The 144179-nt window shown below is 43.2% G+C and overlaps 1 protein-coding gene across 1 annotated transcript; it reads right to left on the reverse strand.

The window, feature by feature from the left end:
- Positions 1–3071: 3071 nt before the first annotated feature.
- On the reverse strand, positions 3072–119061 carry STAC (SH3 and cysteine rich domain). The gene is made up of 11 exons (XM_040246285.1): positions 118792–119061; positions 76818–77097; positions 50835–50935; positions 49223–49304; positions 47975–48090; positions 44364–44442; positions 36343–36407; positions 34744–34832; positions 17508–17559; positions 17276–17413; positions 3072–4814 (listed from the first exon to the last, which is right to left on the reverse strand). Exons 1-11 carry the CDS (start codon positions 118900–118902, stop codon positions 4716–4718), a joined length of 1212 nt encoding a protein of 403 aa, XP_040102219.1. The 5' UTR covers positions 118903–119061; the 3' UTR covers positions 3072–4715.
- Between the last annotated feature and the right edge of the window lie 25118 nt (positions 119062–144179).

The raw sequence follows: 144179 nt of genomic DNA on the forward strand, positions 1-144179 counted from the left end.
ATGACTGGCAACCAAGACTGGAAAAAGACAAATTAAAGAACTGTCTCCAACCTGGATGGAAAGACTTTTCTATTAGGTACTCTAAACTAGCTCATACCCAGTGAAATTGATGAGAAATTGACTCTTGAATTAACTCACATTTCCAAAGGCCCCTAAGCTGGACTGGTCTATGGAGAGGTCTGCTGACCTCAAACTCACCTTCCTCAAACGGAGGAAACTATACTACACTAGGAGAAGACAACATCAGAAGCAGACAGCTTGCCCAAGATGCTGATCTGACCTGTGTGATCATTTATAATGTTTTATTGATTCCTTGAACCAATGCCTATCATTCAAATGTTTTTTATCATGGACATGATTCTATGCTAGTTTAAAACTCAATCCAATTGTTGGGTTGTGGTCAATTACCTGTGTCTGGAACGTCTGGGTTACCTTGGTGGATTTCTATTCTCTACGGCTCTGACTGGGTACCCCCTAGGAAATTTATTTTAGATGAGGGTTCAGTCCTGTTCTATCTATTCATGATATTAAGAGATGAGATCCTCTCACCTGGCCAATTAATAATACCTGCCATGGCAACTCACTCCAGTACTCTTGCCTGGAAAATCCCATGGACGGAGGAGCCTGGTAGGCTATAGTCCATGGGGTCGTGAAGAGTTGGACAGGACTGAGCGACTTCACTTTCACTTTTCACTTTCATGCATTGGAGAAGGAAATGGCAACCCACTCCAGTATTCTTGCCTGGAGAATCCCGGGGATGGGAGCCTGGTGGGCTGCTGTCTATGGGGTCACACAGAGTCGGACATGACTGAAGTGACTTAGCAGCAGCAGACTTGAAGCAGTTGATCAAACGTATAGCTCGATATCTGATCAACGATTGTCATAGTGTAAGTCTAGATATGGGAAGATGCAACAGAAGGGAATACTTTCCTGGACCATAACTAGAAGATAGGTATCCAAGATCTTTGACTATGAAGACCTAGTCCAGCAATAGCAAGTGACTGGCCTATCAACAAAAACCTTCTTCAGAACTGGGAACAAGCTTTCCCAGCAACGTGGGACAAAATGGCCATGAAATGCCCCCCAAAGCATGGTCGGATTTATGACCACAAGGGAGCCATGTCAACTACAAATTGGCACTTACCAAGAGCACTGCTAACAACTGACAACAAAGGCGTTTGCCATCTGCCTCTTCGGAGACTGAGCCCCACGCTGCTCAACACCCTCTGAGGGAGTTCAGGGTGGAGTGAGGTGCTCTGTGCTCCAGGGAGTCTGGTGAGACAGCTCTTTAGATAGTTGGATGTTTTTAGGAACAGATTTTATGATCTCAATCCTGGCATCTCCTCATATCTAGAGGAGCACTAAATCCCTTCATGGTGACATCAGATCCTCATGACTAACAAAAACCTTTTGTAAAATGAGTGCTTCATGGTATTCCTAAGTCAGTTCAGTTGTGTCCGACTCTGTGCGACCCCATAGATGGGAGCCCACCAGGGACCCCCATCCCTGGAATTCTCCAGGCAAGAACATTGGAGTGGGTTGCCATCTCCTTCTCCAAGGCATCAAAGTGAAAAGTGAAAGTGAAGTCGCTCAGCTGTGTCCGACCCTCAGCAACCCCATGGACTGCAGCCTTCCAAGCTCTTCCGTCCATGGCATTTTCCAGGCAAGAGTATTGGAGTGGGGTGCCATTGCCTTCTCTGGTATTGAACTCCTCTGTCACCAAAACCTTATATATGGACTTGCCCCCACTGCTGCTTTGGAGCAGTCTCTCAGAGCTATCTGAGAGTCTGCCTCCCAGGCTGCAGTCCTCATTTTGCCCCCCAATAAAACTTAAAACTCACAACTCTCAAGTTGTACATCTTTTTTTAGTTGACACTGCCAATACTTCATGTTTGCAAAAACTTATGGGCCACGTCGTGCAGAAAGTTTTTTCCTCCTTTCTAATGCTGGCTTCAATGACAAAGTCCCCATTCCAGTTATCTATATGTGTATAACAAATCACTCCCAAATCTAATGACTTAAAAACATCTTTATCTTGTTCATAAATCTTACATTTGGGCAGAGCTCAGCCTGATGACTGCCGCTCTGTGATGTCTGGGTTGTTCGCTGCTGCAGTAATGTGTGGTCTCACAGTGGCTCTCTCCGGGATCGTGGCCTCAGAGTAGATAAACTTACACAGTGGCTCAGGGTTCCCAGGGGTAGCAATCCAAGAGATCAAGGCAGAAGCTTCAGGGACTTTTCTGACCTAGCCATGGTTGTCACGCAGGATCACTTTTGCTGTATTCTGTTGGCCACAGACCAGCCCTGACTCAGTGTGGGAGGGAACTACACAAAGGCAAGGCTATCAGGAAGCAGAGATCAACCATGAACATTTATTGGAAGAATAGATGCTAAAGCTGATGCTGCGATACTTTAGCCACTTGATACGAAGAACTGACTCATGAGAAAAGACCCTGGTGCTCCTTGGAAGAAAAGCTATGACCAACGTAGATAGCATGTTAAAAAGCAGAGACATTACTTTGCCAACAAAGGTGCGTCTAGTCAAAGCTATGGTTTTTCAAGGAGTCATGTATGGATGGGAGAGTTGACTATAAAGAAAGCTGAGCACCAAAGAATTGATGCTTTTGAAGTGTGGTGTTGGAGACTGAACAGCACAGACAGTGTTGAGCCCCTTGGACTGCAAGGAGATCCAGCCAGTCCCTCCTAAAGGGAATCAGTCGTGTAGTTATTGGAAAGACTGATGCTGAAGCTGAAACTCCAATACTTTGCCACCTGATGAGAAGAACTCACTCGTTGGAAAAGACCCTGATGCTGGGAAAGATTGAAGGTGGGAGGAGAAGGGAACGACAGGATGAGATGGTTGGCTGGTACCACCAACTTGATGGACATGAGTCTGAGTAAGCTCCGGGAGTTGGTGATGGACAGGGAAGCCTGGCGTGCTGCAGTCCATGGGGTCGCCAAGAGTCAGACACGACTGAGTGATTGAACTGAACTGAGGATGTGACAAATGTGTACCGCAAAGCTTCAGCGGTTGTTCCACTAGAAAGAAGAGATCAGGACACGTGTTTTCTGTGCTCCTTCCAGCCACTGTGTTGTCTTTATTAGACGGGATTAAGAGGCAGAGAGCATTTGTATTTATTTCCTTCAATGGACTGGCAGTCACGTTATCCATCCTGGCTCTTGAAGAATCCGTCTTGACTCTGCTCACTCAGTTTTCACATTGTATCATAGACGGAGGACATTCTGGACGCTGGCTTTAAAATGAGAGTAAGGCATCCAAACTACTGTGGAAGCAGCAGCCATCCTGTCTCAGCTCCTAACTTCACACTGAGCGGTAAAAAAAGAAATAAATGGAGACAAACGGTGCTTTGGTTTGGGAAATAATGTTTACGTGCACAGAATGCATCCACTTAAGTCTTTTAAAAACCAATTGTTCTAATGACTTTATTGCTCTGTAACAAAATAAACCAAACTGACATTGATTGCAAGGTCACTGAACTAAAGTTTAACTGTATTAATAAGATGAGAGTCTGAATGCTAGGAGGAGGCTGGAGGAGGAAGGCATCACAGTATATTGTGTTCTTGTAAACAGTAGTACATACAGAGTAAGAGGGACTCCTCTAGTTGATGCTAAATAGGACCAAGTGCCTCTGCTTGCAGAGGGATGAAGCATTATGGATTACATTCCATTTTACATCTGCTGGGGCAAAATATCCTGCCCTAAAGAAGAATGGATTCCAATCTGGCTACTTTTCTCCTAAGAGGCTGTTTCTGTTTCTCCTCCATGATTCCGATTCCCTGTAAGGTGGGCTCAACCTCCAAAAGGGAGTCCTATGGGATGGCAGGAGGGGGAACTTCCCCCAATACAGAAGATGTCAAATGAAGATGAAGCTCTCACGGAGACTTTCTGCCACATTCACGTCCCCAGCTCCATCTCCTCGGGGAAAGAGTTTCATCATTGAAAGGAAAGGGCTGTATAGCTGTCAATAAATAAGAGCTCTCTGCCCTACCTTCCCCCGCTTGACCCACCACCACCCTGCTTCGTATCCTGCATCTGGTAGTGAGAGTGGCAGGAGGGACTGCCTGACGGCAATTGCAGGGCACATCAGGTCTTCAAGTTGCTGCCACATCAGCTTAGCCCACATATTAACACACACCACCAGGAGGTACTCGGAGGACAGCAATTTGGCTGGATTGTAAAGTGGGGGTGGGGGTCAGTGGGGAGCACTGGCATGTTAGGGGTTAGGGAGTAGGGCTTCCTGCTGCTCTTCAGAAAGACTGCAGGGCTCTCACATGTGACGATGCTGACTGGTGGGTACTGGGGATAAAGGTCTGGAGCCAGAATCACACTTGGCTACGTGGATCCGAGCCTCATCCGGGGGCCACCCCTCAGACTGGAGCGCCCTCCAGCGGGTTAACTTACACCACATGGAAGGGGAGGGAGGTGAGTTCTGGGGGACAACAGTGGTTACCACCTGCTGGGTACCGCACTTGGCTTGCACTTGGCTCCACAAGCTGAAGCTCTCAGCCTCACCCCCACCTTGGGCAGCCATGGGCCCCCTGCCTTGAGGCTGTTCCCCCACAGTCTCAGACCCTTGAGTCTCGTCTCACTGTTTCCTGGGTAGCTGGTCAGTGCGGCAGCTCCTCTGGGTTAACACAGTGTGAGATGAGGCGTCACCCCAGGGCTTGCCGACTTCCAAAGGAGGGGCCGGCAATCAGATGTTTTCTAGAACATCGAGGGGGACCAGGCCTCTCTTCTTTCCACTGAGCACTCTGATAAAGCCGTCTTGTTCTTCTTCAGAAGCCACACAGATCTGAATAAAAGGAAGGAGAAAAAAAAGACATGTGTAAAAAGGAAAGAAGCCAGAACCCACGGCTTGTGTCACTGCTGGCTGAGGTCAGCAGACACCAAATTGGAAAAGAGGGACTGGTTTAGGGAAATTGTGGCTTGGACAGAAAAATATTTGGTAAGAATTTAGGCACCACCCTGGGTTTGGAACTAGATCGAGGCATTGAATGTTTTCTGAGATTCAGCTTTATGAATGAGGATCAGTACAGCAGGACTGGAGGTGATGATTCTGTGTTCCCTTCACAAGTGTCCCTGTTGAGAGACCCCAGAAGGACAGAATGAGATAACATTTAGCACAGAGCCTAGCATGCACCACTCAATGAGTCCTTGATGCATTATTTTATAATCCAAAATAACAGCCACCACTTAGAGGGCTCCTGTCATATACCTGGAAGTTTATACGTAAAATATCAGGAAGTCAAAGGAAGCTATTTCATTCCTGGTCCCAGACAAACAGATGCTAATATCTTGCATACTTTGGGGCTTCCCAGATGGCACAGTGGCAAAGAATCTGCTTGCTAATGGATGAGACACAAGAGACGTGGGTTTGATCCCTGGGTTGGGAAGATTCCCTGGAGAAGGAAATAGCAACCCACTCCAGTATTCTTGCCTGGAGAATCCCATGGACAGAGGAGCCAGGCAAGCTACACTCCATGGAGTCCCAAAGAGTTGGACATGACTGAGTACACACACACTCATTTCTTGTATATTTCAGAGCAAGATCGCCTACACTAGACTTTAAAAGGAGGTGGTTAATATCCACTTGGGTACTTTGTCATTCACGCTTTACATAACATTGAAGGGCATGTAAGGGCCTCCCTTGTGGCTCAGCTGGTAAAGAGTCTGCCTGCAATGCGGGAGACCTGGGTTCAATTCCTGGGTTGGGAAGATCCCCTGGAGAAGGGAACAGCTACCCACTCCAGTATTCTGGCCTGGAGAATTCCCTGGACTCTATAGTCCATGGGGTCACAGAGTTGTACACAACTGAGTGACTTTCAAATGGAATGGAAAGGTGGGTATGTTCCAGCTGTAAGTGAGAAGTGGTTTCAAAGGGCTGTTGCTGTGTTGTGAGTTTCTCCTGTTGAACTTGCTACCAAGTGTGGCGGGTTGTGTCTTAGGTTGAATTCCCTAGGAACAGAGCCTGAGATAAGAATCCTTGCACAAGTGGCCTGCTGTGGGAGTGCTCTGGGGAAGTGGGAAGTGAGGGAAATAGGATGGGGCAAGAGAAGGAGCTGGAAAGCTTGTGGGCTCAGCTGGACGTGAACCTCAGCCTGATCCCACAGCAAGCTCCAGAGTTTTAACTGTGTCATTGACCCCTTAGAAGCAAGGGGTCTGGCAGTTTGGACCACATGTTAGATATTAGATATCATTGTAGAGTGAGAAGCATAACCTCTCTGGGAGGCAGCTCTCTGGGGGATTCGCTGGAGAAAGGGCAGCTATGAGTTGTTAGTCATTGACACAGCAACTAGAAGATGGTGCCCCCGTCTAGTGATGCAGGCAGGGCACCAACAGAAACCAACAGAGTGGGCCCTTCTTTGACACAGAATAAGGAGCTTTATAGTTACATATCAGGATACTTCGAGAGCCTGATGTGTGACTCCTGGCACTGGGGGCACACCACGGACTGGTGTCTGGTTCATGTTTCAGAACGAACAAAGCTAGTGGAGGTGATGGAATTCCAGTAGAGCTGTTTCAAATCCTGAAAGATGATGCTGTGAAAGTGCTGCACTCAATATGCCAACAAATTTGGAAAACTCAGCAGTGGCCACAGGACTGGAAAAGGTCAGTTTTCATTCCAATCCCAAAGAAAGGCAATGCCAAAGAATGCTCAAACTACCGCACAACTGCACTCATCTCACACGCTAGTAAAGTAATGCTCAAAATTCTCCAAGCCAAGCTTCAGCAATACGTGAACTGTGAACTTCCTGATGTTCAAGCTGGTTTTAGAAAAGGCAGAGGAACCAGAGATCAAATTGCCAACATCTGCTGGATCATGGAAAAAGCAAGAGAGTTCCAGAAAAACATCTATTTCTGCTTTATTGACTATGCCAAAGCCTTTGACTGTGTGGATTACAATAAACTGTGGAAAATTCTGAAGGAGATGGGAATACCAGACCACCTGACCTGCCTCTTGAGAAATCTGTATGCAGCTCAGGAAGCAACAGTTAGAACTGGACATGGAACAACAGACTGGTTCCAAACAGGAAAAGGAGTATGTCAAGGCTGTATATTGTCACCCTGCTTATGTAACTTCTATGCAGAGTACATCATGAGAAATGCTGGACTGGAAGAAGCGCAAGCTGGAATCAAGATTGCTGGGAGAAGTATCAATAACCTCAGATATGCAGATGATACCATCCTTATGGCAGAAAGTGAAGAGGAACTAAAAAGCCTCTTGATGAAAGTGGCAGAGGAGAGTGAAAAAATTGGCTTAAAGCTCAACATTCAGAAAACGAAGATCATGGCATCTGGTCCCATCACTTCATGGGAAATAGATGGAGAAACAGTGGAAACAGTGTCAGAGTTTATTTCTTTGGGCTCCAAAATCACTGCAGATGGTAACTGTAGCCATGAAATTAAAAGACGCTTACTCCTTGGAAGAAAAGTTATGACCAACATAGATAGTATATTGAAAAGCAGAGACATTACTTTGCCAACTAAGGTCCATCTAGTCAAGGCTATGGTTTTTCCTGTGGTCATGTATGGATATGAGAGTTGGACTGTGAAGAAGGCTGAGCGCCAAAGAATTGATGCTTTTGAACTGTGGTGTTGGAGAAGACTCTTGAGAGTCCCTTGGACTGCAAGATCTAACCAGTCCCTTCTGAAGGAGATCAGCCCTGGGATTTCTTTGGAAGGGATGATGCTGAAGCTGAAACTCCAGTACTTTGGCCACCTCATGCGAAGAGCTGACTCATTGGAAAAGTCTTTGCTGCTGGGAGGGATTGGGGGCAGGAGGAGAAGAGGACGACAGAGGATGAGACGGCTGGATGGCATCACAGACTAGATGGACGTGAGTCTGAGTGAACTCTGGGAGATGGTGATGGACAGGGAGGCCTGGCGTGCTGCGATTCATGGGGTCGCAGAGTCGGACACGACTGAGCGACTGAACTGAGCTGAACTGAACTGTGGGTTAAGTGCCCCCCTTGGCTCCATCCCATGGTGGGCCTATCTGGCTAAAGTCCTACAGTCTAACTCACTTCTGAGAGCATATATGCTAATAAGGTTTCCCCTTGCATTGCCTCCAAGCTTGTGTGTGTGTGTGTGCTCAGTCACTTCAGCCCTGTGTTAGACTCCTTGCAACCCTATGGACTGTAGCCTGCCAGGCTCTTCTATCCATGGCATTTTCCTGGCAAGAATACTGGAGTGGGTTGCCATGCCTTCCTCCAGGGGATGCTCCCAACCCAGGGATCGAACCCATGTTTCCTGCGTCTTGGGCACTGCAAGTGGATTCTTTACCTCTGAGCCACTTGGGAAGTCCTGCCTCCAACCTCACTGACAGTTAAATATGCTGCCACTTAGAGCAGATAAACATTCATTTTATTTCAAAAGATTTCTTGCCTACCACTCTTGGATTCAGTCTTCCTCTCAAAAATACCTGGGAAAAGATAGGGAACTGGAGGTGGAGAAAAAAATGTCGAAATACTAAACACACAGACTGACAACCATTCCAGAAGCTGAAATTTCTCTAAGACCTTTGGAGGTGAGCTCAACTGATGACAGGAGCAAGTTGTGCTGCTGGACTAAGGATAAATCTACCAGACTAAAAGATGCCACAGACAGGCTTGGTTGACATCAACAGTCATCATTGCCCTCTTCCCATGCAGCAGAGTGGGGACTTTTGTTCTGTTGTTGATCTGTAGCCTACAGGACTCAGATAAATCCTAATTGTTCCAAATGTGTTTCTGTCCTCTGTGCCAGCGATTCGCCTAGTGGTTCCCATGGGACTCGTTCTAGCCAATGAAACAGGAAGGACTATCTCCTTGGAAACTTCTGGGAGGATTTGTTTTCTTCTTGTAAGAAATGCACTGGGAAGAAAAATCTCTTTCTTCTGGCAAGGATTTTTGGAGGGCCTGCAACCCTCTGTGACCACTAGGGGAGGTGGCTAACATTTCAACGTTAGCAGAACAGAGGGATGGAGGAATCTAGATCCTTGATCCTGGGATCAAACTGCTGAATTACAAAGCCAAGAACTGCCCTGTATTAGTAAAACATACCTCTGGAGGTCGACTCAACTGCAGTTTTGCGACTTGAGATATGTATTGGTTTACTACTGCTATCATAACAAATTACCATGAACTCAGTGGCTTTCAACAACACAATCTAATATGTATACATATAGCTGACTCACTTTGTGGTACATTGTAAAGCAACTATACTCCAATAAAAATTAATTTAAAAAATAAAATAAAAAATATTGGGGCTACCAAAACAAAACAAAACACCCCAACAGTCTGGTGTCACAGTTATCTAAGTCCTGTATCTGGTGGGCTTGGCTAATTTTCTCTGCTCTGGGTTTCACAAGGCCAATATCAAGGAGTCAGCAGGTCCTATTCCCTTATCTTCTCTCCTGTTTCTCTAGGAGAGAATCCTGTTCCAGGCTGATTTAGGTTGTTGCTGAATTTAGTTACTTGTAGCTGTAGGCCTGAGGTCCCGGTTTCCTTGCTGGCTGCCAGCCCTGGGTCATTCTCAGTTTCTAGAGGCCACTTGAACTCCCTGACTTGAGGCCCCTTCTTACATCTTCATCCAGCAAGGGTGGGCTGAGTCCTTCCCACACTGAATCTCTCTCTGACCTACCCTTCTGCCTCATCTCTCTTCTACCCTCTTTTGCGGCATCTCTCTGGCTCCCGGAAGCTATACTTCACTGCCTTTAAGGACCCAAGTGATTAGATTTGGCCAATTTAGACAGTCCAGGCTACCCCCTGCCACAGGGTCCATAACCTGTGACATAATTACGTCTGCCAAGTTGCTTTTGCACATGAAACAAATTTCCTGTGGTTGCTGTAACAAATTACACTAAGTCCCTTAAATACAAACCAGTTCCATTCCAAGACATGTCTAAGTCCAAGTTGTTCATAAGTCCAACAAAGTTAGCCAAGTTACCCAACTAACACAGTCAGTTATACAGTACTATACTGTAAAAGGTTTATAATATTGGGTTAGATAAAATGTACCTTCAGTTTTTAAGTAAAAATAAAAGACAGTTTTCATTTTCACCAAGAACTTTATTGAACAACATATTCACCATTTTGTTCCACTACCTTCTGCCTCCATCTTCCCAACTTTTAATCTTTTTGAGCAAAGAACTATTCCAGGTGCCTTTTACAGTCTTTCCATGAACTGAACTTTTTATCCATTAAGATAATCTTATAAAGAAATAAATAGACATCTGAAGGTGTGGTATTTTGTGAATACAGCAAATGAATCATAACTTTCCAGCCAAGCTGTAACAGTTTTTGCCTGGTTATCAAAGAAATATGCAGCCTTGCATTATCCTGTTGGGAGACTGAGTTTTCTGTTGACTAATTTCAGATGCTTTTCATCAAGTGCTGCTTTCATTTTGTCTAACTGGGAGCAGTACTTGGACTTAATTGTTTCTTTTTCTTGGAGGAGCCCATAACAGAGGAGTCTCTTCCAACCCACCATATACAAAACATCACCTTCTTTGAATGAAGAGCAGCCTTAGGTCTGGTTGGTGGTGGTTCACTGTCTCTTCCATTCTACATAATTGTACAGGATCCACTTCATTGCTCATCACAATTTGTTAATGGAACACATTTTTGTTACATTTAAGAAAGGAATTGTATGTGGAAATATGGTCAAGAAGGTTTTTTTTCACTTAACTTATGTGGAACCCAAATATCAAAGCGATGAACATAACCAAGCTGGTGCAAAAGATTTTCAGTGCTAGATTTGGATATTTTGTGTATGTTGGCTATCTCCCAAGTGGTGTAACGTTGACTGTTCTCAGTTAATGTCTCGATCTGATCACTATCGACTGCAACTGCTCTACCTGACTGTGGAGCATTGTCTAGTGAGATATCTCTAGGATGAAAAGTGCAAAAGTGCACTTTTGGCACTTTTGATCAGTCACAGCATCATCTCCATACAGTGCACAAATCTTTTTATGCATTTCAGTTGTGTTTTTATCTTTCTTGAAATAATAAAGCATAATATGCTGATAATGTTGCTTTTTACTTCCATCTTCAATATAAAAATGCTACACAAAAATTCACCAATTTTGATTTTTAAAAAAACGCAGGCTGACATGACAGATGTTACACTATACAATCCACCAAAACTGTTTTGAATGAAGTTAAAGACAACTAAGCACTACTAGAGCCAACTTCTGAAAAAAACAAGAGACACTTTGGGGCCAACCCGATACTTCCCATGCAAATAACACATAAAAAAGAAACACAAAAAATAAAGAAGACATTTTTACAGGACAGTATGTTGAAAAGTACAGCAGTACAATATGACAGCTGGCACTGCGTACACAGGCAAGAGGAGGGAGAGAAGGTGGGAGATGGGAGAGCGGAAGGATCGTCAGCAAGAGAAAACGGAGGGCAAGCTGTAATTTCACTCACACCTGACCCTGATGGCAAAGGTTCTGGTTCCTTGCTGGATTCAATTCTATCTACCCTCTTGAAAAAAATGATCCAGCGATGTCTGGGAAGTAGTTCTTTTTTCCTCATCATAGATGACACAATAGCACTGGACTGCATTCTGAACAGCTGCTTCAACCTTCGTGGATCGTTCTATGTTTGGGTCCTGCATGTCGAAAGCTAACAGTGCCTCCTCAGATAAAGAAAACCCCCTTGTCACTTCCTGTGGCGTGAGTTCCTTTGGTTCCTCAGCAGTATCAGCTACATCACCACTGCTTTTACACGTGTTTCTGGACATCCTGGGTTTGAAATAAAGATACTGTCTTACTGTTCTCTATACAGCACTGCATGTAAAGTACACAAAAGCACAGCCACTTGTAGAGGATGCATGCACAGACAATGCACACCAGACACGTGAACTAATAACTACGTGACTGGACATGTGAACACACGTTCACATCTTTGAAAGTGTGCAACTTCAAGGTTCCTATGTAGGGGACTTACTGTGCCACAGATTTGGTAAACTAAAATAACACAAATTCTGGAGAGCAGAGTCCCCAGATCAGGGTGCTGGCAGGGCTGTGGTCTCTCCAGAGGCTCTAAGTGAGAATCTATTTCCTTGCCTTCAGCTTCCTGAGGCCACCCACATTCCTTGGCTCATGGCCCCTTCCTTTATTTTCGAGGCCAGCAACACAGCATCTTCACATTCCTCTTTCTTCCTCTCTCTCTACTTCCATTGCCATCTCCTCTGACTCTGACCCTCCTGTCTCTTATAAGACCCCCTGTGATTACATTAGGTTTACCTGGATAACCTACATCTCAAGATCCTGAACTGAAAGAAAACCTGCTGCGGAGGGAAGAGGGCTGATTAAGGAGAAAACACTGTGCGGAAATAAACAGTGAATTAAAATCAATGTCAGGAGTGGTCGAAGTCTGCATAGACACTTCAGAAAACTGAAATGAAGTGGGGGACTATCTTGAAACATTCTTCTAAGAAGTGAAGTGATACGTGGGAAGCAATAACGAGATGAAAACCGTAAGGACAAAACAGTAAAACAGATGATCCAACTGAAGAGTTATTATCCTGAAGGAAGAAGGATTAAGATCAAAAGGCAAATGACAAACAGGGAAATGTTGGCCACGTATGGCAGATCAGGTGTCAATAGTTTTAAGGGAGAAAATGTTTTCAGTAGCCTAAGAAAGTACGTAAACAGATTATACATAAAGAAATACAGGGGCTTCCCTGGTGGCCCAGTGGTTAGACATCTGCCTTGCAATGCAGGGGACATTGGTTGACTCTCTAGTCTGAGATGATTCTACATGCCGCAGGACACTAAGCCTGTGTGCCACAACTACTGAACACGCTCTAGAGCCTGCAAACCGCAGCTACGAGTCTGTGTGCCACAGCTACTGAAGCCTGAGCACCCTAGAACCTCTACTCCACAAGGGAAGCCACTGCAACGAGAAGCCCGACCAGAAGCCCGCACCCAGAGAGTAGCCACCACATAGCAACAAAGAGCCATCACAGTCAGAAAGAAAAATAAATAAATTCTTTTTAAAAAAGAAACACAAATGCCCAATACATACACGATAAAATTTCAACTTCCCTAACCATCCAGGAAATAAGGATTAACATGAAATATTACTCACTTCTAAAAATGACAGATATCATTTTTATCCTATACAAATACGTAATAAACAGTAATACTCAGTCCTGGCAAGGATGTGGCAACCTGAATATACTCAAAAATAGCTGATGTGGGTGTAAACTGGCATAAACTTTTGGGAGGCAGTATGTATCAAGAACTGGAAAAATGGTTTATTGGTTTCCTGTAAATTCTAAAGTATTTTCTAAAGAAGGAATCAGAGTTATGGAAAAAAACTTAGATTTAGAGGTGTTCATTGCAGTTACCCATAATAGTTTTTTTTAAAATTCTGAATATCCAGTCACAGAGGAATACTAAATACTTTCTTGTACATCTGTACATCTTGTACAGCTGGCAAACTTTTTCTGTAAAGGACTAAATAGTAAATATTTGCAGGCCTTGTGGTCTCCACTGCAATTACTCAACTTAGCTGCTGCAGTATGAAAGCAGCCATAAGCAATATGTAATGAATGAGTGCAGCAATGTTCCAATAAACTTTGTTTTAAAAACAGGGCCAGACTGATGCCACCTCTGATCTATATGATGATATGTTATATAATTGCTAAAACCTGTGTTTTGACAAACATTTAATAACTAAGTTAATAAAAGTTGGGAAACTAAATAGAATATGATATCAAAATAAGAAAAATTTGGTGGAAAATAACACACAGGTATTTATGTTGATCATTGCTTGATGGTTGAACTACCTTGATCTTGGTTTTCTTCTTTATAATTTTGGGGGGTATTTTTCAAATTTTCTCCACAATAAATGCATTTTAGTTTTATAATCTAAAAATGATTTATCCATTAAAATGTTTTTATAGAACATAAGATTCAATTAAAATAGTTCTCCAGGGATGATGGAATCATGGATGAATTAAAAAATAGTTTTATGGTATTTAAGTTGATCTCATAAAGATAGTTTTTAAATCTCAAAAATGAGGAAAACATACTTTTGTGTCAGTGCAAACTCTCGATATGTTCTTGACAAAAAGATAACTTAATTCTATTTGTAGCAAAAGTTCTGTGGAAACAGTAATGTAATAACTGTAAGATAAATGAACCCCAGAGGCAGAAATGTGATTTAATCACAGAGATGTGTTAAATTTGTTTTCAGAATCAAATTTCTTCTATTTCCCTGCTAATGACCATTTGTCTCTTTATATTTTTAGACATAAATAGCATGCTATTTTCTGATGTTTGCTGCTGTTGTTTTAGTTGCTAAAGTTGTGTCTGACTCTTTTGGGACCCCCTGGACTGTAGCCTGTCAGACTCCTCTGTCCATGAAATTTCCTAGGCAAGAATAATACTGGAGTGGGTTGCCATTTCCTCTTCCAAGGGATCTTCCCGATCCAGGGACTGAACCTGCGTCTCTTACACTGCAGGCAGGTTCTTCACCCCTGAGCAACCAGGGAAGCTTTCTGATGTTTATTAGGTAATCTCTCGGGAGGCCTTGGCTGCTGCAGATGGATGTCCCATTTAGGCAGCAAGGGTAGTGACTCTGCTCAGCACTGATCCGTGGCGGCTGGGCACTGTGCTGGCACTTTACACAGGTGATAGACGAGACTCTCATCTCCATGCCAAGAGGTAGACACTGCTGTGCCAGTCTTACAGATGAGAACACCGACATTCAGAGGTGATTTTGCCAGAACCACACAGGGCGTAGCCACTTCTGTATGACACTGGGATCTGTGCTTTTGCTATTGCAGCGACCTCCCCTCAGTCAGTAAAAGCGAGATTCAGACTTTTACACCTGAAATAGTTTACGACACTAAAGTGGAGATAAATTTAAATTGCTTCTCAATGATTGATTTTTTAAAATGTAATTTTCTTTCAAGGGGCTGGTATTTCCAAAAATTGCTTGCCACATTGATGACAAAGACTGAAAACAGAGAGTCTGTGTAGAAGCAAAGAGACCTCAGTGCATTTTGCTGACACACATGTAACTGGAAATAAAAATGCCTTCAGTTGTCACAGAACTACTAGAGGACACAAAAGTGAGAAATGGAAATGAAGGTCATTCTCGAATTTTAGCTTTGATCGGAACACCCAGGAAGTCTGTAAAAAGACTAATTCGCTGCCTTTGCCCTGAAGGTTTCTGCTTCAGCAGATCTGGGGTGGAGTCAGAAATCAGCATTTTCAACAAGCTCCCATATTATTCTGATTCAGATGGTGCAAAGGCCACCCCTTAGAAATATCAGGCTAGACAACTATCAGAGGTTATAGCATTTTCCTACAATTATGGGCAGATCCATGTGGTTCCAGGTTCAAGCTGAAATGCTGTGCTGGGTCTTGAAGATGACTCATTAAAGATGCTGGGTGGTTTGTCTCTTCCCTACCCCAGCAGGTTGTCAGCTCAACCATGAGAGTGGAACATACATATATGAGCTCATTTCCAGAAAAAAATTGGGGGTTGGGAGGATATGGTCCAGGGATTGGCGGAAGTCATTGACTGAGCAGCTGTTCCACTTCTGGAAACTGATCAACTTAAGCACATTTTAATTTGCCTTCTGGTTGGTTTCTTGCCATTACCTTCTCCAGGGGATTTTCCCAACCCAGGGATCAAACCTGGATCTCCTGCATTGCAGACAGATTCTTTACCCTCTGAGCTACCAGGGAAGCTCTATTTGTATTTTAGTAACATAAAATAATGTTTAATCTCAAATGGGGAAGCACAAGATTATTCTGAGAAGAAAAATCAAACAAGCTAGCAAAATTACGTAATAATGCTTTGCCAATAAAGATGAACATCCTTCCTGGACATATTTCATTCGGACGACCTTCCAGATTTTGTAACAGGAAGGATACAGTTGAGTAATCTTGGAGAAGTTTGAGACATTGACATGGAATCCAGATGGGAAATGTGAACCATTTGCTTTGTGGGGTGTGTATGGCGTTAGAGATGGGGGTCTCAGTCTGATGTGGGTGATTCCATTGCCTGGAATCAAGAATGACTCACTAAGGCTTCTGTGGCTTCTGAATGAGCAAGAATTTGTTCCCAGGGGTCCTTCTGGTCCCAGGACACTTGCCTTTCCTGGGAATTGACTATGCAAAAGGCACTTTGCATTCTGAGTTTGCTCCACATGGTCCAGGGCACATGGCTCAGTGGAAGGCACTGACTTGAAGCTTGCAGGTCTATCTTTAAGTTCCAGCCTGGCCACTTGCCAGGTTTTTGCCCCTGAGCAAGGCACATCACCTCTATGAGCCATTGTTTCCACATTTATAGGGCATGTGTAAAACTTCAACAAATAAAATATACTGGGTTGGCCAAAAGGTTCGTTGGATTTTTTTCTAGAAGATGGCTCTAGTAGCACTGAGTTGTCTTTAACTTCATTTGAAACAATTTTGTTAGATTGTATTGTGACATCTATCATATCAGCTTGCATTAAAAAAAATCATCAAAATTAGTGAGTTTTTGTGTAGTTATTTTAATATTGAAGACGGAAGAAGTGACATTTTTATTATGCTTTATTATTTCAAGAAAGGTAAAAATGCAACTGAAGCAAAAAAAGATTTGTGCAGTGTATGGAGAAGGTGCTGTGACTGGGCGAATGTGTCAAAAGCGGTTTGAGAAGTTTCGTGTGAGAGATTTCACGCTGGAGGATGCTCTGCAGTTAAGGTCGTGGAACCAAATGGTGAACACGCTGTTCAATAAAGTTCTTGGTGAAAATGAAAAATACGTCTTTTATTTTTACTTAAAAACCAAAGGAAATTTGTAGCCAACCCGATAGGTATATAAGCTTTGTAAGTATTATATAAGCTCAATGTTTGGTTCTCAGGGAAGGCAACTGAGCTTCCTAACATTTTGGTTTTGCCTGTTTAGATCCTGCTACACTAGTATCAGGCTTCCCTGGTGGCTCAGATGGTAAAGAATCCGCCTACAATGTGGGAGACCTGGGTTCGATCCCTGGGTTGGGACGATCCCCTGGAGAAGGGAAAGGCAACCCACTCCAGTATTCTTGCCTGGAGAAGTCCATGAGGTCGCAAAGAGTCAGACACGACTGAGTGATTAAAACACACACACACACACACACACAACATCATTGGACTAAGAATATCTTTTCTCAAAGTGAATACACTCACGTGACTCTACTCATTCAGATTTATTGCTATTTGTCAAATGACTATTACTCTATTTTGGTCACACTTGGTGTATGCTGGTGGGCTTTACTCACCTGATTCTCTTTCAGTGTTATCTGCCCCTGTTCCTTACACCCAATGAAGGTTCTAACACATCTAAAAATCTTCTCATTTTGGTGTACTCTCTGAACAAAGTTGGCTGGAAAGAAGCCAGTTCTGTCTTGAATTTTCCCCTGAAAGCAAAAAACAGGCATGCAGCCATAATTGTAGCATTCACGGTAATGATAGTTACCAAATGATCTTTCTTAAAGACAAAGAAATACTTACTTTCCACCAGTCTTCATTAGAGTCCTCTAGAAGAGTAATCATGTCTCCTGGCCTAAAATGAAGAATGAATGAGTTGGGTGGAGGGTAGAGGGGGTGAAAAAGAGAAAGATGGTATTTTCAAATCAGAAGTGGTAGCTTTTCACTCACCCAAATAATACTAAAATAAAAATGACTTTTATCTGCTCTTCCCACCCATGAAAATAGCTTTGTTAGAGGCTGAATGTATTAAAAAAATTTTTTTTAAACTTTATTTTTATACAGAAATGATCATCTCTGCATTGTAAAAAACTCTAAAACGTGGAAGTCTAAAATATGCAAACCGGAGTTTTTTCATATTCTGTCCCCTAATCCCCCTCCCGCCCTCCAGAGGGGACCACTGTCAGCAGTTTCCTGTGTCTCCTTCTGGACTCTTTTCCACGCACTGACATTTATCCAAAGATATGTAGGTGTATTTGCTGTTTCTTTTGTCTTCCATCTACATCTAGCATGAGGCATTGTCTTTATTATTAGCTGCAACTTCTCAGTACCTTCTTGAAACCAATTTTACTTAATTTCCATTGCCCTTGCCTGCCACTTGTTATATTGGTAGAATCAGGAAGCTTGTTTTAGACTTGTGTGTGTGTGCATGTTATATCCTTCATTAGGAATTACTTGGGTTTAACTGAAGACTTATATGATGTTTCTGCTATAGGTATTGCAGATACAGTGATTATTTGCCATCTCTAATTTGATTTTCACATCCACCTCTGCATGTGTGTGTATGTATGTGTCTTTTATTCCTTCTACTCAGCACCGAATGGCACTTTTACTATCTGAAGACTCATATTATTTTTCAACTTGGGAAAATCTTGTCCATTATTTTTTCACTCTTTTCTCCCAGTCATTTTCTTTCTTCTTTTTTCCTGGAATTTCTAGTCAACATGTGTTGGACTTTCTAGATCAATCATCTATATCTTTTGTCTTTCTTACACATTTTCTGTCTTTAACAAGAAATCTAGTCTAAATTTTTTCTCAATTTAATCTTCCTAATTGCTTAGTTTGTGTATGGGCTTATCTCTTGTAATATTTATATTTATTACAGTACTGAGGGTTTTAGGGAAAATTTAATTTCCAAGAGTTCTTTATCATTTTCTGAATGTCTCCTTTTCACATTTGTCAACTTTATCTTATGGATGGAAGAGCATGATGGATGTTGCTGAGGATATTATTAGATACTAAAAACAATATTTCTTCCCTTTATTAAATTTGTTTCCATTAGGATTAGCTATATTGTTCTTTGTCTTATTGCTTCTTTTTTTGATTGTGCTGAGCAGCATTTGGGATCTTAGTTCCCTGAGCAGGGATTGAACCCATGCCCCCTGCAACAGAAGCACAGTTTATCTTAACACTTTACTTTTCCTTCATGCCAAGGGATTTTGTCCTGCACCTGTGTTTCTTGGCTATTTCTTTATATTCATAACTGAAAACACAGGGTATGAATCTCTGGGTGATTCTCCACTATCAAATACATCTGCGTCTGCAACGTGTGAGGACTAATTTCAAGCTCTGCTTAAGACAGCAGGGTGTGTCAGTTGGTGCATCTCATCTTTGGATGCTTGAAAGTACAGGAGACAAGCAGTATGGGGACTCCCACCACCACCCCAATGGCAAAAACAAGAGCGGCTTTCTTAACCCTGGGAAGGAGAAGCTTCATTTATTTTCCTCCATGTAAAGCTGCCTTTTCTTTCCCTACCAGTCTCTACAAGCTCTGGAGGTCCAGAACTACCTCTAATTCTTTTTCTTTCTCAGTCTTTTGGGCCACACAGGGGCACACTTCCCTGGGCCCGGGTTCCCTTTCTTAGAGCACAGGTGATGGTTTAATTCTAGAGTCAAACACCACTGCTGCCTATTGTTCATTCTAAGCAGTAATAATGGGTTATGAATGAACACTGTTGGGACTCTGTATCAGTTATATATTGCTGTGATAATGCTGTGTAACAAACAGTCCCCAAATCTCAAAGTTTCACTGACATTCTTGGGTGCTGGCTGGGATGACTGGGGTGATTTTGCCTTATTCCATGTTTCTCATACCCAAGAAGGCCAGTTTGGACATTCATGGCATTGCCAGGGCAGCAAATGGAGATGTGAAAAACACGTAAGGCTTCTAATGAATAGGCTCAGAACTGACACACTGTCATTCTGCCTCAAAGCAACTCTGGTGAAAGGAATTGTAAAGTCTCAGGGCAAAGAGCATGGATACAGGGACAGTGACGAATTGGAGCCATTAATGCAATTCAGCCACTGGGACACCTGCACGCTCTTTTGTGAGATCAGTGTCTGTTTGAATATGCTCTTACATAGATGTTTCTCTCTGAGCATTCTTTGGACTCTGGTCATCTTCTTTGACTCTATTTGCTGTAGTCTCCCAAGAAATTCCCAAGATTTGGGGGTTTCTGATAGTGTTTTTCTTATTTTCTAGTACTATTACGGAGATATTCTTTGAAAAATATATTTCTCACACTTGAAGGGATTGGCGCAAGAAGGGAAGTAGATTTGTGTGCTCCCTTTGCTATTCTGGTTCAATCTTCTCTGCTGTCATTTTCAATTCTCAGTTAATATCTATCTTTGTAGGGGATTCCAAATATAACAGGCTTGTTACACCCGAAGCATTAAACACAACTGGCATTTTCGTATTTCAACAGTCACAGTTTCATGCTGATGCCACAGAAAGCGAGGAGGATGAAAATCACTCTTTTCCCAGGTGAGGGATTTAATTAAGCAGCAAGGCTGAAAGTCAATGTAGAAAAATGCTTCTAGCTCCAGCAGATTTATTTAACCTAGTAACCTAAGAAACTGTGTGTTAGCATCAACTAGAGTGACTTTGCTGATGGTTTGGCAGAAATTATAAGTAGGGAATCAAGATTGGAAGAGGCATCTTTCCCTGGGTGTAAAACAATGCTGCCTGAATCCAACCTCTATTTAAAAAACATGTATTTATTTATTTGACTGCACCAGGTCTTAGTTGCAGCATGCAAACTCTTAGCTAAAGCACATGGGGTCTAGTTCTCTGACAGGGATTGAACTTGGGTCCCCCTGCATTGCAGAACATGGAGTCAGCCACTGGATCACCAGGGAAGTCCCTCCAACATCTATTTTTATGGTCTGGATGGTCAATCTTGACCATGCCCAGAGGTGGACAGTCCCTGAGCCCCTGACTCGTGAAATAAACCACACGTTAGAATAAAGCACTCACTGGAATACAAGCTATAATTGTATGCGAAAGATCAGATATCTTGACAGCGTGATAGGGATTCTGTCTTAGGAAAGAGCACTGCCAGCAAATTGCTGAAAATTGCTTGGTGAGTGAGGAGAATTACATTCATCCCTTTATCCTTTGCTGTTCTGTTTACCTGCTCATTCCACAAATATTCTAGACCACTGACTCTGAAAGGATGATTCTACTAGGGATTGGGTATACTTTGCTGAGTAAAGGCCTCACGGGAGCTAATATTCTAGTGAGAAAGACGGATAATAAATAAGAAAATGCATAATTAAACATTTCATAAATAATAAATATAGAATGTGTATGCATAACTAATAAATATATAATTGCAAATTGTCTTCAGGGCTATCAGGGAAATAAACAGGATGCATAAAGAATGAGTGATTCCTATTGATACGACTTAAATACTCTAATCAGGAGGCAGAGACAGCTAATGTGGTTTTCATTTTGGGAAGGATCTTGCTTTAGGGTGGTACTTGAACCCCAAACAACAACAATGCTCTAATATCTGGGTCGGTACATGTGTGGCTTGCGGGGCTTCTGCAGCCCTCTTGCCTCTGCCTGACTGACACTCCCCCAACAATCTCAGCATTCTTTCCTCCTGAGCCCCCCCTTAGATTCTTTCCCACTCCGGGCTCTGGGCAGTTGATCTGAGCAGGTACGTAAGGTAAAATCATTCAGTGTAATGTAATATTTTTAATTTATTTTAAAAAATGCCTTGACCCACTTTGAAACTCTGTCTAGGGACTGATCCGTTCCTCTTAGACAAGTGATTAAATTAACAACCCACACCACCTCCCTTTTGGGGCTCGAATGCTCTGGGGCACTATGTACCAGTCTCGTCCTTAACTGCCCTGGTGTGGGTTCCGGACAGCTCAGGACAGCCTCTGTGACTGGAGCCTGGGACGTTATTCAAATTAGCTAACCCGTGGGGAGCCTGGGAAACCTCACTACCCCAGCTGCTGACCACACGTAAACGGCCCCTACAGCTGCAGCTGCTGTTACCCTGACTCCCCAGTTGCTGGTGTGGTCCTGTGTGGCCACACCACACACTTCACTCTCAACTGTGGGTTCTCTTCTAACCTGTTCTCAACTTAGTCCTATTTCCCTTTCTTCTGCCCGCCTGCTCTCCTGAGGCAGAGCCTTGCCATGGGTCTTGGTAGAACGGAGGCCCAAGGCTTAAAATTCTCCTTCCCGGGGTTGTTCCTAGGATGGACACTGCCAGGCTGACTCTCTACCTCCAGCTGTTTTATGCCTCTGTGTTGACTGGAGCCCTTTCCATGAAATAATTTTTTCTTATTTTGTGTTATCACACTCTCTTAGTAGAAAGTCCTGCTCTGGTATATCAGTTATTTTCTTTCTTTTAGGTGACTTTATATTCTGATCCATTATATATAGATTTTATAATTTAACTCTATATTTCCAAACCTTGGAGATGAACTCAAAAGGAAGTGAAAGTCGCTTAGTTGTGTTGGACTCTTTGTGACCCCATGGACTACACAGTCCAGGGAAGATGAACTCATCTGGCTCCCAAATACTTAAAAAAGTTTGTGCATGCTGTCACTCAGTCTTGTCCAACTCTTTGTGACCCTATGGACCGCAGCCCACCAGGGTCCTCTGTCCATGGGATTCTCCAGGCAAGAATACTGGAGTGGGTTGCCATGCCCTCCTCCAGGGGATTTTCCTGTTTCTTTTGCTTTATTCAATCAATCAGAACATCCTAAGTTCAGGTAAAAATCCTGCTGCATTGTAACCCAAAATTATGTTGTTGTTTTCGTTCAGTAGCTCAGTCATGTCCAACTCTTTGCAACCCTATGGACTGCAGCACTCCAGGTTTCCCTGTCCTTCACCATCTCCTGGAGTTTGCTCAAACTCATGTCCATTGAGTCGGAGATGCCATCCAGCCATCTCATCCTCTGTCGTCCCCTTCTCCTCCTGCCTTCAATCTTTCCCAGCATCAGGGTCTTTTCCAATGAGCTGGCTCTTTGCATCAGGTGGCCAAAGTACTGGAGAATTATATACATTGATAAAATGTACAATGCACTTCAGAAACAATACAATTTGGAGCGGAGAGATCAGAACACTGCAGCTGGCCTTTTTGTTTGCTCAGTAAAATGGGTCTTAAACCTTTAGGAAGACTTTCAGGTTGCCTATATCATGGTTCAGGGAACATCTTAAAATTCTGAGGGAACTGTGGGCTATCCACAGGGGTAGGAAGAAAGTAACAAAGCTAACTACAGAATCAAGGAGGACGGAGTTTATTTGTGAGTGTGTATATGTGTGTTTACGTGTATGTGCGTGTGAGCTGGACGGTTGCTGTCTGGGGTCGTTTCCAGCAGTCCTCTGCTTCCCTCATTTGGTTTTCCACTCGGACACAGCAACCCATCTTGCCCTCACCCAGGTACACTGGTTTCAGGGACTGTGAGGGCACAATGTTCACAGAGCGCATGAATGATGCAGGCAAGCCCAGCCATCCACAGGGAACTCTTCTGCAAGGTTAAGTTATGAAGATGCTTGAGTCTTCCATGGGTGGGGGCTCCCAGAGGGTCGACTGTGAGCTGTCTCGAGGCCCCCCATCCAGCCTGTCTCCGGTCCCCACATAGAACACAGATTCCTATGGTTGGAGACAGTGACACCCTTCTAATGAGGTCATGTGTTAGGTCTTAGGTGTGTACTCAGGATAAAAAGATTCTTCAAAGCATCAGTCATCTTAACTGTCAGGTGAAGATAATAATAGTACATTCCTTACTTTTTCAAAGATTAAATGAGTTAGTACTTAAGAAACACATTTAGATAAGCCCACAAGAGATGGTGGTTATTATGGCTGTTAAGACATAGTTACTGTCCTCAAGATGTTGGTGATCTCAACTGGTAACTTAACAGTATCACTGCTAAATGAGAAGAAATACACTCGAGGGGCATAGACATGTTTGGAATTAAGCCCAAACAAAAATTCTAAACAAACATGCTTCTTTGAGACTGAGCTGCCTCAATGATATTCACATAAGGACATACTCCAAGGTATCTATATCTCCATCTCTCTATACAGTGAACTATATTGACTTTGCAAAGTTGCTATGTGAATTAAATGAGAAGACCTATGTGAAAGCCTTCAGCACTGTGAATGATATACAATAAAGGCTTAAAAATTATAATTTCCTAAAAATTGCTCTAAAAATTTAGCTTTTCACTGGGATATGAGAAAATTCAGTGTCCCCTTAGGTTTCACAGGGACAACTGCTTAATGTAATAACCTTTGACCTCTTAAGTGGCTTCAAAAACTGACCTTTGATGTAATTCAGAGTTTCAGGAAAGCTTCTCTCTCTTCACATCCCCAACCCCCTTCTCTCTTCCCCTTGACTCCAGGTAGAGACCACAAAGTTGTGGCAGGCTCAGGGTGGAGGGAGGAATCTACTGCCCACGTAGCTGACTTCCGGGGAGATGTTGGAAGGGTGCAGGTCCCCCCTACCCAGAGCCTGGGGACAGCAAAGTTCACTGAATGAAGTGGGGGAGACTAGTAGCAATTACACACAAGGAAGAAGATCAAGAGAGACTTTCTCCCTAAGAGGGTTTGATTCCACCAAGTCCACTAAGTCATGCTGCCTCTTGTATCCCTCAAACTTTGTGAAACTCCTTAGAATTGCCCATTTTACTCTGCAACTATTTGGGGATTTAAAATTTTTTTTTTACAGTTTCCCATTCATTAGGCAAAAAGAACCCCAAACCAAGCTTACATCAACCACTCTTACTCAGGCCAAACAAATCTCCTGGAGAAACTCCAGCCAAGGGGAACAGAAAAGTAAAAGTGAAAGTCACTCAGTCGTGTCCAACTCTTTGCGATCCCGTGGACTCCTCTGTTCATGGGATTCTCTAGGCAAAAATACTGGAGTGGGTTGCCATTCCCTTCTCGAGGGGATGTTCCCAAATCAGGGATCAAACCCACGTCTCCTGCATTGCAGGTGGTTTCATCACCATCTGAGCCACCAGAGAAGCTTCAAGGGGAACAGAAAAGGAGCCAGCCAAACTGCTCTATTAGTTTCAGATCTATTGCTGAATTTCCCCCTAGACCCTTTCCTTGATTTCCATTATCCTGGTCCGGAGCCTTTAAAATCTTAGCATATGGTTAGGGAACAGGAACTCCTAAACTCTGCAGTGTGATTTTGTCTTAAGCTTGGCATCCAGAAGACTTGCCTGCACCTTCTCAAGTCCAGAGACCAGCTCAGAGAGAAAGCATTCAGCTAAAGGGCCATGTGGATGAGATTTGGTAAATGTTCCTGAACTGTCACATATCATGCTCTCCAGAACCTAATTGAAAAAGGCATTTGAGTGAGAGAGAGGCTGCTAAACACATTAGTGATATTTGGGAAGATCTGGGTTTCTTGACATAGCACAGCGTCAGAGCATAATATGCATCAGAGACTTTCCTCAAATAGCCCTTAATTGCATTTTGATGTCCTGGTGACTGTGAAGATTATTTTTAAATCAAATTGGTGCATTAGAATTACATTTAGTTTTAATTAAGTTGATGCATTTGCCAAGCAGTAATGTACTTAAGAGAATGGAAACGAGACACCAAGTCTTATTTTGTCTAACACTGTCTTGAGGGCTCTCCTTTTCTTATTTTATGGAGGATTTATAAAACCTTACAGAGTGGAGGACGTTACCAAATAAACCACAGGCCAAAGCCCCAGTGCTGACCAGTGTATTGAGCACTGGCTGAGGATCAGAAACCTGCATCCCATTTGGGTCAGCCGCTGGCCCACTGTTCATCTCAGGAGAAATCAGATAAGTCACAGTTGTTCTCAAACCTGGCAGATTACCAGAGTCTAAGGGAATATTTAACCATACAGATTTCCAAGTGGGAATTGAGTCTCCAGTATGGGTGTAACCCAGGAGTCTCTATTTTAATAATGTTCTCCTGGAGATTCACACGGATTGTAACACGTGGTTTAACCATCTTAACCACTGTTCTCTCTTTTGCAAAATACTGCTTGCTAGAACCACCTCACATCAGTTGAAAGAAGGCAAGGGGCTGTCAGGGACAATTTGGAAGACTCTGAAATGGGCAAAACTGATGATTGATCTGGGGTGCTGTCTGGTGCCCCCTTCTGGGTCACCTCCCCCTTTCAGTGTCTTTGAGTTACTGCACATCTCTGCAATAACGCAAATGAGCCTTACCCCTAGAAACGTTAGTGAACTGTGTCTGGCAGAAAGTAGTCAGTGACTACCCTGTGAATATTATCTACTTTTGCACCTATTTGTAAGTTCACGTCAGCACTCCTAACTGCCTATATGTGGGTGCTGAGTGAATTTTCCTTTGAATCAGATGTGAAAGTATACTGGTTCTCTCATTCATTAGTGATTCAAATTAAAATTCTGACATTAAAATGATTTTAATTTTAAAAAATTATCCTTGACCAGGAGTGACTTTTCATGAACCCCACTCTATAATCACACAGTTCCTGTTCTTTTGAACCAAATTTAACAATCCAAATAGATTTATAAGGAGTAATGTGAGTGGCCAAAAAGGGCAAAATTAACACATTATCTGAATCTGCTAATATAAATTGTCTTTCTTTTCAGAGAGGAAACCTGCCACCTCAGTGTAGGATGGAAAGCCTGGGGTAGAAGAAAAACAGTGGATGAAGAGTCTGCCTCCCCAGGTAACAGCTCTAAACCTCCACTTCCATGTGGGTTCCTGGACTTCCTTCTCTTTCTCTCCTCTCAAAAGGGTAAAAGACCATTTGTCTCCTTGAAATATGAACCAAACAGCCAAGTGTCCATTTGCTAAGGTTTACTGAATTTTAAGACAGTCTTTCCAGAATGAAGGCTGGGATGAATATAAAAATCTAAATATGCTCCTGCAGTGAATTTCCACAACTTCTTTTGTAATGGGATTTGCAACTGGCTTGCATCTGGCACCAGCTGTTCTTATAGCTGAACTATTCTTCTGTTATCCTTTCCTCAGTGGAAGAGAGAATGACTGCTCACTATTTAAGCCGTACAGGTACTCATGTCCACTCTTTCTGAAAGTCTTGGATGGGTTGCGATGCTACCTCCTTAAATCTTCCCTGGCTTCCCAAGGCGGCTTCAATGCCTTTTTTTTTTTTTTAAAGATTTAAATGAATGATGTAGTGTAAATAATTTGATACACAGTGAAAGTGTTAGTCACTCAGTTGTGTCCAATTCTTTGCACCCCATGGACTATAGCCCGCCAGGCTCCTCTGTCCATGGAATTCTCCAGGCAAGAATACTGGAGTGAGTTGCCATTCCCTTCTCCAGGAGATCGTCCCCACCCAGGGATTGAACCCAGGTCTCCTGCATTGCAGGCGGATTCTTTCCCGTCTGAGCCACCAGGGAAGCCCCTGATACACAGTATATGCTCCCTAAATACTAGCTTCCTTCCTCTCTTCCTTCTAAGTTTTAGATCACAGTTCTGTTCTGCAGTGGGATGATGTGGTCGGAAGACCTGATTCGTCCCAGTTGATGTTTCAGCACCTCACTGAGGTGCAGCAGCAGCCTCTAGAACTACCTCCCCGCCCACAAGACCTCGTATTGAAGGGACTTTCTTGTCGAGGGCCTGCAGCCTTATGGCCGTGGGAGCTCTTTGATAACAGAGCCTGTGAACTGTGCACACTGCAGAAAGCACATACCCATTCACCACGAGATGAGCGGTGGTGGATGAAACAGATCCTGGAGATAGCCGCACAAGGGTTAGGGTTCCCCTTTGACCTTATTTCAAGTGTTGCTTTCAATAAACCAGGAAGAGGTGAATTCAGGCCATCCCATCTCCAGAGGATTTTGTGAATATTAGCTAATGGGATGACCGGTTGCCTGATTTTGTTCAGACTCACACACAGAAAAATCTGGGACTCATGGCTTCCAAGAAAGAGTGTGGCAATTCAAGACTTTAAATCAGGAATCTAATTTGGAGTTACAAAAGAAGATATGTTTTCCTTTTATGGCCCCCAAATTTAGGTGTTCTGACACAAACAGATTGAGTGGCAATTAATTTACATCTCTCTTAAAATTTAATAATATTCAAATAGCAGTTTCCTCATTCCCTCTTTTGGCTCATAGGAATTTTTCCTCTCCTCTTCACCCCTTATGAAACATGGCCATTATCATATAAATCTGTTTGGGGAGAACTAATAAAAATGAAAATGATTTAGATGTGGAAAACCAAAATGGATTCTTTGGAATAGACATACATGGTCACTTAAATATGTATTTGAACACTTGAGTTTCTTGCTTATGCTTGATCTTTTATTTCAGAGTCCCTACCAATGTTTTAGGGGTTCATGCTTACTCAGAGTTATTTATATATGCTGACTATTTAAATAATATGTCAACTTGGCCAAGCCACTGAAGTTATTCTTACAGATTTTAAAAATATGCATCAATGTGAATTAATAAGTGATATCTCCAAGAATATTTTGCAGACTTTCAATGAGACAGGTTACATTGTAAATATGGATGGCAGGATTTACTTTCATCAAAAGGCTAAGCATGGGTTATCAACCTTTTGCTAATATGTGTGTGTATAAATGCACATGTATTTGACTGTGCGTGTCTGAATCTGTGTGTGTGAGACTGTGTGTGAGTTTGTGTGTAACTGACTGTGAGTGTGTAGGGATTATGTGCATATGTGAGTGTGTCACACACAGACACATACACAGCCAGGAGAATGATGGACACATGGCTTTTGTGAATTTATGAGACGGTCTCTGATCATGATGCCAGTCCTGATTATAATGGGGTTATCCAGTTTGTATTTTAAGTAGCATTTCGAAAAGCTTTGCTCATTAATTAAGCTGGCATTCCATAAAGTGTAATTTTTAAGACTTTTAAAAAACTAGACAGTAAAGGTGTTTGGTGGAGACTGTCTAACACCCTTAATGACAGAGGTTATCTACTATGCAAGCTCATTACACTCAGACAGAGGAACCTGGGTGGCTCTTTGATGTTATCAGACCTCAAATTACCCGCAAGGGCAGCTTGGAGAGTCCTCGCATGATGGCATCACATCTTGTGTATCAGTGGTGAGATTCCATACCTGAAGCATGTCCTGTCAGCAACCACAAAACCTACTCAGAAGGTAAGAGACAGGGTGTCACAGCCTCCTTATCGCCAGACTAATTAGATAAAGTCTCCTTGGATGTGTTCAAAGATTAGACAGAGTTTTGAACTATATATCTATAAAGATACACATACTATATATCTTTAGAGTAATTGATCAGAAGACCAGGAAAATAAAATGTATTATGAAATGATACAAATGATGAAGAGGTGGTATCTAAATATACTGTACACCTCACTTTGTACTGGGCACGAAATCTTATCTCATTTTTTTTTTTTAACATTATCTCATTGCTCAGTCTCCCTAGGAAGGAGAAAATGGAGGCTACAAGAGATTAAACAGTTTGCTCAAACTGATGCAGCTAGGATGTGTCAGAGCTGGAAGGTGGACCCAGGTCTTTGTGACCCCCAGACACTGCTCCTTTCTGCCCTGCACCCTTGCTCTCCCCTACCCTCTGCCCATGATGGTGGGAAGATTATCATGGCTTCCATGAGTGCCAGAGTTTTGGGGAGGTGACAGCAGATGAATTTATAAAGGAAGTTTGCACTGAAAGTGTAGCAAAGCTGACTGTGCGAAGCCTCTGCCTTTAGGCAGTGTGTGGAGACTAACGATGGGACCACAGCAATTCTGAGAGGGGCAGGCACTGCTCTGGGAATAAGGAGGCAGAGCCCTATAGCCCTTCTCCCTGAGGCTCACCCTACCATGCCCAAACTGTGTTTGGCTTAGCAGCACTTCTTCCACATTGTCTTCAACTCTTCGCTCTTTGTGAAAATGACTATGGGCTACTTTTGGTCTCTTTTTACAATTTCTTCTCAACAAATCATATTCATCCTGAGTTCAAGGCCCATCTCCTTCAGGAAAAACAGGTCCTGGTAAACCACTCTGAGCTGGGTTAGCTTCCTCCTTTATAGTTTCCATTCTATTATCATGGACTCTATCTGCCCACTAATTGTATATGCCAGTGACAACGCTAGTTCTTTTATTTAATCTCCACAATACTCATTCATTCATTCATGGAATATTTATTAAGCATCTACTAAGTCTCAAGAGGAGAAGGCAATGGCAACCTACTGCAGTATTCTTGCCTGGAAAATCCCATGGACAGAGGAGCCTGGAGGGCTGCAGTCCATGGGGTCGAGAAGAGTCGGACACGACTGAGAGACTTCACTTTCCCTCTCCACTTTCATGCACTGGAGAAGGAAATGGCAACCCACTCCAGTGTTCTTGCCTGAAGAATCCCAGGGACGGGGGAGCCTGGTGGGCTGCCGTCTACGGGGTCGCATAGAGTCGGGCACGACTGAAGTGACTTAGCAGCAGCAGCAGCAGCAGCAAATCTCAAGAACTGGCCTATACTCCAGGGACACAGGGTTATTAACAAATACAGATTTGTTCTCATGGGCTTTACAAGGGAGAGATAAGTTAACCAAACATTCCCAGAAATATATAAATACAGATAAGTGCTTTGAAGAAAAGAAATATGGTGTCATGAGAGTATATCATAGAGGCTCTCACCCAGGTTGCACCAAGGAAGAGTTGAGATCTAGTGGGTGCATAATAGTCAATGGAAGAGGGTGTGTGGGTGTGATGGTGGTGGTGGTGGTGGGTGAGTAGAAGGGTGGGAGGAACAGAGGGCAGGAAGAAAATTTCTTTGGCGAGAGTTGAAAGTGAGCGTGAAAGTCGCTCAGTTGTGTCCAACACTTTGAGACCCCATGGACTATACAGTCCATGGAATTCTCCAGGCCAGAATAGTGGAGTGGGTAGCCTTTCCATTCTCCAGGGGATCTTCCCAACCCAGGGACTGAACCCAGGTCTCCCGCATTGCAGGCAGATTCTTTACCAGCTGAGCCACAAGGGAAGCATGGTCCTTTTGGGGAACAAATGATGGAGCAGAGAGGCAAGGAGGACAGTGGTGCCAGAAAAGCAGAAAAGTCACCAGGGTGAGAGAAGCCACCAGATGTCTGTAAATATTCCGGTCTAGACCCAAGGGGAGTGGGAGGGCATTAGAGAGTTCTGAACACACTTGTGTGTCATGAGCAGACCTAAGGCAGGCACAGTGATTCTCTTCTTCGTGACTGTATTATAAAAGCAGAAGCTTGATGGCTTGTGGAACCGTCTCAGGCTTCATGGGGGTCACACAGCTAGTGAGCGGCCTGGCTAGAGCTTAAATCCAGGTCAAGTGATGCCCACACTTTTTATTCTTAAATATTCAGTGAATCCATGTTGTATGTCATTCTCTTTCTCCCTCATTTTTTATGTCTGCAAAGGAAGCATCTACCTCTGGAATATGAACAGAACTGACTGGAATTAACACTGTTAAACTCCTACTATGCTATTTTATTTAATGACAACCATCCTACAAGGGTTTCCCTCGTAGCTCAGTCGGTAAAGAATCTGTCTGCAATGCAGGAAACACAGGTTCGATTCCTGGGTCAGGAAGATACCCTGGAGAAGGAAATGGCAACCGACTCCAGTATTTTTGCCTGGCGAATCCCATGGACAGAGGAGCCCACTGGGCTATAGTCCATGGGGTTGTAAAGAGTTGGACATGATTTAGCAACTCAACCACCACCATCCTACAAGGGCAAGCCTTATTATCTCTACTTTCAAGATGAGAACAGAGGTTCAGAAAGTTAGGTAGGATGCCCTATTGGCAGAAAATAGAGGAGGAGGGACATGAATCCATTCTGTTTGACTCCAAAGTTTAGACGATCCCAGGACACTGGGCTGTCTTTGCAGCATCCTTTCCAACCAAAGTAAATGGGGAGGGAGGAATGGGGCGAGGAGGTGTAAGACTAGACACAGAGACCAGGTGGATCCCACAGCAATCCAGGGAGTGGTGAAGGTGGGGCTGGATAAAGCAGATCTGAGGCAAAGAGAACCAGTAGGAACTGAACATTGAATGCATTTTGGGCATGGGGTAAAAGAAAACCTCAGGTGGCTGGCTTGAGGCCTGGGCAGATGGTGACATCATTCACCCTGGGGACAGGTTTGTGCAGGGGAGGACAGAGGTCCTGGGTGCCAGGCACTCCTGGGGAAGGCATGGAGGAGAATCTGGAGGTTTGGAGAGAGGTCTGGACTGCTGGCTGTTGGCAGAAAAAGCTTTCTTATTATTGAGCAGATATATAGCAAACTGGCTGAAGTGATGGTCCAATGCTCTGATCTGTGACTGTTGGCTTTGCCAGCTGGACCTCCTTTGTCCTCAAGCTCATGCCCTCAACATTCTCTCCACTCTTGTATCCTATGTTTTCTTTCCTGAGGATAATCTCCAGCATACCCCCTGGGTCAGAAGGAAGGTGGATGAAAATAGAGTTTTGTTAAAAGGATTTTTACTACCTCATGGTTTAAGGAGAAAAAGATAATTCACAAAGCCCTAGTTCATTCAAGGAATGATACTAAATCCCCAAAGTATTGCCTTACACATTCTAAATCAGAGCTTGGCTTCTAAAATGGGAACCTACACTCTCTTTGCAAAGAAAAAAAAAAGTTAAGTATGATTTATCACTTCAATCTTACAGTCTATGCAATGCAGACATTTCATTCCTGCGAATGAATAGTCCTGTTTGCCTGGGAGCAGAGTGTAAACATTTGATTCGTGACCAGACAACTTGACTTTTAATGGCCTGCAACTGACTAACATAAGCACAAAAATGTACGACCACCACCAGGCAGTTAAAACTTCACTCTTGAGTCATATTTCTCTGGAGCTATTATTTCCATCTAATAAGTTCAGAACAATTTTCTAAGATAAAGCTGTGGGACCTGCACAATGGGGTGTTGTTAAGTTTTAAATTCTAGACACTCAAATGATAATCTCGAGAAAAACCCAATATACTGTTCTTTGCAAAGTAAATATAGGTCCTCCTTGTCTTCATCAGCAAGATAGTTAACACGGACTGTCAGTTGAGGGCAAGGGACCACACCAGTAACGAATTCTAGGTAGGTTCCAACTGGCAGGGTTTGCTGTATCTTGATAGAATGGGGCTTCACCTGACAAACACCATCTCATTCTGCTACACCTAACCAGGCTGTTCAGATAACATTTACAACTCCAGCCAGTGAGTTCAGCATAGTGAGTCTTCCTCAAGGATGGAGAAAATTCAGACGTACAAGAACCTAATTGTCCGAACGAATCTAAGGAGCCAGGAACCAAGCCTGAACTCTGCCTGGGAAAAGCTCAAGAATCAGCTGGAAGCAGACCACAGATGAACAATGAAAGCTGACCTTGGGTGTGAGCTAGGGGAGCTGCCAGACTTTGGCCGGACACCCGCATCTGCTACGGCGCCCACTGGGCGTTGTACCAGGAAGGGCAGCAGAGCGATCCAGGTTGACCCCAGTGGCAAATGGGACCAGGAAACAGGGTCTAGATGGAGGCTTTTGATAGTTCTTTTCTCTTCAGGGACTTTGGAGAAAGTGGAAGAGGAGAAAGCTGATTTCACTGAGGAAGAATCATGTTCAGGCAAAAGCCAGAGGAGTCACACCAGGGAAATGGACAGACCTGAGATGTGAAAAGGACTTCCCAGGTGGCGCTAGTGATAAAGAACCTGCCTGCCAATGCAGGAGATGTCAGAGATGAGTTCGATGCCTGGGTCGGGGAAGATCCCCTGGAGAAGGGAACGGCAACTCACTCCAGCATTCTTGCCTGGAGAGTCCCATGGACAGAGGAGCCTTGTGGGTTGTGGTCCCTAGGGTCTCAAAGAGTCAGACACAACTGAAGCGACTTAGGGCACATGAGATGTGGGAAAGCTCAGAGAGCTCCAGGGTACATACAGACAAAGGGTTCCAGAGCCTTCTGCAGGGAGGACCAGTGACACAGCACGGGGACAGTGGAGTCCACCGTAAAATGGAGGCTATTTTCCTAATGCTCTGACATATAAATGGTTTTCTGTGCTAGTTTTTCTCTCCATGCTCTTCAGAAGAGGAAAGAACCCATCTCTAAGGGCCCATGTGGCTGCAAAAGCAGCCCCTCGTATCCTGCTCCAGGGCTGGAAAACACCAAGTGCTTGTCCTGAGAGCGCTTGTGGCTTGGGTCACGAATAGAGGGAAGGAGTGAAGTCTTTTCTTTGAGACAACGTGGGGAACACGGCGTTATGTAGACTGTACTGATGGCCAGTTTCTGAGTATCTACCGTTACTGTGCTATATGCTTTATGAACGAACCTTATTCACTTCATCCTCACAAATGCCTTAAGGGGAAAAGATCATTATTATCCTTTTATCAGTAAGGAAACCTGGGAAACACGATGTTTGTACATTGCTTAAAATCACACAGCAAGGAGGATGTGGACACAGTATGGACTCCAGCCACACTACCCCTGAAACATGAGACTGTGGTCCAGAGAAAGGTTTAGATCTCATGAGCGCCCTGAGGCTCACCTGTCTCTCTGCTTCAGTGACCATGAGGTGGGATGGTTCCTGAAACAGAAGGACCTCTAGGTGCGAGCCAGGGGGAGCTACCCGTCTCTGGCAGGGATAAATAGAGTTTTAGCCTGATTTGTCAGTCCGTGTTAATTTGGGCAGCAAATACATTTTTGGTTCCGTATTAGATCCCACAGGATGCCAAGTGCATCCGATGCTCAGCCTTCATGAAAACTCTACTGATGATGTACTAACCACGCTTCTCAAAGTGTGGTCCCTGGGCCAGCAGCGTCAGCACCACCTGCAGACCAGTTAGAAACTCGGATTTTCAAGCCCCACCCAAGATGCGCTGAATCATGCTGAGTCAGAAACTTCCAGAATAAGGCCAGCAATCTGCATCAACCAGCCCCGCACACGAACATTTGAGAATCATTGCTCTAAGGCACTTGGAGGCAGCGCAAATTGAATTATTTTCTTTCACATACATCACCACTGACTTTAAATCTTTCATTTTTCTTCTTCCTTTAAAAATATTTTTACCTCATTTCCAAATCTTCATTCTCTTGTGGTACAAATTTGTACAAGGCAACATAGGTGTTCATCGGTAATGGGTCTTTGGAAAGAGGTCCCTGAAAGAGAAATATAAAAGAAAAATGAGAGGAGGAAGGAGGAAGAAATGGAGCAAAGGAAGAAGATAGGAAATGGAGAAGTTGAATGTAATTCCAGCATAATCTTTTGTGTTAAAATATCTAACCATTATTATTTTGTTCTGAACACAGGTTTATTTTTAATTTCCTAGCTGAGTTTGATTTCATTACAAACTACTTGAAAACATTTATGTGGAACTTTTTGTCAGAAATACTACAGTTTTCTTCAAATCACTTTTTTCCTTTGATTTAGTTGTTCATGAAAGGTGATACAGACTTGAGTCCAAGCAAGAGAATATTCTCTCTATAGACGGGAGGCAGGTGGCGAGTAGTAAACAACTTCTATTCCCTAAAATGGACAATTTTGTATCTAGTATATCAAAGGGATCTGGGTGTATTCATCCAGAAATAAGTTCATTCATGCTGTGGAAAAATGAAAAATGGTGGCCTGAGGCTGATTTGATTTGTTATGGTATCACCATCCACTGACTATGAAACTGTAATAATGATAATAAAAGCTACCCTTTTTTGATAGCTTGCTATGTAAGAGGCATGATGGTACATGGATTAGCATATGCAAAGCTAACAACAGCCCTGTGAGGTTGATTTTATTGTGTCCCTAATTTGTAAACTATATAAGAGTTTTACAGGTATTATATAAACATAAGCTGTTATTAACTACATAAATATTATAGCTACATAATTGTTTCTGCTTTATAATATACATGATAAATTAAAATTATACAACATGTAATATTTATAGTGTATCATTTTATATGTACGCAGATATATAATGTATAACTACACACTTAAAGATATAATAATATAATGAATAGATGCCATATCTAGAAGACATGAACAAAAGCGGCACATAACTATATTCTTTCTATCTGTGATTCAGTTTGCTGCCCAAAGCTCAAGTACTTTATGCAGTATTATTTCATCCTAATTATATATGTAAATTAACATGAAATATAATACTTAAAAGTTGAAAGTGAAGTTGCTCAGTCATGTCTGACTCTTTGCGACCCTATGGACTGTAGCCCACCAGGCTCCTCTGTCCATGGGATTCTCCAGGCAAGAGTACTGGAGTGGGGTGCCATTTCCTTCTCCAGGGAATCTTCCCGACCCAGGGATGGAACCCAGGTCTCCCGCATTGCAGGCAGACGCTTTAACCTCTGAGCCACCAGGGAAGCCCACTATGAAATATAGTCATAATATATAATTTACATACTGTAGGGCACATATCAGCTTGTAGGTAGCATACATAACAGAAACAGAAGCACCCAGTACAATATTTATCCTCTGTACCCTGGATGCATTGGTATTTGTTTCGCTCAGTGCTGCCTATGCTATATACTCCATGGTACCTTATTCTCTAAAAATGCTAGTCTGGGCCCCACTAAATTGATTTCATGACCCACTTGGGGGGTGACCCACAGAATAATCTAAGGACCCTGTCTGGCCAGTCTTCTGAGATGTCCATAAATACCTGGTGGTTTATGTTCTTTTCTTGGTCTCTGAAATCGTCAGTGCCATTTTCTGGATATGTGAACACTGAAAGAGACCAGAAAAAGGAGGAGATTTATGAGCCCAGTCACCACATTTGGGAAACACGCTTGAAAGACGTAGCTTTATTTATTCCTGAACCACAGTTTCAACTCAGTTTCAGCCCGCCTTTCCCTGTCCTCAGCGACCCAGCTTGCGTGTCATGCTCCATCTGTTGCCCTCTGCACCCCTTGCAGGGTCCGCACCACACTCTCTGCACAGCCACACCCTCGTCCACGCCTCCGGGCCAGCACACATCCTCCTGCATTGCTTGGCCTCATTTGGCAGTGCCCTTCTCAGGAGCAGAAACCTTGTCATTCATCTTTGTTAAATGTATCCAATCGTTTGTTAAGGGGATGGTAGCAACTTCACTTTCACTTTTCACTTTCATGCACTGGAGAAGGAAATGGCAACCCACTCCAGTGTTCTTGCCTGGAGAATCCTAGGGACGGGGGAGCCTGGTGGGCTGTGGGGTCACACAGAGTCAGACACGACTGAAGCAACACAGTAGCAGCAGCAGCAGCAGCAGCAGCAGCAGAAGGGTAGGTGAGGTATGGCACAATTTAACTGTATTTGAATACACTTTTCTAAATACCAGAGTCTTTGATCTCTATTCAATATCTTCATGCTAGTTTCCTGATGATCTCTGTATTCTACTTGCAGATTAAGGTTTTAAACTTCAAAATACTTCCTCAATCTCTTATTTGGCAGTGCATTGGGGGCTATTATTGAGAAAAAAATTAAACAGTGGTTTCTCATTTAGTATGTTCTTAAAATACATAATTCTCTACCTTTTGCATTTTAGCAGCCATTCTGTGACCTTTGATGAAGAAAAATGCTTCTTAAGATGGGTAGGAGTTGTCACTGTCTACACACACAGCTGTGGAAGGCCCCTGATGGGTTGATGGGTATTGGGGGGCTCTGCTTTAGCTAGTTCAACCATCTAACCCAGGAGACCAACATCATGTATCTTTCTTAAACAAAAATAAAAGATCGCACATGTTTCCAAGTCTATATGATAGGGCCCATAGTGTTGAAATCAATCTACCTTGTAGAAGCTTTGATAATCAAAAATAATACATTGCTGTTTTAGTCTTCCCTTTGGGTCTCCTTCAGAGGGTCAAGGAAACTAAAATTGAGACTACACAAGATGCATGTGCAATATTCAGTTTGATTTTACAGTTTTGTAATTGCAAGGTATTTTAGCTTTTCATTGACTATCCACTAGCCATCACAACAATGTGCATCATTTTTTGAACTATGCTGAACATTATTTGAAGTGACTCCAAATGTGTTTTAAGTCAAATGGTTACAGGCAGAACTGGAACACTGCAAAAATGATTTTTTAAAAAACCCATTCCTTCTGGCTATTTCTAAGATGTTGATTTGAGGGGAAAGGTATAAAGAAAGGTATAAAGAATATTTTGGGGGGTACTATTTTACCAAAAAAAATGTATCAGACACTTTTTTATGTGTGGTACTTTAAATTCATTTTATGAAAAATAATTTGGCTGTTCATTTCATCCATGGAAACATACACAATCTGTGTTAATTCTGCAGGTATGTTTTCTAATGTTACAGATGCAAAATCAACCTTCACTTTTTGCTAGTCCCCCTAAAGCTTTCTTCTCTTCCTTTTCTATATTCTGTCTTTCTCTTTTACTTCGCAGTCCTGGGAGACCCATGTCTCCAACAAGCTGATGATGTGGATTTTCAGCTTTAACCTGATCATGTCAATTATCAGCTTATTGACACTGACTCACCTTGTATCCCTGGAATAAATTCAATGTGACAATTATGCACTGCCTTTCTAAAATACATTACTGGATTCAGTGTACTGAGGTGATTTTGTTTCAGATTTCTGCACCCATATTCAAGAGGGGGATGAGCCAGCGATTTTCTTTCTCATGCTGTATTCCTTTGGTTTTGTATGAGGTCAGTATTATACCAGCCCCATAAACTAAGTTAGAGAATGCTGCTGGCTGGCACTTTCTGTTGTCCTGAAAGAGCTTAGCTAATCTGGCAATTTTATCTTCCTTAAATGTTTGGTTATGTTTACTTATGAAGTTGTCTGGGCCTGGCATTTTTCTTGTGAAAAAACTTAAAATATTGATTCTGTTTCTATCATAATTGGAAGCCAAGTCAAGTTCTCTAATTACTAATTCCTCTTGAGTCATACTTTGGTCACTGATAACTTTCTTGGCAGCTGTCCATTTGAAGTTTTAAATCTACTGGTGTGAAGTTGGTTGTAAGATGCTTTCCTGTCAACCTTTGTTGACATTCCTCCTTCTAAAATTATTACTTTTGTTTCATCTTTCTCTCTTACTCTTAAAATTATCAATTGTAAATTCTACTTTTTTAAAGAACTGTTTTTAGAATTTACTGAGCTACCTGTGTCACATAATAATTCCTTGTCTTTATTACTGCTTCCTTGTCTATTCTTTTCTCTTTTACTGACTTCTTTTTTTTCAATTTCTTTTTTTTACTGACTTCTTGAATATGATGCTTAGACGATTACTTTTCAGCTTTTATTTTTTAATGGGATAATTTTAGGGCTAAATACTCTAGGCACAACTTTAGCTGCATCACACAAGCTGTGACAGGTATGTGTTCTTAAAAATTATTTATTTATGGTTGTGTTGGGTCTACTTTGCTGCATGAAGGCTTTCTCTAGTTGCAGCAGGTGGGGGCTAATCTCTAGTTGCGGTTCACAGGTTTCTGGTAGGCAATGGCCTGTCTTTTTGCGAAGCAATGTCTCTAAGGCACGCAGGCGCCAGTATTTTGTGGTGTGTGGGCTCAGTAGTTGCAGTTCAAGGGATCTAGAGCTTGGGCTCAGTAGTTTTGGCTCATGGGCTTAGTTGCTCCACAGCATATGGAATCTTCCCAGACCAGGGATCAAACCCGTGTCTCCTGCATTGGCAGGCAGATTCTTAACCACTGGACCACTAGGGAAGTCTGGTAGTGTTTTCATTATGATTTAGTTTTAACTATATTTCAATTTTCATTATGAATTCTCTGACATATTAGCTTTCAAAAAGTATGTCTTTAACTTCCTAAAGTGTGGGTTTTCCTAGTTATAATTTGGATATGTGTTTCTATCTTGTTTGCATTGCAGTTAGAAAGATGTGTTCTATATCATATTAATTCTGTGAAGTTTGTGAAGTGTGCATTATAGTCCTTAGAAAGAATGCGAATTCCTCTTTGTGAGATGAAGCGTCCTTTTAAATTTTTTACTATTTTTAATTGAAGCACAGCTGGTTTATAATGCTGTGCTAGTCTCAGGCGTACAGCCAGGTGATTTAGGACACATATGTATGTATGTGTGCTGGGCCGATTTGCTTTAGCCATGTCTGACATTTTGGAACCCTATGGACAGTAGCTTGCCAGGCTCCTCTGTCCATGGGATTCTCTAGGCAAGAATACTGGAGTGGGTTGCCATGTCCTCCTCCAGGGGATCTTTCCGACCGGGGGATCAAACCCACGTCTCTTACGACTTCTACATTGACAGGCAGGTTCTTTACGACCAGTGCCGCCTGGGAAGTCACTTTGTAAATATATTAATATATTCATTCTTTTGGAGTGTCCTTTTAAAGTTAAATGCAGAGTGAAGTAAGCCAGAAAGAAAACACCAATACAGTATACTAACGCATATATATGGAATTTAGAAAGATGGTAACGATAATTCTATATGTGAGATAGCAAAAGAGACACAGATGTGTACAACAGTCTTTTGGACTCTGTGGGAGAGGGCAAGAGTGGGATGATTTGGGAGAATGGCATTGAAACATGTAAATTATCATGTGTGAAATGAATTGCCAGTCCAGGATCGATGCATGAGACAGGGTGCTCGGGTCTGGTGCACTGGGATGACCCTGAGGGATGGGATGGGGAGGGAGGTGGGAGGGGGTTTCAGGATGGTGAACAGATGTATACCCATGGCTGATTCATGTCAATGTATGGCAAAACCACTACAATATTGTAATTAGCCTCCAATTAAAATAAATAAATTTATATTAAAAAAAAATCAAGAGAGAAAAAATGTTAATTAGGTTAGGATAGTCAAGTACGTTCTCAGATCCTCCATGTCTATACTGAATCTCTTTGTCTATCTGATTTGCCAATGACCAAGAGGTGTGTTAAAATCTCTGATTATGAAGTGCAATGCCAATTTCCTAATAGTTCTGTCAATTACTCCTTTACTTTTTGTCATCTTGAGGCTATATATTAGATAGATGCTTCACCCTTTGCTTATGACCTTGCTTCCAGGGGAGATTCAGCAGTTAAGGCAAAAGCAAAGACCAATCATTCTGCCCCTGTCAATTTCTGAGGCACCAAGGAATAATGTTGAAAACAACAACCAGAAATCCGCAGACCTGCCCAAGAGATTCATAACATAAGAGAGAAAGTGGAGACTATATTTTTATCAGTAAAGAGATGAATATGAATTGTACTTCTTCTGAGGTGGCCTTGGAAATATTCTTCAAGAATTTTGACACAACACCTGGCTGGCAGAAATAATACCTGTGTGCCCTGTGTACTTTTCAGAATGCACATGAAGCAAGTAATACAGGACGGGAAACTCTCCTTGCCGAAACTGTGAGAAGGTGAGTGGGAACTTGGGCTCTATGTAAGCAAAGTGTTTTCTCTATGTTGTTTCTCAAACTGCACAGGCAGAGCATTAAATCCAAATCAAAGGAACATGTTTTGAAGCAAACTGCTGCATAATTACTCACCCTTGCTTCTAAGAGGGCATGTGAAGAAAGCTACCACTGATCAAAGGAAGATTTAATAGATCTCTAAAGCGTTTTAGAGATTAACCATTTGCTAAGTTCTTTCAACAGATTTCTTTGAATAAGACTGTGAAAATGCCCCTGAACGTGAAAAAGAGACAGCAGATGGTCAACTTGTGTTCTTGAGTGTATTACTCAGTGTCTCAATTTCCTTAATCTAACTGGTATTTGTTGTGTATGTATGTCCATGTACCCTTGGGTGTGTATGTTGGAGGAGAGGGTGTTGGACTAAATGGTCTCTAATCTTGCTTCTCAAATGTTAACAAAAATGTGAACCACAGATTCATCTGCAAATTCTGATTTTGCAGGGCTGGGGCAGCCTGAGAGTCTGCATTTCTCACGGGCTCTCAAGTTCTGCCCAGGTTGCTGGTCCACGGGCCACACGTGAAGTAGTGAGGCTCCAGATTGTATCTTCGACACTCTGTGACCTTATAATGACTTCAATAATAGCAACAGTGCTTCAGGGTGATGAGCCTTAAAAACAGCTGTTCATAATTTAAAACTCTAAGAAGAGCTCCTTTAACAAAAAACAACTTATGGTTGTGCTGTCTTTGCTGCTGCATGCAGGCTTTCTCTGACTGTAGCAAGCGGGGGCTACTCTTCATGGCTGTGCATGGGCTCCTCATTGCTGTGGCCTCTCTCGTTGTGGCACATGGGCCCTAGAGAGCTTGGGCGACAGCAGCTGCGGCACATGGGCTCTGGAACACGAGCTCAGTGGCTGTGGTGCATAGGCTTAGTTGCTCCATGGCATGTGGGATCTTCCTGGACCAGGGATTGAACCCATGTCCCCTGCATTGACTGGACTACCAGGGAAGTACCTAGAAGACCACTTTTTGAGTAAAGAAATCCCCAGGGCAAATAGAGACCTCATCTACTGAGGAATGGCTACAGCATCCATCAAGCTGGATCAGGCTGGTGGAGGCAGAGAGGGAAGTGGTGGGCACACGCTGGGTGCGATTCTGAAGACCAGCAGATAAAATCTGCCAACAGACTGGACAGGAGGTGTGAGAAGAAGGGTGTCAAGGATGATGCCAAAAGCCTTGGCCTGATAATCTAGCAGAATGACATTCCTACAAGTGAGTAGGAACAACGAAGAAGAGCTTATTTCAGTGGGTGGGTGGGCGGGGAGGCAAGTGAAGGACTCAGGAGTCCACTTGGGTGTGTTAGCTTGAACATGCCTGTCCTCCACTCACATGGCCATATCCAGTAGGATACAGGCATCAGAGGCAGCCAAGAGGCCTAATGCTAGGAATGAAGCTTCAGAGTCTTCAGTGAATGGGTAGTATTTACATTCACTATCTCATTTAAAGATCATGAGGCTTTATGGATTTGGTGTTATCAGCATCGTCATTTTAGAGGTGAAGCGACTAAAGCAGAGAGAGGTGAGGTCTCTTGAAGGCCACATGATCACTAGTGAAGCCCAGCCTTCACTTTCAGAGCAGGCAGGGGCCCAGGGCCAAACACATCCAGTGCAGTTAGTGATGAGAGGCCACCTGTGGTTTGGCGAGAAGCGTCTGGGGCAGGTGTCAGTTGCTCAGTCGTGTCCAACTCTTTGCGACCTGCCAGGCTCCTCTGTCCATGGGATTCTCCAGGCAAGAATACTGGAGTGGGTGGCCATTTCCTTCTCCAGGGGATCTTCCTGACCCAGGGACTGAACCCGGGTCTCTTGCACTGTAGGCAGATTCTTCACTGTTTGAGCCATCAGGGGGAGCCACTGTCAGAGGCAGGAGATGGGCAGAGTCAGACTCAGGGGAAGAGCAGCTGACCAGACCTGAAGCACTGAGATGCAGCTCTGGCTTATACTCGAGCCTCTGGTGGATTTGGTCCTAAGATTCTGATGAACTCCAGGGCTGCTGGCCCAAATTCAGTTGCTGGATCTGCAGTGCTGGACAGACCTAGGCTGGGTGCATGCAGGGTTATGGCTCGGCCTCGAGGGCCCCGGCAGCTGGCGCTCTCTGGTCTGTCTCCCTCATGGCACTTGCTAAGTGCTCCCTGGGTGTCTGCATGGATCCCAAAGTACAGTTTTCCCCATGTGATGCCAAGGCTTCTTACTCTAGCGGTGTGCTTTAGCAGCCTATGTACAGGCTTGGCAACAGGGGGACCCTGATGGATGCTGACAGTTATTTAGGAAGGAGGGTCATCACAGAGGCACAGTCCTAACTGGAGAAGAGACATGAGTGAATTCCTAGAGCTAAAGAAGTGGAAATGGTACCTTATTGTATGATAGCTGCTGACAACGCAGCTACAGGGTATTTGATGCAGAAGTTCTGTTTCCAGTCTGGAAAAGGCAGGGACAACCAGGCAAGTGGAAAATCTGTCCAAGGCAGCATTCTCCAGTGCTTCCCACGTGGGGATTAGAGCTGTGAGGGGTAACTTCTGCCAGGAGAAGGCATTCAGCCCAAAGTAACAACACAGGTCAGGGCCTGCAACATTGCTGGGTTATGAGTGACCTGAGCACAGCTCTGGGACATATGTAGTTTTGCTGGTGGTAGAAAACACTTCATAATTTTTTTTTTTGATAAATGAGAGGAAGTTAAGTAGTTGTTGACGTCAAAGAGGCTCATCAAGATTCAGGTATTAGGTGCTGGTTATGTTCCTTTAAGCTAAGAGGAGATTCTTTCTCAATGTTAGCAAGCGGTACCATGTAGTTAGTATTTAACAAGTATTCTAGGAATTATTTTTAAACGGGCTTATGCTATTAGAAAACTAAGTGATATTAATACGGAATATCTGTCTCGATTGTGCAGATAGTTTTTGAATCTTAGTCATATCTGCTGGGGAGGAGCCCAGAGGAGGCCCACACTCCTCAGCACCGCCCCTCCCTTGAGCAGGCACATCACTGTGAGTACTTCCGATGTTTTCTCTCTGCATGTCCTGTTCATCCAGTGTAGGTCAGTGGGGGAAGTGACATGTTAACAAAAAGCTCTGGAAGGACCTCCATGTCCTTACAGCATGAGAACTCAGGAGCCAGAGCTCAGGGAGTGTTATAACTGAATTCCTGAAATCCACCAAAATTTATCTGTTCCCCTCCATATCATCAAACACTGTGCAGCCTGAATTCCAGAGGTGGCCGAGAAAGAGAGGGGCCTGGAGGTCATGTGAGCCTGCCTGCTGACCTGGATGATGGATGAGATTCCCGTTTGCGCTGGGCGGTGGTGCCTGATCCCCGACTTACCACTGTTGCTCCGCTTCCGCAGGTCGTACCCGTCTCCTGGCCCGTCAGCCTCTTCGGGAACCTCCACGAGATCTGAAGTCTTGAAAAGAGAGTATAGCAGCGAATGAGCAATGTCATTTCAGTGACTCAGTGAGTAGAGACTGTGATACCAGTAGAGGAACGAAGGTGGAATTTGCAAGATACTGTCTTAAGCATCTCATCATTGTTCTCTTGTCTGTTTGGCTAACTTCTGAGAGGCTGTGGACTCCCTCTCGGGCACTGTCCCTTCCTCCTGGTGTCCGGGGCAGGCTCAGGGGCTGGCACAAGAAAAGTGCTCAGTGACAGGTGAATGAGTGCCTACATGCACTGACCACAGTTAGGCTGCTTCCCAGGAAACAGACGACAGAGAGAAATCAGAATTCCTGCCCACATCCTGTTACTTAAAATGTTCAGTAGAACTATAGCTCTTTCTAGGTGAGTGCTGAACATTAATTCTGGAGAACAAGATGCACTTTTGAGGTTGCATTGCTTAGGTACTAGTTAAAGCCTGTTTCCATTGCTGCGAAGAGTAATTGTTTCAGTAACATCAATACTTTTTCTGCCCTTTCTTATGTACAGGAAGAGTTATAGTCATTGTGGGGCTTCCCTGGTGGCTCAGATGGTCAAGAATCTGCCTGCAGTGTGGGAGACCTGGGTTTGATCCCTGGGTCGGGAAGATCCCCTGGAGAAGGAAATGGTTACTCACTCCAGTATTCTCACATGGAGAATCCTTTGGACAGAGAAGCTTGGCAGGCTAGAGTCCATGGGGTCACAAAGAGTTGGACATGACTGGGTGACTAACACTTTCACTTTTTTCCCCATAGTCATTATTTAGGTTACCGAAATAACAACAACAATAATAAAGCAGCACTCTAAATAGCTAATTGTAACCAATCATCTATCGTGTGCTGTTTTTAAGTACTTTATATCAATCGTCTCATTTATGCTTCACAATAATTCTGTGATAAACCTATTTTTCAGATAGGGATCTGAAGCCCAGTGAGAACTAAACTTGAGGGCTCAGAGTTCCTAAGCGGTAGAGCAGGGGTTAGACCTCTGGCATTGTCTCCAGAGTCCATGCTCTTTTTAAAAATAGAGTTGATCTACAATATTATGTTAGTTTCAGGTGTATAACATAAAACATCAGTATTTTCTGCAGATTATACTTCATTAAAGGTTATTTCAAGACAATGGTTATAATTCCTGTGCTATACAGCATATCCTAACTGCCTATCTACTTTGTAATTGTTTGTATCTGTCGATCCCATAGGCCTAATTTGCCCCTCTCCCCTTTGGGAACTATAAATTTGCTTTTATAATCTGTGAGTCTGTTTCTGTTTTGATGTACATTCATTTGTATTTTTTTTTAGATTGCACATATAAGTTATATCATACAGCATTGGTGGTTCTCTGACTTATTTCACTAAGCATAACATCCTCTAGATTCATCTCCTAAGCACTGGGAGATGCTTATTTTTGCTTATTTTCTTATTATTTTTTGGCCATAATACACGGCATGTGTGATCTTAGTTCCCCAACCAAGGATCAAACCTGCGCCCTCTGCAGTAGAAGCACAGAGTCCTAAGCACTGAACCACCAAAAAAGCCCCTCACCTCTCTAAAAGAGGAATTCAGGGGTCCTTAGAGGAGAGTCACATACTTTTAAAACAATTTACATCTTGTTAGAGAGGAACGAGTCGGCCTTCCTAGCTCTTCTCATCAGCTCTAAAGTCCTATAATGCTGCCTTTCTGAGACTGATTTCTTGTTACAATTTAGCTTTAAGATTTGTTTCAGCCATTCTTCCTTTCATGACACATCAGATAGAAGAAAAAAAATAAATGTCACCGGTCTCTAAGTCACTTGGACCCTTCTCCTCTGAAGCTCACTGTTTCTGAACAAAAGTTGCTATTATGATGTTCATTTAATCTCACAAAACTGAAGGTCATTCCTAAATGAGCTAACCAACTCCTAGAAAGTTTTTGAATTTGGTTTCTGCTGGCTTTCCCAAAGCCATCGAGCCTTTTATATTCTACAGCGTTTGAAAGCACATGAGAGGGAACCTAATAATTTAGAAACAGCCAGGCAGCCACTTCCCGACAATGTAAAGCAAATGCCTCTATAGCCCTGGAAGAAAAGAAACCTTTGCTACGTGGAAATATGTTCCCTTCAGGACATAACAACACTGCCAGAATGGCAAGAGGCTGAAGTTCATTACTACTGACCCTGCAGGAAGGAAACAAAGTCATTTTAAAGTAGCGATCAATTGTTTCTGTTTGCTTCCACCAAGGCAAGTTGGGCTCCAGGGAAAGAGTGAAGTGACAGATATTTAAGCACAATTTGATTTGTCTTTGTCTCCCTGCAGCTCTCAGAAGGATGCCTTCACAGAACAAAATTCCAGGAAATATTTACTGGTGGAACCAGTGCCAGGAAATATAAGCGGACCATGATGAACCAACAAGTTATTGACATACGGCAAACTATGCTTTTTTGCCCCTAAAGCCAGTCTGTAGGGTCGAGACACAGACACGAAAGGAGACTGGACATCTCTCAAATGCGCCTGTGATGTTCCTTCTGCTCCAAACACCAGTCACAAATGCAGAGATGATGTTCACTGCCTCCCGCCGAGTACTCCCTGCGATGTTTTTGTGCTAAAACTAGCTAACCAACTAGTTAGTGGAGCTAGTTCTAGCAGAGCTCAGAACTGCAGGAGTGGACATTGCTGCTGATGTGGCCAGGTCAGACCTATCTCTGAGGTGCCTTCTTTCTGCCACAGAGCTGGGTGGCATCTTGGGGCATTCACAGAAATTCTGGTTAGGACAGCCAGAGAGGATGATGATACCAGGGCACAGAGATGCACAGAACACTCGTTTTTAGGTCAGCTCAAACGAAGGAGCATCCCTGGTGGCTCAGATGGTAGTAAAGAATCTGCCTGCAATTCAATCCCTGGGTGGGCAAGATCCCCTGGAGAAGGGCATGGCAACTCACTCCAGTATTCTTGCCTGGAGAATTCCATGGACAGAGGAGACTGGAGGGGTACAGTCTATGGGGTCACAAAGAGTCGGACACGACTGAGTGACTTCACTACTATATTACTAAGCGTGTGAGAGGGGCCAGGGGGATGGTGATGTGTCCCGTGGAGGCAAACACCCCATGCCTCTGGGGAGGGCACTGTTTGTGCGAAAGAAATCAAAGGGTGGATCTTGCTTTAAAGAGAAAGGACTGAGGACATGTGGAAAAGGGCTGTATTCTTGAACTGGGCTGTCGCTGGAAGGAGAACTGGACACAGCCGGGACATTCCAGCTTCTGCCCCTTGTTTGGGTTGAACCTTTCTATGTGTTGGCAGATATTCTGTCTAATGGAGGGAGGGGGAGAGGTACACGGGGGAGAGTCAGGATTGTGAGGCCGAGAGTGTGGTCTCAGGATCTCTGGGGACCTGCCACAGGAAGTTACCCTTCAGTGCCCCAAGGCACTTGGAGCCCCCTTCGGAGGCCGCGGGACTCCCGCGGACTCCCCTCCTGCTGCGCTCTGAGGTGCTCCAGGTCTGCCCTGCCTGGGACCAGGGCGGGTTCCCCGAGGGGGGAGGAGGCAATCACCGAGGTTCTGCGAGGCGAGTCGGAGCCGCTGCCTGAGCTGCTCTTCTTTGTCCTCTGGGCCAGCGAGGTGCCGAAGCGGAGGGTCTCATACACAGGGTCCACCTTATTGCCGCAGGCTGCGACAGAAGAGAGAGCTCATCTGAGACAGCGTTTCCTCAAGTCACGGTCGGGGACACAGCCAACCACCGACCACACCTCCTGGGTTAACGACGCCAGAAGTAGGTTCTGCACAACGGACCCGCTCACCCCTGGGAGACCCCTGGGGAAGTGAGGCTTCCGTGGTCAAGTATCCTTGGGGATGTGTACCTCCCCCCCATGACATGACGTGTGCTCCACCGCACTCAGCCGTCTCTGCTCCCGAACGTTCCCTGACTGGCTGGCTCTCCTCTTTGTTATCCATCCCCAGGGCTCCAATGCCAAGGTTCTTCCCAGAGACCAGCTTTATTTCCTCTAGTGAAAGGCTCTGCTTGCCAAGGTACAAAATCTCGTGACACAAAGCGGGCAGGAGGAGGCAAGCGTTTGGAAAGAATGTCACATTACTAGGCCTCCTGAATGTCTAATTAAAAGCTTTCTAGTTTGTAAATTTCTAGGTTAAAACTTGTTCCCCTTGCCTCCACCAAAAGGCAAACATAAATGTAGAGATTTTCAGAAAGAGAGAAAACATAGAAGAAAACTAAAAGATACTGCTGAAGAATACATTCAAGCCAGAAATATCCGTAAGACATTATTTGTCCTCATTAAAGAATAACTGATATTCAGTGAGGTCCTTCCACGCATTGGTCTTATATAATGTATCTCTGTTTATTTTCATATACGAAGAACTATGAAAAGCCTCCAGGGCTGTTCTCAGTGTATAGGGTCCAGCAGGTTGAGTTACTTGCTCAGATACACAGCTGGCCAGTGAGGGAGCTGGGCTCTGACCCAGGTCTAGGGGAAGCCATGATTCACCCTGCTTCCACTCTGCCATGGTGCTGAGAGCTGGCACAGCACGTCAGCAGCCTTTGGGACCTGGGTGTCTCTCAAGTTTCATCAGGGAAAGGAAAACAACTTCAGGGGAATTTGGTCCACCTTCAGCTTCCCCTCCAGCAAAACAAACGACCATAAACCAGTTAGCCACCAAATAAACGCACTCTGCCCTGCCTCTGCCACCCCTGCACTGCTGTGTGGCCCCGGGCCCCGGGAGGAGAGCAGCCGTCAGCCTGGATGTTGCTGCTCAACCCCACTCAACCCAACAAGGTCTCAACTCACCAATGGGCATAACTTCTTTAATGCATCCAAACTGTTCATGAATGAGCAAGGGGGAGCTGTAGTAACGCCGAAACCCCTTTGGCTGGAGAGAGAGAATGGGAAAGAAAAGGGTTCAATGTCACTGCTGAGATGGAGACAACCACTCAAGAACTCTAAAAATGAAACCAGTTGGTTTCTCTAGAGATGCCTCCCTGTCGCCCTTTAAGACGCTGACATGGCCTGTAATTTCTCCCTGGTCGGGGCAGGGAGGTACAGCTGTCAATAAGCAAGCTCCACTCCCTCCAGAAAGCAGGCCCCCAGCCCTGCCCTCCCATCCTGCCTCTCTGCCCGCTGCCTGCTGCCGCCTCCTTTCCACTGGGCTCATTAGCCCCTAGGATACAAATGGACCCTCTTGCATTATCTCACCATATGGTTTATTACACTCATTCAAAGGCCTGGGCATGGGCAAGAGGACCTCACAGGGAGACCTCAAGTCCCTTGTATGTCTGATGAGCTGTGTGTTCCAGATCCCGTTCTGTTTTCCTAACTTCTCAACCATGGTCTCTGCCCTGGCTTGTAGGAATCACTGGGGGAGGAGGAGGGGGGGAGCAAGTGAGGCAGGAGTTTTGGAGAAGAGGATACTGCCAGTCAAGAGTACACAGAGGAACTCTAAGAATCCTGGCTTTCTGTACCCCAGGGTCAAAAGGGAACTTCAGGGCCCTCCCCCTACAAGAATCCCAGAATCCTCTCCAACATTCCTGGCAAGCGTTCCTCCGGTGAACACTGCTGGGGACGTGGGTGGCAGGAACTCTTACTAACCCGGGACAGAGGACCTTACTGACATTATCTCTGATTGTTAAGACGTGGACCCTACTGATCCTAGGTGCTTTCCCTGGAGCCGTAGAGGACAACAGAATTCTTCTGTGTGACAGATCTTAAGTTTTTCTGAGTCAGCTATCACGACCTAAGTATCTCTAGGGCAGACATTCTTGGTCCCTTCTAGTAACAGAATTCTTTGGCCACCCCAGTTTCAAATATTTTCAAAAGTGTTCTGGGTGGCTTTCTATCATTGTGTAGTACCAGTATGGAAGCCCACTCCTGAGATGGGACAATCAGCCAGCCCGGGCCAGGCCGAGGCTCCCTCTCTGGGTTTGGCTGTCACGATTCATGATAGTAGTGTAGATTTTTACTACTCCACTTCTGTGGGGTGGTTAATCTCCATCCCATTCTTGATATCCTCTGAGCTGTCAGCCCATTAAACTGGGACTGAGGAGGTTCCTGGGATGCTTGACTTTTACTTTCAAAACCTGGACAGTCCCGGGGTGTGGGACTTGGGTGCTAACACTGACAAAGTCCTGACCCAAGACAAGCTGTCCACTTTACTGAAGACCCTGAGTTTTTTCTACACAGAGAACTTGCACCTCTTCAGTTGATAAAGCTCCTCCTTACTCAATCCTACTAGGAAGCTAGGCTGACCAGCCAGAGATCTGGGGCGGGGTGGGGGGTGCTTCCTGGGGTCCAGTAGTCAGGGTGCTTCCGGGAACAAGTTTGAATGGAGTGATTTCATGATTTCATCAGGCAGGCAAGTGCTCTGAGCAGGGTCCCGGGGTACACTCTGGGCACGAGCCCTTACCAGCTTGCCCATGCACCGCTGGGGTGCCAGGCCATCCATGCACTTGTGGTGGATGCTCATCTTACAGGCCTTGCAGCGCAGTCCGTGCTTAGCATTTGTTCCTGTTGGGTATATGGTGAGCTTTGGTTAGGACATGGCTCAGACGGTAAAGCGTCTGTCTACAATGTGGGAGACCCGGGTTCAATCCCTGGGTCGGGAAGATTCCCTGGAGAAGGAAATGACAATCCACTCCAGTACTACTGCCTGGAAAATCCCATGGACAGAGGAGCCTGGTAGGCTACAGTCCATGGGGTTGCAAAGAGTCGGACATGTCTGAGAGACTTCACTTTCCACTTTCACTTTTGGTTAGGACACAATGTACTTTCCCAGCTACTTGTCTGAATTCTTTCCTGTGACTTGTACAAAGCTTTCAAAATGGGCAAAATATTATGGTAAATTCTTTTACCTTCTTCCCTATTTTCTATGCAAAGTATCAGCTCTGGTTTCCCTCCACTCCTTTCCTGTTCATTTCTCCGGGAAACTTCAATCTTCTCTGCTTTCATCACTCATTCAATTCAAACTCGCAAATCCCTCTGTCTTGGGATGTCATGGGACATCCCTGAGAAGACCAGCTAGAAAGGCAAAGGGCCTTGGGATCATCCCACTGGCTCTTCCTATGGGTCACATTTCTGTTCTTTTATGTACCTCACTAAGTAGCCCAAGTCCAGACATTCTGTCCATTTACCTGAATTCCTATCACAGAGTCTGAACTCTTGGGCAAACTCTCTGGAAAATGCCCAATTCAGGGGGAACAGTGTGGTCTGTGTGAAATCAGGGCTGATGAGGCTCTGAAGTGGGGGAGAGAGGGCTCAACCAGACACCAGCCTTGGCCTGGGGGAGGAGGAAGGGCAGTGCGTGGCAATTAAACCACGTCTGCAGCGAGTCACTTAGTGTCCTGGGACAGGGTGCCATAGCATGGTGAGAAGGAAGAAGGCAGAGGAGGGGAGGACAGGAGAGAGGCACCCAGGGAACTGTGTCGCTGCACCAGGCCCACGGCAGCAGGGCTGGAGCGGCAGAGGGAGGACAGACCAGCACGCTGGATGTGGCAGCTTCAGGAAGATGGTGGTGGAGCTCATGTGTTGTTTTAGAAAGTGGCTAGAGGGAGACAAGGAGAGGATGTTAAAATGGGCTGTGTCGTGTCTCCACTGAGTCCAGGACAGAGGATACAGTTGGCACAACAGGTGTGATCGACTCTGATTTATTAAAGGGAAATAGGTGCTTGGCTTCCAGGCAGGCCTTAGAACTTTGGTGCCGAAATGCACTTCACAGTTAAGTGACCGAGCAATTCAATCCTATGAGGAAAGAGGAAGGGAGGTGGGAGACTGGAGGGAGCACTCCTTTGCAGAGCTGTTTGGGCATTAAGAGTTTCATCCCTAAAACGATCCTTCTCTACATAATGAGAAGAACGTGGTGTTTTCTTCTCAGTCTCCTCCTACTGAGAGAGGTTTGGAGGAGATTTGGATATAGGGCTGTGGCCACATCCTTGGGAGAGTGTAAAGGTGAGACCAGTGCTCCTGACAGCCTGTCCAGGAGACATAGCCATAGCGGCGAGACCTGCATCCTAAAAGCTTGTCAGCAAAGGGATGTGTGAATACCTGCTGTGGATCACGCTGAATGCTGCCTGAGAAGACCAGTTAGAAAGGCAAAGGGCCTCCCTCAATAGGAATTAGTATGTCCATATACCATGTCATATGAGGCCATAGGTCTCCCTCTGCATATCGTAGCTGGCAGGCAGGTCTGGTGGCTCAGATGGTAAAGAATCTGCCTGAAATCGGGAGACCTGGGTTTGATCACTGAGTCAGGAAGATCCCCGAGTCAGGAAGATCCCCTGGAGGAGGGCATGGCAACCCATTCCAGTATTCTTGCCTGGAGAATCCTATGGACAGAGAAGCCTGGCAGGCTATAGTCCAAAGTGAGGAGAGCTCGAGATACATAAGATCCACCTCCATCTCCTCCTCCTCATCCAAACCACCACCATCCCTTGTCTGGGCTAATTCCTGACTGAACTGTCTTTACCTGTTTTTATGTTCCTCCCTGGTGTGTAGAAAGGCCAGACAAACGTACTCAAATCTACTCCTCTTGCTTAACTCTCAGGAGGTTCTCCCTGCCTTTCTGATGTTATACAAATGCATACCATGGTGGCAATACTTTGTACAATTTGGTGGGAACCTTCACCAGGGTACAACTACATGGCCTTCTTCAAGTTCCTTAACTGCACAAGCTCTTGAATCTCCAGGAGTCTTTACATATGCTGCCCTGTGTGTGTGGAACGCTGTGCCTGTCCCTCCTCACTCATGTCCCTGCTCCTCATCCTTAGGGTGGCTTGTCATTTCTTCAATGAAGGCGTCTTAGAACACTACCCTTTCCCTGTCTAAATTATATTTTTTCCTATTAGTCTTTTCATGGCACTCTGTTGTTATCTTTCACAGTATTTATCACAATTATTACTTATTTGAGATTTTTTTTTTCCCATCTGAACTATGAACCCAGTGAGGCTAAGGACCGAGTCTGTTCATTTACCTCTGTATACCAGCTGTGGGTGTGGTGCCCAATAAATTAAAGAAATTAATGAACAAAACTCTATTTTATTGTCAGTCACACACGTGCTGAAATCAGTAGTGACTGATTCACATAATTAATTGGAGTGTTTTCACTGATGTTGTAGAAAAGCATTCAAGAGCTGAAAGAGGATTTGGAGAGCATCTATTTCACAGGTGAGAAGCCTGAGGCTCCAAGCATAGAGTGACTTGCCTTGGGTCCGAGAAGTCCTGCCTAGTTTCACTCTTTCTGGACTGGATCCAAACATTTCCTCCTTTTACTTGATTGTTTCACTGACAAGGGGATGCACTTGGGGATGTGGTAAGTCGCTTCAGTCGTGTCTGACTCTTTGTGACCCCACGGACTATAACCCACCAGGCTGCTCTGTCCATGGCTTTCCCAGGCAAGAATACTGGAGTGGGTTGCCATGCTCTTCTCCAAGGGATCTTCCTGACCCAGGGATGGAACCCACATCTCTTATGTCTCCTGCACTGGCATGCAGGCTCTTTACCACTAGCACACTTGGGGATAATGAAATGACAAAATAAGGAACTATGAGAACCTGAGGTTCAGCCGACAAAAGCAACAAGAAAACCCTTGACAGGACAAAGACCTAGAAACCCTTCAGGAGCTATTACCTGAAAATCCCATCCTGAAGGCACATTGAACAAAAGAGTGTCTGCTATTACAAACACAGAAAGTTGAAGTGACATATAAACGCACCACAAATTACTGGATATGTGTGTTTGTTCATAAATACTAGTTGGACAGTCTCTTTTTCACTTTGACAATAAGCACTTAGTTGAAAGACTGCAATGCCTTCAAAAGACTGGACTTTGAAAGCAGTAACTTAATTTTTGTTTTCAAATTGAAGAATGCTATTTGTGCCCTATGTGAGAATGTAACTAAAAGCTTCAAAGAGGAAACTTATTTCATTGTGTGCTGGACTCTGAAATAGAGCCATTATATATTAAGGTATATTTTCCTTCAGACTTGAACACTGTAATTTCAGTTTTCCTTGTTTGTTCTAACACACTCCACTGTATTGAGTCAGACCACTAGCAATTATTTGGTTTTAGGTGTTCCAATTTCTACCGTGTAATAACAAAAGTGATTGAGGAGGAAAGCTTGTACCCTGTGACTTAGAGAATAGTTCAAAGGAATAATTTACCTCCCAGCAGTGGCATTAGTTTACTGTAGCAAAATATGGAGAAGCTATGATCTAACTTGTTTTATTGCCACCAACCTTCATCACAAAGGCATCACTGAACATGACCCTTATGCATCAGTAGGGTGGGAAAAGTATGGTTTTAAATTTTAATCTCTCATGCAGGCTCTTTAAACTAACATTCTTGGAGCCCCAGCTGTCTTATCGTCAAATGGAAACAGTACTAACTACTATCAGGGTTGCTAATAGTAACAGCATCATAATATATACAAAGGGGATAACATGGGTTTACATACTTGAAAACATAAAAGTATAAGTGGATTTTGAGTAAGCTTGGTGGACAAGTCACAGGAGTTTCCTACTTACTCATACCAAAACTCCATTAAAATTAGCAAGGAAAAAAAGATGGTATAGACCCCAAATAATAGGATTATCAGAAGGAGTTGCAAGGGTATAAGAAAGTTCAACATACGTTTGGAAGACAGCAATTGGAGGTACCATAAGAAGTTTAGCAGAAGAGACGAAGATTGGATTTCTCAATAGCAACTTGGAAACTAGAAGATCATGGAGCTTTAAAAACTGTGGAATTTCAAATATCTGAAAGAAAATAATTTCCAACCTAGAATTTTATACCCAGTCAAATTACCAACAAGTATGAAGGTAGCATAAACACATATTCAGATTTTCAAGGAATTGAAACTGTTTACCTTTCACATACTCTTTCTTAGAATACCAGTGAAGAATATGCCTTAAAAAGATGAAGAAATAAATCAAGGAAGAGGAAAATATCAGACTCAGTGTGCAACACAAGAGCCACATAGAGGAGAGATAATGATGTGCACACAGGACAACACTGTAATAGCCTGAACAGGAGCCACAGATGAAATGAAGCTAGGGGGAAAATGAAACTCAAGTGTTTATGGAGCTTTTAAAGATTTGGGTATCTTAATAGATATGGCATTTGATAGGTATATGGGGGCATATAAAAAAACAATTACAGGTGTACAAAAAGTCAAGGAAGTGATAAAGGCAATTTTCAATTTGGGGCAACATAAAACCTGTGTAAGGAAAGAAATGTAATAGTACAATGCTTGAATCAGATGTTAGCAACACAGATTTCCCTAGGGAACCAGTGGTTAAGAATCCTCCTGCCAGTGCAGGGAACATGGGTTCGATCCCCAGTCCAGGAAGATCCCACATGCCCTGGGCAACTAAATCCATGAGCCACAACTACTGAGCCCGTGCACTCTGAAGCCTGTGCTCCGCAACCAGAGAAGTCGCCACAGTGAGAAGCCTGAGCACTGAAACTGGAGAGGAGCTTCTGCTCCCCCCAGATAGAGAAAAGCCCCTGCAGCAATGAAGACTCAGCAAAGCCAAAATAAATAAATAGGTTTTAAAAAACTTAAGAAGTTAGTAGCAGTCATAAAAATGCATAAGGTGACCAGCTAACACCAAATTGTGATATAACTACTTGGGAAGGTGAGAGAGGAAGGGAGCAGCAAAGATTGTGATATTACCCTTATGAGGAGGAGAGAGAGAGAAAGACAGGACTAGGCAGGCGAGTCGGAGGGTGAGAGCTGCGTCCTCGTCCTCTACAGCAGGAAGCCAAGACACATTTGTCAATAAGCATCAATAGTACTGGAAGCACAGGATTTAGAGATATTGATGTAAAGGCCCGAAGCAACTATTAAAGAAGATGAAAGTGGGTGCCTTTCAGAAGCAAGATGATACAGCTTCCATTGTAGTATTTTCAGTACTATCTTTAAACTAGTGTCCTATACTACTGTAACAAAAAAGCAATAGTTGAAGATGCTGGAAACTGGGTCGGGTCAGCCCCCTGGAATGAAGTGGTCCTTGGAACATAGAGACATAGGGAGGATATGGGGCCAGCACATCAGTTCTTCCCTGGGATATGAACTTCTAGGATAAATCTAAGATAGCTCTATGAGTTACAGTTGAAAATTGTTAAGAATGTGAGCTATGATCTTAAGATGGATTTTGGAATGGATCGATGCAAACAAGTACAACACTGATTAATTGTTGGGCACCGAGCTGTGTTATGAGCCTAGTATCATTTGCCACTATGGATAAGTGAGCTGTCCATAGAAAACCAAGTGCTGAAGCTCCAGTGTGAACATGTTCATACAGAGATGTTGGGAGAAAATACTGAAGGGGTTTTCTGAATGCAAATGACTGATATAACTAAAGCGGATGACAGGCTTTTTAAAAGAAATGATATTGATTACAGACATCTAAGAAACAATTGGTCAGGCTCATTTTGATAAGCTTTTGCCATTGAGGCACTGCTTAACCCTTGGTTGAATTTCATACATTAATAGTATCAGAGTTAAAGATAAAACTGTGGTTGCACTTGAGGTCATTTACCTAGAGAAATAATATGGAGAATGAGTAAGAAAAGAAAGGTATAACAAAATAAATGTAATCATAGGGAAGGGAAAGTAGCTCAGTCATGTCCGACTCTTTACGACCCCATGGACTATTAGTCCATGGAATTCTCCAGGCCAGAATACTGGAGTGGGTAGCCTTTTCCTTCTCCAGGGGATCTTCCTAACCCAGGAATCGAACCTGTCTCCCGCATTACAGGCGGATTCCTTACCAGCTGAGCCACAAGGGATAGTCAGTACTTTATTTAGCAGTGAACAATAGTTATAATTGTTACCGATAATTAGTTTGCTTCCAGACTGTACAACCATAGAAACATTTCTATAATTTATTTGAAAAAATTAATATAAATTAGACATTAGGAAAGATACTTTATGGGACTTCCCTAGTGGTCCAGTGGTTAAGAATTTACCTTGCAATGCAGGGGATGTGGGTTTGATCCCTGGTCAGGAAACTAAGACCCCTCATGCTGCAGAGCAACTCAGCCTGTTTGCTGCAGCTACTGAGCCTGAGTGCCATAATTAGAGAGTGTGCATCGTAACAAAAGACCCGATGCAGCCAAAATAAGTAAAAATAAATAAATATTAAAAATAGAAAGATACTGTGATTTGTGGGAAAAAAACTTAGAATATAGAAATATATATTATATATCTATTAGTATCTAGAAAAAGATACATAAATATTTCTTGAATTACATACAATATGTATAAAAGATTCAAAGGTAAATATAGATGAGATAGTTCAGAGATGTTCCAGGCCCCTGTTCCTATCGGTTTAGCCACTGGACTCTCCTCAGCCTCGGGCAGGCCAGGCCAGGGGTAGGAGAGGAGAACGCAAGCAAACAGGAGACTGCCGGCATCAAATCTGCAGTCTCTGAGGACCAGAAGCCTGGATCACAGAACGGCCTCTGAGCCAGAGACAGGAGAGCAAAAGCCGTGGGTGAGTTTTCAGTGCCTGGGCGGACCAGAGGCATTTAAGGGCTAGGGACTAGGCAAACAGTAGTAAAGATGACAGAGTTAGTATTTTTAAAGTAAAGGTGGTAACCAAACCTCTGCTGGGTAATAAAAGCCAGTAATATAATGCAACTAGCATTATTCACGGGCCATTTGCCTTTGAATAAACACTAACAGAAGAAATGAAACAGAATTCCTTAGGATCCCCTCCATGATGGGACCCCTGCTGACTCTCTTTGCTTCATTTTCAACAGGCTCCACCTTGATCTCCTCCTCAGTTTTACCAGATCATTTGTGGCTCCTGGCAAGTGTGGCCAGATTACGGCACTTGAGGGTTGCTCACATGCCTCCTCTGCCTTCCTTGTTCAATTGCTAAACAGCGTCTCATTTTCTTGAAGCCCTTCTAAGGATTTTTCAAAGCCTCCTGCACACACATTTTCCCTGCTTCCGCTGTCTCAGGACCCACACTCTCCTCTGTGCTCTCATCATTGCCAGGTTCCTTTCACAAGGGGCCCTTGATAAGGAGTGTCCACCTCTAGAACTCCTGTGGCCAGGAGAGGGCTTGGCACAAAGAAGACTACTGCCCACGAGGAATGATCAGCCTTTTCAGACCGGGGCCAGAGAAGCACCCAGGCTGAGAAAATGCTGAGGCTCCGCCCGTCATGTTATGGAAGGAGTGAGGCTCCTTCTGTGGCCCCTGGGCCCCGCTGGTTTGTGAAACTGTCCGGCTCTAGTTGCCTGCAGATCTTTACTGCCTGGGCTTCACCTGGCTGGCTTGCTTTTCATGCCAATATTCCAGTGTGACTGCATCCCAGTTTGCTGGGACCTACAACTCTCCAAGCTTCCGGACCCTACAATCCAGGCCAGATACTGTTTCACCCGATGCTTGCCTGACCTAGGAAGAGGGCTGAAAGTCAATTCTGGGAAATCACGCTTTCCACCTCTACCACTGGCTCTTCAAACCCTCCTCAAAGCAGTTGCTGACAACTACCTGGACCTGTCCTCCTAGTGTGGTATACTTGAAAGAGTTGGAGCTTTGGCATTAGGGCAATATAGCTTAAACTGCCCCCAAACTTTGGGTATCACTCAATAGTTAGAAAGTTTTCTGATAAGGGAGGAAAAGTGGGAAAATTTTCCCATCACAGTTGAACTCTAATCATGAGACTTTGATTAAAAATAACCCATGCTCTCTCTCCCCTACCATGAGTTCAACTGAACAAGATGGTTTCCAGGTTTTCCGGGAAATTCACTAACATAGTCATTCACCAGTGACTTGAAATAACATTAAGCAAGCAGGAAAGATCATTAAAAATATGAAGACCCCTGGGCCACCTTTCCCTGAAGACTATATTCCCCACTCCCTGACACATTACTTTTCCAACTCCTTCCTAGCTTAAAAAAATTAATGGCATTCGTTGTTTATAAATGCCTCTGTTGATCTTTCCTATTTCGGTTCCTGACTGCTAGTGGAAAATCTCTCCCCACTTCTCCTGGCCCTCACCCGCACTGAGCTTCAAAAATAGCAACAGGAGTTGGGTTGGTTCAGGGCTTTTTGTTTCGAGTCCGTAGCCTTTGCCCTCCAGGTCATCGGTTCATGGCTTAACACCATGGCCAGCAAACTTTCATTCTGTTACATGTGTGTGGCTAGAAGTTTTGAGGCCCTAATGATCACTTTCTCATGACTGTCTTGAATACCCTTGAGCTCGGTATAAATGATCTCTGCTGCTGTCTTCTCCTTCTTCTCTTCTCTGAGGTTTACAGTTTTCACAGTCTTGTTGGCTTTCTTCAGAATTGTTCTCTTAGCTTGCTGGTGCTGCTGCTAAGTCGCTTCAGTTGTGTCCGACTCTGTGCAACCCCATAGATGGCAACCCACCAGGCTCCCCCGTCCCTGGGATTCTCCAGGCAAGAATACTGGAGTGGGTTGCCATTTCCTTCTCCAATGCATGAAAGTGAAAAGTGAAAGTGAAAGTTTTCCCAAGAATGGATTGGCTAATCTCTGCTAAACCCCTTCTCTCCATCCCCAAGGTGCCTGCTATTAAACTCAACTGTTCATACAAACAGATATATCTAACCATCAGTTAGTTCAGTTCAGTCGCTCAGTCGTGTCCAACTCTTTGCGACCCCATGAATCACAGCATGCCAGGCCTCCCTGTCCATCACCAACTCCCGGAGTTCACCCAAACTCATGTCCATCGAGTTGGTGATGCCATCCACCCATCTCATCCTCCATCGTCCCCTTCTTCTTCTGCCCCCAATCCCTCCCAGCATCAGAGGCTTTTCCAATGAGTCAACTCTTCGCATGAGGTGGCCAAAGTATTGGAGTTTCAGCTTCAGCATCAGTCCTTCCAATGAACAACCAGGACTGATCTCCTTTAGAATGGACTGGTTGGATCTCCTTGCAGGTCAAGGGACTCTCAAGAGTCTTCTCCAACACCACAGTTCAAAAGCATCAATTCTTTGGCACTCAGCCTTCTTCACAGTCCAACTCTCACACCCATACATGGCCACAGGAAAAACCATAGCCTTGATTAGACAGATCTTTGTTGGCAAAGTAATTACTCTGCTTTTGAATATGCTATCTAGGTTGGTCATAACTTTTCTTCCAAGGAGTAAGCGTCTTTTAATTTCACAGCTGCAATCACCATCTGCAGTGATTTTGGAACCCAAAGAAATAAAGTCTGACACTGTTTCCACTGTTTCCCCATCTAGTTCCCATGAAGTGATGGGACCGGATGCCATGATCTTCGTTTTCTGAATGTTGAGCTTTAAGCCAACTTTTTCACTCTCCACTTTCACTTTCCTCAAGAGGCTTTTTAGTTCTTCACTTTCTGCCATAAGGGTGGTGTCATCTGCATATCTGAGGTTATTGATATTTCTCCTGGCAATCTTGATTCCAGCTTGTGCTTCTTCCAGTCCGGCGTTTCTCATGATGTACTCTGCATATAAGTTAAATAAGCATGGTGACAATATACAGCTTTGATGTACTCCTTTTCCTATTTGGAACCAGTCTGTTGTTCCACGTCCAGTTCTAACTGTTGCTTCCTGACCTGCATACAGGTTTCTCAAGAGGCAGGTCAGGTGGTCTGGTATTCCCATCTCTTTCAGAATTTTCCACAGTTTCTTGTGATCCACATGGTCAAAGGCTTTGGCATAGTCAATAAAGCAGAAATAGATGTTTTTCTGGAACTCGCTTGCTTTTTCTATGATCCAGTGGATGTTGGCAATTTGATCTCTGGTTCCTCTGCCTTTTCTAAAACCAGCTTGAACATCTGGAAGTTCACGGTTCACATATCCTGGCTTGGAGAATTTTGAGCATTACTAGCCTGTGAGATGAGTGCAGTTGTGCAGTAGTTTGAGCATTCTTTTGCATTACCTTTCTTTGGAATTGGAATGAAAACTGACCTTTTCCAGTCCTGTGGCCACTGCTGAGTTTTCCACATTTGCTGGCATATTGATTGCAGCACTTTCACAGCATTGTCTTCCAGGATTTGAAATAGCTCTACTGGAATTCCATCACCTCCACTAGCTTTGTTTGTAGTGATGCTTTCTAAGGCCCACTTGACTTCACATTCCAGGATGTCTGGCTCTAGGTGAGTGATCACACCTTTGTGATTATCTTGGTCGTGAAGATCTTTTTTGCACAGTTCTTCTGTGTATTCTTGCCACCTCTTCTTAATATCTTCTGCTTCTGTTAGGTCCAGACCATTTCTGTCCTTTATCAAGCCCATCTTTGCATGAAATGTTCCCTTGGTATCTCCAATTTTCTTGAAGAGATCTCTAGTATTTCCCATTCTGTTGTTTTCCTCTATTTCTTTGCATTGATTGTGGAGGAAGACTTTCTTATCTCTTCTTGCTATTCTTTGGAACTTTGCATTCAGATGCTTATATCTTTCCTTTTCTCCTTTGCTTTTTGCTTCTCTTCTTTTCACAGCTATTTGTAAGGCCTCCCCAGGCAGCCATTTTGCTTTTTTGCATTCCTTTTCCATGGGGATGGTCTTGATCCCTGTCTCCTATACAATGCCATGAACCTCCGTCCATAGTTCATCAGGCACTCTGTCTATCAGATCTAGTCCTTTAAATCTGTTTCTCACTTCCACTGTATAATCATAAGGAATTTGATTTAGGTCATACCTGAATGGTCTAGTGGTTTTCTCTACTTTCTTCAATTTAAGTCTGAATTTGGTAATAAGGAGTTCATGATCTGAGCCACAGTCAGCTCCTGGTCTTGTTTTTGTTGACTGTATAGAGCTTCTCCATCTTTGGCTGCAAAGAATATAATCAATCTGATTTCTGTGTGAATAATTTTTGAGTTTTATACTCCACAAAGAACATTCACTTGTATCAATTTATCAGTAAATTCCATGAAGTAGGTATTGTTATTTTTAATCTCATTTGTAAGATGCTGGGATTAAAAGATCCTCAATACTGCTAGCTGAGAAATGCAAATCAAAACTACAATGAGGGAACTTCCTTCACAGTCCAATGGTTAAGATTCTGCACTCTCAGTGCAAGGGCCCAGATTCGATCCTTGGTCAGGGAACTGGATCCCCATTGCTACAACTAAGAGTTCTCATGCTGTAACTAAAAGATCCCAGTATGCCACGACTAAGACTAAATACATAAATAAATATTAAAGAAACCACAATGAGGTATCATCTCACACTGGCCAGAGTGGCTATCGTAAAAAATCTACAAATAGTAAATGCCAGAGATGACATGCAGAAAAAGGAGCCCTCCTACGCCGGTGATGGAAATGTAAATTGGTACAGTAACTGTGGAGAACAGAATGGAGGTTCCTTTAAAAACTAAAAATAGAGCTCCCCTATGATCGAATGATCCCACTCCTGACCATATGTCCAGAGAAAAACAATTCAAAAAGACACATACATCCCAGTATTCACTGCAGCACTATTTACAACAGCCAGGACATGAAAGCAAGCTAAGTGTCCATCAACAGATTAGTGGATAAAGAAGATGTGGTACGTATAGACAATGGAATATCACTCAGCCATAATACAGAATGAAATAGTGCCATTTGCAGCAACATGGATAGACCTAGAGACGATCATACTAAGTGAAGAAAGCCAGATGGAGAAAGACAAATACCATACTATATGGGTTATATGTGGATTCCAGGAACTGATACCAATAAACTTATTTACAGAACAGAAATAGACTCAAAAACATAGAAAACAAATTTATAGTTACCGAAGAGGAGCCACGGCAGGGATAAACTAGGAGTTTGGAATTAAAATATATGCCCACCACTATATATAAAATAGATAAACAACAAGGATCTACTGTATAACACAAGGAGCTATACTCAATATCTTATAATGGTCTATAATAGAATAGAATGTAAAAAGAGAATATATATTTATGTATATGACTAAATCACTTTGCCATATACCTGAAACTAACATAAGACTGTAAATCAACTGCATTTCAATAAAATTTTTTTAAAAAGACACTGGGATTGAGGGAAGGTAAATTAATTGTCCAAGGTCATCTGATCTACCAAACACAGAGCAGAATGCAAATACCCATCATGACCTCTCTGCACGTTGTGCCTCTCTGCTGGATCTGTCTGGAAGCTCTGTGTTTTGAAGCTGCTTGCAACGATCCACTTGCAGGTATCCACTAGTGCCAGTGATGATGACTGTCAGGGCAGTGGACAAAGTTTCACTTCTACAAATCTGATGGTACAGAGCCCTTATTTTTTTGCCTCTGTCAGCTACTGGAGGTTTAAGAGTAAGTATCAAGCTAAGGAGCTTGAGCACAATTCTTTGGGCAACCAGGTAGGGCATGCATTCCTAAGAAAAGCAGGAATTCAAAGGCAGTTTGCTTTCAGAAGAGGGTTGGCAGCAGTGTAAAGGGGATGAGGTGGTAGAAATGGATAAGAGAACATAGTTTAGGAAGTTCTTGAGACAGTTCAGGTTAGGTGTGCTGAAGCCTGGACTGGGACAGGAGCAGCGGGAACAGAGGAAGGACCGGGCCGTGGAAAAGTCACAGAAGGAGAACTGACAGCGTTCTGCTCAAGGGTAGGGTTTCTAGAGAGAGGGGTTGGGAGGAATCAAAGGTGGCCTTGAGGTCCTGGGTGCTATGAGGCCCAGCAGAAGAGGCCAGCAGTAAAGCAGCAGGTTTTACGGCGCAGGCGATGCCGTGGGAAGATGTAGGTGTTTCCGCATCCACATGGCATCTGGGCAGCAGAGTTCTGGTAGCTGAAGTGAGAGACTGGGAGGGAGGCTGGCCAGCAGCAACACATGCCTCCAAGGTGGCAGGACAGGAAAGCAGGGATCCCCGGATCTCACTGTTAACTGGGCATCACTGTTTTGGGCACTGTCTCATTGAATCTCTATGCCACATCTGTCAGAAAGGTATTTCTATTTTTAAAATGAGAAAACGGATGCTCAGAAAACATTCCGTGAAATCTTCCCAAAGAGGGCTGTCAGGGTGATCTCACCCAAAGGGATAGAGTCCTTCTGGGTCAAAGTCCAGCTGGTTTACTGTCTCTGGTTACAGCCAGTCATTCTTGTCACTTATCTTTATGGCCTTTTGGTGCTTGGATATTAGATTGTAAAGGATCAGAATGAAGCAGATGTCAACTCTTGAAACCATGTTCTTGCCATGTTAATGGAAACATGCATTTTCCTGACTGGAGGTGAAGTGTGTGTGTGGTGTGCACACAAGCACACAGGTATATGTGTACTCCTGTGCTTGCCTGTTGTCACACTGTTGGGGTAAGGAGTACAGGGCAGCTATAAGCTTCTGGATTTTCTTTCCAGGTAAGCTTAGCACATGATAGAATAATCTATGCTTTGTTTTTTCCAGTTCAGCAACCAGTGTCTGCATCACAGTAGGTACGAAAAGTGTAAGAAAGTGTTAGTCACTCAGTTGTGTCTGACTCTTTTTGACCCATGGGCTGTAGCCTGCCAGGCTCCTCTGTCCATGGAATTCTCCAGGTAAGATTGCTAGAGTGGGTTGCCATTCCCTTCTCTAGAGAATCTTTCCACCCAGGGATCGAACCTGGGTCTCCTGCATGGCAGGCAGATTCTTTACCGCCTGAACCACCAGGGAAGCCAGTGTGTAGATGTCTCCCACAGACACAGACACACACACACATACACACCTGCCAGATGCTTTGAGCCCCAGACACACACAAAGGGCTGTCCTATTTTCTTTCACTGCTGGCCCAGTTCTGTCATTTATGTGATATCCCTGTGGCTGTGCAAGCAAAGGGACCTTTCTAAAGTAGGTCAGTGGAGCATTCCCTGCCCTACACACATCTTCCAACAGGTCTCTGCCCCACGTCTGTAACAGGAGATGGCCTGTCCCCGGAGATCCCTAGCTTCCAAACACAGAATTAATCATGGGTCCTTTCTACATTTGTCTGTCATGGCTTGGTCTTAACTTCAAGCAGGATAGCATAAATCAGCAACATCACAGTAAGGAAAACGCTTTGCAGCTGCAAGTTTAGAAAATGCTTAAAGTGTATCCAGAATGCACTGTCTACTTTCTGTCTCAACTCCACCTTGACTAATTTCTCTCCTTTCCTCTGCCTTAGGCAGCTTTTTAATTTCTTGGCAGGTGGGACAAGGAGAAAATAAATGAAGCCCAGAAGGTCTCAAGAGGACATGGAAGTATATATATTCAGCATCTGTTGGTTATGATATTACTAAGTAGCATCTAGCTGGCGACCTGGACCTGAAGGGCATAACTAAAAATATAATAAAAGACCACCTTGAATTAGCATCCTCCCCCATCAAGCCAGTTATTTATGCACTGAAAACACTCTCCTGTGTTGTCATTTCTTTCCACTAAAATATGATCTTGAAGGGCTCTTGAAGTGCAGAGCTCTTCTTTGGGGCACAACAAAATTATTTCTCTGAAAATCACCTCAATGTCGCAATTCTAGAAATCACCAAAACAGTTGCAAACATCATGATGGATGATTTAAGAGGGACAGCCTCTCTCCTCTGGCTACCTTTCTTTTTTCACATTTTCCTCCCAAATTTGACCATTTAAGACTTTGGCCAATTACCAGTAAAATGAACAGTTGACAGAAATGAAGTCCTGCATTTTCTCTCTTACACTGAGAGGATAGCAGCAGTGCCTGGCAACTCGGGGAATTTTTATGCATATAAAGATTCATCACCACATGGCCCCCTTTTTAACGATCATGAGATGCTTAAGGACAGCATGGGAGGCAGTGTCCATGGCATCCCAATGTCACAACATGTGTACCTTTAGAAAAACAATTTCAGACACAGGTGTGGAAGTATGGCCAACAGCACTGACATGAACCAAACTCCAACAGTTTCTTTGGGTCCTGACTTCCCCAAACTGGTCCCCCCAACAGGATTCAGAGGTTCTCCCATCAGTGATGTGGCTTTAGGACAGCCTAGTCTGATGCCCCTGGATGGGAGTGAGAGGGTGGGATGGCCCTGGCAGGCAGGCATCACGGGGCCTATTAAACCCACCCTGCCCAGTGGACACTGCAGGATCTGCACGGAGGACCAGTAGGTCTTCAGCTGGAAGAGTCAAGGGCTCCTCCTCACTTCTTCCAGTTTCTACATAATTCCAGTCCCTTCTCCTTTGGTACCTCCCGGTCTCCTCACTTGAACTTATGAAGGTGTCAGACATCAGCACTGGGCTGGTACACAGTTGGTGCTCAATGTTTGATGGATCTATAGCTATTGAGATTACCCACAGTTCTATCTTTTTAATGGTGAACATTTTTGTGTGCAATAAAAATAATCATAGTTCTAATGATAATAGTTATCAATGGCTGATCATCCATTTATCTATTCATTTACTCAACACATTCACATTGAACACCTGTTACAGGCTGGGTGCCAGGCTTAGCGCTGAGGTTGCCACAGCAAACACGGCGCATCACAGAGAAGCACCCTGCCCTCAGGAGTATGCACAGTGCCATCTGCCATCCACCTTGTCTATGTGACAGCATTCATTAAGGATTATATTATACTAAACAGAAAACAATTGTAGACAGCATCAACATTTAGCTGACGATAAAATACAAGAGAATCAGACACTACGATAAAGGAGTCAAAAGAAGGAATAAAAAACCCTGAAAGAATGCATAGGAAATAGAGGAGAGCAAACAATTTTCATAATCAAAATCCTTATTAGGAGAAGTGAGGGTCAAAGCTGATGGTACAGATGATTTAGTTACTATCATAAAGTAGCAGTTCTAAGATCTTTGGATTTCGTGCACTAAAGTAAAAGAGGAGACTGTGCAAATAGTATCAGTGAGAGCAGAGCGGACAGAGGAAAGAGCTGCAGAACAGCCTGAGGGACATTAGGTGGAAACCATGAGAATTCCTGGATTGGACTCTGCTCACCATTCTGCCCCAACCTGCAAGAGGTTCATCAGCTAAGCAAGGGGGCCCATGGCAATGACCTCCCTTATGCCTTTGGTACTCATATCCTCTGGGAAAATATTACTGAACAACTGAGAAACAAAAATAAGAGCTGAAGAATGGAGACATTATGTAAGAATAGAGCTGGTGGTAAATACTGCTGCTGCTGCTGCTGCTAAGTCACTTCAGTCGTGTCCAACTCTGTGCCACCCCATAGACGGCAGCGCACCAGGCTCTCCCGTCCTTGGGATTCTCCAGGCAAGAACACTGGAGTGGGTTGCCATTTCTTTCTTCAATGCATGAAAGTGAAAAGTGAAAGTGAAGTCGCTCAGTTGTGTCTGACTTTTAGTGACCCCATGGACTGCAGCCTACCAGGCTCCTCTGTCCATGGGATTTTCCAGGTGGTAAATACTAGAATCACTTAAACCTGGAAATGTCTAAATCAATGTACAAATCTTGTTATAAAAAGGTATATGTATCTTAAGGTTTATTCTCAGTCAAATGTCTGAATTGCAAAATATTGGAATAACAATAAAATTTTGGATTGGTAAGAGTGTTGTACTTATTTACAAAACCCAGAAGTTGAAATACTATTGCTGGAGGATAGGAGTTGTGATTAAAACCTCAGTAGGCTTATTTGGAACAACAGAGCAGTAAAAATACCATATTCTCACTTTTTAATAAATCTAAAATCCAATTATGTTTATTTTCAAAAGAAGCACATAGAACACATGAAAAAAAAAGGTTTGAAATTACAGGTTGATAAAGGTGTATCAGGCAAATATAAAAAACTTAGGTGGAGGCATTAATAGTGGAATTCATGACAAAAGTATTCAGAACACTTGCTGACATAAATCACAACAAGATTTTTTTTTTACCTACCTTCTAGAGCAATGAAAACAAAAACAAAAATAAATAAATGGGATCTAATTAAACTTGAAAGCTTTTGCACAGTAAAGGAAACCATAAACAAGATGAAAAGACAACCCTCGGAATGGGAGAAAATATTTGCAAATGAAGCAACTGACAAGGGATTAATCTCCAGAATATAGAAACAACTCATGCAGCTCACTATAAAAAAACAAACAGCCCCATCAAAAGCTGGGTGGGAGATCTAAATAGACATTTCTACAAAGAAGACATGCAGATGTCAAGAAGCACATGAAAAGATGCTCAATACCACTAATTATTAGAGAAATGTAAGACAAAACTACAGTGAGGTACCACCTTACACTGGTCAGAATGGCCATCAACAAAAAATCTACAAACGATAAATGCTGGAGAGGGTGTGGAGAAAAGGGAACCCTTCTACACTGTTGGTGGGACTGTAAATTGATACAGTCACTATAGAGAACAGTATGGAGGTTCCTTAAAAAACTAAAAATAGAACCCCATATGACCCAGCAATTCCACTCCTGGGCATACTTGGAGAAAACCATAATTCCAAAAGATACATACATCCTAATGTTCACTGCATCACTATTTACAATAGCCAGGACATGGAAGCAACCTAAATGTTCATCAGCAGAGGAATGGCTAAAGAAGAGGTAGTGTAGGTACACAATGGAATATTACTCAGCCATAAAAGGAACAAAACTGTGCCATTTGCAGAGATATGGATGGACCTAGAGACTGTCATACAGTGAAGTCAGAAAGAGAAAAATGAGTATCATGTATTAAGGCATATATGTGGAATCCAGAAAAATGGTACAAACCTATCTGCAGAGCAGAGAGAGAGACAGAGACATAGAGAATAAATGTATGGACACTAGTCGGGGAGGTGGGATGAACTGGGAGATTGGGGTTGACTTATATACCCTACTATGTATAAAATAGAAAACTAATGAGAACCTACTGTATAGCATAGGGAACTCTACTGAGTGCTCTGGTGACTTAAATGGGAAGAAAATCCCCAAAAAAGGGATATATATACATGTATTGCTGATACACTTGGCTGTACAGCAGAAACTAACACAACATTGGAAAGCAACTAAACATCAATAAAAAAATTTTTTTTTAAGTATTCAATGAAATTGGATTTCATTTTATTTGGCTGTGGATATAATTCACAAGGAAGGAATCCCTGCTATGACCTTTTGTGTGCAGGGTAACTTCACTTTAAAATACACAACACAAAGGAGAAATGAAGAGAAAATTGTTAGATGAGAAAATAGGGCTTCTGTGCCCAGCTTCGTTTTGGGCAGGGTGGAGCCCTGACATACCAGGGGAGAAGCTTTTAAACGATTAGGGAGTTTTCTATGTTCTTCTGTTTCTGTTGCTGGGTATTTAAGGCTGATGACTTTTCTTCCCACTCATTCACTACTCTTTTTAAAGTACTCACTATGGGCCAGGTGTGTGCTGTGCTGGCTGCTGTGGGAATAGGCACCTACATTAGACCAGATCATGCCTTAAAAAAAAAATCAAAAATAGTTCTGGAAAGAAGGTATCTGGCAGTAAATAGAATGGAGTCTCTTGGAAAAACCTCCCTAATTGATGGAATGGACTCATGCAATGAGTTAGTTATTCTCATAGTACATATTGACTTGTTCAAGTCTTTAATTCCAATGAGATGCTGAGTACCACAAGGAACTTCAGTGTTCTCCTGAAATGAGTCATTGCAGACAGTTCAATGTAAAGACAGAGTGCCCTAGATGGAATACATGTAGTGGGTGTCCAGTGAAGAGGAGTCCCCGACACTGCTAAGATCTAAGGATGGCAAGAGTGGATTGTTTTCATAGAGAAAGCATTTTCCTTCTAACCAAGTACAAGAGGATTCTCCTAGTCTAAGACTGGGTCCTGAGTCCTGTTGGCTCAAAGGATGTGGTGTCCAGCACTGGGGCTGGTAAACACACCTGACTGCCTACTTCTCTCATGTCTCCATGAAAAGTTGGCTTGATCATCTTTGGTTTGCATAGGTAACAACATTTCTGGAATGGAGGTGATCAAAAAGGCTGGTCACATCCTGGAGGCAAGATTAGATTAGTAGGGGCCAGGTCAGCAGCGGAGGAGCAGTCTCAGGTGTCAAGTCCAAGGTCAAGGGCAACACTGGCACTAGGATGGAATAAATGCGTCAGAGAAAGAGATGGGCAGGGAATGAGACTGTGGCACCCATCTATTTTTATTGCCACCTTCCTGTGGCAAATGTTTAGCCTTTCCAGCTCTCAGGCCAGGTAGCCAGGGGAGGCACACATGTGAGGCCTTGTAAACCCAGCTCTGCGTGTCTGCTCCAAGTTAGAAATTCTCGACAGTGAGGATGCTGGATTCTGTTAAATAAATAAATGTCCATCAGCTAGAAACTACACAAGTGAGATTTGATTTTTCTTGGTCATCATTAATGTTACCCTTGGTTCTCAGTTGAAAGGAAAAAAAAAACTTGCTTTAATATGCTCTCTGGAATGCCATTCTAGGGGCTTAACAGCAGGTGGTTTTTCCTTAGAATTTAGAATCTGAAGACGACTTGTGGTTTGAAGAAAACAAAGCTTCAGTTGATTACGTAGACAGGACATTAGGTCTGCAGAATAAAGAAACAGGGCAGGACTTCCCTGGTGGTCCTTTGGTTAAGAATCCACCTGCCAGTGCAGGGGACACTGGTTCAATCCCTGGGCGAGAAAATTCCACATGCTGTGGAGCAACTAAGCCTGAGGGCTGCAACTACTGAGCGCGTGCTCTAGAGCTCATAAGCCATGACTGCTGAGCCCATGAGCCCCAGAGATCGTGCTCTGCAACAAGAAAAGCCACTGCAATGAGAAACCCATGTACTGCAACGAAGATCCAGTGCAACCAAAAATAAAAATAAATAAATGGACAAAACCTAAAAGAAATGAAAAGGGGAAGATCAGTCAGCTGTGCTCTCTCACAGATCACAAGTCCTGTGCAGTGTTTCAGGAAGGATGACGCCCATCAGCCTCTGCTTCACCTAACTCCTCACCTCTCCTTGCCTCCTTCCCATGCCATCTCTCCTTACCTGTCCCCTTTGGCCTCACATCACCTCTCTAATCCCTTTTCTCCATTCATAGAACGAGCCTCTATTTGCTTTACTTGGTTTTCATCTTTGAAAAGAGCAGTGTGCCTTGTTGATTGTTTTTATCTCTTTCTTAAGATAAAAAGGCAGTTACACTATACATTTAATTCCAGAAGAGAAAAGTAGAGTGAGATTCTCTTTAACACAAAGCATTTTGGGGGGGGGTGTGATTTTCAAAACAGAACCTTTCCAAACTGTCGCTGTACTTGAGGTCTACCTGGAATTCTCCTTAGGGTTGAGGAATGTCACATTCCTCAGAGATGAATTCATTTCCGTTACTTATTTTAAAAAGACATGGGCTGTTTGTCTTTTTACACTCATCACAACGAAATGGAAAATAGAGACTCATGATCACCTATTTAAAGGTTATGAATAGCAGTGCCTTGAAAAGGCCTGGTGGAAATCTGTGTGGAAACTGAAAGTGAAGCATCAGATTCCAAAGCAAGGAAGGCAGACACAAAAACCAAGTTGCAGACCAAACTGCCTCAGAGTTCTGAGCATGAGAGATGATGAACAACCTGCCCCACCTCCCCCGCCCTCCATCCAAACCCCTGCCATGGAAACAGTCAGGAGCCAGGCATCACTTCCAGATGCAGAAGGGACATGGAAGGTCGTTCAGCTCCAAGAGTCAGCAGTGTCTCCCAGACAAACAAGGCTCCATGAGGCAGAGCCATCCTAAGCCTGGTGATGGGCTGGATTATTAACATTTTTCACCCTGTCCTCTGCCAGGTGTCTCTGCTGTTCCTGCTGCTAGGGGCAGAGTGTACTCTCCATTCATAGACAAGGGTTTGACCCACATCCTTGGTGGAGTGTCCGCAGAAGTGACAGGGCACCATCTCCAACCCAAGGTCCTGGGGAGCTTTGTACAGTTCCACTTGTCCTTGACATTAGAAGGGCGTGGCTTGACCAGACCATGCATCCAAGGAAAAGGTGAGGAGAGATAAGGAAGAGACAGAAGATGCAATAACAGAGCTGAGTCTGTATCAGCTGAACCCCAGCAGATCTGAAGATGCTAAGTAATAGTAAAAGGAAGCTGGAATCTTAAATTAGTTGTGACAGTTTTTCTGGAAATCCTTGACTGACGCAAAGCACTGTTGCTAAGTGTGGCTTGTTGGAAGGAAGAACATGAGTAATAAAAGTGACTAGAAAATGAGAGTGTGGTTATGTAAGGGTTTTCTGAGGATGAGGACAGGCCTGTGTGCATGGTTGCAAGAGGGGCTGATTTGCTCCCCATTTTGAATCACCCCTCCCCCTTAACTGGGTCTTGGCGAAGGGCACCACTCAACCTTGGTTCCGGCCATTTGGGAAACCACTGATATGTCCATGGCCAATGATGACACACACTGAACTCTCTGGGAAGCAGCACACACTCCAAATCTCATTTCAAAGACTATCAGACAGTTAAGTAGGGGGCCTACTTCCAGATGACCTACACCTGGGAGAAGTTAAAACTACTTGCTACTCAGAAGGTAAACCCTCCAGGTACCAATTATATCAGTTACATGGCTATCTTCTCCCTGGAATTTATTTGCCTTTTAACTTTACCCCTTGTCCCCAACTCTTCCCTCTAAAGCCATAGAGAGTGAGTCTCTTGACTTTTCCAATATAGGATTTTAAAACACCGTTGCACACCCAAAGTCTTTTCCAAATCAAACTCCCAGAGTTTCCTCACAATCTTATCCTGGCATGTACTCAACATTCTGATCACTCTCTTCTAGATGCCTGCTCACTCGTTCACATCCCTCACAAAATAGGAAATGCAGAATCATAGACAATCTTTAGGGTGTATAAAAAACATGGCTGTGCTAGGTTGCTTCAGTGGCGACCGACTCTTTGTGACCCTATGGACTGTAGCCCGCCAGGCTCCTCTGTCCATGGGATTCTCCAGACTGGAATACTGGAGTGGGTTGCCATGTCCTTCTCCAGGAGATCTTGCTGACTGAGGGATCGAACCAGTGTCTCCTGGGGCTCCAGCATTGCAGGCAGATCCTTTACCACTGAGCCGCCAGGGAATCTATGGCTGTATAGATGAGGGACTAATTATTTTGTGTTACCTAGACATTATTTTTTAATTCTTTATGCCTATAAAGTGTAAAAAGAAATTTTCTGATACACTAATTTGGTTTACCCTCCAAATAGCTTTCTCTTCCTTAGAAAAATGATTCTTTTCTTGTTCCATAATAATGATAATGATATGAACCCCAATGGCCCTCCTTTACCGAGTGAAGTGTATTAGATGCCTGATTCCTTCCTTCTGCCAGCTCATTAATCCACACAAAGTCCTGAGGGTTGTATTATCATCTCCACATAAAATGAGGACATGGGTTCAGAGACGGTCAGTCACTGGCACCAGATCACACAGCTATGGGACTCAAATCCAAGCTCCTGGTCTTTCTGCCATCCTCACACCCTCATCTCATTTTATCTAGGAAGTGTGTTTAGTCTTCAGTTGTGTCCAGCTCTTTGCGACCCATGGACTGTAGCTCCCCAGGCTCCTCTGTCCATGGGATTCTCCAGGTAAGAATATTGTAGTGGGTTGCTAGTCCCTTCTCCAGGGGATCTTCCTGACCCAGGGATTGAACTCAGATCTCCTGCAGTGCAGGCAGATTCTTTATAATCTGAGGCACCAGGGTAACCCTTTACCTGGGAAAGGAAAGGGCTAACTGTGTCATAGGAATAGTCAGGAGCAAAACAGGGGTCAGGGCTTTATCCATTCTGTGTACCATATGGAAAGGTACCTCTCTGCCCACTTCAAACAAAGATGGTCTCTCACCCTGTGACATCACAAAGCCTTCAGTGGGAATATAACACTCACATGATTGGCATCAGGGCCAGGATGGAAAGGAATCAACAGAGGCCAGTCCTGCGATCTTCAACTCAGGTTTCCTTCCATTGCTGTGGTTGGCACTGCTGATGCCCTGCCCAGATACCCTTTCTTGGGCATGAATAGGCAGAACAGTGGCCTCCCAAAGATGTCCATGTCCTAGTCCCCAGAGCTTGAATGGTTACGTTATGTGGCAAGGGGAACTCAAGGGTACAAGTGGAAGTAAGGCTGCTAATCAGGTGACTAGCAGGTGGTGGGAAGGTCATACTGGCTTATTCAGGTAGGTCCAGTGTAATCATAAGGGTCCTTTGGGAAAGGGGGAGAGTCAGGACCAAAGAAATTGGTGGTGAGACCTGCCACGGCCTTGCTTCACTGCACTGAAGATGAAAAGGGCCACAAGCCAAGGTGCACGCAGCCGCTAGAAGACAAGAACGTGGATTCTTCCCTCCAGCCTCCAGAAAGGACCGCAGCTCTGTGCACACCTTGATTTCAGCCCCGTGAGACTCACTGTGGACTACTGATCTCCAGAACTAAAAGATGATAAAACTACTGTTTTAAGTTACCAAGTTTGTAGTAACTTGTTTTAGTAGCAAAAGCCCACCAATACACCAGTGGTATCCCTGCTGGCTGGTCAGAACTCACGGCCGCCCCTTTTCTCAAGAGAACTGCCTTTAGCAGAGCACGAACCACTTTGCTCAGGGGTTTGAAATGACCTCCGTCATGGGAGGAGAAGGGAAGCCGACTGATGCCACAAGCTGGCCTCGAGGAAGGACCAGCTGCTCAAACCCATGCTCCAGAGCTCCCGCAAGATCCACCTAAGACACGTCCTAGTGCAGTTCCTCCCTTGCCCACTGGTTTCCATTTCCCCTTCTCGTCCTCTCAACAGATTACGGGCATGTGAGTCCCTGTCTCTGCTCTGCTTCTGGGGAATCCAGCCTAAGACAACTATCATGCTCAGAAGAGACTCTGGGCCATGGGAAGTGGGCACTTAAGGGGAAACTGGGGGCTGGGAGAGATGGGTGTCGGGGCTGAGGAGCTGGAAGGCGAGAGGAACAACATGTCAGGGTCACTGGGGCCCTGGCTCCCAGCTCAAGAATCAGGCTCTTGATCTTAAAGTGTTCTTGTCTCAAGCATTGGCGGCCCAGCCCAGCACCACAGCATCCTGGCCATAAGTGAGCAGAAGGCACGGTGTGGGCCCCGCCCTGGGACCCCAGCTGGAGAAGGGCTGTCTCCCACACCTGCATCCCTCTCAGCCACAGTCCAGACACTCCGGGTTTCACTTGGCTCCGTCTCTGCAGGATAAGTTCCCAGCTCAGTCAGCTTTGCATCTTTTTGATTTTCAGCCTCATTTCCTCTCTTAATTCTGGGCTTCTGCCCTTCAACTTCTCCTAGGGTGGGTGCATCCTAACTGCCCCCCTTGAGAGAAATGTGGGCATCTCCTTCCCTCTCCTCCCTTGTTCTGTAGTGGACCAGTCGATCACTTAGGACATGCTGCTGTCTTGAAATAACTGGTTTCAATTCACTCTGGGTCCCACCCAAAGTCCCTTTCCTTTTATGGTTTCCTCTATATGTTTGCTCACTGGATTTCTGCCACGAGGCAGAGGGTGCCAAGTGTGGAGCCTCTGTGCGTGCGATTCCAAATGGCTGCGTTTTCCTTTTGGTTGGGACATTTTATAGCTCACTTCCTTCTGGGCACAAGCCCTAAGACACTCAGGCCACCACCATTTCTTTGTGGTACCAGGAGTAAGTCCTTCCCGGGGTCCAGAGTTGGCAATCACCATTACCACTGAATCCTCTGTTCTGGGTCAGTGCCTCCCTGAGGTCTCCTCCCTTCCACACCTGCCTGCCTCGCTCATTCGCCTGTAACTCACCATGCCACAGATCCCCTGCCCAGGCGACCTCAGGCAGACACGGCCATGCAAGCACGATTGGACCCTGCAATACAGTGCTCAGATCCCCTTACAGAACGGAGGCATGAGAACTCCAACTGCCCAGTATCTTGGTTGCCTCCCACAGAATCCCTCTTGGCTAACTGCCCTTGGCAGTTTTTAAGAGCTGTTTTGTCCAAGATGTGGCCCTCTACCTGGGGGCTACCGATATCCAGTGAGAGGTGATGCAGGGTACAAAATCCCAGACTTCTGGCCTCAAAGCGAGATGACTGAATGGGGCTGGACAGCACCCCGGGGAGCAGTTGAAGGCTCTACACATCTGCACCATCACCCAGCTTCTCCTCTGCCCAGCCCTGCTTCCCTTACCTTTGACACATAGTGTTCTCTCGTGAGTGCGTGCATGCTAAGTTGCTCAGTTGTGTCCGATTCTTTGTGACTCTATGGACTGTAGCCTGCCAGGCTCCTTTGTCCAGGGGATTCTCTAGGCAAGAATACTGGAGTGGGTTGCCATTTCCTTCTCCAGGGGAGCTTCCCAACCCAGGGATTGAACCTGCATCTCTTATGTCTCCTGCATTGGCATGTGGGTTCTTTACCACTAATGCCATCTGGGAAGCCCAGTGTTCCTCCGGAGGATCCTAAACAATCCTCCCCACTGCCAGACGGTCTAAGAGTCTGTCCACAGGGACCTAGACTCAGGTGCACCCCTCTCACCTGGCTTTCCAGAGATGTGGGGACCTGCAGGAGGGGGGCAGGGGCAGGGCTTACCCACGATCATGTGGTTGCAGACGTCACAGAAAGTGGGCTTCTTGAAGATGTGCTCCTGAAAGGCATGGGCCTTGCCGCCACCGCTGGGGTACAGGCCGGCCCTGGTGGGTGTGGAGGTCAGGCTTCCGGGGGCAGGGAGTGGGCTGGAGCTGGGGCTGACCTCCGCCAGCACATCCGCCTGCAGCTTTACATCGCTGTTGGTTCGCTGGAAGAAGTTGTCGGCACTTTTGCTGCGTAAACTCTTGGTCTTGAAAGAAAGTGATCGTTTTAGTTTCTGGAGCTGCAATGCAATGACAGAACAGACTTAAGATCAACCATGCAGACTCCTGCTCTGTGTGTTGGGGGGGTGGGGGTGAAGCCTGCTCCGTGGGCTGCTCCGTTCCTGACACCCTCAGCCTCTGTGGAGGCGCACAGGGGTCCCTGCGGGGGTGGCTGATGTCAGCGGCCCCCACTCTACCCCTCCTCCTCCTCCCTGCCTCCCTGGGCACCCACCCGTGTGCTTCAAAATAGCTCATGGTTTTTGACACTGTTTGCCTTTTGAATTCGAATCACTGGAAACATTAAGTGTAGGAACTCCTGGGATCACAGGCTGGGTCCATCATGCTGGGGTCTGTGCCGGCCTTTCTCTGCTGTGGTCCCTTGGCCGCCATTTGTCTGTTCATACAGCAAAGCAGAGGCGGCCATCGACCGGGAATTAAAGTGGCTAAAGCAGTATGGCTGTGTGTGTGTGTGTGTGTGTGCGTGTGTGTGTGTGTGCGTGCATGTGTGTGTTTGAGAACACCATGTGGAATTATCCATCTGACTTTCTCTGCTCCGCCCCCTGCCCTGCCTCTTGATTCTGATCCTGGCAAAACTAGGCCATTTCCCCTCTGCCTTTGGGACCTATGAAGAAGCACCACATGGTCTGGAGGAATCCTAATGTGGTTTGGTCCAGCCTCCTTCTCCAATCTAGTCTTCCCAAGGGAGCTGAGAGGATATTTTGGGAACACAGATGTGACCACGTGAGCCTGTTGTTCAAAATCCTCCACAAAGTTCCTTTTGTCCTTTATAAATTAAATTTATTTTATTCTTTTGGGCATGAGGCATGTGGGATTTAAGCTTCCTGACCAGGGATCGAACTCATGTCCCCTGCACTGAAAGTGCAGTCTTAACCACTGCACTGCCAGGGAAGCCCCTGTTCTCTATAAATTTAAAGAAAAGCTCCTTGCCATGGGATCCAAGGACTGGTAGATTCTGAGTTCCAGTGACAGCTTAGATTGCCATCCACCTTGCTCTTGTCATCCCAGCCACAGTGACCTTTTAAAAGTCTAGGTTACTTATTATGCCTTTTTTTTTTTTTTACCCTTCCACCTCATTTTGATTGCTTGGTTTTTTAAATTTAGTTTTTAACTGAAGGATAATTGCTTTACAGAATTTTGTTGTTTTCTGTCAAACCTCAACATGAATCAGCCATAGGTATACATATATCCCCTCCCTCTTGAACCTCCCTCCCATCTCCCGCCCCATCCCACCCCTCTAGGTTGAAACAGAGCCCCTGTTTGAGTTTCCTGAGACATACAGCAAATTCCCGTTGGTTATCTATTTTACATATGGTAATACAAGTTTTCATGTTACTCTCTCCATACATCTCACCCTCTCCCTTCTTATTATGCTTTTAAATCATTAGCTCTTAGTGCAGAGTGTCCCCTCTGCCCAGACAAAAGAAATGAACCACTTGGCAGGCAGCTGCATGACCTGTCATAGGTCACTTCACCTGAAAGGTAGCTTTTCCCTTGTAATTGAATATCCATGCCTGTTACCTGGAATTAATGTCTAAGCCCCAAAAGCTGTAGACAGAAAGTGCTGATCACACTGTTCTAATAAAGGCCTCCATTTATTAGACAGCCCTACTGGACATACAGATGACTTCATCCGGACTTGCCGAGTCTAGCCACCTCCGTATCAAGCCCCCAGCCTTCCCTGCAGGAGATCAGGATGATGTGGTGGGTTTAGTGCATGGGGTGGACACCACAATTCTCTACTTTACCTTTCCCACGCTCCTTGGCAAGGTGACCTCAAGATTCTCCCATCCAAGCTGGAGCTCCTTGAATCCTGTTGGTTTGTGGGTATTTGGCCAACAGCAGGTGGAAGAAGCAACTTCAAAGCCATTTCCAAGCCCAGACTTGAAGTTGTCCTGCACACCTGTCTTCTCCCTCGGAAACCTGCCCAGCTGCCATATGTACAAACATGATGTAGCCTGAAGGACGATAGGAGACACGCGGTCCAGAAACCACTCCCATCACTCGAGTGACATCCCAGAAGCAGAGCCACCCTGCTCGCTGCAGGGAATCAAGGATCCAGATGAGAACAGAGGAACTGCCCAGCTCAATTCTGGTCAAACTGTCGACCCAAAGAGTCATCCACTGAAGAGATGGCTGGTGTTCTGAACCATTAAATTGGGTATCTTCTGTGTGTAAGCAGCAATACAGTGCTGTTCTCCCCACCTTTTAGATATGTGCTAGGAATGTGCTTTGCTGTCCATCTGAAGTTGGCAGTGGCTATGTGAAGCCAGTGTTTCACTTCAGGGAGCTGTCTGGGGAGGGGGGTCTGGGGGGACACCCTGCAGGGCCTTCAAGCTCCACTGAGACCAGTGATGGAGCATCATCAGTCAGAAAGGGCTAGCCAGAGAAGCAGCAGCAACCTACAGAAAAGGTCAGCAACTGTGGGCCGTCAAGCCTCTTGTCCTTTCCCTCCGTCCTACAGCCCAGACGCAGCAGAGGGGCTAGACCTGACAGGAGGAGAAGGTGCTCCTGGGTTATCTTGGGGTGTTTGTTGCTGAACCATAATCTCGCGCATCCTCACAGATACAGAAGGAGGAAGTCACGAGCCCTTGGGAGCACTGCACTTATTTTGAAGAGAAACTTCCGCCTCCATGTGAGCTAACTGCGAGGGGGCTATGAACCACTCACTCTGTGAGCCTGAGCCACCCAGAGGTGAGGCCCTGGAACTAGCAAAGAAGCAGAACACGTGCTCTTCATGTCGTTATAAACTGGACTGGTGCTGAAGGAAGGCAGACTTAAACTGGAGGCAAATGACTGAAATATATTACATACATATATATTGTATATTGATATAATATAGTATACCATTATACATAGACAATATATAATATTAAATACTATATATATGGCTAATACGTATGCTACTACTTATTTATCAAATAAGTTGCATGGGTGGACCTCCAGATTGTCATACTGAGTGAAGTCAGTCAGACAGAGGGGGAAATACCATATGACATCTAGTATATGTGGAATCTAAAAACAAATGATACAAATGAACTTACAGAACAGAAACAGGTTTGCAGACTTAGAGAACGAACTTTACATTGCCAGGGGGTAAGAATGGGGGAAAAGGACAGTTAGGGAATTTGGGACAGTCATGTGTACATTGCTATATTTAAAATGGACAACCAGCAAGGACCTACTCTATAGCTCATGAAACTCTGCTCAATGTTATGTGGCAGCTGGGATGGGAGAGGAGTTTGGGGGACAATGAACACATATGTATGTATGGCTGAATTCCTTTGCTGTTTACCTGAAACTATCACAACTTTGTTAACTGACTATATTCCAATAGAAAATCAAGTTTTTAAAAAATAGGTTCAAAGACGGACAGCACAGGGAATATAGCCAGTATTCTATAATAACTTTATATAGAGAATAATGTATAAAAATATTGAATCAGTATGTTGTACACTGAAAACTAATACAATATTGAAAATCAAAAGTTAAGTTTCTCAGTTGTGTCTGACTCTTTGCGACCCCATGGACTGTAGCCCACCAAGCTCCTCTGTCCATGGGATTCTTCAAGCAAGAATACTGGAGTGGGTTGCCATTTCCTTCTCCAGGGGATCGTCCTGACCCAGAGATCAAACACAGGTCTCCTGCATTGCAGGTGGATTCTTTACTGTCTGAGCCAGCAGGGAAGTCTACTGTAAGTTAAATATACTTAAATTAAAAATAAAAACTTGACCCCAAGTATGTAGGTCCACATCTGGAGACCTTTTTCATACCCTCATTTTGCTATTTTGTATTGTGTTAACTCAAGAAAAACTTGCTTGGGTCTTGAAAAAAGTGGTTAATGGATTAAGTCAATTTATAAGCTGAATCCTATGTGTAGTTTATATGCTATGTCTGATCCTTGACTTTTCATTTTCAAAGCACTGCAGAACCCCTCTGAAGCTCACATTAGATTTATAGGAACCCAGTAAACGATTTTGGTTTAACAGCTTGCACTTTGTAAAGGCAGGCTGGAGAATCAGAAAAGCATGTAGAATCCCAACTCTGTTTAAAGCCTCACTGATGCATTCTTTGGTTTTAACAACTACTTAGCTAAAGATAAGATATGGCTTAGGGGCAGTTTCCTTAGTCAAATGAACAGAATTGCCACTTTCAGATAATTAAGAAAGAAACCCAGAGTTAGGTTACACCAAATGAGGGGAAAAAATTACTGATTTTAAACATTAGCTATTAGATGGTTAGAAAATTATTCGGAATTCTTCACTTCAGCAGGGCTCTGGAGTGTTTCTCTATGAAAGACCAATCCAGTGAAAACTGCAAGACCTATTCTTTTTTAAAAAACTTTTATTTAAAATAACTTTCGTAATACAAAAATTGCAAAATAGTAGAATCCCTATAAAGTTTCACTCACTTTTCCCTAATGTTAACATCTTATATAAGTATAGTAAATTAATTGTAACCAAGAAACTAACACTGATATAACTATTATCTATAGATCTTATTTGATTTTTTTCCAGTTGCCCATAATGTCTTTTTCCTGGTTCAGGATCCAATTCAGGATTACATATTGCATTTAGTTATATCCCCATAGTCTCTTTTTCAAATTGAAGCATAATTTATTTATAACGTTGTGTTTACTTATTTACTTTTAATTTTTGACTGCACCCTGGTACGTGTGGGATTCTGTTTCTCCACCAGGGACTGAACATGCACCCCCAGCATTTGAAGGTGGAGTTGTAACCACTGGGCCACTAGGAAGTCCCTCCACAGTCACAGTCTCTTCAATCGATACCAGGTCTTCACTTTTCTTGTCTTTCTTACTTAGATTTTTTGAAGACCGCTAAGTAGTATTTTGTAGAATGTTCTTCAATTTCAGTTTGTCTGAGGCTTTCTCGTTATTAGATTGAGGTTTATATATATATATATATGTATATGTGTGTGTGTGTGTGTGTGTGTGTGTGTATATATATATATATTTGGTAAGATTTGGGCAAAAGTGATGTGTTCTTCTCATTGCAGCATATCAGGAGGTATCTGATGTCAGTTTGTCCCGTTACTGGTGATACTAACTTTGGTCACTTGGTTGAAGTGATATTTGCCAGGCTGTTCTACTCTAAAGTATTTTTCTCTTTGTAATGCATGAGTTTCACACAGGGGGACTACTTTGAGACAATGTAAACATCTTGTTTCTCATCACACATTTCTTTTCTAATTTCAGCATCCATCAGTGACCTCTGCCTGTAAAACTTTACTACTTGGTGCTTGCCTAATGGTGATATTCTACTTCCATTATCCTTCTATGTGAATTAGTACTCTACAGTAGAATTCTTCTTTTCATCTATTTATTCAATTGGCTGTTTCTGTTAGTATGGACTGATGGATCTTTTCTTTATTCTGCGAGTTACAGTTTACTACTACTGTTATTTATTTTGTTGCTCAACTTGTCCCAGATTTGGTCACTGGAAGCTCCTTTAGGCTTGGATCTGTGTCCTTTCCATGTGCCCTGATTATCTCTAAAGACTTCCTTACTTTCTGACACTACAGGTTCTCCAGGCTTATCTCATATTCTCCTCATGCCAGTTTTGCAGCCAGCATTTCTCCAAGGAGCCCTGGTTAGTTTTACTGGGGTTCAATTCAGTTCAGTCGCTCAGTCATGTCCTACTCTTTGTGACCCCATGAATCGCAGCACGCCAGGCCTCTCTGTCCATCACCAACTCCCGGAGTTCACTCAGACTCAAATCCATCGAGTCAGTGATGCCATCCAGCCATCTCATCCTCTGTCGTCCCCTTCTCCTCCTGCCCCCAATCCCTCCCAGCATCAGAGTCTTTTCCAATGAGTCAACTCTTCACATGAGGTGGCCAAAGTACTGGAGCTTCAGCTTTAGCATCATTCCTTCCAAAGAAATCCCAGGGCTGATCTCCTTCAGAATGGACTGGTTGGATCTCCTTGCAGTTACATGACCACTGGAAAAACCGTAGCCTTGACTAGATGGACCTTTGTTGGCAAAGTAATGTCTCTGCTTTTCAATATGTTATCTAGGTTGGTCATAACTTTTCTTCCAAGGAGTAAGCGTCTTTAAACTTTAAACTGCTATCTGGGTACCAGATGTGCTTATTACTATTGGCGTGTCAGTGGCTTTAGTTGTCTCAGTGGACAGAACTAGGAAATACATTAATGACTACTCATAAGCCCATATTCACACATCTATATTTATTTTTACATGAATCTATACAACTATTAAAAAACCATGAGTTCATACTGAAGTACTCCTTTATTTATTAAAACATGTTTGATTGTTCCCTGGTTGATATATGCATGGTTGGACTTTAAGATAGTGTTCTTGGGACTTTGCTGGTGATTCAGTGATTAAGACTCTTCCAATGTAGGGGGCACCGGTTCCATCTCTGGTCACAGAACAAGGATCCCACATGCTGTGGGGCACAGCCAAAAACTTAAAAAAATAAATAAAAAATGAAGTTAGTGCTCTTAAAGTACAGCCAGAGGAGACGGGGACAGAAATTGGTTGGGAGGAAATAAACACAGAACAAAGTAGAGAAACTGGAAAAAATTCGAGGAGTGGATTAGATACCTGAGAAGGCTCACGCAGCCACTTAATAAATGCTTTTTAAACTAAGTGGGTAAAAGGATCTTTTCAATTCAGTAAATACTTATTGATTATCTGCTTTGTCACATATTCCACTGGGGACAAGGAGAGGCAATGGCGTGCCCCTGGTCCTCAAGTTTTCATCTCACTCAGAGAGACACATGGCAAGATCCATGATACTCATATTACAGCACTAAACTCAGTCTTGTGAGTGGAAAAAAAGCGCGGGGGATGTAACTCACTCTTTTATTGTGGTCTAATATTCCATAAAATGGAGGTATTGGATTAACTGTTTCTCTACTGATGGATATTTGACTGCTTCTAGTATTTTTGAGGCAGAGACCTGCTTTTGTTTACCAAAATTCACTTTTATTTCTTCCTGGCTATACAGTTACATTACATATCCCAAAGCTTTTGGCAGATAAGTGAAGAAACAAGACAGCGTTCTTGCTCATGGAATATACTGAAACGATACGTGTCACTTCTGAAGCTAGACCTTTAGGCTGGGTGCATACCCGCACATCCTTTCTTCCTGCTTCAGTCCAGCTGCAATGTGGGTGTGACGATGATCCTGCTTCAACTGTGGAGCTCACAACATTGCCCTAGAGGATGGTGGAGCATGTGCTGGAAGGGAATGGGTGCTTGGGTGACTCCATGGAGCAGAGCTGCCCTGCTAACCTAAACAGTTGCCCTGAAGTCTATGTGAGGGAAAAATAAATGTCTGCCTTTTTTGAGGCACTGACTACTGACTGGTATGCTTGTTACAAGAGTCTATCCTTATTCTCACTAGCATTTTTTCTATTATAAACAACACTGGGATGAATATTTTGTACATACATCTTTGCACACATGTGCAAAGATAAAGAGCTTTAGTGCTGGAAGAACACTTGCTTGTCTATATCTGTATTTTTACAGCCACGGTCCACTTGCTGGTATAGGAGACTGTTTTTTTCTCCATACCTTGGTTGATACTTCTTATAATTAACTTTCAAAACATATGCCAATTTCATAGGCAAAAAATGGTTATAAACTTCCAACTCCCTAATTGTCAGCAGGGATAAATTTCCTTTTTATATATTTATGAGCTAAACTATGTGGCTTATATGGGCAGAAACTAACTGCTCAAAATTTGATCAATTTCTAGGAGGTGAATAGATCATTTTATTGTTATGTACATACTGTAGAGATATATAGAAACTTTGCCATTTGTGTGGCAAACATTTATCTAAGTTTGTCATTCATCTTTAACTTGATTCATTCAACATGAGTATGGAGGATGAATTTAAAATTTTACAAAGTCAAACTGATCAACACTGCTGCTGCTATGAGCTCCCCAGGCGCCGTGGTGGTAAAGAATCTGCCTGGCAATGCAGGAGACATGAGAGAGACAGGTTCCATCCCTGGGTCAGAAAGATCTCCTGGGGAAGGAAACAGCAATCCACTCCAGTATTCTGGCCTGGAAAGTCTCATGGACAGAGGAGCCTGGCGGGCTATAGTCCATGGGGTCGCAAAGAGTAGGACACAGCTGAGCAACGGAGCACACACACAGCTGCTGCTGCCAATGGCCAGCAGGTACCGAAGATGTGCTGTCTGCTCTTCCATGCGATTACCGAGGCTGCTGTGTCAGTCAGCTAATGATAGGTACTTACACTGACCTCTCTTCTGGCTCAAGACATAACACAAGGACTCGAACAACATCTACGTGAATATTCAAGTGATCCCAGGTGACTTTTCTCGCTACATTTCGGCAGACATTCTGGATCTGGAAAAGCTCATTTCATTTAGAAATTTAAGAACATAAAGCATAATATGGTGCCTGTAAAACCTCTAAAACATAAAATAAGTAAACACTATAACACTCGGGTGGTGAAGGGAGAACATAGTTATGAAAATGCTTTCTATTGCAATAAAAAGTAAATTTTATTTACACTCTATTTTGTGCTTTCAATACATTTGGAAAGGTATAATCTCTAAAAAAAAGATATGAAAGCTGAGATGATCAAACTCAATTAGAAAGGAAGAAGAGATCTGCTAGAGTTAAGAAAAGAATTTACAGCAACCAGTAATATCAGAATAAAATTTAAAACAAGAAAGGTAAAAGCAAAGAGGACTTGTTCTGCAGAAGGGTGATCTTGTGAGGTGGGGGCATGTTTGAGAAGCTCTCACAAAACACCAGAGTTACTGTAAAGACACAAGAAGTTGACAATCATCAGAGAGGATAATATGAGAGAGGATATGAAGAAACAGCTAGGTCCTGAAGAAGAATTCAGAATGACTAGAGCAGAAGCATTATCAAAGATAAGAGAGAATCCCTGGGCTAAATGGGGGAAGGAGACTTAGACCCATCAGTGAGGGAACCACCAAGGGTCGGGTCATCTGGCTAAAAGGACACAATCTCTTTTCCTGCCAGCAGGTTCAAGTGTCCTGTCAGAACATCCAGGTGCCAGAAGAAAAGGAGGACATCCAAACACACAGGGAGGAAAGTGGGTCTCCATGAAGAAGGAACCGAAGACTCACTTCAAGTTTCTCTTCTCCAATATGAAACAACGTAAGGCCAAGTTATGACCCAAGTCTTCTTAGCCCAGACCAATGACTGTTCAGGAGCAGAGAAAACAAAAGCATTGGAAAATATGGAAAACACGAGGCGTCAAAGAACTTGTGCTTGAAATAATTCAAACATGGTTAAGTTAAAACGGTATAAACGGTTCACAAAGACAATTCACCTGTTATAAATACTTAATGAAACAGATGACATATAATTTAGAACAGATGACACATAATTTCATTTTCACAGTAATAAAAATACCACACGTTGTAGTAACAAAACGCAAGTTGTGAGGGTGGAGGATGGGGGAGGAAGCCAGCTTGTGTCAACTTCCTCATTTTATGTGGAGGAGAAAACCAGGGTATTAGTTCCAGCTGACATTTGAGTCTTCAGGGTGTGTCATGCACTCTTCCTAAAACTTCACATCTATCATCTCTTTAATCCTCCAATCCACCCTATGAGGCAGTTCCTGTATGGCAGACGCTTTGCATGCACTCTCCTATTAAACCCACTCTACGGCTCTTGGAGGGACTATTATTCCAATCTGCAGATGATGATCCTGGAGGTCATAATGTAAGCGGTAAAGCCAAGTGGTAAGCCACAGTCCTGCTTATCGTGACCAAGCCAGCATTTGCAACAAGCCCAATCTGACCATATTCCTCACTTGGAATTTCAGCCACAAGTGACCGAAGAAGAGGATATGTTCCTTCCCGTGAGACTTTGTTCATGCTGTTCCTCTGCCTAGGTACCTGGCGAATACCCTCTCCGCCTCAGGGAAAGCCACCTGCTATGTCGGACTGTCACAACTGGAGTTCATCTTCTTTATTTGTTCATTTGTTTCTTGTGTCTGTCCTTCTTTTTAAAGAGCTCCATGTGAGGGCAGGCAGGTTTTCTGTCTTGTTCACTGGGGAGACGTTAGCAATTAGTGTTGAAATGCCTGGTACAAAGGGAGTGCTCAAAGAGATGAATGAAGCTGCCTCCATCATTCCAATCGGAACTAATTGCTCCTTGGGTCTACAATAACAGTGCTTGCATCACAATACAGTTCTTACTTCAATCTGTAACACTTTACTATCTTTTTGTGTGTCCTGCGTGTGTGCATGCATGCTTAGTCACTCAGTCGTGTCTGACTCTTTGCAACCCCATGGACTGTAGCCCACCAGGCTTCTCTGTCCATGGGATTTTGCAGGCAAGAACACCAGAGTGGGTTGCCATTTTCTTCTCCAGGGGATCTTCCCAGGGATGGAACTCACGTCTCCTGAGTTTCCTGCACTGGCAGGTGGATTCTTTACCGCTAGCACCACCTTCTGTGTGTCTCCCCACCCTAAATTTGTAAATTCCTTACAGACTGGATTACATCTCAATCAACTTTAGATCTCTCCCAAAGCAGTTCTCAACCTTTTGTTTCCCTGCAGGACTCTGCCTCCCCACTCCCTGATCCCCACCCACGGCAGACTCTGTTAGCTGTGTTTCCAACTTTCAGTCTCTCCTCTTTCTCTTACAAAACCTTCATTTTTCTTGAAACACCAGTACACCCAGCTTTCCTTACAGCTGGAAATAGCTTATGCCTGACCAAGGCAATGCACACCCAATGCAGATTTCTCCAGAGTTTTGCTTTCCTGATAAGAGAGGAGGGACCGGGTTTGTCTGATCTTTCTCTGTTCCTGCCTGTCTTGACATAATGTCTAGAGCTACAGCAGCCCTCTTGCTACCCCATGACAATGAACAAGAGGACATAAGCCAACAGGCCAAAGTGACAGAGCAGAGATGAGGAAGACGGTGATGGCTTTGCTGAATGACTAAGCCAAGGCCAGCAACTTCTTATCTCCAGGCTTCTTACTATGTGAGAAAAACCAACCCACACTTGTTTACATTACTGTAAGTTGGATTTTTTGGGTCATTTTAACCAAAATTATCTTTAACTTGATCCTGCTGATATTTTGAGTTGGTACAGCACTTGCACACTACACTCCCATGGGTATATGGAGATTTTTGACAAACCCAAACTATTACTGCAGGAGCGTAAATCACTGCAAAAATTTGAACTATGAGGAGAATGAGACTCCAAGAGGTTAAGTGTCTGCCCACTGTTACTCTGACAGGAAGCAGTGGAGTCAGAAATCAAATCCAGGCCTCTCAAGACTGCCAAATCCATGCTTGTGCCCTCATCACCCCATCACAGTGGGCATGTGTGCCGACTGCAAAGCCGTGTCCCCTGGCCTAATGGAGACACGGGGCCTCTGACCACCGCTCTTCAAAGACTTCACCCTGGAGGAACACTCTTTCTGGGGGTTAGCTGCCACGACCTCACTTCCAATGATGGGGGTGCGACTTTGTTGGCCAAATACTGTCTCCTCATTCTGGATACATTTTTAAGGGCCACTTTAGGACATCCCCCACCAGCACCCTGTGGTCCTGGTCATCCTCCTAACCTGAGCTGGGAATGTGTTCTGTGTGTGTGAGGAACACAAGGAGCTTAAGCACCAGTGAGTGGGACAGACCGAGAGGGAGAGGAGGAGGCAGAGGATAAAGGTAAGGTTATACAGGCAGAGGCTGATCTTACAGGACCTCAGAGGCCTCGGGGAGGACATTGGATTCATGCCCAGTGTGATGGAAAGTCAATGCCCGGCTCTGAGTGACCTGTATCTGTAAAGGATTGCACTGGTTTACACATGGAGAAGGGCTTCCCAAGTGGCACTAGTGGTAAAGAGCCCATTTGCCAAAGCAGGAGACATGAGACGCGAGTTTGATTCCTGGGTAGAGAAAATCCCCTGGAGGAGCCTGTGACAACCCACTCCAGTATTCTTACCTGGAGAATCCCCATGGACAGAGGAGCCTGGTGGGCTATAGTCCACAGGGTTGCAAAAAGTCGGACATGACCGAGTGACTTACCACGCACATGCACGGAGAAAGGACTAGCATTTTCATAGACAGATGACAGCTTAAGGGAGGGCCACTGCAGTGGAAATGGTAAGAACTGGTGTGTTCTTGGCATGTTCTGGAATAGCGTCCACAGAGTTTCTCAGTGAGTTGGAGGCGCAGTGTGAGAAAAAGAAGCTAAAATGAGTTCAAGGCTTTTTTTCCTAAGCAGTTGCCATTGGCGAAATGGCCACTTACTGAGAATGATGGACAGTGGGAAGAAGCCAGTCTGGTGAGGAGAGGGGATGACTATTGGACAGTTGTTTTTGATGGGCTAATTTTGAGATGACTACTAGAAATCCATGTAAAGATGTGGTTAAAGAGAGTTCAAATCCCTGAAATTTCCAGTCTCAAACATCGCAGGTTTTACCAGCTAGAGGCCAGATGCAAGGCACCAGAATGAAAACTGTATGGGCTACGTCTGAAGATGAAGTCAAAGAATAAACAGGAATTACATGCAAACACACTGAGGGTTTAGCTTTTTCAATCTCATTTTGCTGCTGAACTCAGTATGTTACCAAGAAGATGGGTGTGTTTGTGAGAAATATAATTACTTATTCTATGGTAATGCAGATAACAGAACTGCCTCCCTTTAAGACAGGGCTTCCCAGGTGGCGCAGTTGGTAAGGAATCTGCCTATCAATGCAGGAGACACAAGAGACGTGGGTTCCATTCCTGGGTCGGGAAGATCCTCTGGAGCAGGAAATGACAACCCACTCCAGTCTTCTTGCCTGGAGAATTTCATGGACAGAGGAGCCCGGTGGGCTTCAGTCCAAGGGGTTGCAAAGAGTCAGATATGACTGAGCATTCACACACCCCTTTAAGATTGTCTCCAAAACAAACACAAGATACCCAAAGACACACATGAACATGGTTCTGCAGCATGGTAATGTAATCAGTGGTCGAGGGCTCTGGGGAGCTGACTGCCTGAAATGGCCAAGCTGCCTGGCTCCAAATCCTGGCTTTGATTCCTAATAGCTCTGTTAACCTCTTCATGAGTGGAAAACATAGGCTGCAGAGATAATTCAAGGAGATGATCCCCATAAGACTCTTAGCAGAGTCTGGGACAGAGAATCAACCTGATAAACGTTAGCTATTATTACTTACATTCACAGAAACACGTAACACAGACACACATAACCCACTGAACACACACCTTCATGACTGTGCACTAGATAAACACCCTAGTAAATCCACATCTGCAGTGCATGTATGCCTGCATCCAAAAAATGCCTTAAATTTTCTCATTCTCTTGCTGATATCTTGCTTGCCTTTGACTTGAAAACATTCCTTTTTAATGATTTTCAAGGATGGAAGGATTATTTTCTATTCCTCGCAAGAGCTGGCTCTTACTACTGATGCCTGCCAGGGCTCAGGGCTGGCTGTCCTCCTGAATGAATGACAAATACCCTCAGCAAATCACTTTCTCTAAAAATAGACCACCCCAAATGATGTTTGGCTTCAATTCTCATTTCCATGCACCTTGAAAAGAAAAGAAAAATTCCGTTCTTTTTAGAGACTTAGCACTAATCTATCTCAAGTAATATGATTTGATAAAAATGAAAAAAAAATCTCTCAAGTTTTGCAAAAGCCCTAGTTTTGCCTCATTTATTTATCAGATTTATACAAAATATAAACGGAAGGTTGACCAATTTCTCCATATTCTGCCCATTGAATCTGCATTCTGTTTGGCTTTATGGAGCCACTTACTTAAGAGTATGATACCTTGATAACTTAATGTGTGACTTGCTTTCTCTATTTCTTCTTCCAGATGCATGTGAATGGGTTGAGTGGCTACAAGATACCTTTCAAGTTATAGTCACTATGTAGAAACAGATGAATTGCTCTCAGCATTACTAGCCAACTAAACTTCTGATGGACTCAAATCTCCAAGAATTCATTTGACTTTTCTGAGTCAAGGACTATGCAGTTTATATCATCTGTACTGCTGAGATGCATGTTTGTGGCAAAAAAAAAAAAAAAAAAGCAAACAAAAAACAAATTTAAAAAGAACATTTAGAGTGCATTTTATGTTGGGAAAATTAATGCTGTTGGCCCAATGCTAATAGAGTATGAGCATGAATTCTATTAATCTTACAACCTTAATATGCATAAACCAACTGAATTCTGACTTGGACCACCCTGCTGCCTTGATGTGGATCAGATAGAGGCAATCAATCAAGATCTTAACACCAGATCATTAGCATCTCTTCTACAGTCTGTCTTGGCACACTTACTCTGGATGTTCAAACCAGGCAGCACAGAATCTGGAAGACTACAGGAAACATGTCAAATCTATACTTATATCTTTCTAGATGCCATTCAGTAAAATCAGAGGCAATGGATTTGCATATATTGCATGCTGGTAACTTTGACATCATTTCCTGGACACTGGAAGCTCCTCTCCACATTACTGCTGTTACTATCATTGTCTTCATCATCATCATCGTACTTCCAACTGCAGTATGTAAAGCAAAAGAACCACAATATTCCATACTGATTCACTCTGCTCTGGGGTGGGTGCCACAATTTAAGATTGATATCCGTGCACCCACTCACATACAATCATTCAGGTACCTACAGCTGCAAGTGTTAGGAAACCCAGATTCAACCTGGCTTAAGGATAATGAGACCGCTTCACATTAAGAGAGGGTCCTAATGCGGGAGACGACACTAGAGATAGCTAATTCAGTGGCGGAATGACATCACAGAGAACTCAGGTTCTCTCTATCAGATTACTCTGCCTTCTTTATCCCAGACTTAAAGCTGGGATGGTCAAAAAACGGCTGCCTGTTTGCAAATATTCAGCAGCAGAAGAGTGACAGCCTCTCCCCTTACGTCTGTTCTTATTGGCCTGCCTGGCAAACCTTTCCTTCGTGCTCATCATCAGATTTCCCTTCTCTTATTGGCCAGAATTGTAATCACATGTCCTTCCTAAACCTTTCTCTAACAAGGAGAGTGACTGGCTTAGACCAATCCAGATTCACTTCCTTGGTGCATGGGCTGAGAACAGTGTTTACTGAAGAACACAGTGATAGAGAGAAGTGTGGGCACCAGAGTGATATGAGCATTTTATCAGGAAGGAGAAAGGAGTAAATGGCCCTAGGGTAGGCAACCAACAGGGGTCCTAAATGTATGGAGCCATGGGTGGAGAGCAACTGGGTTAGTGAAGGAGGGAGAGGGGAGGGGGATGTTAGGAGAAGATAACAAGGACTTAGGGGAGCAAAAACACATTGTTCCCTCCCCTAGAATATGGGAGTTCTTTCTCATATTCTAGGTTTCCCAGGTGGCGCTAGTGGTAAAGAATTTGTCTGCCAATGCAGGAGGTGCCAAGAGACAGGGGTTTGATCCCTGGGTCAGGAAGATCTCCAGCAGAAGGAAATGGCAACCTACTCCAGTATTCTTGCCTGGGAAATCCCATGCACAGAGGAGCCTGGCGGGCTACAGTTCATGGCCACAAAGAGTCAGACACAACTCCCTTGTTAGGTTACTTTGTATGAGAAAAATGGTGGGATAATTGCTCCAGGGTTACAGTGCTGGGTCGTGTAAGACTATCCTAGCAGGCTGGAATGAGATCGCCCTGCTGAAGTAAGCTGGAAGAAGCTTCCATGTTGTAGATGAGGGGGTGGTGGCCTGTGGCAAGGACCAAAGTGGCTTCCAGTTACTGAGGCCATCCCTGGCCTGCAGTTAGCAAGAAAACGGGAACCTCAGTCATCCAGCTGCAAGGAGTTGAATTCTTCCCATAATGAGTGAGCTTGGAAGAAGACCCAGGCCTTAGATGAGACTGCAGCTTTGGCTGACGCCTTAATTTCATCCCAGTATGATGCTAAGCAAAGGAGCCTGCTAACCTCTACTTAGATTCCTAACCCACAGAAACTATGAGATTAAATGAAAATGTGTTAAGGTGCTAAATTTGTAGTATTTTGTTAGGCAGCAACAGAAACTCACACACCCACTTTAGTCCATCAGGTGAGTGAGAAATAAACATGTTTTTTGTGTTAAGCCATTGCACTTCGGCAGTTCATAGCAGCTTGTTACCTTAACTAAATAAATACAACAGTATTAACAAGGTTGCTCATATAAAGGCAGTCAAAGCCCCATGAAATGTGCTGTGACCATCTCCTCCGGAAATCTTGTCATAGAGGCAGTCCCCTGGGGCTCACCCACTCTTGAAATGAAATCCTGAACAGCTATGACCTATTCGTTATCACTCCCAAATTACAGTACTTTTCACTTATGGGATCTGGCTTGCTTCAGTTAATTAGAATCTGTGCCAGAAATTATGATACCTCTGAAAACCATCAGGAGGACTGCCTGCCATATTTATGCAGCAGAAAAGGCCTTGCCTTTCTGGCAGGTACCGAGGTCCTGCTTGTTTTCTAATAAAACAAGCAATAGTCTACCCAAATAGGGACAAAGGATTCCAGCCTTTTTCAGCCCTAAAATGTCATATAACTTTTTGAATAGACCTAATCAACCCTGGGATTTCTTTGGAAGGAATGATGCTGAAGCTGAAACTCCAGTACTTTGGCCACCTCATGAGAAGAGTTGACTCATTGGAAAAAACTCTGATGCTGGGAGGGGTTGGGGGCAGGAGGAGAAAGGGACGACAGAGGATGAGATGGCTGGATGGCATCACGGACTCGATGGACATGAGTCTGAGTGAACTCCGGGAGTTGGTGATGAACAGGGAGGCCTGGCGTGCTGCGATTCATGGGGTCGCAAAGAGTCGGACACGACTGAGCGACTGAACTGAACTGAACCGAACCGAATGGCTCCCATTTTAGCGTACAAATAGCGTTTACGAAATACTGTGACAGAAACCTATATGTGCTTCCTCCTTTAATGTTTACCTCAACCCTGAAAGAGAAAATATAAATCCCATTGTACTGATGAGGAATGTGAGGCTTAGAGAGGTTGAACAGTGTACCTAAGACCATAGTATCTGAATGGCAGAGCCAAGCATCAAACACAAGTTTATGTGATTCATTCATCTATACATGAATTCATTTGCCATTCATCCAAGATTCCATTTCCAGGCACCAGTGAAATTCCGCAGGTTTACTCACATATACTTTTACTTGAAAATCTTCATCATCAAATGAGTACAAGGAACACTGAGCAAATCTGAACACAATAGGTAGATTGTATGGATGTTGGTTATGATACTGTAACTTAGCAAATGTTATCGCTGGAGTAAATGAGGTGTAATGTACAAGGGATCTCTCTGTATTATTTCTTATAATTATATATGAATCTATAATTATTTTAATAACCACTTCAATTAAAAGAAATTAAAAAATTTCCATCATCTATCTTTTGATCTATTTAGCTATCATTTCAATACTTCTTACATACATGAATTATTAACTACACATTTTGTCCTGTGTTTTGCTTTTTCCACATCAGATTATAGACACACTAATTTTATGAATATATTTTTCCATGCTATAGTGAATTGCACTATGAATCATACTACTGATGGAGACTTGAGGCTGCCCTAAATTTTGCTATTGCAAGCACTGTTCCAATGAACATCATCATTATGTATATCCCCAAGCAAAAGTACATTTGGTAAGAGTAATAAAATAAAAACTAATATCAGTGGGTGCAACTTACAGATCGGTGTTTTGGTAAGTGCTCTGCATGTATTTCTCATTTAATTGTCACAATTACCCTTTGAAGTAAGTTTCATTAGGACCCCAATGCTACAAATGAAGAGACTGTGGCTTGGATAGCTGGCACTAATTCCTCAACAATGATGGCAGAATGGACTTACTGGTTTTCATTTTGAAAAAGCATGTTGTGGTTTTATGATTGGAAGTCACTTGAGTTCATGTGATTGACACCCTGACAATACTGAGTCTTCTCATCTAAAAATGTCATGCCTTTCCACTAATTTAGATCTCCTCATTTGCTTTCCATAATGTTGGCATGTTTCTTCACATTGCACATACATATTTCTTGCTAAAGATACTCCTCCGTATGTCACAGTTTTTGCTGGTGTAAAGAAAATTAATGGGTTTCACATTTTTTTATTTTGAACTTGTCACATACAGAATTATCTTATGAGTCATAAGGGTTTCAACTGATTAAATAGACTTTCATGTAAACTGCTCATCATGAGAATTCTGCTCTTCATTTTACTATTTATTCTTGTTTATTTTTCCATCCTGGGACTTCTAGAGCAATATTGGGTAACACAGGCGAGAGTGAGTTTGTCTTGTTCCTCACTTTAAGGGGATACATGATTCGCTGCTACACGGAGTGTTTGCTACAGTTTTCTGGTGAATAGTCCAGCAAGTAAATACAGACTAACTTACTAAGAATCTTTTTGATAATCAGGAAGTCTCATTGATTCTGCATTGGTGGCGTCAAAGCAATTTTCTCCCCCCTCCACTTTTTTTTTAATCAAAGTAGGGAATTACATATTTTTTAAAAAGTTTTGTTGCCCTTGATTTTTGTGGGTCCATTCTCCTTGGTTATGATAAATTCATTTTTAAATACACAGATGGCTTTGTGAATGCTTTATGCAGAATTTAATTTGTATCTATGCTCTTTTGGAAGATATGATGACTTTTTTTTTATGGAGTCTTCCCAATGACTTGCTATTGAATTCCAAGTTGAATGTACCTTCTGTCACAGTCTGAAAACCCTGGATTTTCACTCTCAGTCCGCTGTGACTCTAGATTCTCATTATGAGAAGGTCACCTGTTTTTTAGTTTCTGGAGACATTTAGAGATTTTCCTCTATTTTTGAAGTTTAGAAAGTTCATCATGACTCTTCTAATTGTGTATATATAGTTCTTTCAATTTTATTTTTCATATCATTCTTATATTTTTGCTTTTACTGCCTAACACAACTTATATTTGACTTTTATTGCTCAGCACTTATTGAAACTGTTCAATTTTAACATATAAATCCAATTTCTTTCTATCCAACTTATTACTTTTCTTTATTTTTTATATTTAAAAAATCCTTAAAGTTTTTTTTTTTAAATTATCTTGTCATCTCCATTTCAGCTGTTCTAGTGGAGATGACCTGCTGGTCTCCTGTTTCTACTTTCAGTATCTCCAGACCTTTCCTTTTCTATCTCTTTTGGGAAATTCCCTACTTTACCTTCCATTTTACTGATGCAGTCTTCAGATCTGTTCATCCTATTTTTCAGACCTTTCAGCATTATTTTTTAAAATGTCAGAAATCTTACTTTTCCCCCCAAATTTATTCATGACCTTTGTTGTCCCCCTCTCTTTTTTTAAAAATAAAAACCCATTCTTTTGATGTGGTCACAATTCTTTCTGAATCTCTCTGAAGATACCAATTATAAAGTAATTTTATAGAGTTGCCATATGATCCAGAAATCCCACTCCTTGGCATATATGCAGAGAAAACTCTATTTGAAAAGACACATACATCTCTATGTTCACAGCAGCTCTATTCACAATAGCCAAGACATGGAAACAAATTGATAGTGTCAGCCATGAGAGAAGATGTTCCCAGCAGAGCTGAGAGTTAGCTGATGCAAAGAGTAAGGGTGGATATTTAAGTTATCCATTGACAGATAAAAAGATAAAGAAGATGTGGTACATATATACAGTTGAATACGACTCAGCCACAAAAAGAAAGAAACCATGCCATTTGCAGCAACATGGACCTAGAGATGATCATATGATCATATTAAGTGAAGTCAGTCAGAAAGGGAAAGACAAATACTATATAATATCACTTACATGTAGAATCTAAAATATAACACAAATAAACTTATCTATGAAACAGTAACAGACTCATAGACAAAAAGAACAGACTTGTGGTTGCCAAGTGGGGGATGTGGGGAAGGGATGATGCAAGCTATTATAGAAAATGGATAAAAAGAAGGTCCCACTGTATACTACTGGGAACTGTATTCAATATTTTGGAATAAACCACAATGGAAAAGAATTTTAAAAAGAATATATGTATAACTGAATCAATTTGCTGTGCAGCAGAAATTAGTACAACATTGTAAATCAACTACACTTCAATAAAAACGAAGCTTATTGTAAGTCATAATCCTTGTGTCATCTCCCGTCTCTGGGTTATTTAGTTGTGCACACATCCTTCTCCCTTATGCTTTTGTTGTGTTTGTATTTATGGGTGAAGAACTAGCCTGGGCACAGAGGTGGTTGGGATGAGCTTCCTCTGCAGATAAGGCTCTGAGTACACCACACCATGGATCCATGTGACTTGGGAACAGGCAGCCTCTCCTTTAGGGTATCTGGGTGGGGATGACAAAGGCAGGATGGAGGGCCCCACAAATGCCAACATATAGGGGGACTTTACTTTGAGATGTGAATGCTTTCCTGTATTTCACTCTTGGGTAGAGCTGTCTTCTGTGAACTATTTTCTTGTAGTTAAGGGTTTTTGAAATCAGGAATTATCTTGGGCTCTGCTTCTCTGTCTGGCCTCTGAAGCTACTCTGAGTGACTTCCTACGCTATGCATTAGGTTATTTAGACAGTAGTCTGGAGGTGTTTGCCTCCAGCAGAAGCCTACACTGCTAGCTCTTTGCATCCTTGGGGGAACGAGGCAGAATGACAGGACCTCTCTTCCATAGTTTGCTGCTGATATCACCCTGCTCTTTGCATCGGCTAACTCTCAGCTTGGGCAGGGTGGATCTCCTGAGCTCCATTGGGAATGTCTGCTCTCATGGCTGTGAACTATTAACTCCAGAACCTGTTTTGAGCAAGTTTGCTATGAATTTGCTTTCTCTGCTTCAAAATTTCCACAGTTTCCTCACAAATTCTGGACTGCGGGTAGTATCATTTCTCATTTTACCACCGTTACTGATATCATCGTTTAACGTACATTATCTGTTATATCAAGGGATTTTTGTGAGGAAAGGCAATTAAATATCTCTCCCAATCTAGATTCTGAATGATGAGTTCTTAATGGTCTATAAAGTGGGGCTGACCAATCACTTGGACAAGTTACCTCCTCAGCCTCAGTTTGCTCACCTGTGGTTTGGATAGAATATTAACCTGTTGCAAGGATCAGAAACTAGATTCAGCATACCTGGGTGATGAGACTCGGCACACGGCGCCTGCTTTTACTGTCTGCACTACAAGTGACATCATTGTGCCTCGCTGGATGGACGGCAAGACTCAGCCTGACATAGAACACAGCCTGCACCACTTTCCTTACAGAAGAGGAAGAGCGAGCAGCCTGTAGCACCCAGCCTCAGCCACACACAGGGTGGGGAGGCTGGGTAGAGGTAACTAACGGCTGTAAGCTTCTGGCTCCTCGTCAGTAAAGCAGGCATAAAAACAAGATCTGTTTAGGAAGGCTATTGTGTGGATGAAATGAAATAAGGTTGAGAAAGTGGGATGCAGTGACCGGTCCTTCCCTCACCCTCTTTCTCTCCTTTTCATACTCATCCCCTCCATCCGTCCACCTCCTTTCCTTCCTCCTCTCTTCCTGGGTTTCCACTCTCATTGTTGTGCACACATCCTCTCCCCTCTGCTTTTGTTGTCTGTATGTATTTATGAGCACACAGGTGGTTGGGATGAGCTTCCTCTGCAGATAAGGCTCTGAGGTGTTGTTGTTGTTACTGAACCAGAATCCAGAGAATTAATTAATCCTTTATCTCATTAAAAATCATTATTGAGTATTGACGTTCTTTAGCCTCGTAGGGGAAAAAATCTGGGAACAGATGTAAGTGCTTTTTCCCTACAAGCTGTTAGCGCTTTCAGAACGTGGCTGTGGAAAAGGTAAACCAAAGAAGCAACAAACCAACCAGCAACCAATCAACCAACAGGGACTCAAAGCCAGAACTGGGTACAAATTTCACCTTACACACACATCAGTCATATGCCCCCAGGGAGGTCACTTTGCTCTCCTGAGCCTTGACCTTTGTGGCTTCCTCATCTGTCAAATGAGGATGAATTGGAACCATGCACACAGATCACCCTGCACAGCAAGGCACGAGGAAGTGTCCGTCCCCTCTTCCTTCCCACGCCCCTCACTCTGCCAAACCCAAATCACTCGTGGTGACTGCCGTGCGCGGCTGGCTGTGCGGGGTCACCTGCTGTGTGCTGCTGTGCTGTGCTGTCGTGTCTGACTCTTTGCGGCCCCATGGACTGTAGCCTCCCAGGCTCCTCTGTCTGTGGGTTTTCCAGGCAAGAATACTGGGGTGGGTTGCCATTTCCTCCTCCCGGGGATCTTCCCAACCCAGGGACTGAACCTGCGTCTCCTGCATTGCAGGTAGATTCCTTACCGCTGAGCCACTGGGGAAGCTGCCCACTTCCTATGTACTGTCACCAAAAACCCTGCACCAAGAAGAGCCCTGGATTTGGTTTAATTCTCTGCTGCTGCTGTTGAAATTCTTAATAATGTCTGAACAAGGAGCTCTTGCTGTCATTTTACACTAGATCCCTAAACGATGCAGCTGGTTTTGCAGGCTGTGGCATAATGCATGGGAGAATCCGTATTTCTGTCTTCTCCGTAGATAGGGAGGAAGCAGGTTCCCAGGTGCCCAAAAGCAGCCGCTACAGAACCCTACTGCTGGCCGTCTGTGGCGTCCCCTCTCCCAGCATCATTTCTATCCAAGTTCCCAAAGCAGCCGGTGCAGCGCTTCTAACAATAGCTCTGATCTGACACACTTGTTATTTTCTCTCCAGGTCCTCAAGGTAGTTCTCGGCAAGGTTTTGGAAGTGATGCAGCTTCCTTTTTGTTAATGACTTTAAAGGAATGAGCATGTTTGTGGGACAATAAAAGTTCTAGGAACAGGCTGGAAAAGGCAGGCTCACGCTGTGCATGGACTAGAGTACATCCTCTAGTGCGAAAGCCCAGCCAAGGAGACGTGCGGCTGGGAAGTGACCCTGCTTCCTTCCTGAACCTTCAGTTGGCTACCAGCTCCTTTATTTTCAGAGGGGACAGAGAATGCTTTTCACAAGCTAGTATGACTTCACAAGGGAGGGACAGCAACTTCTTTGGAGGTTTGATTTCCCAGGTTTGAGCAAATTAGTCTCAAACATGTGAAACTGATGTCCATTGCCTTCTTTATCCAAATCCAGCCCCACAGGGATGTTCCAGCCTTAAGGCAATACTGTAGGGTGCTCCACCCAGATCCTCTCTACTGGGGCCCCTGCACTAACTTCCCAGTGCCTGGGTTAGCAGATCACTCTTCCCAGAATTGCCTTTAGCTAATGGAAACAGATGGGGAAACAGTGGAAACAGTGTCAGACTTTATTGTTGGGGGCTCCAAAATCACTGCAGATGGTGATTGCAGCCATGAAATTAAAAGATGATTACTCCTTGGAAGAAAAGTTATGACCAACCTAGATAGCATATTCAAAAGCAGAGACATTACTTTGCCAACAAAGGTCCATCAAGTCAAGGCTATAGTTTTTCCGGTGGTCATGTATGGATGTGAGAGTTGGACTGTGAAGAAAGCTGAGCGCTGAAGAATTGATGCTTTTGAACTGTGGTGTTGGAGAAGACTCTTGAGAGTCCCTTGGACTGCAAGGAGATCCAACCAGTCCATCCTAAAGGAGATCAGTCCTGGGTGTTCATTGGAAGGACTGATGTTGAAGGTTAAACTCCAATCCTTTGGCCACCTGATGTGAAGAGCTGACTCACTGAAAAAGACCCTGATGATGGGAAAGATTGAGGGCAGGAGGAGAAGGGGATGACAGAGGATGAGATGGTTGGATGGCATCACCGACTCAATAGACATGAGTTTGGGTAAACTCCGGGAGTTGGTGATGGACAGGGAGGCCTGGCAAGCTGCAGTTCATAGGGTCACAAAGAGTTGGACGTCACTGAGCGACTGAACTGAACTGAACTGATGCGAAGAGCCAACTCATCAGAAAAGACCCTGATGCTGGGAGAGATAGAAGGCAGGAGAAGGGGACGATAGAGAACAATTGGTTGGATGGCTCACTGACTCGATGGACATGAGTCTGAGCAACTCAGGGAGATGATGAAGGGAAGCCTGGCGTGCTGCAGTTCATGGGGTCACAAAGAGTCAGACATGACTGAGTGGCTGAACAACAACAAAAGCTGTACTGACCTATTGCTTTAAAGCCAGGATACTCCTGTGTGGGTGTCCCAGGTGGCTCAGCAGTAAAGAATCTGCCTGCCGACGCAGGAGACACAAGTTCAGTCCCTGGGTCGGGAAGATACCCTGGAGAAGGAAATGGCAACTTGCTCCAGTATCCTTGCCTGGAAAATCCCACGGACAGAGGAGCTTGGTGGCCCACAGTCCATGGGGTTGCAGAAGAGTCAGACACATCTTGGCGACTAAATAGCAACAACAAAACCCCACAGTGCTGTGTGTGCCCCAGAGCCCCTCTGTGGATCAGGCCAAAACCATCGGAGATTACATTCCTGATCAGCCTCATCCTGTCCTACGCTGCTTTCCTTGCACTTTCTAGGTTTCTCTTGAGTGCATGCCCTCCATAAATTACATGCTTCTGATCCTCATGCTTTCTTTTAGAGACCTCAATTTAAGGTGAAGGAGAAAGGGAAAAAAATAAACTCAATACCTTCTGAAGCTACAGCCACTTTATATGTTGGAAGTCAGCTGCTTCAAAGTTGAACTTATATGATGTGTTGATTCTGACCACTGGGAATGAGGTCAAAGTTGCTCTCCCCATTGGCCTCTGCTGCTCCACAGCTGCCGTCAGAGCCTGGGAAACCAAGGGCATGGGCGCCAGAAATGAGATTCAGGCTCTCAGTGCAGCTGTCCAACCAGGTTGTGGACAAACTTACAAGACAAGGTCCAATTAAGAACCAGAAAGTGTCCAGCCATGGAGACAGATGGCTTAGCATATTGCTCGTGGCTCTTGACAGACAAGTTTAAAATATCTCCCATCTTCAACCCCATGATTTACTATAAATTAGAGTATCAGGTTTTCAACTTCCTGTTGCCTGCCCAAGTCACCCTATAGGCAGTCTATAAGTAGAATTTTGCCAAAATAATTCTAACCACAAGAACAAACAAACAAATCACATGTAAAACTATGTACACTGCTTTCTCAGACAAGTTCATAAAATTCATGAAATTCTAGAACACTTGGGTTATCAGAACCAGACTGAAGTTATTCCTTCTGGAAAAGAGACCATTCAATGGTTGAGAATTTGCCCATTTGAGAGGCCTTCAGTGGGTTGAGCTGTGGTCTGACATGAAGCCTCCTAATTGTACACCGTGTTCTCGCTTTTGTTCACTGGAAGAACCATAAACTGCAAGCTTTAATTTTGCAAGTTGCATTTTTTTTCTTTTGCTCTTTTTTTTTTCTCATACAACATATTCATGGAACATTTATTTTGATCAGTTTACTTCCAGGCTATATACTTGGGGAGAAGAGATAGAGCTCAGTATAGCAACTAGAAAAACATCACTCCATAGAAACTGATAGTAATGAGACCTTCTATTTTGGAATTAATCTTTTCAAATGTTACTGGAAGGTCAGATCCACTGGGGATGATCAGCAGCAAATTAATTAATACATGAAAGATCCAGTACAAATGGATTAATGAAAAAAATGGATACCAGCAACTTGAGCTTAATCAAGTTTTCTTTTTAACAAGAATTAAGAAATATTAAACTTATTGGGAATTCAGCAAGTGACTTATAGAAAATGTAGCTAAGAACCATAAGATGTAAGCAAAAAGTCTGATGAGCCAATCACTAGGTAAAGTCACTAAGTAAAATAAAAAACAAAATACTGAAACCCCCAAGTCCTCTATTTACTTCCCTCATAGTCCACTGAGTGCAGTTTCTATTTTCTTTTAAGGAAAGTGAAATTCCCAACTAGTTTGATGATTTATTTTCCAGTATAAAAGCAAACAAGAAGAAGTATATTAGAAGATTCAAGTAGCCTGCACAGAGAAGTGGTCTTTGTGTAGAAAGAGTTAGAAAGTTGTTAGATACAAAACTAGGAGAGCACAGCAAAATGGGAGTCATTAATACAAGAAAAAAAAACAAAAACACCTCTCCTGCATGCAAAAAGTACAATAACTAGTGTTTAAAATGGTGAACCTGATTAAGAAAAGGATATTACAAAAGTAATATAATTGCTTTGAAGTTTACAAAGCATTTGCAACTCTGTTAGACTGAATGAAAATCCATGTGGCATATTCTGATTTTGAATGCACAGAGATGTGAACCAGATAATATAGAGTTACAAGCAAATTCTCAACAGGGAAATGCCTGGAACATGAAAGAGCATGTTCTCTGTTATCAGGAAGGGTTGACCCCCTCAGAATGACTCCTTTCCTGAGCATCTTTGCCTGAAAAGTTTTGTCTGTACATTTTTACAATTGGAAAAATAGTGCAATCATTGTGCAAAGTCTTGAGAATGGCCACAGAAGTGGGTGGCAACATGGGAGAGACTGGAAGACGAGATCTTAGGAGAAGAAAAGTTTAAGGACTTAAGAAGTCAGGATATTTGGAAGTCATCTGCAATGTGTGGAAACCATACAGGTGTTTGACAGAGGTAGGGTTGGAATGAGGGAGAGTGAGCCTGAAGCACGGAGAGATCTTCTCAGGTTGGTAGGTGACTGCTGATGTTAGCAGTGGGTAGAGGAGCCTAAGGGTGTGGATTTTAAAGCTATACATTTTAGAGGAGGAGAGACAAGATTCTGGAAGCAGTAGGGAGGTTGCCTCCCCAACTACCAAGCCTGACTGATGAAGGAGAAAAGAGCCACAGTTTGAGAGGCTGCGGGAGGAAGGACCGGGCATCAGAGCCAGAAGTGAAGGATACTTCAGAGAAGCCGAGGAGAAGGGATTTGCTGAAGAGTCGACTCCAGAGGGTAGAGTGGAGGTACTGCCCGCTGAGGAGGGTGGCAGGCAGGGCTGATGATGTGCAGATCTGCATGGAGATTAAACTGTGAGAAAGGAAGGGGGCCCTGCCACCCTGTGCTCTTCTGGTGATTGACGTCCCAGGGGAATGGGTATTATGGGAATCTTTTCCAAGGTCTCCAAGTGACCTGGTTCTGATAAAACTGACAGTGTTGGAGATGAAGGGAGGGAATGTGAGGATCTTGCCAGGGCACATGGAGCTCTGGGACCTCCTTTCACTGCTCTCTCACATCAGTTCGGAGGGCAAGGGGATAGGAGCATTCTTGGGAGCCCGGCGTGTTCTGGATCCCTCCTCTTTAGTCCTTCTCTGTGTCTGGCCTCAGTCCTGCACGCTGTGATCACAACTGCTCTCAGATCTGAGGAACACACTGATTCACACTTCAGCTATGGGGCCCTTAGGAACAGACATCAGGTCCAAGTTTCATTTTCAGATAAACGAAGCACCCTCCAGGGGTTGACAGACATCTTGTCTCCTGTCCACTTGCTTTCAAAAACCTCTCTACTCAGGTTCCCTGGGGGTCATCAAGGATGAGTTTTGGTTTCAACCTGGCTGACTCACTCCCTGGATGATGCTTGTCTCTGGATGAGAACACGGGAAGAACACACAAGAACTGAGCTGGCATCTGAGCTGAGAATGATGAGTTTAGTTGAGAGTATGCCGAATTTAAAATATATGGAGGAAATCAAGACAGGCTGTTGAAAAGGCAGTTGAATATGTTGGTCTGAAGCTCACAAGAGTGACTTCTGAAGTGTGGTGGGCTTCAGATTTGGGAGTTATTAGCTGCGAGATGAAATAGAAAGAATAGGTAAGACGTTCCAGAAAGACCCAGAGAGATTGTCAAGAGTGAGAAGGGCTAAGGGCAGAGAATAGAATGCTGGGGAGGACCAACCTTTGAATGATGGGTGGAGAAAGATGTGAGAACCAATAGGAATAGAGAGGAACTGTTATAGTAGTTGAAAGGGAATCAAAGGAGAAAGGGATACTTAGTGAAAAGTGAAGTTGCTCAGTCATGTCTGACTCTTTGCAACCCCATGGGCTGTAGCCTACCAGGCTCCTCCGTCCATGGGATTTTCCAGGCAAGAGTACTGGAGTGGGTTGCCATTTCCTTTTCCAGGAAGGAGCAAAGACGAAACATCTTTTCTCTAGATAAGGAGGCAATGTGAGTACTGGTATTTAACTTTCCTGATTCCAGATCCAGACCTAAGGGATCACTGTTATATAAACACAGAGAACCACTATAAGAGGGTTTTCAGGAGACAGGAACACATATGAAGCCTGCTAGAAACTGAGTGAGAATGAGAGGAAATTGAAGGAAGGTGCCAGGGTGGTCCTATAATAATTAATCCAGAGATATTCTGATGATTTAAATGAAATAATTTGCTGACAAAATACAAATGAACACCATTGATTCACATCAATTTAGAAAAAAAGACAACAGAATAAAAAATACAAAAATGTATTCAAAATTTATTTTAAAATAGGTGCTAGGTTTAGACTGGCTTCCCATGTAGCTCAGTCGGTAAAGCATCTGCTTGCAATGCAGGAGGTCTGGGTTCAATTCCTAGGTTGGAAGTTTCCCTGGAGAAGGAAATGGCAACCCACTCCAGTATTCTTAACTGGAGAATCTCATGGACAAAGGAGCTTGGCAGGCTACAGTTCATGGGATCACAAGAGTTGGACATGACTTAGTGCTATCTTTCTTTCTTTCTTTCTTAGGTTTAGATATGTTTCATTTTTCTTTTTTCAAACATTCAAAGTGGAGATCTAGGCTCTACAAACTGTTTCACAGGGGAAAAAGACAAAAAGAACGAAACATGTATATCTTCCCAATAAAATTTTAAAACTTGGCATATCTTTAAAAATAAAAATCTGACCAGAGGACACAAAATGACAGTTAAAGAACAATCTTTCTTATGTATATAGATATAAAAATAATAAAGTATTGGCAATCAAAACTTAGCAGTTTATTAAAAGAAAATCCCCATGGTCAAGTGGGACCGTTTCCAGGAATGTAAGAAGAGTTTAATTTAGGCTATCTATTAATATAATCCATCACATAAAGAGGCCAAAGGAGAAAAAAAATCACATGATTACCTTGATTCTTGCCAAAAAGTCATTTGAAACAATTCCACGTCCATTCCTAGTGGAAATTCTTAGTAAGCTAAGACGATTACCCAAATTTAACATAAGAAACACTGACTCAGTTTAATCGCAAATATAGTGGGAAGTCTGGAATTCATGTAGAAGAAAGACTTAAAGAATGATTTAGTTGGAAATGGATTTGTCTTTTTAAAGTTAAAGTTGCAAATTACCACCTAATGTTTCTCAGGCTGAATGTGTAAATTTGCAGTAGCTTGCAGAGTAACTTGAGATCCAACCGGTCTAAGAGCACCCCTTAGCTCCAACACTGTACAATATACACCTATACACAATGGATACTCACAGCACAACTTTGGCAGCTCAGCCAGTCCATCCTAAAAGAGACCAGTCCTGGGTGTTCTTTAGAAGGACTGATGCTGAAGCTGAAATTCCAATACTTTGGCCACCTGATGTGAAGAGTTGACTCATTGGAAAAGACTCTGATGCTGGGAGGGATTGGGGGAGTTGGTGATGGACAGGGAGGCCTGGCATGCTGCGATTCATGGGGTTGCAAAGAGTCGGACATGACTGAGTGACTGAACTGAAAGTTAGTTAGGTACTCGCTCAATACCTCCACTAATATTTACCATATTTTGGGATATCTAATGAAATAATATCATGTCCCTACCTAGCCTACTCCTCCACCTCCCAAAAGAGAGAATTATAGTTAGAGAGGCAAAATTATTATAGATTTTATGAGAATCTAATAATAACAGTAACATTGCCTTTCTATGCGCCACACACTGTGGATACACTTAGCCACACACTTAGGATACACCATTAATCTAACCCTAACGACAGTGCTACAGAAGGACATTATTATACTAATCGTACAGAAAGAACAGAGAGGCTCAGGGAAGTGAAGGTCAGGGAAGCTTGTTAGGACTCACAGTGAGAGTTGAACAAAGTCTCACAGTGAGAGCTAAACACAGCTGCTTCTGACTCCAGAGAACGCTCTCTGAATCAGTAAGCCACACTCTACCTCCTTGTTAATGAATAAGAAATGGAATCTAAAAGACATTAGATGACAATATTAATATAAAACTAGTATAAAATACCTAGGAAATAGCTACCAGAGGATCAGGCAAAAAGTACTTGAGGAAAATTTCTAAGCATTTATGAGTGACGTAAAAGACATTTCAATAACTATATATATTATGTTCCTGGGTGATAAATCTTCATCATATGTAAAGATTTGACTGAAATGATCTTAAAAGTTTCATGCGATTACTCTCAAAATATTATATTTATAACTGCATGGAAAATCAAAAAGGTGAGTACACAGCCATTAAAAAGAATACATTTGAATCAGTTCTAATGAGGTGGATGAAACTGGAGCCTATTATACAGAGTGAAGTAAGCCAGAAAGAAAAACACCAATACAGTATACTAACACATATATATGGAATTTAGAAAGATGGTAACGATAACCCTGTATGTGAGACAGCAAAAGAGACACAGATGTATAGAACAGACTTTTGGACTCTGTGGGAGAGGGAGAGGGTGCGATGATTTGGGAGAATGGCATTGAAACATGTATCATATCATGTAAGAAATGAATCTCTGGTCTAGGTTCGATGCAGGATACAGGATGCTTGGGGCTGGTGCACTGGGATGACCCAGAGAGATGGTATGGGGAGGGAGGTGGGAGAGGGGTTCAGGAATGGGAACATGTGTACACCTGTGGCGGATTCATGTTGAGGTATGGCAAAACCAATACAGTATTGTAAAGTAAAATGAAGTTAAAAAAAAAAAGGTGAGTAGAGCTAAATAAATAAATAAGATTGATAAAATTGTATTATCAATTATCAGTATTATATAAAACTACAATAATTAAAACATTATAATTGTGATGTCAAAGTATGGCATAGTAATAAATGCACAATCATTAAAATATAACAGATGATTATAAAAGAGAACCTAGTACATACTACCATTTATTACATAATAGATGTGACATTTCAAATCAGTGAAAAAATGAATTGTTCAACAAATAGTTTTAGAAATAATCATTCAGGAAAAAATGAAAAGTTCTTCCTTACCACATAGCAACAAATTCCAGATGGATTAAAGTGATGAAAGTAAAAAGTATGTAATAAGGAGCTAGAGAAGCATATAGTTTAATATTTATTTGTTGCCAGGAGCAGAAGACCTTTCTAAATATAGATGGAGGAAAGAAGCCATAGCTAAATAAATTTGAGACATTTAACAACATAAAAAAAATAATCTGCTGTGTTGAAAATGTAATAAAATTGAAAACCAAATTTCAATCTGGGAAAATGTTAACATATATGAAAGATCATGATTTCAGTATTTATAAAATTTTTTGAAAATTAATAGGAATTAAGTGCTCTATTAAAACAGACAAGGACATGAATATATAATTTGAAAAAGAAAAAATTAAATATTCTAGTGAATAACTTTAATAAAATAATAAAAAATTTCAGTATATCACCGCGCTTCAAAGTTACTAGTAAAAGGCTATGAATAACAAAAATTACTAGCAAAAAAAGAACAACTCAACTAAAAATGGGCAAAGGCCTTGAATGGACGTTTCTCTAAAGAAGATACACAGATGACCAACAGGACACAGATCACCAACATGAAATGAAGTTTAACAACACTAATCATTAGGGAAATGCAAATGAAACCACAGTGAGATAGCATCTCATACCTATTTAGGGTAAAAAATAAAACAGAAAATAACTAGTGTTGGTGAGATGTAGAGAAACTGGAATCCTGTTCATTCCAGGTGGAAATCTAAAATGGCACAGCCATTTTTGAAAACAGAATGGTGATTCCTCAAAAAATTAAATAGAGAATTACCATGTTATCCAGCAGTCTCACTTCTGGCTATACACCTAAAAAAATGAAAGCAGGGACTTGAACAGATAATTGTACACCCAAGTTCATAGCAGCATTATTCACAATAGTTCACTGATGGATGAGTAGATAAAGAAAATGTGGTATATAAGTATATATACACAACAGAGTATTAGTCTTAAAAAAGGACATTCTGACTTATACCACAATACAGATGGACCTAGAAGATTTATGTAAAGTGAGATAAGTCAATTACAAAAGGACAAATATTATGATTCATCATAGATGAGGTGCGTGGAATAGTCACATTCATAGAATATTAGAATGCAGAATAGTGGGTGCCAGAAATAAAGGGAGGAGGAGATAGGGAACAACTGTTTAATGGGTACAGAATCTACCTCACAATGCAGGGGATGCAAATTCAATCCCTGGTCAGTTTGGGAAGGTAACAAGTTCTAAAGATGGTGATGGTTACACAACATATGAATGTATTTAATGCCACATAAAATTACATTTCAAATGTAACCATTTAAAAATTGTTAAGAAGGCAAATTTTATGTTATGCATATTTTAACTCAAATAAAAAAATATCTTTGGAAGATTGAATTTTGCTGCCTACATAGAGAGGAGACTTGAAAAGAAAGAATGAAAAATAAATTTCTCATCAAATCAGGTCAGGTCAATGAGAAAGAAATCTTAGTAAAAACTTAGTAAGGTGGACAACAAACAAACAATTATTCCCTGGGAGTCATAATCACGGATCTGCCTTCACATAGATTTGAAGTTTAAATTTATACAACACAGCTTGGTTTGAGAATCCCTCAAATGAAAAAATGTAGCACAGAATGAGGTTCTCAGGTAATGATGCCCTGGGGCACTTGATGGGAGCAAAGCTCTGTGCAGTGGGCGCTATTACTGGAAGAACTGATAGTAGCAGGATGTCCATTCTCTCCAAATGGGTGTAGATTTAATGCAACCCCAACCAATATCCTAGCAGGTGTTTTGGTGGAAACTGATTAGCTTAATATATGGAAATGTCACGGCTCCCAAATAACCAAAACAGTTTTGAAAAAGCAGAGCAAAGCCAGAAGGTTTGTTCTGCCAGATACCAAGACTTTTGAATTAGGTCATTATATTTAAGTCAGTGCCGTACTTGTACAAGGACAGAACAGCCATCTCTACATAAATCAAAACCACAGCCATCTGATTTACGGCACAGGTGGCAGTGCAGTGCCATAAAGTATCTTGACCCCTACCTCACACCTTGGCAACTTCAAAAGGATTATAGACTTATGTGTGAAAGGCTAAGCAATAGCATTCCTAAGAAATTATATAAGAGAATACCTTCATACCTTCGGGGCAGGCAAAGGTTCCAAGGGAAAGTGAAAGTGAAGTTGCTCAGTTGTGTCCCATTCTTTGCGACCCCATGGACCGTAGCCTACCAGGCTTCTCCATCCATGGGTTCCAAAGGGGAACACAAAAAGCACATAAGCAAGAAAATGAATGAATTGACCTCATTGAAGAAGAATTTTTGGGACCTTCCTGGTGGTCCAGTGGTTAAGAATCTACCTCACAATGCAGGGGACCCGAATTCAATCCCTGGTCGGAGAACTAAAGTCCCACATACTGTGGAGCAACTAAGCCCAAGCACCACAAGTAGAGAGTCAGTGTGCTGCAACGATCCTGCGTGGTGCAGCGAGCATCCCGAGCATTGCCACTCAACCAAGACCCGACAGAGCCAAATAAATAAACAAATAAGTAAGACAGTAAAAAAAAAAAAAGAATTTCTGTTAAGAAAAGAGATAAGCCACAGGATGGGAAAAGATCCCTACAACATATTTATCTCTAAAAGTACTTGGATCTAGAATATGTAAAGAATTCTTACCAATTAAAAAATGACATATAGCCTAATAGGAAAATAGACAAAAGATTTGAATAACTGCTTCACAAGAGGACATTCAAGTGCCTCAATGTATAAAAATGCTTAACTCATTAGTCATTGGGGACATACAAGTTAAAACCACAGCACACCACCACTAATCACCTACGAGAATGGCTGAACTGAGAAATACAGACAATAGCAAATGTTGGTGGGATAAGGATCAGATGGAACTCCTCTTCATGGTTGCTGAGATTATGAATTGGCACAGATACTTTGGAAAGTTGATAGTACCTACTATCAACTTAGGCATACCCCACAGCCCAAGCAATGTTGCCCCTGGATATACACTTAAAAATAAAAGTGCCACAAGGAATATGTATAATAATGGTCAAAGCAGTACACCTCTAGCAGACAAAACCAAGCAGCAATCCAAATTCCACCATCAACAGAACAGTGGTCTATTTATATAGCAGAACGCTATACAGCAATGAAAATGGAAAACTATTGCTACATGTGATAGCATGGATGAATCTCACAACACAATGCTAAGTGAAAGAAACCAGACATAAAAGAGTATACTTTGTATGATTCCACTTATATTTATAAAGTTCAAAAATAAGGAAGATTAATTTACATTGTGAGAAATTAAAAATTTATTTACCTTTGGGGAGCTAGTGACAGAAAAGGGTTATGAGAGAGATTCTTGGGTACTGATAACATTCTATTTCTTGATTTTTGTGTTGGTTTCATACAAATCAGTAATTTATTTTCTGAAAATTCATTAATGTGTAATCTTATCATGTGTACACCTTTTGGTATGATGTCATACTTCACTAAAAAGTTTACAAGAAAAAAAGGTATGATATATCTTTCTAGAGAGCACTGTGTCAGAGAGAATAAAAGATCTTTGAAGTGTTTATAACCAGACCTAGTAATTCTACTTCCCATGACACTAATCAGAAATGTATTCAAATGCTGAGGTATCAGGATGCCCATTTCAATATTTTTTAAAGCATGAAAGCTAAGAATCTAAACTATAATTAGAAGAGACTGATGAAATAGATATGGTACAGCAATGAAATATACCAACTTTAATATTTAATCAGAGAGTACAAAAAACTATGTACAACATTATGTATAAGAAAAAATATAACATGCATTTATGTATGTGTGCATGCGTGCTAAGTCGCTTCAGTCATGTCAGACTCTTTGCGATCCTGTGGACTGTAGCCCACCAGGCTCCTCTGTCCATGGGATTCTCCAGGCAACAATACTGGAGTGGTTTGCCATGACCTCCTCCAGGAGATCTTCCTGACCCAGGAATCAAACCTGTATCTCCTGCAACCCCTGCATTGCAGGTGGATTATTTACTGCTGAGCCACCAGGGAAGCCATCATTTCAATTGTGTTTCAAGAATGTGTGTGGGTGTGTGTGTATAAAGAAATACAGCAAAACCTTCACAGTTCTTATGTCTAGGTCTGTGCTTACTTGCTCAGTCATGTCAGATTCTTTGTGACTCCATGGCCTGTAGCCTGCCAGGCTCCTCTGTCCATGGGGATTCTCCAGGCAAGAATTCTGGAGTGGGTTGCCATGCCCTCCTCCAGGGAATCTTCCCAACCCAGGGATCCAACCCAGGTCTCCTGCATTGCAGGCAGATTCTTTACCATCTGAGCCACCAGAGAAGCCAAGAATATTGGAGTGGGTAGCCTGTCCCTTCTCCAGGGGATCTTTCCAGGAATTGAATCAAGTCTCCTGCATTGCAGGTGGATTCTTTACCAGGTGAGCTACCAGGGAAATCCATGTCTAGGTCATTATGTGATAAATTCATTTTTATATTTTCTCTGCTTTCCAGTTTTCTACATTTAATACTTATTACTTTTACAATCATGAAAATAATACGGACATACTCAGCCCCATAAATCTAGCTACATCTGAGTAACATGTGGATTCTTTGGCAGAAGGGAGGAAACAGTAGATTACCTTTGCTAGAGCCATCATTTGGATTAAAGTATAAATGGGAAGTGAAGAAATAGAGATAGAAAATACAAATGGTTCCTTCAAGTATCTTGGTTGGAAGGGAAAAAATCCTGCTTTCTTTGACACTCTATAGTTCTTTTTAGTCTAGACAAGTGTTTCTTAAATTCAGCTGTACAAGGAAGCTTTACAAAAATACTGATTCCTGGGACCTTCACTCACAGATTTCCATTCAGCAGGTCTAGCCTATGTTCTGGACTCGCCAGGGGATTTGAATGCAAGGCCAGGGTTCCATTTGCTTTCATCTTCCCTGCTAAGTAGAAGTTAGAAGTTAAATTCCTATCAATAATAGCTTCATATGTATGTAATGGGTTAGCTGGCCACAAAGTAGGCAATCCACAGTTTCTGATTAATGGACCCAGAAACTTTTCTGGGAGATGCAGGGCACATCTTCATTGTTAGGGATTGCTTCTTGCTAGCTTAGAGGGTCATCCAGGTTCAGAGAGAACCATTCTGGAATGAGTGGACACTTTGGTCCACGGCTCCAGTGGGGCCCTAGGTGGCTTACATCAACCTTTCAAAATCAAAGTCACTTGCCAGGGAGTCTATGGCTTAGCTTCTTGGGGATGCAACACAGCTAAGATGAAATCTCACTGGAAACTGAAGTGCAAAGGGAGGAAAACTCAGTTATACTATAAGAACATCAGTTTTGATTACTGAAATTTTCCCAATGATGAAATTTGCTGTTGGCCGGTGACAGAGTCATCTAATTTGAAGCGGGAAGAGAAAGTAAATAATGCTTTATGCTTACAAAGGCTTTCAACATATTGGGTGTTTTACATATTCTCAGACCTTACCAAAAAACCCATGCCAATGGGGAATTAGCATCCTCATTCCAGATTTTAGGAAGCTGAGACCCAGAGAGGTTAGGCAGCTTCCCTGTGGACACAAAGATGTCATGGATAAGAACAGATCTGAAAGCTCATTTATTTGTCCTCAAAACCTATAAACCCTTCACATCATCAAAATGTGAGTTTGTGTCATATAAGTGATGGCAAAGGGAATCCATACCAAACTCCATGTGACACTCCAGTAAGATTTCTACATTGTCAATAAGTCAGTATAAAAAGAGACATTCATTGCAACAAAGGATGCTGAAACATGAAATTTTTCTTAGTATTCAATGATCTCTGTCAAATGCTTAGACAATGAATTAGACTGTGGTCTTTCTGAGATAGTTAGTAGAAAGATAGAGGGGTGAGGTTCATTAGTGGCTTTGAAACTCTTTCAACTCAACTAATTTTATGAAAAAACAAAACCACACAAACTACATTATAACTTGCTTACTGGAATTTACTCTGAGGAAACTGTCCTGGGATATCTAAGCTCCTGGGCTCCCCTGGTAGCTTAGATGGTAAAGAATCTGCCTGCAAGGCAGGAGACTCCAGTTCTATTCCTGGGTCAGGAAGATCCCCTTGAGAAGGGATAGGCTACCACTCCACTATTCCTGGGCTTCCCTGGTGGCTTAGATGGTAAAGAATCCTCCTGCAATGCAGGAGACCTGGGCTGGATCCCTAGGTTGAGAAGATTCCCTAGAGGAGGGCATGGCAACCCACTCCAGTATTCTTGCCTAGAGAATCCTCATGGACAGAGGAGCCTGGTGGGCTACAGTCCATGGGGTTGCACAGAGTCTGACATGGCTGAGCGACTAAGCACAGCACAACATCCATGGTCCTAGCTGGGATTCTTAGGTGGGGGTATTGGCAGTAACTACCTTTGTGACCTTAGGCAAGTCCCCGCCTCTCTCTGGGCCTCTATTTACTTGACAGAGGGAAAGAAGAGAGAGAAGATTTGAATAAACTGGGAGAGCTACGAGCACTTTATTGATTTGATATAAGCTATGGGTCCCTTCCCTAGATGATGCACATATACACGTACATGCACAATTTTGGAAATTCTGGCTGTTCACAGGTATTCCAAAAACAATACGTAGACCTCCAAAGACTATACTGACCCGTGATTTAAAGCACCTCCGGTATGTGATAATGGGATTGTAGTTGTGTTTACAAAAAGAGTCCTTATTCTTTAGAGCTACAACTGTAAATATGTACAAATGAAATGCTTTGGTGTCTGGTGTGTGCACATATGCTCAGTCACGTCTGACTCTGTGATCCCATGGACTTGTAGCCCGCCAGGTTCCTCTGTCCATGGGATTTTTCAGGTAAGAGTACTAGATGGATTGCATACCCCTTTCCAGGGGATCTTCCCAACCCAGGGATCGAACCCATGTCTCTTGCCTCTCCTGCTCTGGCAGGCGGATTCTTTCACCACCTGGGAAGACCCTTGATGTCTGGAATTTGTTTTAAAATGAACCAGTGTGTGTGAGGAAGGGTGGAGGTACTGGTGGGGGTTATAGATGAAACAAGATTCTCCATGAATTGATAACTGGTAGAAGCAAGTTATTAGGTACATGATGGTTCTTCATAGTGTATTCTCTGCTTTTGTGTGTGTTGAAGTTTTCCATAATGAAATAAATTTACATGATAAAATTATTCATTATTTAAAAAATACCCAGAGTAGATCATCTCCAGTGTTTCCAATTCTTATATTTGATTTAGCATTCCAAGGAATCTGCAGAGAAAATGGCATTCCAGAAAGATTTTATGTGCTCAAGGCACTGAATCATTATCGTTCTTCTCTAATGGCCCCTCTAGACTAAAGGGTTTGTCGTGGTCAAGTTTTCCAGATGGTTCTGTGAAGTTCCATTTAATCACTTCCATAAATATACTTTTGGGGAAAGAGTAGCAAAATCAAAGAAGCCGGATAAGAGCTGGTCTTTCATCATCATTTTACATGATAATGTGGCTCAATTTATTTTCAAGGATTTCTTGAGAAGAACAAAACACAGTTGCAAATGGCTTTTAGGGGCATATGAAATACTTGGTTAAGATGTTAGTGAAACAGTATAGAATGTAAGATGGACATGGGCATCAGCACGGTGGTCATAAACTTGTTCTCCAGAGTCATGAGGCCCAGGTTCCTGTCATTGCTGTGTCAGTCAGCTCACTATACAACCATGGAGAAGTCACCTACCCTTTCTGAGCTTTCAGTGTCCTATCGATGAAACAGAAATAACGGCACAATGTCCCTCGTCCCTCACAGGGCTATTATGAAGGGTCAAGTTGTGTCTGACACCCACCAAGCACTCAGTAAACGCTTACCATTGTTCTCTCAACTGGGTAAATATAAAAAACAATGAAAAAAGGCAAATAAACAACCAAGGCATCATCAGTAATTGCCTCTAGATTGTGACTAATGTGTAATTTTTTTTTCCTTGTCGTTATTTTTTTTTTCAGGACTTTTCAAATTTCCACAAAGTAGTTGTTACTCTTATCAGGAGAGAAAAAAAGTTATTTTAAAAATGTATAGTGAAATCTAATAATCAAAACAAATGAGCAAATATAACCAAACAGAAACAGACTCCTAGATACAGAAAACAAACCAGTAGTTGCCAGAGGGCAGGGAGGTGGGGTGAATGAGTGAGTGAGGTGAAGAGGATTAAGAGGTACAAGCTATTAGTTATAAAATAAGTAAGTCACAGGGTGCAATGGATAGCACAGGGAATACAGTCAATAACACTGAGTTAACTTTGTATGCTGATTAATGTAGAAAAACACTGAATCGCTATGTTGTATACTTGAAAATAATACAATACTGTAAGTCAATCAGACTTTAATAAAATAAAAGAAAAAATGAATTTCAAAAGTCCTTCTTGAGAAAGGTTACTGTCCAGGGGGGCTGAACCATGCCTGTCCCACACAGTATTTTGACAAACAGATCACTTCAGAGGGGAGTAGTATGGGATGACTAGCTGTCCATGTTCTCCTACCAGACACTCGTTGTCAGATGGAAGATCCTTGTAAACGCCAATAAACCTTTAAATGTGGTGCTCCTGGTGCAGAATGAATAGAGCCTGCCTCTGTTCCTGTTTCTTGCCATCCTGCTGATCTCTACCGCATAGCCTCCACATCAACAGTTTAGCCCTTTTGAGAAGCATGGGCCCCTTGGAGAGTATCAAAAACACTATGCCAAAAAAATTTCACATTCAGGCACAGTACCTTGCATTCAGTTTCTTGGGGTTCATGGACAACTCCCCATAGCCTGTCTCCACTGATCAAGAACACCTAAGCTATGACAGCACATTTAGGAATACATAAATACACATAGAGAAAAACTGATGTGTACAAGTCTGAAACCATAAGCCAGATAAATTGGTGGATAATGATGGGTATTACATATGTAGTCTTTGCTTTGCCAAAGAATTTACATTAGGGTATCTATAAATAGCAAGCCCATACAGTGTGTTTGAACCATGCTGCTGTAAAATCAAATGCTAAGCCCCCTCCAGAACATACCTACTGCAGAGCAACAGGCCCAATTATAAAAGCTGATTATTAGTTTCAGTCTTGAGTTTAGTTGCATTCATTTCCAGGATTCTAGATCACCTGTGAAGTGCCCACTACCCCGTATCACTTAGGTGAAGGACCATCCATGACGCACAATGGTAGAGAGCCAGTAACTTCTGATTGGAGGGGCAGTGGTCCGTGTGTGTGGGTTGTGAGACCCATTTGGAGTGAATTGTCTGTGGTGAGATGGATCCCATCTCCTTATCTCAGGAAGGAAATCAGTGAACAGGACTGAGTCCTTACTCTGTACTGGATGGGTGTTAGGTCATCTCTCTCTGCCTCTCAATGATTCTGGAAGGTGGGGTTTTTGCCCCTGTTTACAGTTAAGTTTTAGAAAAGTTGACACACATGTTCCAGGTCAGACATTTGCCCCCAAAATAAAGACAATGCCAAGCTCTCTGTCTTGGATTAGCATCTCTGATGGTTAGCCTTCAGAGGCGGGGGTACCGGCCAGTGGGCAGGATCACCTAGGACGGGAGTCACTTAGCTATGCTTGTGATCCTGCTGATTTGTCAGTGGCTTCCAGGGATGGGTGCGAAGGCAGAAAAGGACGAGACTCTTCTTGGCTCCCTCTGACCTGCTCTCTACACTGGCATCCTCCTCCCCTTCATTCCTCCACAAGAACTGCCCCACATTCCAAAGACACCTAGGGAACCCACAAGGAGGTCTGGAAAAAGAGCCAGGAGCCCTGCGCTTAAGGAATCCATATAACTACAAACTCCATCTTATGGTTTTTACTCCCGACTGAGATGCCATTTGGCATCGCACAGCTAGCAGCCTCATTTTACTTGATTCTCTTCCAAGATTTCCAAACATGCGCCTGGCACCCGTGAACGTTTCAGAGTAAGTGTAACAGTGACGGGAGTGCCGCGGGGTTGGTTTTGTGTATATCAGTGTAACTCTCACAAAAGCAAGTTTAAGTTCGAGGACTAACTTCCACGAGAGGAACATCAACTTTCCCGAGAAGGTAGCATTTACCTAATTTTTCTGAAATCAGCGGTATCCGAGGTTAGGGATGAGTCCGGTTAGCCTAAGGGTCTCAGGCCCTTGGGATACAGGCGAACATTTGCTGGTTCGCAAATGCCCCGGCTTTTCTGGAGGAGTGTCCTGGGCTGTCTGTCCCTCAGCCTTCAGAAGCCGCCTAATACCCACACGCGCTTTAGGCACATGCAGGTTCAAAGCACAGAACAAGCACGCCACCACCACCCAGGAAAGCGATCCGAACCCGGAGCCACTGTGAACTGCGGGTGCTCGCAGGGCAGGAGCCCAGCGCAAAGCCCCGGGGCCGTGCGGACAAGAAGACCGGATCCCCAGCGACGTGGTCCAGCATCGCTAGCAGCGAGTCCTGCCGGACATTCAAGTCTCAAGGGAGTACAGTCCTTGAGAAGAACTAGGGACGCGTCTTAGCCTCCGGCGCCAGCGCCAGTAGGGAGGAAACAGAGGTGGACAAGAGAGGAAGAGGAGTGAGTTTGTGTCCTCTTGGGGCAAGCGTGCGCGGTACCTTGGATTCCTGACTGCCGGTGGATGCAGGAGAGGGCGGCTGCTCGGCGCTCGCCGTCTCCTTGGGCAGCCCGTCCACGCCGTCCTCGCCGGCGCCGCTCGGGGGGATCATCGTGGCGGCGCGGGAACGGTGTTGGGCTCCCGGAGGAACAGCGAGGCTCGCCTCCCTCCGGAGCGCCCTCCCCGCCGCGCGCAGGCTCGCTCAGCTTTTGAGGCCGGGGACTCCCATCCTCGCCAAGGCGCCGCCGCACCCTCCTCTGGCCTCGCCCCCGCCCCGGCCCTGCCCACCTCCCGGCGCCCGCGGCCACCTCGGCGACGACTGCACAGTCGTGACTGCCGCTCCGCCGCGGGCGAGTGGGCTCCGGCTGACCCGCTCTCCGGAGAAGGGTGGGTGGGGGTGGGTGGCTCCGGGGCGGGGCTGCGCGGGCCCTCGCGGGGAACAGGAGGGGGCCGCGCCCTAGGGAGGCCCTGCGACCAGGCTGGGCGAGCTCGGGTGCTCGGCACGGTCCCGGGCTGCTTTAGGAGGTAGAAGGAAAATTCAGACCAAAGCCCGAATGATCCAGCGGGAGGGACCACCTGCAGCAACTCCCTGCTTCTGCAACCGGAGAAACTGCGACTCTCAGGGAGCCGGGATCCGGTGACTTAGCCAAGTTATTTATAGGGTTCAGTGACGGAGGAAGCAGGGCTGGGGTTTCCTGGCCCGAGGGCGCTCCTCTTTCCTCGGTTCAGCTTTGGACTGAAGCAGAGAGATACTGCAAAACGTGGATGTGCCCTAGTTTGGTTGTGCAAACGTTTATGTGTTAAGCCGGTCACACTTTTTACGTATTTAATCCTCAGAGCCACCCTATTAGGCTAGGTATTATTAATATCATTCTCATTCATAGATGAGAAAACTAGGAGACTAATTTGCTCTAAGTGGCTGAAGTATAAATGGTGGAGCTGGGATTTGAACCCATTTTGGCTTCAAAATCCATGCTTTTGGGGCTGTGGGGCCTCAAATCCAGGCCAAATCTTCTCAGCTGTGGAGTAAGTGGGTATTGCAAGATAGCAAGAATGTCAGGGCTGTTTGCCGAGGGGCAAACCAGTGTGTCTTAGTAGATCTTTTGGAAACAGAGAGATGGCCCTATGGAATAAAGGGGCAGAAGGACCTGGTACCTTTTGAAGAAAAACCTCAATGTGCAGGGGAGAAAATACATCTGGATATTTAAACCACCCCCTGCCCTCATACAAAACTGCTTAATTTTCTAACAGGAAACTATAAACTCATGTTCAGATTTTATTTATTAACTATAAATGTTTGTAAGGCCAGCTTCTTGGTTTTACTGAATGGCAAGCTCATGTGCCCAATGCACAGTGAAAGCAAACAAACTGAAAAGTCAGAGTTTGGGGCAGAGAAAGATTTCCTCCAGGGCTTTGCGAGGAGACAGGTGGTGGCTCATGTCTCAAAACCCCCAAACTCCTCGCAGGGTTTCAGCAAAACACTTTAAAAAATCATCTGATTTGTTTATTTGCGGCTGCTCATTGTTGTGAGGGCTTTTCTCTAGTTGTGGTGAGTAGGGCTACTCTAGCTGCCATGCATGGAACACAGGCTCTCGGGCACGCAGGCTTCAACAGCTGCTGCATGTGGGCTCAGTAGTTTTGCTTCCCGGGCTCTAGAGCACAGGCTCAGTAGTTGTGGCACATGGGCTTAGCTGTTCCATGGCATGTGGGATCTTCCTGGATCGGGGGTCAAACCTGTGTCTCCTGCGGTGGTAGGCAGATTCTTTACCACTGAGCCACCAGGGAGGCCCTCAGTTCAGTTCAGTTCAGTCACTCAGTTGTGTCCGACTCTTTGCAACCCCATGAATCGCAGCACGCCAGGCCTCCCTGTCCATCACCAACTCCCGGAGTTCACTCAGACTCACGTCCATCGAGTCAGTGATGCCATCCAGCCATCTCAACCTCTGCCGTCCCCTTCTCCTCCTGCCCCCAATCCCTCCCAGCATCAGAGTCTTTTCTAATGAGTCAACTCTTCGCATGAGGTGGCCAAAGTACTGGAGTTTCAGCTTTAGCATCATTCCTTCCAAGAAATCCCAGGGCTGATCTCCTTCAGAATGGACTGGGTGGATCTCCTTGCAGTTACATGACCACTGGAAAAACCATAGCCTTGACTAGACGGACCTTATTCGGCAAAGTAATGTCTCTGCTTTTGAATATGCTATCTAGATTGGTCATAACTTTTCTTCCAAGGAGTAAGCGTCTTTTAAAAAATTTTATGGCTGCAATCACCATCTGCAGTGATTTTGGAGCCCAAAAAAATAAAGTCTGACACTGTTTCCACTGTTTCCCCATCTATTTCCCATGAAGTGATGGGACTGGATGCCATGATCTTCGTTTCTGAATGTTGAGCTTTAAGCCAACTTTTTCACTCTCCACTTTCACCTTCATCAAGAGGCTTTTTAGTTCCTCTTCCCTTTCTGCCATAAGGGTGGTGTCATCTGCATATCTGAGGTTATTGATATTTCTCCTGGCAATCTTGATTCCAGCTTGTGCTTCTTCCAGTCCAGTTTTTCTCATGATGTACTCTGCATAGAAGTTAAATAAGCAGAGTGACAATATACAGCCTTGACATACTTCTTTTCCTATTTGGAACCAGTCTGTTGTTCCATGTCTAGTTCTAACTGTTGCTTCCTGACCTGCATACAGATTTCTCAAGAGGCAGGTCAGGTGGTCTGGTATTCCCAACTCTTTCAGAATTTTCCACAGTTTATTGTGATCCACACAGTCAAAGGCTTTGGCATAGTCAATAAAGCAGAAATAGATGTTTTCTGGAACTCTCTTGCTTTTTCCACGATCCAGCAAAGCACTTTTAAAGGCAGTGTGAGGGAGGGGCATGGTTAGTTGTTGCAAAACTTTTGTTGTAAGAATTCTCTATTCTTGTAGCAGACCACATAGTTCACAGTGTTCATGTAAACTTCCAATAAGGCAAATGTTATTCTCTATTCTGCAACTTTTTATCTCTATATGGATGGACAATTAAAGGTCAGAGCCTTGAGAATAGTTTCTCCTGTATATTTCAGCCTATAGGCAACATTCTTTTACAAAAGGCACAGGGCCACCACGACTAAGTTCCTGGGCAACAGAACACAAAGATTACAGTGAAAAGGCACAGGTCTAACATGGAGTTGGTGATGGACAGGGAGGCCTGGTGTGCTGCGATTCATGGGGTCGCAAAGAGTCGGACACGACTGAGCGACTGAACTGAACTGAACTGAACTGAACATTGGAGTCAGATGTTTTCTTCCCTATTACAGCGGGTATATGGTCTGTGCAGTCCCACAAGGACCCTGCACTTGTGTTAATGCTCTTCCGTCACTATCTTGAAATTCTTGATACTTCTTGAGCAAGAGGCCTTGCATTTGCATTTTGCACTGGATCCTGTGAATAATGTATTCGGTCCTGTGTGTCTGCCATAGCTTATGTCCCTTGGAAAAAACAAACTTATTATTCTTTTCATCCTGGACATCACTTGAAAGCTTCTGTTCTAAGTGACAGCCTCTTACCTGGCGCTTGGCTCTGAGAGCTCTATATACCCCCATGACCCTTAACCTTTTATATGACCAGGTCATATCAGCTAACCTGAGTGACTTTAGCTTTCTCCTCCTCATAACACAATTCTTGTTTGCTCAATAGAGACAAAATTCTAATAGTGAAAAATCACAACAGAACAGTACACAATGGCAGGAGCTGCAGAATCAACCCATCTTTATCTAGCATGTACTTTGTGCCAGACCTTGTGCTAGAAACTGATGATAGAGCAGAAAGAAAACAGATTAAGACTGTACTCCTAGAATGTAGAACAGTTGCATCTCACACACATGCACACACCCACACAGACACATTTTTCATGAACTGTGATAAAGAACAGTACAGGACTCTAGTGTGTACAAGTGCAAGGTCTGACCTAGTGTGGGACCAGAGAGGGGTTTCCTGAGAAAGTAAAGCCCTCAAGTTCAAGGAAAATTCCAATCTTGTTGGGCATGCACACTGTGGCTTACAACAAGGCATTTTTCATCTTTAGATTTTTTTAAGAATTGAAGAGCAGTTATAAGATGTCATCCTTCATTTTATAAACACTTACCTTTGATTAACACTAGTAATTGTCCAACAGCTTAAGTTTAAATGTGGTCCCCTTGTGGGAAATGTTAAAGGAGCTAGTACACCCTTCCTCCTCACTGTAACAGAAATCTTTGGTCTGATAAATGATAGCTGCCTTTCCTAGGAGACTGTGGAATTACCCATAGCTCCTAAAACTAATCAAGCCTTTCCTCATGTATCGCTTTCACACACATCCCTTTCCATCTCACGTTTTGTTATTTAGCTAACTCCTTTTGTTCTTCAAAACACATCCTCAAACCTTTGTTCTTCTTGAAGTCTCCTTCCTTGACTCTTTTGGTCTGATTTAGGTTTCCAAACCAATGCCGTGTTCTCACGGCATCCTTCCCTGAATAATCAGTGGCAAAGTTGCCTGTCCTCCTCCTGGGCTCTGAGCTCCACGGGGGCAGGACCACGCTGTGCTCATCTTGTTTCCTCAGCGCTTGGCTGATGGGGAAAGGGGACTGCTCTTGTAGCCCTGGAGCTTTAAGATGGCCTAGGCATTTGGCACTCCAAGTGTCCTACACAATCTGAATGGAGAAAGACTGGGATGCTTCTAGAAAATAGTAGGGTTTAAAATCAAACAAGCTCCTAGACAGCAAGGATTCTGTCTTCAGTGGCTTAAGAGAGGATCTCACATTGAGGGTCACGCTGTCTATGAACGTGGTGTTCACTGGTTTGGGGAGGTAGGGGGTCTGCACAAAGGCTGCTAGGTGCACAGCTCGTCTCTGGGATCAGGAGTGCAGGTGGCCAGAACCCCGCTCTGTCTGAGTCTGTGGGGAGAGGGCTGCTGGCAGAACTAGGATGCCCTGAGGCCTGGGTCATAGGCCACTTCCACTTTGGGACCTAGGCTACTGGGCCTGATTTCAAGTCCTGGAGTGATAAGAGGCCTCCTATTTTGTCATGAAAGCCTGCCCTGGCCTGGTACTGAGGGGACATTGGTATATTTAGTAGCTATGCCCAGAGGACAGTGGAGAGGACTGATGGTCTTCATGTACTGGAGTCAGTGGGTGGTGATTCCAGAGGCCACCTCATGAAGCTGACATCCCTGAGAAGTGGACTTTTTCACGTCTCCATGTGAGATATCCTTTCAGGACTCCTAGGTATCCTGGGGTGAGACCTCAAAGAAAACCGGATGGAAGTCCTGCATTAGAAGCTGGGGTGACATTTCGGCCATGGCTATCAAGATGACCTCATTTCTACCAGAGGTTGGGAAATTCAAGTTGCAGATAATTATCCTAAGTCTCGAGCCTGGAGCAGGACCCTGTGATTTTCATAGCTTCCCTTCATGGTCCATTTCACTCTGGTTACTGGTTAAATATCAAGGGAGTATAAGTCTGAGGTGTGCAGAAATGCATCTTCACAAACTTGATGCTCCCTCTCCTGGTTCATTTATTAATTCATTAATTTGTAAAGAGAGCAAAGCCCTCCTCATTATTGCATGCAGCTGTTTTTTGCAGTAACACTGATGAGCAGAAGAGTGTATACTGTTATCAACCTTCTCCCACTGCTGTGCTCCAAGTGTGGATAAAGAGACTGGACTTTCATTATATGGACTTTGGCTTCTTCTAGAGCCAGTAAGTAAAAGATACCATCAAGACTACTTAAATATAACAGCCAACTTATGAAGGGTACAAAAAAGTACAACAAGGAGGGAATCCCCTGGAGGTCCAGTGGTTAGGATTCTGTGCTTTCACTGCCGAGGACATGGGTTCAATCTCTGGTTGAGGAACTAAGATCCCATAAGCTATGCGGTGCAGCCAAAGGAAGGAGAATAAGGACAACAAGGTAAATGGGAAAGGGAAGATCATCAGAATGTCCTGGGGGTGGAGAATGACAGGGGTAAAGGAGAGAGGGTCTCAATAAAGGAGTGTTTCTCAATGTCTGATATATCTGAGTCATCATGGGTAATGACATATATGACTAGGGCACAGGCTTAGACAATTAGGTTGTTGATAATAACAATGGCTAACATATATTGGGCTCCTACTATGTTATAGACATTTTCTATTTTAGTTCACTTAATCTCTACAAAACCATAGCAAGACAAAGAGAATTAACTTAGATTCCACAGTGAGCTTGGGAACAGGATTTGAACTCAAGATTTGAACTCCTGCTTCTGGGCCAAGTTTTGGCTTTGCTCTGCTGATGTCCAAATAACAGTAGAACCCAGATCTGGCAAAGAGGCAGCAGGACTGAAAGGGAAAGACTGACACAATTGAAGAGCCGCAGGCCTATTAGAAGACACAGGGAGAGTCCGCAAAAGAATGAAGGATTGTTCACTCCATTCTTTTGTCTTAAGAGTAAACAATAACCACATCTACACTTTGAAAGTGATAGCCAAGAAGTCAGACAGACTGGGCATTCAGCTTGTGAAGGAGACACTGGGAATCCCAGCATTAAGCCTTATGCTCTGGCTACTTTGTCTGAAAACCTGTCTTAAGGCCCAGAGAAATCAAGACTTTAATTTTTTACAGCTAACACAACAACAGCAGCAGCTCCCACTGTTAATGACAGTCCACAGTTCTCACAGCAACTCTGGAATGGTCTGGCCTCAGCACCAAAGTGAATCATTGAGTTTGGAGACTCCGATTGTCAGGGTGACTAACATCCAGAGTAAGCATCCCCGCCCTGTTTTCTCTAAGTACCGATCAATACGCACAACAGCAATGTGAAGAGGAAACAATATGTGACTAGCGCCGTTTGGCTGCATTGGAATTCATCTCCCACTGGAGATGCTTGGAAAAGGGCACGAGGTCCACGCCTCATGTAGCTGCTTTCCGGTTAAAATCTGCCTCTTTTCTCTAGAGAGAGCATGTGTGGGCTTCTCCTAGTTGGTTATAATCTGTGAGAAGAGGGTGCCTTGAATCTTTATTCTACATCTACTGGAAAGGCCATGTCCTTGAACTCCAAACATCCCAGCTCTTCTGCTCACAAGCAAAGAGATCTTAGATAACTAATTTGCTGTCTTTCAGTCTTGGTTTCCTCAAGTCCAAACTGGGATAACAATCACTATTTCAATGGATTTCTATAAATATTAGAAGATTTATATTTATATTTATAAATACCTGGTCCTGATATTATTAGTTCTATGATTTTGGTCAAATATATTAGCTTTGAGTTAGATTTTCTATTAATTACAGCCAAATGCATGCTGCTGCTAAGTCGCTTCAGCTGTGTCCGATTCTATGCGACTCCATACACCGCAGCCCACCAGGCTCCACCGTCCCTGGGATTCTCTAGGCAAGAACACTGGAGTGGGTTGCCATTTCCTTCTCCAATGCGTGAAAGTGAAAAGTGAAAGTGAAGTCACTCAGTTGTGTCCAACTCTTAGTGACCCCATGGACTGCAGCCCACCAGGCTCCTCTGTCTGTGGGGTTTTCCAGGCGAGAGGACTGGAGTGGGGGGCCATCGCCTTCTCCAAGCCAAATGCATAGACAATATCCAAAGCGAACCTTTTCTGCATTTACAAAATTATTAATATCTCCTTTCTGAAGAGTTTGGATTCAGCAGATACCTAAAGTCTCTTATAGATTTTGCCCCTGTGGTTAGTCATTAGCATTGAGCTCTGGGTATCTATTCTGAGTTCAGGGTCACAGTTTAAAAGCCCCAGAGTCCAGCTCCCTCTGGCCACTTTGCTCCTCAAAAACGCCTGGCCTGTCCCTTCCCCCAGCTTCGGCGCTTCTCACTCTCCCCTGCAGCTGAGGCGCCCTCGCCATCCCTGCTCGCCACCGGACCTCAGCACCTGCCAGCTGAACACGTCCTGTGTCTTTCTCTTAGTTGGTGTCCTTTAGAATTCAAGTTCCATGGGGTCACAGGCTTCACCTCAACTCTTCATCACATGTCTCTGATGCTTAGTGTTCATGTGATAGGTGCTCAGTGAATATTTGTTAAATGAATGAAAGAGAAAATGTCAGTGCTGGAGAGGAACTTGTAGGTCTAATGAAAAGCTATTTTGTAGCAAGAAAAATGGAAGCTTATATGGGTTACATACTTACATAGAGTAACCTAATACGTGGCACAGTGAACCGGTGTCTGTTTATTGCTCACCAATTCCAATGGTCGTTGCATATTCAGCTTTGGAATATACAACCAGATTACCAGCTACATATGTTTTTTCCTCCAAGTCTTCAAATTTATCATGATATTATGCATGGAATTCCTATGCATGGATTCATTTCCAAAACAATAGCTTTATCATTATTTAGGCAGTATTTGAAAAGAATAGTGAAGAAAGTAAGAACCTTCCAGAAATCCACAACCTACTGGTAATAATTATTAGCATTTTGGTAAGCCTTCTTTCTAGAAGCACAGTCATATATGAGTACATTTTAAATTTATATATAGTTACATAAAAATGATCTTGGGACACTAAGTGTTTTTGTGACTTCCTTTCCTTAACATGTCACAGATAGTTCTGTGTCAATAAATATATGTACATATTGCCATTTTTTAATGGATGTGTATTCCACTGTATAGATGCATCATGATTTATTTATGAAGGCTCATTTATGCTTTTTGCTAAGAATTGTTAGAGGGCAATTAAAAACTCATTCTTGGGACTTCCTTGGTGGTCCAGTGGTTAAGAATCTGCCTGCCAATGCAGGGGACGCAGGTTCAATCCCTGGTCTAGGAACTAAGATCCACATGCTGGGGGGCAACTAAGCCCCTGTGCCACAACTACTGAGCCCACTTGCTGCACTTCCTGAAGCCCACACCCTAGACCCCATGCTCCACAACAAGAGAAGCCTCCTCAGTGAGAAGCACCTGCACCACAGCTAGAGCGTAGCTCATGCAGCAGTGAAGACCCAGTGCAGTCAAAAGTAAATAAATAAAAATACAAAACAAAACTCATTTTCTCTTTTACTGCCAAATGTCAACCTGGTGAGGCAAGTACTGCTGCTGCTGCTAAGTTGCTTCAGTCGTTTCCGACTCTGCAACCCCACAGATGGCAGCCCACCAGGCTCCCCTGTCCCTGGGATTCTCCAGGCAAGAACACTGGAGTGGGTTGCCATTTCCTTCTCCAATGCATCAAAGTGAAAAGTGAGAGTGAAGTCGCTCAGTCGTGTCTGACTCTTAGCGACCCCATGCACTGCAGCCCACCAGGCTCCTCCATCCATGGGATTTTCCAGGCAAGAGTACTGGAGTGGGTTGCCATTGCCTTCTCCAGAGGCAAGTACTATTAGACCCATTTTGCAGACGAGGTCATTGGAAGTCTGAGCAGCTTTATGACTCCCCCAGTGGGATACGGTAAGTGGAGAGTAGAGATTCGGGCCACATCTTCAGATTCTAAAGCTCAGGCTCTGGACAACATGTAGGCAAACCATGAAACTTAGTGAGACTGCTGCTGTTTAAGAAGCCTGCACAACACATTCGGGAGCATATGGGAAGAATGGTGCCCACCAAGTAGTGAGGGTGTTTGGGAAGCTCCTAGTGGAATCTGAAAAGTGACTACAATTTTTCAGGAAGGAATCTGTGGCAGAATGTCTAGTATCAGTACAGACGTGAAAAGGTACTTGTGTAGGATCCATTCCAGCTTGTTACAAAAGTTTCTTTTCTTCATGAGTAACATTTACCAATCACACAGACAATGCTCAACAAAGGGAAAGGCTAGAGAAATTCTCTGCCTAATAGTTTCAAGTACTTTTATAAATTGCCCTGGGAGGAGTTGGAGCTCAGTCAGTCTGGGAGGAACAGTATTGGTCAGTAACAGAGAGAAGAAAAAAAGCCATCAAAAGGGTTTCTGGAAGGTTAAATGAGTCACAGAGTAAGAAAGGCCAGCATTCAGAGTTCTGAGACACACAGAGAATCATCACACCAGGCAACCAGGCACAGGGAGCCCTAATTCCCTCTGAAGCAGGAACCCATTCAATAGGTTCAAAACATATGTGTAACTTGCACATTGTAACCTCTAAAGGATTATGAAGATTCAATTTGTGCTCTGTTGATCATGATGTATCTTTGGTTTTTATGTGTGTGTTTTTTAGATTTATTTTTAATTGGAGTAATATAATGTGCTTCCTGGGGCTTCCCAGGTGGCACAGCAGTAAAGAATCCACCTGCCAATGTAAGAGACACGGGTTTGATCCCTGGGTTGGGAAGATCCCCTGGAGTAGGAAATGGCAACCCACTGAAGTATTCTTGCCTGGGAAATTCCATGGACAGAGGAACCTGGCAGAGTACAGTCCATTGGGTCACAGAGTCGGACGTGACTGAGTGACTGAGCATATATGCATAATCGCTTAACACTATTGTGTTATGTAAGTTTCTGCTTTGACATCCCTCGAATTGAGCAGTAAGACTGATGTTCTAAAACACAGAATGGGAACTCCAGCAAAAACACCTAATAGTTCCTGTTCTTTATCCATAAAGCTTTGCACTTATTTTGAAATATGTTCTAAAAGCTTGTAGAGTCATGCTGTGGGCAAATGAATCTCAAAAATTCTCTTTACAGTGTTTTCCAGGGAGGGTTTATATTACTGCTTTGTCCTTCTGCCTTTTGTAACCCTCTGTGTTCCTCTAATAACTCACTTGGCAGCCCTAAGCCATCCATCAGGCACTTGACAATTGGCCTGGAAAAGATGACTCAGGCCTTAGCTTTAAATGCCACTTTCTTCCTCCATAGCCAAGGCAGACTTAACCATAGAGCCTGGACTTAGGAAACATACCTATGCTTCATCTATCTTTATTCTTGCAGAGATGGCCAGGAAAATGGGGATTCTGTCTCCTCAGTTAATAAGGATAACTTATCTGATGCAGGGTATAGTGAGATAGTTTCGACGGAGTTGTTATTCAATAGACCTTTGGAGGTGGTTGTTATTTACACCTTATTCTCCTGTTTCCTTCTTTAAATGCAAGTTGCTAAAATGTCCCATGTCTATGAAGCAATGGCCGAGAACACTGAGGAAGCCCAGGCTGGCTAGTAACTCTACTGTGTGGGATCACTGAGTTCCTTAGGCAGTTCAAGTTGCTAATGTATACAATGAGATGAACACCCAGATTTTAAGTAAGATTCCCCCTAGTTTACCATTTGCTTATCCTCAAAGCTCCCTCCCCGTCCCCCTGATTTGTGAGTGACCATGTCTTGCTGCCTCTACCTCTTACATGGTCTTGGAATAAGGAGTTAGAGTCAGATACAACTGAGTGACTTCACTTTCACTTTTCACTTTCATGCATTGGAGAAGGAAATGGCAACCCACTCCAGTGTTCTTGCCTGGAGAATCCCAGGGATGGCAGAGCCTGGTGGGCTGCCGTCTACAGGGTCGCAGAGAGTCAGACACGACTGAAGTGACTTAGCAGCAGCAGCAGCAGCAGCAGCAGCAGCAGCATTCAACTTTAGATATTTGAGATCATTATAAACTAAGGTAGAGATGTGTACATGGATGAAGTCCTTATTTTATTCACTGATTTACTTATCAACAGTTGCTGAGAACTGCTATGTAGCAAGCATTTTATTGTTCCAGCATATTTCCTGACCCAAAGGAAAAATCCAGCTTTGTGAGGATGGCAGAACTGGGACAAAGAGTAACCCCTATGTATGACCAGTAGGCTGTAGGAACCAGAGGAAGAATGAGCTAATTCGGCTGAGAAGCAAAGGGGAAGATTCCCCAAAGGAAAGCAAAATGATAAAAAACGCTGTAAGGTAACATAGTTTTCCAAAAGGAGCAGAAGAAGGTCATTCTTGGTATCTTAAGATAAGTATACTTTTCTGCTTATATTTTCTGTGACTATTTTATTATTATTACTTTGAGGCTTTGAGGGGGTGGTGAAGGGATCTGGAATTGTCACCATCAATTCTTGCAATTCTCCTTTCTCATTGAATTTGTTTTAGTTATTGTCCTGATATAACCCAATTCTCACTCAAAATTCCCTTCCTTCCATGACACCCACTATGATGTTTTTAAAGCATATATCTTAGATCTGTATGCATATTGGAAAAGTATGGGCAGTTAATTCGTGTGTATGAGCATTTTAAATTGCATAAAACATATTGCACTGCAGCATATTTCCTCTAACTTATCTTAGGAAACACAGTTTGATTTTTAAAACCAGATTACAAGTAAAATATGTAAAAATCATTTAAAATGGATGAAGACCCATTCTATCGTAAGACTGCCATGACTGACTTAATCCATCCTCTGTGGATGGTTAGGTTGTTTGCATTTTTTGCTTATCATGAAGAGTGCTGCTTTGACTATTCTTGTCTATGACTTTCGGTGCAAATGCATAAGCGTGGATTATGGGTTCCAGTTGTTTTCCCCAATGTGGACACTGCACTATTTTCAAATTTTATCATTGTGGTTTTATTTGTATTTCACCATCATGCTCTGATTTTCACATTGTCAGTATTCCTTCCATTGTCAGTCACTATCACTTTCGGGTAACCAGATGTGGGGCTGACCCCTGCAAAGGAAGCTGTCCTCCATACTGACAGAGACAGCAGACACTTGCCATGTTGCATTTTGCAGATATGTTCAGACACCTGAGTTAACACATATCTCTGGCCATTGTACTCAAATCCATGCTGCATCTCACCTCAGCTCCTCCTTTCTTTCTTGGACTTACATCCCCATGATTTCATATCATAACAGTCCCAGACTATATAAAGGATCATATAATAGTCTTTGGTCCCAGAAAGCCTGACATGAGATCACTCAGTTTAGTCAGCCTCTGTCTTAGATGAGGGTTCGACTACACTGACTCTTGTGACTTACCCATAAACAGTGATCTAAGCCATGGCATTTAAAACACAGGAAACATTCAGCAAGGGTCAAATGCACCCCTCAAGAGCAACAAGCATGTACTGAGTGCTTTTATGACCCAGTCACTGTTTTAAGTGCTTTTACATGCATTATCTCACCTAATTCAGGAAGGTAATAACATTATCTACCCTTTGCAGATGAGGGCCGTGTGACTCAGAAAGGCGACACATCTTGCCCAAAGAGCACAAAACTAGGAAGTGAAGGCATTCTGATTAGAGTCTTGCTTCTGTATGCTATACTCCCTCCAAACTGAGCACCCTGTTAGTATTCAAAATACAAGTGGGAAATTCAAATACACTCTTGTGACTTATCTTTCATTTACAGGCACGTACAATTAGGGCCTATGGTATGAATTAGTTCAAACAAATTGGAAGAACTGAGGCTGTGAACAAGGCTTTTATTGAAAAACTCCCTCAATTTCAGTTTTGTAGCTATTATGTATGTTCTGAAGTGGTTTGCCATTCCTTTCTCCAGTGGACCACTTTCTGTCAGACCTCTCCACCATGACCCACCATCTTGGGTGGCCCCACGGGCATGGCTTAGTTTTTGAGCGCCGAAGAATTGATGCTTTTGAAGTGTGGTGTTGGAGAAGACTCTTGAGAGTCCCTTGGACTGCAAGGAGATCCAACCAGTCCATTCTGAAGGAGATCAGTCCTGGAATTTCTTTGGAAGGAATGATGCTAAAGCTGAAACTCCAGTACTTTGGCCACCTCATGCAAAGGGTTGACACATTGGAAAAGACCCTGATTCTGGGAGGGATTGGGGGCAGGAGGAGAAGGGGATGACAGAGGATGAGATGGCTGGATGGCATCACTGACTCGATGGACGTGAGTCTGAGTGAACTCCGGGAGTTGGTGATGGACAGGGAGGCCTGGCATGCTGCGATTCATGGGGTCGCAAAGAGTCGGACACGACTGAGCAACTGAACTAACTGAACTGATGCATGTTCTTAGAAACATTCATCTTCTAGGTTAAGCTGGAACTCAGACTGAAGATTCAATAATCTTCAGTTGTCTACCATTGTTTAACAATCTGCTGTTGTCTAGCAGGAAACAGCCATTTGTAAATGTATTACTGAAGAGTTTTTTGATATAAGGAGGGATCTGTTACCTTGAACAAACTTTTACATTTCAGAATTACTGCAATTCGGGGGAGTATTGAAGGTCAGGTGGAGCTTGGTTCAAAGGTGTGAATTGTTAGTTTACAACTAGTTCAAAAAAAGGAAAAATATCAAAATATAAGTTTTGTACAGTATAATTACAGCTAGTTTAAATTTATGTCAATTTCTGACTTCCATTGGAATATGAATGCTCATGGCTGTGAGACATTACTTGAAGTTACTTAAAGGGGTAAGTAAATTAAACCTACATAACTGAAAAGGCAATGTTCACATATTTTCCTAATTGTGTTCCATTAGGACAGAATTTTCATTTTTAGGAAATTAATTCCATTGAACTTGATGTTTAAGACAGAGAAGTGGAAAGAATCAAACCACTTAGCACTTAATTTTTTCAGGCCATTAGCAAACCCACATATCCTTCCTGTGATGTACTTGTATATTATATTCCCCATGCTTCCCCCATGGGAGATGAGTCAGAAGATATTATGTGCCACTGAAGTCACAGAAAACAGAAACTCCAGCTGCTCAGACTTTGTTGTGCAGAGTTATTGTTCAGTCACCAAGCCATGTCTGACTCTTTGCAGCCCCATGGACTGCAGCACACCAGGCCTCCCTGTCCCTCACCATCTCCTGGAGTTTGCCCAAGTTCACATCCATTAAGTTGGCGATGCCATCGAACCATCTCATCCTCTGTGGCCCCCTTCTCCTCCTGCCCTCAGTCTTTCGAAGTGTCAGAGTCTTTTCCAATGAGTCGCTCTTCACATCAGGTGGCCAAAGTATTGGAGCTTCAGCTTCAGCATCAGTCCTTCCAGTGAGTACTCAGGGTTGATTTCCTTTAAGATTGACTGGTTTGAGCTCCTTGCAGTCCAGGGGACTCTCAAGAGTCTCCTCCAGCACCACATTTCGATGGCATCAATTCTTCGGTGCTCCGTCTTCTTTAAGGTCCAACTCTCGTATCTGTACGTGATTACTGGAAAGACCATAGCCTTGACTATATGGACCTTTGTTACACTGTCTAGGTTTGTCATAGCATTCTTTCCAAGAAGCAGTCATCTTCTAATTTCATGATTGTAGTCACCATCCACAGTGATTTTAGAGCCCCAAAAGAAGAAATCTGTCACAGCTTCTACCTTTTCTTCTTCTATTTTCCATGAAGTGATGGGAGATGATGCCATGATCTTAGGTTTTTTTTTTTTTTTTTAATATTGAGTTTTAAGCCAGCTTTTTCACTCTCCTCATTTGCCCTCATCAAGAGGCTGTTTAGTTCCTCTTCACTTTCTGCATTAAAGTGGTATCATCTGCATATCTGAGATTGTTGATATTTCTCCTGGCTATCTTGATTCCAGCTTGTAACTCATCCAGCCCTACATTTCGCATATATGTTAAATAAGCAGGGTGACAGTGTACAGCCTTGTGTACTCCTTTCTCAATTTTGAACTAGTCACTTGTTCCATATAAGGCTCTAACTGTTGCTTCTTGACCTGGACACATGTTTCTCAGGAGATGGGTAAGATGGTCTGGTATTCCCATCTCTTGAAGAGTTTTGTGATCCACACAGACAAATGCTTTAGCGTAGTTGATGAAACAGAAGTCGATGTTTTTCTGGAATTCCCTTGCTTTCTCTATGATGCAGCAAATGTTGGCAATGTGGCCTCTGGTTCCTCTGCCTTTTCTAAACCCAGCTTGTACATCTGGAAGTTCTTGATTCAAGTATTTCTGAAGCCTAGCTTGAAGGATTTTGAACATAACCTTGGGAAGTAGGTGCGACTGTCTGATAGTTTGAACACTCTTTAGTACTGCCCTTCTTGGGAACTGGGATGAAGAATAACCTTTTTCAGTCCTGGGGCCAGTGCTGGGTTTTCCAAATTCGCTGACATATTGAGCGCAGCACTTTCATAGCATTATCTTTTAGGATTTTAGGTATTTCCACTGGAATTCCATCACCTCCACTAGCTATCCTGGCAGCAGTGCTTCCTAAGGCCCACTTGACTTCACACTTCAGGATATATGGCTCTAGGTGAGTGACCACCCCACTGTGGTTGTTCCAGTCATGAAGATCTTTTCTTGTACAGTTCTTCTGTGTATTCCTGCCATCTCTTCTTGATCTTTTCTGCTTCTATTAGTTCTTCACCATTTCTGTCCTTTATTGTGTCTATCTTTGCATGAACTGTTCCTTTGCTATCTCCAGTTTTCTTGAAGAGATCTCTAGTCTTTACCTTTTTGTTCTTTTCCTCTGTTTTTCTGCATTGTTCATTGAAGGAGGCCTTCTTGTCTCTCCTTGCTCTTCTCTGGAACTCTGTATTCAGTTGAGTATACCTTTTCCTTTCTCCCTTGCTTTTTGCTTCTCTTCTTTCCTCAGTTATTTGTAAAGCCTCCTCAGACAATCACTTTGCCTTCTTGCGTTTCTTTTTCTTTGGGATGATTTTGGTCAGTGCCTCCTGTACAATATTACATATCTATGTCCATAATTCTTTAGGAAATCTGTTTACCAGATCTACCTGCTTGAATCTGTTCATCACCTCCACTATATAATCATCTGGGATTTGAATTAGGTCATACCTAAATGGCCTAGTGGTTCTCCCTGCTTTCTTTAGTTTAAGCCTGATGTTGTGCAGAGACAATGGTTAAAAATAAGAAAAAGTGTATTTAGGGGGGAAAACCCCACAAACTCTTGAGAGTTCCTTGGACTACAAGGAGATCCAACCAATCCATTCTGAAGGAGATCAACCCTGGGATTTCTTTGGAAGGAATGATGCTAAAGCTGAAACTCCAGTACTTTGGCCACCTCATGCGAAGGGTTGACTCATTGGAAAAGACTCTGATGCTGGGAGGGATGGGGGGCAGGAGGAGAAGGGGATGACAGAGGATGAGATGGCTGGATGGCATCACTGACTCGATGGACGTGAGTATGAGTAAACTCTGGGAGTTGGTGATCGACAGGGAGGCCTGGCATGCTGCGATTCATGAGGTCACAAACAGTCGGACATGACTGAGCGACTGAACTGAACTGAACTGACCCCCACAGAACCATAACACTTCACCAAATAACATTTAAAAGCCTATTATCTGATGTAAGAAACGCCCAAAATAAGCTGAAAAATCAATCAAACAAAAAAATCACCATTGTTTATTTTAGAAACATGCCCCAGGAAATTTTATGACTTTAGTAATTACAGAGCATGAAGCACCCAAAGAAGCACTCTTGACCTCAGGAAAAATTAAATACTAACTATAAGCATGTAATTATACTATTAGTCACTATCTGGTCACTATTTTGTAAGTACTTTATATGCATTATTTTATTTAATACTCTCAGCAACCTAAGAGATAATTACTATTATGATTTCCATATTATAGAAGTGGAGACCCAAGTTTCAAGAGGTGAAATAAATTATCCAGAGCCATTGAATGTACCAATTAGTTTCTATTCTACAGCATACTTATTCTATAATAAACAGCTTCATTTATTCTGCTCAGAAGTCTGTGGGCAAGAAATTGGGGTGGGCTTAGTGGGCAGTTCTACCACTAACCTTGCTGGGCTCACACACAGGTCTGAGGGTACCACCCTATTTCATAGTCTCTGATCAAATGATAGGCTATTGGGCCATGCACGTGGCAGTCCCAGGAATCCAAAGAGAGGGGAGTTCCAATGGCCAAGCTTCTGCTTGTGTCACAAAGCAAATGACATGGCAAAGCCAGATGCAAGGAGTAAAGAAATAGATTCTTATCTCTCAACTGGATAAGCTGCATAGTCACAGTGTGAAGAGGAATAGGAGGATTTTTGGCTGCTTTGAAATCCATCAGTCAGAGCCAGCCTTTGTCCAGATTTTGACAAGTTATAGAGCCAGCCTTTGTCTAGATTTCAAAATCCAAGTCTCTAATACTGATCCTACTGTATTAATACTGTAATTAATTAATTAATACTGTAATTAATACTGATTAATATACTAATTAATACTGATTAATATCAGGATTAATACTGATCAGTCCTAATACTGATCCTCTCAAAAGTGGATTCCTTCAAAGTTTTCAAGATGACTGTCCCACTTTTTGAAGGGTACTTGACTTCTCTTCTTTTCTAAGTCCCTGCTAGCATCGCTGAGTCAATGGACATGAATTTGAGCAAACTCTGGGAGATAGCAGAGGATGGAGAAGCCTGGTGGGCTATGGTGTTGCAGAGTCGGACATGACTGAATGACTGAACTACAACAATAACAACAATCTTCCAACCCCTGACAAACATTAGTTCTGTGTACCCCTGTTCTGTGCATCCATTCACCAGAACACTTATCACATTATAACAAAGCATTTATCATAATAGTGTTTACTCTCTAGACTAGGCAGGGATTATGTCTAATTATTTTCTATAGCTCTGATCCTTGACCCAGTCTTTGGTACAGAATTTGTGCTCAAAAACAACTTGCTGAAGAAAGTCATGATGATTTACATGTTTATAATCATTCACGTCCATTGTAACTGACAACGGCATCAAATAGCTGGCAGTGTTTATTGCTATCATCTTCAGATAAACATTCACAAATGCTTTGAAAAACAGCAATGATAAACATTTTACTTTTGGAAAAGTTTTCCATTTCTTTGTTATTTTAGGTGTCCCTGATAATATCAGTGGGCTTCCCAGATGCCCCTCATGGTAAAGAATTCTCCTGCTGGGGCAGGAGACAGAGAGAGACACAGGTTTGATCTCTGGGTTGGGAAGATCTCCTGGAGGAGCGCATGGCAACTCACTCCAGTATTCTTGCCTGGAAAGTCCTGTGGACAGAGGAGCCTGGCAGGCACAGTGCATAGGGTCACACGTAGTCAGACAAGACTGAAGCGACTTAGCATGCACATAGTATCAGTAATATTAATTTTTTTAAAAAAGAAAATTAGATGCACAGAGCAAGAAAGGAATTTGGAACCAATTTCACATCCAGTTTAGTAATGTTGAGGATGGAGTGTGCACAAGGTTCTCCACCTTGTCTGAGCTTTTTAAGAAAGCTGCCTTCAGCACCCCAAAAGAAACAGGTGCTCGGAAGCCCCCTCCCTTCCTGGAAATTGAGTGGTACCCTTTGACATACTGCCTGGAAGGCCCCATGGCTTGACTGAGAATCACTGCTTTTCTTGTGAACTCCTTCTCTTTAGCAGCCGATGAAACTCTGGGCTGCTTCCACAGACATTTCAGTTCTTTTCTCCCCCACACGCCTCCAACTTCTCCATGCCACGCAGGGCCTCGCTCCTCATCTGCACTCTGCTGTTTGAATGTTCCCTGTATACTCTAGTGCACTCAGAGGAATGTTCCCTGCACACTCCATGCACACTCAGAGGCAGGTATATGGAATAGGAAGTTGGTGCACTTCACACCAGGTGAAGGAGTGAGAGAGGTGTAAGAGAAAAATACTGAGATCCGAAGCTTAACTTTTCCTTTAGTGTTTCTAATACCACCGAAAAGCTGGTAGAATGCGGATTTATCTGTGTTCCCCAGATGATATGAACCAATATTTACTCTGACTGCTATACACACGGCACATCTGTACTCTACACTTGCCAGCTGGGACCCTTGGCAAGCTACTAGTTTGTGAGCTCCAGTTTTCTCCTCTGTATCTTGTGGAGCACAGTATTGATGGGATGATTAGACAGGTTATGCATATAGAGCAGGCCGAACCCAGGGGAAGTGCTCGACAAAATGGACTACTAGTTTTTACCGTTGTTAGTATTAGTACACCAGTGTTCCCAATAAATCTCAATTCTTAGCTTAACTTTCTGTATTTTATTATGTTTCAGTTATAAAGATATTTTAAAGAACAGATTAAAGTGAATTCTTTGGCTGTCCAATGGTTACAACTCCAAGCTTTCACTGCCACGGACATGGATTTAATAAGGAAAAAAACAGATTAAAGCACATAAAATTAAAAAAGTAGAACCCAAATTTCCATACCATTAGCAAATCCAATTGTCTTCATTTTCCATGTTGCTGTTCAGTCCTTATCCATACATATAGGTAGTTTTTCTCCTAGTTGTAATCATTATCAAGGGAACTACTTTGGTGTATGTAAATATTTTTTCACTAGTGTTATTTCCTGAAATATATTTCAGTCTCCTGAATTTTAAAGGTTCAAGTAACAATAGCTAGCCAGAATGTTAGTTTTGTCATCTACAGTAAGTTACATAGTTCTTTTTGTTTAGATACTGCTTTGCAATTTTTCATATATGCATTTTTATTTAACATGGTAATCTTAGAAGATTATAATAATGGAATATGAATTACTATAAATAACACTCCTTAGTGCTTACTATGTGCCAAGAATTCTCATCATTATTATCCCTGTTTGACTCTCAGGGAAGCCAAGTGTCTCACTCAGTCTCACAAATCCAGTGAAACATAGAAATGAGACTAAAGATCCAGATCCTCTAGCTACTACTCCAGTCTTCTTTCCAATTTACCCCCTTCCAGAAAGTCCTGGTTGTTGGGTCATTAAATCTGGAGCACTCTCAGTGTAAACAATTGTTTTGTTGGTTCCTATGAAACAAAAGTCAAATTAACCTAGGAATTCTTTTGAACAAGAAAAATTGGTTTAGGAAGCTTCACTGAGGCCTTCTCAATGGGCTTTACAGATGGTAACAAGAATAATTAAGAATATCACAAAAAACTTGGGAAAAAAAAACAAAAAAGCTATTATTTCAATGAGGTAAAAAAAATTTTTTTTCTTTTAAAAAGGGAGTTACCACAAATGAATTTAAAAAATTCTTTTGATGTTTACTTAGAACGGGATAAATAAGATAGATATTACTATACTATCTAAAGTTGGCTTTCCTGGTGGCTCAGACTGTAAAGAATCTGCTTGCCAATGCCCGAGACCGAAGTTAGTTCCCTGGGGCCAAAAGATCTGCTGGAGAAGGGAATGGCAGCCCACTCCATTATTCTTGCCTGGAGAATCCCATGGTTAGAGGAACCTGGCAGGTTACAGTCCATGGGGACACAAAGCATGCGACATGACTGAGTGACTAACACACTTTCAGATCCTTTGTGGCATACAGTCCCTCTGGGTACTTTTAAAGTTTGCCTTGGCCACACATCGTGGGCACTTATGTTGCCAGGACTAGTTGGTAAAACCTGTAGGCACTTACGGTAGCATTTATTGTCCTGAATCTTTTAGACAAGTACAGCCCAGTAAGTAAGCCAAGAGCAGAAAAACCAAGCATGTCAGCAGGAAATCTAAGCAGAATGGTCTACCCTTCATTTTAAATAAGAATGCTCTTTCTGTGGGTATCTTTTCTACATTTCTTTATCTAGGGGCACACTAAGTCCAAGTATCATCAGGTCAAGAGTTCTTTCTATGTGCAGTCTTTACTTCTGGCATTATTAAAACCTCACTAAACACAAGCTGGAATCAAGATTGCCGGGAGAAATATCAATAACCTCAGATATGCAGAGGACACCACCCTTATGGCAGAAAGTGAAGAGGAACTAAAAAGCCTCTTGATGAAAGTGAAAGTGGAGAGTGAAAAAGTTGGCCTAAAACTCAACATTCAGAAAACAAATATCATGGCATCTGGTCCCATCAGTTTGTGGCAAGTAGATGGGGTAACAGTGGAAACAGTGTCACACTTTATTTTGGGGGGCTCCAAAATCACTGCAGATGGTGACTGCAGCCATGAAATTAAAAGACGCTTACTCCTTGGAAGGAAAGTTATGACCAATCTAGACAGCATATTCAAAAGCAGAGACATTACTTTGCCAACTAAGGTCCGTCTAGTCAAGGCTATGGTTTTTCCTGTGGTCATGTATGGATGTGAGAGTTGGACTGTGAAGAAGGACTGAGGCCGAAGAATTGATGCTTTTGAACTGTGGTGTTGGAGAAGACTCTTGAGAGTCCCTTGGACTGCAAGGAGATCCAACCAGTCCATTCTGAAGGAGATCAGCCCTGGGATTTCTTTGGAAGGAATGATGCTAAAGCTGAAACTCCAGTACTTTGGCCACCTCATGCGAAGAGTTGACTCATTGGAAAAGACTCTGATGCTGGGAGGGATTGGGGGCAGGAGGAGAAGGGGACGACCAAGGATGAGATGGCTGGATGGCATCACTGACTCAATGGATGCGAGTCTTTGAGTGAACTCCAGGAGTTGGTGATGGACAGGGAGGCCTGGTGTGCTGTGATTCATGGTGTCACAAAGAGTCGGACACGACTGAGCGACTGAACTGAACTGAACCAGCACTTCAATCCAATTATTCTAGTAGTAGTAGTATTCTAGTATGGATGTGAGAGTTGGACCATAAAAAAGCTGAGCACTGAAGAATTGATGCTTTTGAACTGTGGTGTTGGAGAAGACTCTTGAGAGTCCCCTGGACTGTAAGGAGATCCAACCAGTCAATCCTAAAGGAAATCAACCCTGAATACTCACTGGAAGGACTGATGCTGAAGATGAAGCTCCAATACCTAATGTGAAGAACTGACTCATTGGAAAACACGCTGATGTTGGGAAAGATTGAAGGCAGGAGAAGGGGACGACAGAGGATGAGCTGGTTGCATGGCATCACTGACTCAATGGACATGAGTTTGAGCAAGCTCTGGGAGCTGGTGATGGACAGGAAAGCTTGGTGTGTTGCAGTCCATGGGGTCACAAAGAGTCAGACCCCACTGAATGACTGAACTGAACCAGCGTCTGTCACTCTTATTTAAAAGGTTCTAGACAGGTACTTAGAGTTGTGATTGCTATTAACATAAAGTCAGAGTTAACTGCTATGGCATGGTGTAAAAACATGACAAATCTGTTCACCGACATTCATCTCTGTCTCCTTTTGGGCAAATCGAGACCTTTGGTGAGATGTTCTTTACTTTTTTACTTGCATCCTTCCTGTACTATTCTTGTTTCCTGAGGTATTCACTTACCCACAACTACCTACTTTATTAACTGTCTAGTTGAAATTTTTAAAAATTCTGTAAGTGCCATTACAAAGACATTCCCATGGGAGCATCACGTGTGCCCATTTTCCTATTAATATAACTACATTAAAGTGCCATTCAAGTTCTTTAGACTCTCTCTGTGTGGGTGCCTAAAGTATCTTATTCATTCATTCAACACATAAATTAAATATTAGCATTGCTAAAATTACAGACACAATGACTAATGCCCAGAGGAAGATACATAAAATAGCATAAATTCAAAAAGGAGACGTAACTTCTAAAACTAAATTGCTTACAATTATTTGGCCTTGTAATTTCTACTTTAAGATCCTCAGAAACTGGAAATTTTAGAATTTATCTTTTGTTTGTAATTTACCTTTGGTTGACCTCTCTTATGAGATCGAGAGTTTGTCCTATTAAATCCATCAGACTTTTGAACGTATTACTTTGAAAAAGATAAATGTGGTACTTTGATAGCCATAGACTATAATCTATTAAAATGATGCATTAAGTATGAATTCTTTTAATACTGCTATACTTAGCAATTATTTTATGCTTCAAACAAGTGTTAGTTTCTGTATATTCTTTGTTTCCAAATTTGCCCAAATCCTGCAATCCAGATTCTATGACTTTCATTTTAAAATTCAAGAAATTGAGATTTAGTGAGTGACTTGAAACACTGATCTCAGAATTGATGTCAAAGAGTAATTCAGTTTTTCTTTATGAACTGGTATAAAGAAAACCACCACTTGTTTATTAACTGGTCATATTTTGTTTTCTTGGGTGGGTATATTTTTTAGGTCCTTCCCCTCTTTCTTTCTTTCTCTTTCCTTTCTTCCCTTCTTCCCTCCCTCCTTCTCTTCCTAAATGCATATACGATACATGACAAGGATGGCAATTATAAATAAAAATAATAACTACAAACACTCATGTACAAGTGATCCAACTTAAAAACAGCTCTATCAACACCTTCACTGATTCTCAACCTACTGCTATGGCTTCCTGGGGAGTTTCCGAAGACAAGTTAATGGAGGAGGAAAATGATAGTATCTTAGTCTGTTTGCACTGCTGTAACAAAATAAACACCACAGCTGAGTAGCTTTTAAACAATAGATATTTACTTCTCACAGTTCTGGAGTCTGGTTTCAGAGAGGGCTATGACTGAATTGACATTACCCAATGATGATATGGCAGTTTTTGTGATCTCATGAATTCCCTATGTTAGAGTTCCAAACTCTTCTACTTGAAAATCTGGGTGGACTTAGGCAAAAGGGATGAGTTCATGGCTATGTCAGTCTATTTCACCTTTGCCTCTCAAAGTCCACTTCCGCCCTGTCTCTTATACTTTCCATCCTGCTCTCTGCTCAGGGAGGCTGACCTGTATGGAATTTATCAATGATCTGTCATCTAAAATTGCACATAAAATACATGACGCAGAGTTAATATTTGAATTTGAGATAAATAACAAAATTTTAGTATGTTCTATAAAGTATTTAGGATATATGAAAAATTCACTTGTTGTTAATCTGAAATTGGAATTTACCTATATGTCCTGCACTTTTAATTTGCTTAGTTGTGTAACCCTACTTCCATCCTCTTGGTTTTTGGCTGAGATCCTCTCCTGGGGAACATCAACAGGAGACTGACCGATGGGAGGTAGGGGCGGGAGTCCAAAACACGCACTTTCCTGCCTCCGTCTGTGTGAGTTCCTTCACTGAAGCCCACTGCTCCTTGTAAAGAGACTTTTTCCATGGGACTCTCCTTCCATGCACCAGGGACCAGTTTTTCCCCTTGATCCTGAGAGATGGAGACAGCTCTACTGGTGTTCGCAGTTTTGTGTTACGGTACCATCCCTGCGATCACCTCGAATCTCATCATAGCTTTGTAAATAGTCTCTTTGTAAATTAACCCTCCTTAAATTATCTTACTGAAAGAGCACAGACTAGACCTAAGTCAAGGTATTTCCAAAAAGTTGATTCTGTTGCAGAGTGAAACATAAATAGAATTTAATCTTACAATTTCTTGTTTAGTCCAATACCTTGCTTTCCCTTTGGATCTGTTGGAGTCCTTAATGTGTTGAGCTAGAGGGTGCATCTCCATCCTCATGGAACTTACGATCTAATAAAGACATCGAATGGGAAGGAGACCAATTTTGGTTCATCTCCAAAGGAAGGTAACTTTTACAGTGAGGCTCAGAAAGGTTAATAGGAAATTCAAAGCATATTTTCCAAAGATTTACCACCAGAACATGCCAGAACCCTAGTTCTCATGAGGTTCACTTTCTAGGCACCATTCAAGCCAAGATTTATTGAGCATATACTATAAGCCAGGTGTTGTTCTTAGCACTTTTCATATATTTACTAATTTAGTCCTCTCTAAACTCTGTGATGCAGATACAGATATTAAACTATTTTCCAGCTAAAAAATTTAAGCAGAGAAAGGTTATTTTCCCAAGTTAGTTTCATAAGAA

Source organism: Oryx dammah, unplaced genomic scaffold, assembly GCF_014754425.2.
Source record: "Oryx dammah isolate SB20612 unplaced genomic scaffold, SCBI_Odam_1.1 HiC_scaffold_9, whole genome shotgun sequence".
Lineage (NCBI taxonomy): Eukaryota > Metazoa > Chordata > Mammalia > Artiodactyla > Bovidae > Oryx > Oryx dammah.

Excerpts from the sequence above, each read along its gene's own strand:
- STAC (XM_040246285.1), bottom strand. The coding sequence starts at position 118,902 with ATGATCCCCCCGAGCGGCGCCGGCGAGGACGGCGTGGACGGGCTGCCC. Across the intron at positions 48,091-49,222 it reads TAAAGAAGTTATGCCCATTG|CCTGCGGCAATAAGGTGGAC; the intron begins GTGAGTTGAGAC and ends CTTCTGTCGCAG. Across the intron at positions 36,408-44,363 it reads GCGGAAGCGGAGCAACAGTG|TGTTCACATATCCAGAAAAT; the intron begins GTAAGTCGGGGA and ends GGTCTCTTTCAG.